We start from the raw sequence: 144,179 nt of genomic DNA, 5'->3' as shown, positions 1-144,179 counted from the left end.
TAATAATAATAAAAGCACACATATAATATTTTCTCCTTTCGAAGGAGATGTTGTCTGAAGTGATTAATTTTAAAATAGACACAAAGTGAATGTTAATAATCAGATGGGAGAATCTGATAGAGGATTTCTACATTTTCATAAGGGGAAAAATTGTTTTTGGTATCATTCAGTGCTTCCAAACATGAAAATAATTGTATATGCCAATTTAAAACTAAGAATTTCAAAATTCAACTATGAAACTTTCATTAAAATATTTTTAGATGCTTCTGAGTTTTCTGGACCACAAAAATATTCGTTATGGGTTACGATTATAATAAGAATTCGTAGTGTTTTCAGTTATTGTGTTCGCAGACAGGATGTCAAATAAGTTAAAATGGTTTTTTTCAATCTCAAGAAGGTCTAAAATGTCTGTCTTCGCACAAATATTGAGGTCGAATTTGCAATACTTTTTTCTTTGTATACTTCATATACGAGAAAGTAAAAGTTGATGTAGTGTAATAGTTGATAAGTTTCATACCATTAGTTAAAAATTTGAAAATTGCCATGTGCTCTAAATCCTTAGCTAACACACACGTTGGCATTAAAAATTCGGAATCTGAAAAAATTGACACATATCTGGAAGCATTCATAATCCTACGCAGATAAAAAAAAGGTAGATAATAAATATCTGAATAAACGACTTTTCATTTGAAGTTTCTTCCTTCTGTTCGCAGAATCTAAATTTAGAAGCAAAATAACATAGTACTTTCGCACTCTGATCAGGACATTAAAGGCATGGTTCATTCGATTTTGTATTTCTTTTTTATTTTCGATTTAACATCTGCTCAGCTAATGATTGTGGAAGACATAATAATAATAATCTGATCCTCACGACACTAACATGAAAACAATTTTTTCTGGTTCAACGCAACGGTTTTATCTCATACATTTATCTTTTTTATAAAGAATTATTGTCTTTTTTTAAAGCATTAGGAGTGGTTCATGTAAATTTTCCATAACTGATGCCAAAAGAAATTTGTTATTGGCAAAATTGTTAACTTCCGTATTATGAAAATTTTATAGCAGCTTTTCTTTTCTTATTTACTGTTAATTGATAGTTCGCCATCTTTCCGTGATGCAAAGGTGTTTCGTAGGAATAACAAGTAAATGAACAAGTTTTTGATTATGTTTCTTTTTCAAACATAATCGAAAGTTCTGTTTCAAATCAAAGTTCAAATCTTTTGTATTCAAATTTTACAACTGCGGAAGTATTACACATATATGAGATTTAGTTCATAGTGAATTTTGAATGAAACAAATTTGCTTGCTTTTCGTTGGTTAAGAGACAATATTCAAATGGAAAGATATATATTTTTTAAACTTCATCTTTAGCACATCACTAATTCACAAGAAATTGAATGCAAATTTAAAAACAGTAAGAGACAACTATATTTTTATTTTAATAAGAATGCATGAAAAATTCGGAATACATGAAATATTAAAGATAGAACACGAGACTGCTTGTGTTTTGTAAGCCATTTATGAAAAAGGTGTAAAAAATAACTCATGATTAATATGCATTTTTTTTTTCAATTTACAAACTAACGTTACCACAAAAAGTCAACGAAAATTTTAAGGAATACAATTATTTTACTGAACATTTTTATGAATTATATATATGCATATGAAAAAAGGTATATAAAATTAAAAATACATCAATTGAACATAAAATATCGATATTTTCTTCGTTTAGTGTTGATCATATTACTATATTTAAACGACATAACTGACTGACTTGTTTATAAAAATGAATTCTTTTAATTAATAAAGGCAATAAGTTAAAAAAATTGTAAAATGATAAGAAATTTGAATTTCTCTGAAATATTATGTCGGATAATATTTATGTCGGAATTGATGGCACTATCCTTTGCATGCAGCACTTGCTACACCACACAGTTTATAACTTTCATCATGTTAAAACGGAGGAAATTTAGAAAGTTATACTGTGATGAACTAATCAGAAAAAATTAAAACGATAAGTTGAAAAACTGTATATTTTTCAATTATTTACCGTTGATGCACGTGTTTTCTCAAAAAGAATACAACTTTATTTTAGGTTCTGAATTTCAAACAACTTTTTTATCGTTCTTTTTCAACTAGTTAACAAAACTTTGATTCACTGAAGTGTGTCGAACAAGAATATTAACTGCTAAATAATGAGGTATACCGCTTAATAATAAATTAAATTGGAAATCAAATATCAAGCAAAAACAATCTTTAAAATTATAGCATGAACTGCTCAATAAGGCGTATAGAATTTATTGTTATCTAATTTTCAATGTATACATTCAAAGCTCGGAATTCAGCATTTACTGAACAAATTTGTAGATATTTTAATTTAATGTAATACAAAACTTCTGGGCAATTATATATTATCAAAAGTATTTTAATTTCACTTATATTTTTATTTTCCTTACTCAAAAGTTTATGGTCTATTTTGCATCTGTGATTGAAAAACGGATTGAAAAATTAAAGAAATACGGATCATTTACTAGAAATAATTATAATTTTTGCATGCATGTTAGGTTCAAAATGAGATCATATATATATATATATATATATATATATATATATATATATGATTCATTACACCTTATTCATGAATTAAAAAATAAACAAAAATATATTGAAAATCGAATAGAAATCAAAAGTGAATAATAAATTAAAAACAAATGATAACCTACTTTTATCAATGTATTAAAAAGGAAAAATAACTTTCAAAATTGAAAATCTCTGTATCAAAGCAAAACCGATTAAAGCGTGAAATGCATATAGTAAAACATTAAATAATGAGATAATAAGGGCATGAGTATTTTTATAAAGAATGTTTGCAATTTTTAACTTGTAATGATATTCATTTTGGCTTTGCTTCTTTATTCTATTACATTTTATGAATCACACTTTTAAGATTTTTTTTTATTTTGAAGAAATTTTTGATAAATATTATAATTTCCCCGTTTTAATGGTCATATAAAACCCTTTTCTGCCATTCAATTCTTTATTTCTAATGATATTTATTGTGGCTTTCAGAAAGAGGTAAACCATATATGTCCTAGCAAGAAAATTGGAGCAGTCACACTGACTTTGCAAAGCCATGTACTAACCATTATACCAAATCGGCCAGCTTTCTTGAAGCTTACATCCATATCTTTAACAACTATATAAAATTTCATTGTGTAAAACGTTAAATCTGATTAATATTTTAAACTTATAATAATAAATATTCTAATATGTACATAATTTATATATTTAATATTCTTCTAGAATAATGTATTCTAATTTAATATTTCTGTTCTAAGAATAATATTTCCAATTCTTATTTTTTTTTTATAATATTCTTAATTTTTAGCTTTAATTAACTAATCTCCCACATAAATATGGATGCCAAAAACGAAATGAAACATCCTGAGATTCTGATAGATATACTTTCTTTTTATAATTGCAGCCAGTCACCCCGTTAAGATGATAGATATACTTTTGGCAAATCAGAAATTTTATCAATTTTATATTCTATTTTAATTTTTTATGAGCAAGCAAGAATGTTTTACTAATTGTTATATTTTGTCTTATTTTTTTTTAAATAGGGCTTAATTTTCGATTAAAAAATGTTCTTTATTTTTACTACGGTAAACAGTTAAAAAACGATATTTAAAATTCTTAAACGATTTTTTTTTATTTGTTAGTTTTTAAAATATTTCATACTTTTAGTAGCCATAAAGAATTTGAATTCTAAATATTAAAATTTCACAAATTAATTTCTAGACGGTATTACTTCTGTGAAATTAACTTTAAGCTAAATAAATACATAGAGCTCAAAAACTATCAAAATATTTTCTTGTTATCATGGGCAAATAACTTTACAAAATTTAGTGCATCAAGAAGCGAATAAAAGATTAATTACAAAATTACATCCATAAAAAAAATGGAATATGCGAAATTAAATCAGAGAATTTAGTAAACATAAGCTTAGAGGAAGAGAGAATATTTGATATTTGATATTTTCTTCCCTAATAGCTAAAAATGCATTAAATATAGATAAATTGTTATGCAAATTAGCTCACTATTATGTAGATTAATTCGCTTGATGTCACAATCAGATGCGATTAAATAATAACTGCAAATCTAATTTAAGAACACTTATCTTACATTTATTTTGCATTCTTTTTCTAAAACAAATCACTAAATGAATGTCAAGATTTCAAAATAATGCACCAAATACCTTCACTTTTGAGGACGTGAGTTCAGTTATGTTAATGTTCGTTTTTAAAACAACAGTTGGGTTGCTTTGAGACTGACCACCTAATTTTGAATCCCGGTCAGATGACGAGAACGACACCTGAGTTGGCGCCCTATCTCCAAACTTCCACACCAGACCAGAGGAAGGATATATAACCCCGACAGATTTAACGCGCTCCGGACTCTTCTACACGACGGTTCTTTAGTGGAACCGGGTCTCGAGCCTGAAATCCTCCGGTTCCAAAGCTCAGACCTTACCAACGGGCCACCGTTGCCCTTGCTACGTTTAAATAATAAGATAATACCAACAGAGAGAGTGAATAGATTTTCCAGTACTTTGATTTGTAGGCCATTATTGAACAAAATATTCCCAAGTATATTTCCATTTTTTTCAAACCAAATATCTTTTTTGGTTGAAGGTGGATGGTATAAAAATATTCCAGCCTGGATTCTATTTTCACTTTATTACCACTCAGAATTGATAAATTTTTTTTATTATTTATTAATCAACAAAGAAAGTGCTGACACATTTCAAGGTCTTTCAGTAGGAAAAGTCAATGTTAATGTCATTCTTTATCTGTTCATTGTAATTTATTATATTTATTTAAATACAGTAGCTATCATTAATCAATTTCTCTGGAAACTTATTTTAGAATATTACAAAAGAACCGGCTACCGTTTTCTAATAACAGGTAAGTTCCGCCCTTTGTTGGCTAACATTCGTCAATTTATTTGACCGAGTCTTGAAACTGAGCCTTTTCCTTCACCGTTTAACTTTGGATAGATGTTTTAATCTTGACCAGAATGTAATAAGGCAAAAAACAAAAGACAAAAACCTTCACTTTAATAGATAAAAGCAATTTTATAGTATATTATAAAGGGGAAGTTATTTTTTTCAAACTATTCAAAAGAATAACTTCACAATTTCGCAAAATCTCGTGGACAATTTGGTTTAATATTATTTATAATCTAATTCAGATAACCGCTGCAAAATTTACAAAAAAATTTATGGATCAGGAGAAACAGGATGCAGAAAGAGATTACGTTTACGTGATAAACATTTTCTTTTAAAGGAAAAACTTATAATTTTTTAAAATCTTTTTTGACTTTAGACAGAATTGATGGTTATATCTTACTAAGTAATGAAACTGATTCAAGCCAAATGATGGAATATTGTATAATAAAGGGTGTCCCAAAATGAACACAAGATTTAAATTTGCCACCATTCGTGCAGTAAAGTTTTGGGAACCCTATTAAGGTGTATGTACACACTTGAAACTTCGAAAATCGTTCAAAATATCGAATTCTTTTTTATTGCTTAATAATGTTCTCAGATCCTTTAGCTTTCAAACGATACCAAGATGTTGTCAATATTCGAAATATTTCTCGAGTTATAATTATTTTTCTTGAGGTGCTTTCATTAAAATCACTAGTTACGATGTTTTTAAAACTCATTTTATGAAGAATGATATTTTTCCACTATGTTGCTTCATTCCAACAATTACAACTCAACAAGAAATGAACCAAATACAGATATTTATATATCAAAATAATCTGTATGAAATAGCGGATGGTTTGTGCCTCAATCAAAATTATATTTATAGAAATAAATTTTAATAGCTATTTAAAAGTTAAAATTACAGAAAAAATCTCGCTTTTTCTATTCATCGTTGATGAAAAAATTGTTTAAAAAACTACATATTTTTATAACTTGATTGAGGCAGACAAATGAAGACTAATATTAGGCATAATTTCCAACTAGAATTGTGTGTCTGTACAAATTAGAATTTAAGATATAATGTTTCAAAAAATAGGCTAATTAGCTCATTAAATATTATTTAATTAATTAATAATTAGTGTAATATGGTTTTTTCTCACTGAAATGAGTTTAAACATATATTAATGACCTACTGTGAAAAAACTGGATTTTTAAAGTTAAAATTTTTTAAAAATCTTCTAGTGTGTACGTACACATTTGATTACTGGTAATTTAGGGTTAGTAAAAATGGGGCGCTACACGATAGAATAAATTCACCCAAAACTTGAATTAAATAAAAGGCACCATTTTTTTTCTTTAAATTGTTATTTTTTTTTTTATTGAATCTTAAAGTACACAAGATAAAGTTATATATGGAATAACACATAGGGCAATGGCCTCCACGGGTTTCCTGGCACATACGCACTCTTTTTTCGTAATTTTCCAGGACCATTTTGCATAAATGTGGCTAAATTTCGTTGATGCAGCTTTAAATTTCTTCCTTCAATGCTCGCATGCTTATGGGCTTGTTGGCAAGGATATTTGACCTCGAATAACCCCATAAAAAATCTAATGGTATAAAATCACACAATCCGGAGGGCAATTTGCACATTTCCGAAATGTAGCCGCCAGACTTTGATTATTTTTAAAATATTGTTCACCAATGGAAACACGTTGTTCTGTCATGTAACCCTCCATCTTTACTAAATCTAAACTATCAGCTGTCAAATGGTTTTTCCAATGGAGTTATTAATACTTTAATGCACGAAAAGTGGCAAATTCAAATCTTGATTTTGGGATGCCTTTTATTTGTGCGGAGACGCAAAAAAAAGCTACCTTTTCCTAAATTTTTCATTTCCTTCCATGATTAGATCTGTGGTAATGGAATAGGGTGATAGAGAATTCAATTGATGAAAGCTGTTTTAACGTAAAAATTTAAAGTAAAAGTGACTCTTCACAGGAGGAAGGGATGGGATATTTTCTTTTAAATTTAATTAATTTATTAATGTAAAAATATAAATATTACAATTAAATTTACATATTTTAAATATGTTAAAATGGCTCAAGATGCTATTCTGGAAATTTTCATTTTGTGCTAATGGAAAATATTTTATGAGAAATATATGTATTAAAATTTTTCATCTTTCCTAATATCCGATAAGTTATGACAATTACCATGTAATAAAACAAATTTAATTCAACTAAATTATACTATGTTTTTGAAAATTATCTCCATTGACACATATATAAATATATATATTGCTTTAATCTCTTTTTACAAAGTCTTTTCATATCAGTGTTATTTTATAATCCATACTAAAGTCGGTATTACAGGATTTAAAAGGTATGTTTGCAACAACTTGGCGGGGAACTTTCTAAAAACTCCACTCCCCATGTGGCATTTGACCTACATAAATTTTTTGGAGCAATACATAACATCCAATCCTTTTTTCCCTTTGCTACTGAAAAGCGAAGTTCTTACACGGAAGTGAAAACGGAACTACCTGGACAGAAAGTGCAACTAAGTTTGAAAGTTAATTGACTGGGTTCTACTGGAATGACATACAATGGCTACTTAACCCCAAGGCCCAATTTAAACTTCGGTTTCCCACGTAAAAGCGAAAGTACACGCCACACCTCGCTCAAATCTACACGCCCGAGTAAATACCCCTAGGGTGCGATATTAAGGTCCAGACAGCAAACAAAAATCTGCTCCAAATTGTCAAACCACACACACACACACAATTGTGTAATACGAATTAACATTACCTAGTAATTTGAAACCGAATTTATTGAAAGGGTGAAATTTTAACCTTTTTCGTAGAGAATTCGAATTGCGGTAGTAGTAGTTTTTTTCCTGTTAAAAATGCAGAGGCATTGTTTAGCGAGTAAGATATGATATCGCATTTTAATATGGTGAGTTGATTGTTCTGATATGATTGAACTTCCTGACTCCATTCTGCTTTAGTAGTTGTCATAGTTGGATTTTAATAAGGTATCAGTCGTATCATTTTAAATTGTCTGATCTGAAATGAATATTTACCCAATTTTATTAGCTGCGATAGTACGATTCTTAATTGGACGCAATTGTGCAATAAAATCCATCATCCAAAGCGGGTTTAAAACTATAGCTGTTTTCATAACACAATAAAATTTTAATTCAGCAATTTTTCGAAATTAATTGTAGTGTAAATTATCCTTTTGTATAAAGGATCGATTTTCGGCAGCAAATGATACGTTGTGAACTACACTGTAGGAAAGTGAATCCATAAAACATCTAATTGTCTCCTTTTACTTTCTCATGTACAAAGTACAGAGAAATTATAGTAATCATCACAAAATTCGAACTCGAGACTTTGCCGAATCTCCATGTTTCAGACTTCGCCTCAGTTCGAAAAACACATTTTTGTCAACTTGTCTGTGCACTTGTCAAAAAAGTATTGCTCTTAAAGTATGAAATTCAACATACGGATTTTAGAACAAATTTGTAGATTTCTTTCAAATTTTGAAAGAAAACCATTCAAAAAATATATAGGTTGGTTGTTCGAATTAAATAAGCTTCTTAACTGCAAAACGTAAAAGATTAGATAAATATAATTTGATACACAAATTTAGCATCTAAAATGTTCTTTTTAATGTGTAAAGATTCTAATCAATTTTTGTACCAAATCTGTGAACGGATGGACAATTTTTCAATCTGAATTTTTGCAGGCATGTAAATACACAAACTAAAATCAATGAAATCTGACATAGAACTACAATTGTAATTCCTTGTCCAGTTGATTCCAATCAGTCGGGAAAAAAGGCATCCTAAATACATATTCGCTTTATAGATTCGGTTAAAATGTTAGAGTCACACGTACAATCTATCTATATTTCGTAATTATTGTTCGCCAATGCCATACAATTCAGTCGCGACAATACTGAATCCACGGCTTTATGCAGAGCTAAAGGAGAGAAGACATTTTCTGGAGAGTATGGAAGAAAGTTTAGAAGAGATCATTAACAATGATTTGAGTAATTATATTCATTGGTTAGTTAGTTAGTTATATTAACGTTCCGTTTTAAGCAACACTATGGCTATTTTGGGACGGACCTGATAATTTTGAACAGCGGTCAGATGACGACACCTGAGCTGGCATCCCCCTCTCCACACCACGTCACACCAGAGGGAGAACGTTTGGCCTTAACGGATCTAACGTACTACAGACCCCCTTACACGACGGTTCTTCGGTGGAATCGGGTCTCGAGCCTGAAGCCCTATGGCTCAAGTTTGATACCTTACCATCAGGCCACCGCGGTCGACGTTTTATCTTCATTGGATATATGAGTAAAAACAGAAAAGCAAAAATCAACAAAACCATCCAAATGGAATTAGAAAAATGTTTAATGAGGACAAGCAATAGATTTGTTAATATAGATTTAATTAGAATAAATTAGACACGCGAAATGTGAAAATCTATGGAATTTTTCTCGTATGGTTTGCTTTAACGCCGGATCGAAGTGGTCTCATTATCAAATCTCGATTTGGGGATTACAGGATTTGAGATCCATGTCTGTATACGATCAATCAATCGTGTATACTAGCATAATCAAATCTTCTACTGTTAAGGCTTTTAAGTTCATAGTTTTAGTTTGGTTATTTTTATCTCTTTTTTTTTCAAGTAATGCGAAGACTATTTAAGAACAATGGATCTTGTAATTTTGAACTGTAGTGATATATTGACAACTTGACTACTCCAAACTTCCCACCTGGAACAGTAAGAATGGTTAAGGATAGAAGATGGAAAAAAGATTATTTGCTCCAGTGTTATCGTATACGATTATAGTTCATGATTCCTCCCAAAATATTTCTCACATACTCTCTAGAAGAGCCATTTATCTAATTTCTCTAAGGTAAATTATGAATTTAAAATTCCTTTGGAAAACAATAAGAAAAATAATTTCAAAGATTTATCAATGATACTAAAAAGAATTCGAGGATAAAAATTTTAGATTTATTAACTAGGAAGAAATCTACTTTTTTATAAATATAAATCTTAAAATAACACTTAAAGACCTTATTTTCTGAATCATAGAATTTATATTTCCTTTTTTTTTATTTTGCAGTATACTAAAACAAAGTTTTAATTTTTTGTTTCTTCTCATAATGAAGGTTACGAAAATGTTTTTAAGAAGTACTGAATGCAGAGGTGTGATCTGGAGGTAATCTTATTTCTTGATTAAACTGAGAAATTAATTATAATATCTGAAATTATAGTTGAACCGGAAATAAAGAATGATCTTTATTGTCTTTATAATCAGAATATTTTAAATCCTATGGGTAGACTCTGCCACTAAGAACAAATGAATAAATCGTTACAATCAAATCAATCTCAAAACTGCATTCAATCTGGCAAATGATTCTTTGCTTTTTATCAAAATGTGTGAGTTTTATGAACTAAAATAGCACTTTTTTAGTTCTATAGCTCCAGAGAGCTGAAAAAGTCTGCTGCTATTCTTTTCCCCTGAGGGAAAAAAGTGAAATTTCATCACTTAATATCTGTCTAGTTATATAACAGCATTTTTTTTTTCAAGAAACCTTTCATCTTTGAAAGGTTTCAATGAATCCAATATAGACCTATTAAAAATGTAATTTATGGACTATTTCCTAAATTATTTGAAAATATAATGAGCAAAAAGATTTTCTGTCAGGTTAAAATCTTTTTATTCAGGAAAATTCCACCTAAAAATTTTAGTATAGAAAATTTCACCAGATTGGCATGGAGTTATTCCGAAACTTTCTACCAAAAAAAAATTTGTTTTGTTCTGTGAATAAAATTATGATGACTTTTCAGTTAGATGTTCACTTGGTGACTTTTTTTAGATGCATAGATTTTTAAGGCTGTTCATTCTGTTGATTTTGGCTCTTAAAAGGTTATGAATAATTTTAATTTTCATTTCAATCTAACTAATTCGTTTTTTTAAATAAATAATACGCTATATTTATTTTGAGCCTCTGTTTCTTATAAATTTACCAATACTTCAGGTGTAGGAATCCAATCTTAAGCTTCTTTTATTTAATTTATTAATTATTCATATGGCATTTCAGAGTTTCCCGGAATATCTTTTGTTTGCTGATAATTTAAAATTGGTTAAATTCATAAAATCGTATAATAACTTTGCTCTCTTACAGTGGTATCTAGATACTTTGCTCCTGAAAACTAAGAAAAAGATTATTATTAAATATACACATAAATCACAGCCTGTCGCGAATGCAATTTAATAAATAAAAAAAAGAAAATTATGTACTAATTAATAATAACCAGAGATAAATTCTTATTAAAACACTTATTTAGTTAGATGAACTGAAAACTATTTTTTAAATTTAAAATAATTATATTTTTCTCACAAATATCAACAAATTAAATATTAAGATTTTAACTGAGAAAATTTTTTAAAGTTTATTGAAATGTAATATCAGATGCAAATTCAAAACAGCATTTCATTTTGTTACATTATTTCATATCTTTACCTATTAGTCTTTTGGCTATTCATCTATTTTCACCTTACAACAATAAAAAAAAATATTGAAAATCTTTCAGACTCTATTTGTAGCACACATCTAATCTTACTTTCATCATAAAGCTCCGTCCTTAACCATTGCCGAGGACAAGGTGTGACGGTGTGCTATTTTCTAGCCCTGACCACACCTCTCCTTTGACAGACACATTCTGATGTCTGTTCTTGAAAATGCGAAGGTCGACTCACTGAAATGGAATCCAAGGAGGTGACGTTATGAAACTATGAACGGTGAGTTGGGTCAACAATGCAGCTATCAGACAACATTATCGAATTCAATTTGTGAAATGCATGAAAATATTTCTCGGTAGATTTTAAAGATATTTTGAAAGTTTCAGTTTTATTTTATGTTTTTTTTTCATTTCGAAAATGGTTTTACCTTTTGTGTTTCTTTATATTTAAGCCACTGTACACTGAATTACAAGAAGACCCATGAAGTCCTGCGCTTAGAAGAATTATTATCTCAAAAATTATCTCAATAGCTCGCCTTTAAATCTTTTTTATCACCCTTTCTTTGTTTAAGATGAATTTTTGCTTTGTAAATAATTGTTCAATGTCCTATTGTTGATATATAACTTCAACGGCTTCCCATCAATGGCCGTATGAAAAGGAACAACTTGGTGGTTTCAGCTCTCAACCAGCGTTTGTATACCCTGGGGAATGCCAACTCCTCTTTCTCCCATATATATCCTCATAACTGAAATCTGAAAACAAGAAGGTAGGGTTGTCAGGATATGCTGTGGTGTCTTTATATATATATATATATATATATGTTTCGGTATAAGAATTTCCTCCGCATACATCACGTAAAAAATAAAGTTTTATCTTCGCAAATATTCATGATTATATTGCATTATATAAAAAGTTTCACTTTAACCGGATGCTTAAATCATGGATTCGAGACAGGTTCAATCGATTATATATCACGTATGGAAGCTTGATGCGCGTTAGATTCGTCTTTCATCAAAGGCTGCTTTGCTAATATGTGCTGACGAATTTCCTAGGCTAGTTGAAACAGCCTCTTGTAGCTTCAAAAGAAAAGTTGAAGTTACACTAAACCCTAAGCTTTAAGAAACGTCTCTCTATAGCAAAGATGGACTATGAACAAAGATTGCTTGTCATCAATCAAGGCTGAAAGGATTCTGGAACTATAGCATAAGTTTTAAAAATCTTTCATTTATTTATGAAACGATATAAAATTCCATTATATCTTTTCAGAAGCAGTTAATTCATTTATGTTTTAGTTAATTACGTAAATTTGTGTTGTTTTCAGAGGTCCAGGTTGGAATCCTATAGTCATTTCAATCCTTCAAGATAACCAAAAGTGGTTTGTGCTACCACCCGAAGGTTCATGGAAATTTTGCATAATTGGAATATCGCAACAGCATAGGCGTAAATTATGGTTGAATCCAAAAGGCCATTACTTGTTACAATACAATACTTCCCGTAGGAAGTACGTACCGTCAGCGGTAGAGAGAAGTCGTCCCCCACATCATTTCTGTACTCAAAAGGGTGGTGAGAACCAATCATCATACTGGAAACTTCTCATCTCCATATCTGAAGTCTCCCCGGGCGGATAACACTTCAAAATAAAAAATCCAGTTGTGCATTCATATAAAAGTACATTCATTCGACTTTTCAGAAAGATAGAAGAATTAAATTTCTAAGACTAATAATTACAATAAAATATTCAATACAGATTTAAAAAATCAGGCTTAATAGTTATAGAACATGTTTATGTAATGTGTTGTATGAAAGTAATTAGAACTATCTTCTAGAATTTTTTGGCTTAATGTTCTCAGAATATTGATTATTTTTTTAGTCAAAATTTTATTAAATTTAATCTGCACATATGATTTTAAAGTTTTCCTGTTAAAATATATGATGTTATCAATCGTTTCATTATATGTACTTTTATAATTTAACTTCAGAAATGCTTGGCGAATCTGATAGTTACAAGTTTTGAATTGACATCATCTAATTCCTTTTTCTTAGAGGCAGTCCGTGTTGATAGAAAAGACGCGCATAAAATGAAACATTTGACCCAAAACCTTATCGCCCAAGAACATTTCTTACCCAAAAATTGAATCACATATTCAGCGCAATTGCAAGCAATGAAATACAAAGATGTTTGAGATCATTTGAGCTTAATTGAAATGTTAAACAATCCACGATAATCATTTGCTATTCAAAAATACAGCTGTGGAGAAAATGTTCCGATTTGCATCTGGAAAAGTGAAGGTGACCAAGTCTGAAATTACGAGCTGTTAAAAATGTCTGTCGGCATGAGTAATAATATAAACTATACTTATTTTACTATCAATCTGGGGCAAAAATATTTATTGCAAAATCGTGACTGAATCTATGGCAGACATTTTAACTACCTGTGGATATGAGAGAAGCACGACTGCTCTTCAGATTTGCCGTCAGGAATTTAGCTTGAACATACGAAACAAGTAATAGTTAAATGTAACTTTCTGATGAGGAATGGCATCCGCCACTGTCTTGAGAAATGATATTGGTCCTTGATACAGTAAAAACTCGTTTGTTAATCAGTTTTCAGACAAATTGTTCTGACACTATCTCAGACAGCAAGTTTGAAAACAATTTGTTTAAGAGTTGCAATATAAGATAGGGTAATTACATTAAATGTGGAAGCTCATTATAAATGTCATTGAAAAAGTTTAGAATTTATTAAGCTATCACTGATAGCTCAGAATGAGGTATTAATATATGCATTAGTCGAAAAAAAAATAATCTCATTCTATGAATTTCTGACGTAGTTATAAAGAACTTCTGCAGCTTGGAAATATGTTCTCAGCTATGGAACTAATGCATTTCGTTCAAAACCCGATTTATAAAGATCTGGTGAGTATTTCTGGCTCATCCTGCTAATTGCTGGCATCAAAGGTCTAATGTTTTCCCGTTGCGTGACATGGAAGTTTAGAAAGGGGATGGCTCAGGAGTGGTATTCAACATCTACCCATTCTTCGAAATTAATAGGCTCTTGGAATAGTCCTTTACCTGTAGATTAAACTAAGCAAATATTTCACAAATATTTTTTCAAACAAATGAAAGACTTAATCTATTCTTAATGGGAAATGTAAATATTCCGAATCAACATAATTTTTTTTTGCTTACAAATTTGACCATATAAATACCACTAAATGATAGTGGTATCATTTTATCCTCCAATGGAACCACAATTTATGTCTCATAATCAAATCAGTAGTTAGTCTTTTTTGTTCCTTTCTCATTATTTTTGTTATTTATTAGTTTTAGTTCTTTTTTCATTATTTTGTTAATCATTTTATTTTTATCATTAATATATGATAGATATATAAATTGGTAAGGGAGGAAGTGGTGACTAGAGAGCCATCAGTAGTCCAGACGGGCCAAAGATTTTTATCTTCAATGACTTGGAAAAAGAAGAGAGTACTCTCATTTCTATTCGTCAAAATCTACAATTTAAGACAAAATTTCAGATTTTGTCAAATCTGTTAGCTAAAAGTTAAATACAAGGTGATCAAAAAATAACAAGAGGTGTTCGGAGCCCTGTAGAGTGCTATGTATTTGACGAAATATAACAAAATTTGGCCACCAGACACATTAAAATAAGCGATTCCAATTTATCAGGAAAAAAAAAATTAGTACCAAAAAACGCCTATAGGGAAATTCTGGCGCTGCAAGCATATAACGTGTGGAAAAAGAATACATAACTGCTAAATGGAAACAGTAAATAGCAACACACCAAATACTAATGAAAAACGTTTATTATAGCAACTTACAAATTTGGTTCAAGGCTACCACCTACTTAATGTTCCAATAATTGCATGCGGTACACGAAGTTTCCGACGGTGGCTCGCAGCATATCGGCATTTATTCGTCTGACATGTAAGGTTATTTGATCTTTTAAAGTAGGAATGTCAGGAACATGTCCTTGATACACAACGCCTTTCAAGTGAACCAGAACCGCTCCTGAACCAGAAATTGTCAAGAATCAGATCAGTATCATCAGTTAATGGGTGTTATATTCTACGGATAAAATTTCAGGATCTTACGCAATATTTTCTGCACCGTCAAGAACGAGATATATGTTTTTCGGGATATTCAACGTGCATTGTTGGTATCATGCTTATTAGCTCTCGCCTAATCCATCACGGAAGTTCTTGAATTTGTTCCTGTTTGATACCTTTACGTCCTCAGTCTGGTTGCACACCAAGAATTCCCGTTGTTTAAAATCTTTCAACCATTTTTCGTAAGTAAGTTGTGGACAGCGGTCCTCTACGTAACTGTTTTAACCGCCAATATTCACAAAGAGCAGCACTGGCATTTTCATCTCACTGATAAAACAGCTTGACTAATAAGGCGCGTTCAAGTACTAACAACGCAATCGACTGGCGAATTCTTGCAGAATAATTTGAATTCCAACAACCCTTCCATTTATCTTCCATGTCATGTCACAAAGTACCCGTATATGCAAATTACATAACAAAGTAGTCGATCGCAGCGCCAGGATTTCCTCTATCGGCGCTTTCTGGCATTAATTTTTTTTGTTGTTGTTGATAAATTGAAACCGCATACTTTAATGTACATGGTGGCCAACTTTTGTTATATTCCGCCCCTTACATAACACACTATAGTGCTCGAAACGCCTCCTGTTATTTCTTGATCACCCTGTATATTAAAACGAGAAAAATGCAAAAAGTTTCATTAAATAAAATTCGTAATATTACAAATAAATGAAAGACAAAAAGAGAATGTTAATTCACTGATTTCATAGTATAAAACTACAACATCTTTGGTTCGTTACGGAACATTTTATTTTGAATATTAGATCTTCTTTTTCAACATTAAAAATGTTACAGAAAAAAAATTTTGTTTCAGAATTTTCAACATTAAAAATGTTACAGAAAAAAAATTTTGTTTCAGAATTAACATATGATAAAAGAAAATTAATTGTTAATTTTTGCAAAATTTATAATTAAATGCTTTATTGATATTATTATCTAAAAAATAATAAGCAGATTTGATGTAGTGCAAGCAAGATTTTAGAAACTTCAAGTATAAGGTGATAAAAGAGAATGCGTTTCATTATAACTTTCAAAAAGATCTGCATTAATCATATAGTTTTGAAAATAATTTTACAAACAATTCGTTTCTTTTCATAATAATATGAAAATTTAAAAAAAAATCAAAGCATTGATAAATTTGTAAATGTAAAATTACAAAGCATAAAAATTCATTCACTGGAAATGTAATTTATGATTAACTGTTATTGATTAAGTTTTAAAAAAACTGTATAAAAATTATGCAGAAATTGTTATGATAATAAACTAATTGTTGTTTATCTTCGTGAGGAATCCATTTTATGTTAATAAAAAAAATAGCCTGCTAACATATAATTTTTATCTGTATATTTATTTACACGGTTATATAATGCCTGTAATTGTTAAATGAATCATAACTAAAGTCAAATAAATATTGAAATTAAATATTAAAAAAATTGAAACCCTTAATGGAGAGACAAGCTGAACCAAAAAAAAAATCATTCAGAATTAAGACAAACTATCCACTTAAATGCGTTTAAATAACAACCAATTTAAAAATAATTAGAGACTGGCATACTTGAAAAAGCATTTTATTTGCTCCATTGAATCGATTAATAAGCATGTAAAAAATGTATATTCAATTACGAAGTTTTCAATTAGCAATATTAAAAGCTCAGAAATGGGACAATATTGCATTTCAATAAATAAAATCATAAAAATTTTTACTATTTAGAAGTTTAATAAATTGGTAAACCATTAAGAGGCACTTATTTGTCTTCACCATGCTCAATTTTAGTATATAGAAAAGAAATTACAATAATACAACACGAATTGTCATTATTTTCATTAATTTAACATCAAATTCCGTTGAATATTCAAATATAAATTTTGATTTCAAAACAATGTAAGAATTTTAAAGATATAAGCAATTCATTATTTTCTATGGTAAATTTCTATTTTATCTGTTCAGAATACTCTGTATAAATGCAAACGAAAATTTTTAATTAGGTCTGCTGAATCGAAGAAAGGAATATTATTCAGTAATTACCACCATCTAGACTAATAAAGTTATTCAACGGTTCTAAAGAAAATATCTCTATAAGTATATTTGGAGTAACATAAACACAGTTTGGCAGCATACGTATAATTGGATTGTAATAGAATGACACATTTATCATAACTTTAAAAAAATTGACATCAAAGTGTGCTTCTTATAAAATCTGACAAACTAAGACAGTTTGATAATTTACATATCAATATTTCCAATCTTTTTGATTTGCAACTTTCCTGATTTTATTGTCTCCATTTCAAGAAACTTCTTCTAAATTGTAATACTAATTTTCAACGATACTTTTCTGAAACAATTTTCTCCCTGAAGTTCTCCAACAAAACATTAAAAAAAAACAGTTGCAAGTAGCCAAGAAATAACCAAATAAATCTAACCTCGAGTCAAAACATGTTTTAAATTGTTCTCTAAATCGTTTGGTCATTTTCCTTCCAACCGATTTCAGACAGAAGAAATAAAAAAAAAGATGAGTTAACAAAGAATGGCAACAAAAAATGAAGAAAAGGCTGCGAACATGTAGCATTTACATAGAAATAGGACGATAAGCGGCTCGTGGTATTTTTCCAATGTTTTTGTTCGCCATTTACATATTCTTTCCATTCTATTTCAGCCTTATTATTTTTTAGAAAGGAAATGGCAACCAGACGGGATGAGTAATATTTTTTAAAAAAAGAGTGATTATGGTGCGTCTAACCTCAACCTAGATATCCAAATCTTTTATTCTTAGAGCCACAGCAATTCAGGGGCAATCCTGAATCCCTTCACACTAACTGTAAGCAGTTAAATTTTTATCTAACAATGTGTTAGAAAAATGGCACATATTCGTAAAATTACTACAGTGTGCTTCTGTAATAATGATTATAGTTATTTCAAAACTTTTGCGAAGTATGCTCATCATAAACTGGTAATGTCGGCCTTAAAAATTTCGCACCGATGTACAGTGAAAAGTGTGAATTGTCAGGTCTTCCGCTGGCCTTGGTCTTGAGTAGCTTTCGGTTTTAGAACATGATTTCCACAAGAGGGTTTGTTCATTTTGGATTTATTGGATGAATAAAGATTAAATTTGTCTTTTGAAACCTTCAAACTGTAGACTGAGAAAAATAACGCAATGTTCGACGGATAGATTTCAAAAAGAAATTTTGAAGAGTTCTCGTTACAATTTTTGTTCAATGTGTATGGATTTCATTGATAGAAGAAATTTAGTAAATGCAAAGAAAAAATTTCATATTAAGTATACTAGAATTGACATTCATAGTAGAAAATTTCAACTAATTAGTTTTCTCGTCCAGTGTCAATTTTTTTTCTACTCTTTTCATGTTTTCAACGACAACATTTTGAAAAATGAAATATGTGTGGATAAACACCGGTTTTCACTCATTCTTTAAAAAACTTTTAAGAATATTTGACACTGTTGATATAACTATATAGACTGCTGACATGATTATGCAAATATGCATTAATTTTGTAATTATATAGTATTTAATGTATCTTGTCAGATAACTTTTCTCACAAATAAATTATTGCTTCATGAATTTTCTGACAGATATCGAACAATTTTAATTCACGCTTATACGATGTGTATTAAAAGTTTTAATAAACATTAATAAACTTTAATTTTGAAATCTGCCACATATATAACAAGAAGAAATAAGAATATCTCACATTTGTTCAATGTGCATTTATATATTAAGTAGTATGCGCAGTTATGTTATATGAATGTGAACCCACAAAATTGATATATATATATATATATATATATATATATAAGTGCCCAAATTTTCATTTCAGTTCTGCTTTAAAATCTCCCATACTTTGCGGAAAGACTTCAAAATTAATCTATTTTTATAGGCACGTCCATTGCGGAGCATCAGAAAGGTTGTGGTACATGAGACAATCACAACTTCTTAATCAGAAGACTATAATTCGGTGTCAAGATTTGATGACGATGTCATGTCTGCTTTGCAACGGAAAGAAGGGTGCAGTAGCTTCTGAGGATGAAGACTTCTGAGCCCCCCAGGGCAGAAGTCTGGCTTCTAGCTCATTTGAAAATGATACTCACATAATCGTTTGCACAACCCCTTTTTACAGGTAAGCTCCTTCACACTCCTCACAGATAGAGCACAGGGTAAAGTACAACCATGCCCGAACCTAGAAAATTCAGATTACGGGGAAGTCGCGTTTCCCCTACGCCAGGACGTCGGCGGTGTCAAGATTTAGAGAGGAAATGAGTATAGGTCTGCGAATACGTGAGGTTCAGAAATCTTCACATTCAAATTCTCTTCTCTGGCCTATATTGATGACCTATTATTGTTCGTGCTCTCAAATCATAGTCCAAAACTACGAAGATTAATAGACCATTTAAATTTAATTTATTTTTCCTAATTAAAATTTAGCTTTATTAAGTTTGTAACAGTATCAAATGAAGAATCATGCAATTACGGAAATATTTCAATAAGAACAAGAAGAATCGTAACGAAATGCTTGAAGAGCAAAGAATGATGTCGCTATCTACAGTAAACAGTCCAACTTCATCATCAGCTCCAGAAGTTGGTTTAAACCCGATAAATTTTGCTTCCAGAGCCTTGACCTCAACTGAGCTCCTAAGGCATTGTACCAGAAGAAAAATCGCTTCATTAACACGGTATCTTTCAAATCAGAAATCTTCGGTATATGTCTACAGTAGAGATAAATGATAGTACGAAAGGCAGGTTGTTTGTCAGATATTTAGATCCTTCCATAATATACGTCTGTGTTAACTGAACGTAGAAAGGATCGTTGGCTTTTAAAACAATACTCCTATTTAGAACATCTGCTTATAAATTTTATTTTATTCAGTATTATTATTAAAGAATATTTATTGTTAAGAACGTTGTCTTTGAACAAAGAAGTAGTCAGTTTCCATATCTGAAAACTGGATTTCAAATAAATATTCAGAAAATTTTAAAAATAGACCAACAATTTTGACAATTCATAGCAATCAATCTATATAAACGCTACAACCACATGATAAATGCATATCATCTCAACATGCATCTGTATCATTTAACAAGACTTTAGTATTTGTCAAGAACATCTTATATACCGTTTTCTTTAATGCATGCTTATGAGGGGGAAAAAATTGGTTATTATTATTCATTTTAGAGCTGTTATGATAAAAAAGACAAACTGTCCATGAAGTAGCTGTTTTTTTATGTTTTCTTTTAACAACCCTATACGAACTGTCAAAACTGGAAAGGATGTTTCTAAACCAACATAAAGTGTTTGTTCCTTTAGGGCTAACTCTATTAATATCATCTTAGCTTACTGGTTTACGCCAATACTGATTAATGTAAGATAAAAAATACAAATTAAAATAAAATTAAAGGAATAAATTGCAAATATAAAAATAATTTATATAACTTTGATTGCATCGCATTATAATGCTTACATAATATAATACAATGTTTAATAAAAAAATGCATTACATTTTTAATGATGAACTAGAATTATAACATCAAAGAAAATATAAAGTAAAAAATTAGAATTTATCTGAAATAGAAAAATAATGTTCTTACTATAGCAAATAGCAATTAAAAAATTAAATTAATGTGGATAAATTCCCATTTATAAAATACATACCGGGCCTATTTCTTGCTTTGCTTTGCATGGTGTCTAACGGTAAATGACATTATTCTAATGGATAATGCTTATTTAATCTGTCAATTCTGTAAGAATGTTTTTTTAAGACTATTATTTTCTAAAAGGTATTTATTCTCAAAATAATTCTTATGGCTCGGTTTAGTCATATTTAATATCACATTTTGAAGCTACATGAAGGTTTCTGTGTGGATGGTTTGAACTCGTAGCTTTGAATCGTGATCTGTTCACGACTAAAAAAACCCACATTTTCTGAGTTAAGGAATTCTTTTTTAAATAATTAATTTTCGTCAGATTTTTTTGAAGAAAAACTTATTTACAAGTTTATAGAAATTAAAAGATTGCATATGGTTGGTTATATATACAAATTAATTTTTGATTTTTTTTTTTTTGAGAAAAATAATATTATCGCCAGTTTTTAATAATATATTTTTTATCATTTAACGAAGTTTGCAAAGTAATTACAATTGTTTTAATTTATTGTTATTTCAATCAGAAATATAGATTAGATTATTTTCTGTGTTTGATGTGAAGCGAAATCTTGATCTAAAGAAAATTTTTGAAAATTGGTTAATTTGGATTATCGGTGTTGTTTTTTTTTCTACAAAATTGTTTAGACTAGCTTTCTTGTAAAATTTATTTCTTGCTTATTATTTATCCAATGAAATTAAGAAATGAATTATGATAATAATTAATTGACGATATTTTTCTATTTTCGATTACGATAGATTATATTTATAAATGCTGTAAATAAGTTTTATGATGAAAATTCTAAACAAAAAGAGTGCATTTCTTCAAAGATTTGCAATCATTATTTTCTTGCAATTATAAGAACATAAAATCAGATTAACAATCTCCAAATAATATTCAGTGACTTCCGATTCTATCTCGATGCAAGACTTGGCCAATTTGTGTTAGAGAAATAAATATATAAATTGTTTATAATAAACTAGTTGATTTCAATGATATATACGAATAAAAAAATTCTCTCACAGTTCTTGCATAATATAAAAATAAATAAAAATCAGTTGCAGTAGCATTTCAGTTGATAAGAAAGAAAATAATTAAATTGATAAGTATTGAAATTGTTTACAAGATTTCATTCGAAATTAAGTTCGTCTCGATTATTTTGGATAAAAAATTATTATCAATTCGATAAATAATGCAAAGTCTAATAAGGAAGATGGTTAAGCAAGACGTCATAACACAACAAAAATTTGTATGCAGTAAAAATAAATTTTAATTTATCTAACCAAAAATGTTTTTCTAACTTATTTGACATTATGATACAAGTCTCCTTTCTTTCCTTAAACTATTCCCATAATAGAAGTATCTGAAAGTGTTTTCTGTTATTTTTATTCCATATTTTTTTCCATTTCTTTCCGATAATAACTCAACAAGCTCATTATTATGCAGCAGAGACATGACTTCGCAATTCGTCGATACAAACAAACTGCTTTTTATTGCTGCTTTTTTATTTTGAAAAGAGAAAAAGTCTCTAATCGTCAGCAAGGTGCTCGGTTGATTTCTTGGTCCAATTTAATGCTACTTTCTTCAGTTTTTCTTTTATATTTCTTTATCTATTTAGCATCAGAGAAGCAGAACTGGTTCTTTTAACTTTTAGCATGAATAGAACCAAAGTTCTGATTTCTTTCAATTTCCCATCTACCTCTCTAAAGCTTTTGATAGAGAAGTTGGGAAAGAGTTCACGAAACTTTTAAATTGTTTATTAAGAGCAAAATTCATCCAGAACATTCAAAGGATTATTTAATTAGTGAACTTTCAATTTAATTAAACGATTAGGCAATTGGATCGTTTCTTGAATTTAAATGATTTTGAATGTTACAAATGCAACAAATTCTTCCTTATTTAATATTTGATTTGAAAATATGTTTATTAACACAAAAATGTCAAATGATTGCTAATTAAACATTGCGAAATAGGCATTAATTCCAGAGTTTTCGCTGCATTTAATTCTTTTACAGCAATATTAGCCCAATAAAAGGTAAGATAAGTTTCTATGATAATAATACTTATGAAAATCACTTACGTGCTTAACATTATTGAGTAAATTATTTATGTTTCTTTTTTTTATTTTAAAGGCAAGAGAATTAAAGTAGAAAGCTTTCAAAATATTCCCTATTATTTTTTTTTATTTTTAAATATTCCTGATATTTCAGCTAATTTACAATTAATATTCATGTTGCTTCTCAAATTAGCAACATAGTTAAAAAAGGAAAAATGTGTTTGTAATAGTTACAAATAAGGAACCTTGTAAAGATTAAAAGAAAAATTCACTATTTTCCAATGTATTATAACAAGTTCCAAGATTTTAAATGAAAAGAATGAACCGTCAAGCTAAACCCACGATACAATTGCCATAGTAACAACTTAAATGGCAACATTTTTGTAAAGAAAAGTTAATTTCGAAGTTAATTTTACAAAAAAGAAAGTGGAAACTTTACTTGCAGGTTTTGGCAGTCAGTGCTATATATAAAACAACTGATATATAAGAAAAGAAACGTCTGGTAATTTTTTTTTCTTTTTGATAGAACAAGTTCAGTAAAATAATGCACAATAGGAAATCTTATTATAATGTGGATAGAAAGTAATCAGAGAAAAGAAAACAAAACTCCAATAAATATGTTAAAATTAAAATTACTATACGAATACTTTCTTAAATCTCAAAGCAAAATTTCCTATTTTACTGTAATAGCCTGATAATGCTTTCAAATAAGTATTCTGTCTATAAATTGCTGAAAGTAAAAATCATATTGTTATACAAAGAATGCAATAATTGGTGCTATAAAGCCAAACAAAAACAAAACAAGAGAATCAAGCCTAAAACAGTACCATAATGCAATATTTCAGATAAATTTAAGTGTCTAAGAAAGTAGGTTTAATAAAAATCAATAGCTAAAACCACGACATTAGCAGTGCAGTTTCGTTGTAATTAGCTTTTCGAAAAAAAATAATAGTTTATCTTATAAAAATGTTAACATTTCATGGAATAAATATTAAAAATATTGGATAGTTGAATAAAAAATGCTGTTTCGTATGATATTTTACTATTAAATCGACTTAACTTTAACTACTTAACTTTAGATTCTACGCGAATACTGGTTTTAATATTTGGGATGAATCTCGTTATTTAGAAATCTGACCAGACGAAAAAGCAAAGAGAAAGACTGATTTTCTCTAAACTTCACATAAGATTAGATCATTTGAGATCATTTCATGACAATGACAAATTTCCCATAGGTCATACCCACGTAAAAAGTTACGAGTTTTTGATGAAAGATCATGAATTTTCAACGAAATCTGTTCTGAAGTTAAGAATTCCTCTGATTCAGAAGATTACGTTTCTACAACACTGACCGCGATAAGAAAGAAATAATCATACAAAACTTTCATAAATTTAATTCATTAGAAGAAAAACATTTTATTAAAACATATGAAGGCTATTTCTTAACAATTCAGAATGCGATATACGTATGATGCTCGCATCGAAATAAAATATTTTATTGCTTTTCAAAAGTCCATTTAGTTGATATCAACATTAATTTAATATTTTAGCTTCCAAAATAAATATGACATTCAGAAATTTTCATTGCTAGTAAATAAACTAGTAATTTAGAGACTTCGGCATTTCTTAGGGATTGCTAAATTAATTGGGGACAAATTATTGTGAGCCAGACAAAACTTACCTGATGCCAAAACAATCGAATAAGGACAATAATTCATCAAATTTATTCTTCGATATATAATTAATAGTGGAATGCATTGGGGTAGTGTGCTTTTCCACAACGTAGAATGATACAATCAATTTTTTTTTTTTCAGGAGTTCAAGTTTTCATATTTTATTTTCTAATTTTTAGCAAGCCAAATGGTATAGACATGAGAAGTCGCATATCATTAAGCATTCACTGTTCTACTATATTCCGAAACTATACTTTCTAATTTGACAAATTTTAATTTCATCTCATTAATTCGTTAATTTTAATTTCATTTAATTTTAGCTAATGAAAATAGTAAAATTTTTATATTTTGTTATCTTCCCCACATTTTACTCTCAAACAACTTTCAATGAATTTTGAGCAATCCAAACAGTTTAATAATGCTTTCTTTCCGATTCATAAGAATCGATTAAAGTTTCGCTATTTGTTACTAAGTTAAAAACATATTTTAAGGTAACATAATCGAATACTTTGAGATTTTCCTGTTACTTGCATTTGCAAGTTGTAGTAACCACATTCTAAAAATAAATATTATACTATTTTTTGTGAGTATATGTGTGGTTGAACGTTTTATTGGTAAATATGCATTTTTTAGCATCAAAGAGAGAGAACATGTATTTAATCTAAATCAGGTCTTCAGTCCTTTCAAATTATTTGGCTGATCAATAGTTTCCTTCTAAATTCTGACAGTTTTGAATCAGTCTACGCTGACAGCTGCATAATTATTCTGTTTATTTAAAATCGGCAGATGAGTCTATAAATAATTCCTGCTGGCCTTTAGGGCTATTGTACAGATAAAGGAGGTCAAAACTGGAAATTTGGATCTAAAAGCGATTTTCAAAACAATTTCTAGTTGTTTTCTGCTAAATATTTCTTGAGTATTCTTCTGATCTGTATGCAATATTGAGGAGAAAGAATAAATGATTCTTCATTGATTGCAATTTAAGAAAGGAGATGAAAATGGATAGGAATATTGAATGAGTGAATGATTTTTAGTATGCCAGAGTATTTTTAAAAATTCATAAAATCAATGAAACTTCGAAAAAAATTCTTCTTAGACTGTGAAACGTTAAATTAATTCATTTTATTTTATGTGAAGATTTACCTCAAAAGGTAAGATGAAAAAAAAATCCAAATTTGTGTAATTTGGTTTATTTAATATCATTAATTAATAAGGTCTTACTATTCCATGACCAACATCGCACTACAAAAATCGCAATAATCTAATCAAGCGCTTTCGCTATCTGGTTATATCATAACCTTTTAATTTTCAAGTGAGTCGTGAATACCGTAAATAAATTGACACAATGCTTTTCATGTATAATATGGGAGTAAATTGTTTTCGTTGAAACCATATATCTTTAATACTATTTAATATTCTTTTTATTTATTTCTTCAGTATTCTACGTTTTTATAGCAAAGACTATTTTCTTAGATTAGACTATAAGATTGCTTTGACTATTTTCTTAGATTTCTTAGATTCATTTTCAACTTCAAATTTTTAATACAATAGGGATATACACAATATTTTAGGTTTCATTTGAGTTATAAATTGGTTATTTCAAATGAATAAATTATTTTAATATATAAATCAGTTGTAAAAACTTTCCATAAGCTTTTTGAAAAAAATATTCTATATAAAACAGGTTATGCAGAAATAATTTTTGGTGCAAAAATTCGAAATATACTTAATAAAAAAACTTGCTTTCTAACTGTTTTTATCATTTGTCTTTTATTTTTTTATTCTTAGCAACATATGTTTTTAATCTTCCTTTAATTTCCTTCATTCCTTTATCTGTCCATTTTTTTCCTTCTGATAATATTTAATAAAAGTGTAGAGAAAATAAGACTTAATCTTAAAATGTCAAGTTAAAGCTCTTCCTTCGCATAAATTCTTTTATAAAAAATAGTTTTTCTTCCGATATATAACTGAAGAACATTTTAAACTTTGCTAAACATATTTTTATTTCTTAAGCCTCTTAATATTACGATTTTTAAAGTATCGTAACGAAACTTGTTCTAACTTAGCGCGGAATGAATGGCTTTTTGATAGAATGCTATAAACTGAAAGCGATAGTTCATATCTGACTGCAGACAAGTTGCCTAAAAATTTCTTTGTTATTGATTTACTTTCTGTTATTTCTAGTTTGTTCTGGAATATTCTTATAATATCTGTATCTTTCTAAATCTGGAAAAGTCGAGTCATTTCGTCTTGTGGATAAAAACATATGTAAGTTTTAGTTCCTTGAATAGTCTCGAGTTGAGATTGGCGAGTGGTATCCTTGACTTAGTAAACACACGGTTTATCTATGCTAACTTGATCTACACGACAATATCATTCACACAAATAGTTGTTTAGCTGTTATAACAACAATTAATTGATACTATTCATTGATATTTTAATTTTGTAAAGGTAATTTGATATATTCACTAAATTTTTATTATTCGAATACATATAACATCTGAATAACCTTATTTTGAATGGTTTTGATTTCATCAAAAACTAATGATAAAAAGAAAAAAATATATAGTGAAAATTTGAACCTCGAGACTTTAATAAAATTCTTCATTTCGGCTGTTTTATTCCACAAAAAAATTTTCTTTAGTTGCATTTTTCCCAGACATAAAACAAAACTCAAAGTATCTTCACGTTATTAAATTTGGTGGGTGATGGGTTACAACGAGATTGCAACCATAGATCAAATTTTGGACAAACCCTAAAAGAACATTCTATAAATTAGAAAAGCAAATAATCAGATAAATGAAATTGATAATGGTCATCTTGACACCGAAATTATATATCTAGTCAAATTTTGAATCTAGTTAATTAAATGTAATAGGTTAAAATATATGAAAGATGTATGTCATAATACCCAAACCATATTGCGGAAGTTAGAAGAAAATTTGGGAAAAACATTTCCTCTGTTTATATTATATATGCCATGTAATTATTAAAAAACAAGGCTGACTCTTCAGTCACATTAAACAGGGAAAATATTTTCATTCCTTCTATGCTGCTCACGTTTGATAATGAAGATTTAAAAACAAAACCTACGGGTATCACAAACAGTGCACGGCATCAACACTGCGGAAGTAGTGGCATTCTTTCACGCATCTTACTTACAAGTTGAGAAAGATGCTCATTTTCTAGAGAATTCCTTAACGACCTTCTTGAAAAGATTCCGCTTTCTATTCATTAAAAAGTGTTACAAAACACGGTAATTAGAGCCTTATTATCTTACTTATCAATATGATTCTTAATATTTAGAAAATGTTTAAATATATACTTGAAAATGGAATATGCCGACAACATCCTTGTTTTTCAGTGTGAATTCTTATTTCTTCAGAATTGTAATAAAATATTTTCATATTCTTTAGAATAGCATCATAATCTGCAGTAATATTGCTACTTTTGAACCAGAAAAAATAAATAACTCATAATTTTTTTAAAAAAATTAAAAAAGTAAGACTTTTAAAACTATCTTCGTAATATTTTCTTTTTCGCCTATACAAGCTTAAACAGCCATAGAAACAGAAATACAGATTTTAAAAAACAGCTGAGACTTCTTGAAACGTGTAAAACAAATCGACTGCTGAATTATGACAATGAGAGTTAGTTGTAAATTTTATGAGAAAATAAAATTCAGGTAGATATTTCTTTCTAACAATATTAAATGATTTGCACAAGGATTTTTGAAAAAATGCTGCAATATTGTTAGACAGATAATAAAAAGAAATAAATATATTTTAATGGTAGTATTTACATTAATGTTCAAAACTCAGAGAATTTTTATCTCCGAAATTACTAAAATTATTAAATGAAATTAGACATGAGCACAGATTGAAATAACAAAAGAAAATCCACATAATCATAAAACAGTTATGGCTTTTTAAACCATTGTTATCATACATAAGTATCACACCACTCTTTGAGAAGATCATTTTGGAAATACGAAGGAAGGAACACCAAAATTTCACCCTTATATATCGCAGTAGTCAAAGAAAAATTAATAAAGGTGAGTTTACACTCAGACAGTTAGAAGACGGCCAGTAAGAAAACGCATGCGCAGAACGGGACTGATTTACATTTGCCGCAATTTCATTACGTAGATTCAGGCATTCCATGCTTGGCTATAAATTGCCGTTTTGGCATTCCTGAATTTTTCCTTTTCCCTGCGTATCATATTAAAATGATAGATATTTATACAAAGAAACATGGTAAAATAAAAAAAAAATCAACATACTAAAATTTGGAAAACTATAGAAAAAAAAAGGGAAAATAAAAGGGGAAAAATACAACTTCACATCAGAAAGAACAAAGAGCAATTAATTTTATTTCCATACAATTTTTCCCCAGTTTTAATAAATCTTTAAGATTAATATTAAAAATAGTTTGTAATCATGCATTTTATTGTATAATGAAATTTGAACCAATTTTAGAATTTCGTTATATCTTTTTATCGTAAACTTTTGCGAATGTTAAAATTATTATAAAAATTACGCTCTTTAGTTATTAATTTCGAAATAGAATATATATATATATATATTCTTTTTCTCATCTTCATTTTTTGTCAGCTTTATAATCTGCTTTATTTATATTATCATTTCGCCAAATTATTATTGTTTTAACGACTAATTTTTTTTAGTTTAATTATTTTACATATGTGTTACTTTAAGGAAATAAGAAAATCCATAAAAATTAAATTAAGTATTTTTCTGTTATGTGTTATCCATTATATTCATATCAACATACATCCTCTTTCTTTTAATGAAATTTATGCGAAAACAAAAGAATACCATATAATATTTGTTGAAATGCCAAGAAAAAAAATTAATCTGCATAATTAAGATAAAAATAGCAAAGACAATAATTGATAGTATTCAGCTATTCATTTTTATTTAACGCTTCAAATCAAATCTGAAGTCCATATTAATACCTGCGATTAAACTGAGTTTGATGGTTTAAAATCAAAAAACAAGCTTGTTATTGGAGGTAATATCATTAATCTAGATGTCCAGTTGTAAACAATTTTCACGGAAAGCAGTTTGCATGGTTTTTTATATCTTCTCTGTAGGCGAATTTCTGAACCAGGAAGAAAAATGAGAACTGTTTTTTAATGCTCTTGAATTTCTTAAAAAGTAGGACATCCGAAGCCAGAGGTGATCGATGAAGAAATACGAGCTAACGAGCGACTTAAGTATGAACAATAATAAGTGTGATCCCAGTGTTTGATATCATACAAGCACGCACAGCAGCTTGCAAAAGTGATACATACATTGTAGATCACTTAACCTTGTTTTAATAACAACAACAACAAAAATGCAATTGAAATTATATGGACGAATCCCTAAAAGATGAATTTACATAATATGTTAAATTTTAAATATCAGTTCTTTATTTCTTTAAAATAAGACATATGTAAAATAGCAATTAATTTAAAATAAGACAATATTAAAATAACTAAATTTTCGAGAAGTCAAGATGGAAACGAAATTTCGTTTCTGTTCCACTATTTCAAAAGCTAAGATTTAACTCAAATAAGACTTTCCTGACAAATATTCACTATCAATACCATTTTTAAATATGCATACACAACTTTTTTGAAAGTTTTTTAGTGTTATTCATAATATTGCTGAGTATCAAACATGTTTATATTTACAAAAATAAAAGTTAACAATGTCGAAATCCGTCTATCAGAATGTTTGTCTTTTAGCGCGGAAAATATGTTCCCTTTGGCAAAGCAATATGCAGGTGTTGCCATTCCGGTCTGTGAAAATTCGGTAAATCATATTTTTCCACAAATATAGTAAAACAGATAATATCGAAATTTATCGATATTGTTTACTTATTTTTCTTTCCTCTACAATTCCTAGAGGAAGCTAAAACTGAAGCAATAAGAAAATAAAATTCATTTAATATTATATTTTCATTCAAATATATAAAATTTAATTCTTCTTCAAGCACATAAAATAGAGAAGTAGGCATTTCTACCTTAGATTTTTTTATGAAGAAAAAATTAATTCATCAATTTATTAATGAGACATTCGTGATTTAACTCATTTTTGTAATGATCAGAAAATAATATGTAAATTGTCCAAGGTTCTGTAACTAAATGAAATTCAAGTAATAATAAAAAGATGATATAATTTTCATTTTTAAATTATTGAATAATGGAATAGTTAGTGCACATATTTCATAAAAGTAACAGTAAAATGCTTTAAGAACATTTATATAGTAAACTGACCTACTTCTCCGACTTAAGAATATTTAATAAAGTTTTCTCCAAGCAACAGGAAACTTTCTAGATACTTTCTTCCGCAATGCATTTGTTATACCTTATAAAGAATTTTCCTGGATGCCAACAAAAACTCTCGTAACTGAGAGGAGAAAATTCTATATATAAATAGAATATATATCTATCAATAGGTTTAAATTAATAGTGGTGTCTAATTCTATTCATTTAATCTTATAACATTTTACAAACTGTGGCCTCTTGGGAAGGAAAAAAACCCTGAAATTCTCTCCATGTCTCCAGAGTACTAAAGGAATATAAGTTGAACAAAAAAGTGACTAAGTACATTTGTATTATATTTACTTTTTCACGAGAAATGATCGAATGTCTACTCAGCGTCAGACCAAGAGGGGCTGACGCACTTCAAACGCGGACAAAGGAGACATAAATAAAATGATCAATAGAAAAGCTAAATAGCTATTAAAAATGAGAATGATGAAAATGAAATTAAATGAGAAAATGATAATAAACAAAAAAGAATTCAAGAATAAACCTTCTGTGATTGATTTAAAATTCCGGAAGAATCAAAAATCTTTCTGAAAATATGAAAAATTTTGATTCATTTAAGAGATTGATAATTTAATATATAATATTGTTCATGAAAACCTTATTTTTCAAGAAAACTCGATTTTTATTTTTACTAATAAAATAAAAAAATAAAAAAAAACCAGTTGCAGGAAATTATTTCTTGTGATAAACACGGAAGTGATTAAAAATAAATAATAACGTAACATGCTGAGAAGGGTGCAGTTTTAGCATTTTTCTGCTAGATGCAATCCTATTTCCAGTGTATTTGGAACTGTATATGGTCTTTTATCGCCTCTATCTGGACTATTAACTTTTTCCATTTAGATTCATTTCTATCATATTTTCTGATAAAATCCTATAACAGCTTTATGCACTGTTGTTAGTAGATAATATTTAAATCGTAAATAATAATTATTATGGACTAATTTATCGTTTGCGTTTCTGTTGATCTTTTCAAAGATTTTTTTTTAACTATAAATAAATTTTATTTCTCAATAACCCCTATGAAGTAAGTTTTTAAGCTTGCAGATTGTCCATTGCGGAAGTTCCGCGTGCTTGTCATTTAAAGTAGAATAAGAGGTTTTTATAAAATAATTCTAGTTTGAGTGGTGTATGCTACATGTTCTTCTTCGTTTATATTCAAACAACACACTTACTGTAGTTAAAAAGCTTATTCTATTGTATATATGTTTCTTTAACACATTTATTCATCTCAAATTCTTTTCACTCATATTTTACAAAATTTAAACCGTGAAGAATTTGTTTCACATTTAATGGCGTTTTGAATAACCGAAAGCATCATAAATGAACAAAACGTTTAAAAGCTATCATATACGCAAGTGACAATGAAGGTGTGTATTGTCTTGCGAAAGCATAAATAATTTGTGTGTGTGGGTTGCAATCATTCACTGTGAACATTTGAATAAGGGTGAAAAGAAAATGGTTCGTTATTGTAATATGATTTTATTCAGATTATAAATTGATAATGGAAACAATGGAGAAAAACCTATCCAAGAAAACTTTTCTCACCTGATAAAAATGTGTTTAATTTTTATTCTTAATGTTTTAACAGAGGCTTTGAAGGGAAAATCTTTCTCCTTTTGCAAATCCATGTCATTACTTATTTTGTGAATTTCTTTAAAGAATACTATAAAATCTTTTGATTTCCTCGAATTTATGTATAAAAATGAGTGAACTTTGTGTAAAAAAGATAGATAGAAAAAGTAAAGGAAGTTGTTTCCCCAAAACTTTCTCGCATGCTCTCTAATAAACTTATCATGCTATAGAACGCCTTACATGGTACTGTCCTGCAATACGACTAAATATTTTTTTAGCGTGTATTTAGCATTTTTACTGAATCTGTCGCGTCTTCCTTGGCGATCATTTAGCGATAATTCCCTGGTTTGCTTAGTAGCATCATAAATCTAATTTGTGTTTTAGACACGTTTTTCTCCACCAATTGAAAAAAACAAATTACACAATACCGCAATTATAGTCACAAAATCCCATCCCATATTTGATATATTTAAGTAATACGTTTTTGAATTATCGCGTCTATATATTTCTGAAAGTACAGACAGACAGACAATCAACCCATAGTTGTATTTTTCTCAAAATTTAATAGAAGTTTACACTATAGATATTAAATCTGTTTATCGAATTTTATCGATCTATCTCATACTTCTTTTTTTGTAATCATTGCGTTGAATTAGATTCGAACAGCTAGACAAACGGACTTCCTCAACAAATTTTACTCAAAATTTGATAGAAATCTAAAAATTTGGTGTAAAGACCATATATCAAATTTCAACAGTCTAGCTCAAAGCGTTTTTCAGTTGTCTTTGTCACAGACAGACAGGCATTTTCCAAAAATGTGTTTTTCGAACTCAGGGAGTTCTAAAATCAGGAGATTCGACAAAATCTCGAGTTTGAACATTTTAACGATTACTATACTTTCTCTATACTACGTATACGAGAAGGTAATAAAAGAATACATTGGTAAAAATAATCATAAGTTAATCATCGAATTCGGTATTGCAGTGCAATAGTAGAATGCAAAAATAGTATGCTCAAAGTTTCAAGTGCTCTTATCCGTTTAATAAAAGAATTTCAACAGATATTTCTCTCAAACACTTTGGCATGAAATTTATCAAATCCTAGTTTGAGCATACTTCGTTTGAATTCGATGACTGTAAAGGGAAATATTTATAAAACAACGACAAAAAAAATACGCTATTGAAAAGGAAATGCTCTGATAAATTGAAATTGCTTATAATAAATACAATTATTTTTAGAATTAAGGGCTCTTTTCCTTTTGGAATAATTTTAAGTTTTAAAGAGCATACGAATTACTTTTAAAGAAGAATGAGCTATAATATTATACCTCAAATTATTTTCAAGGAGTATAGTTCATTAATTATAGAATTCTTAACATAATTTTTGCTTTTTAAATCCATATTTTATTTTTTATCCACTCAAGAATTCAAATGCTTATCCAGCTTGACATTTAATCAAAGCATGCTGCTTTTTAAAAATTAATTAAAAATGTATAAAATAAATATTTTAATATAATTATAATAGCATCATATAGGAAAAAATACACGAATAAATAAAAGAAAATGAATTTTTAATTTCAAAACAATCATAGAAATAAAACTGAACTGCACTTAAAAATTCTTAACTCATTTGTCATCATTTTTTTAATTCAAAAAATAATTTCGAAACAATTTTTATATTAATTTCTTTTTGATATTTCTGACTTACTGGGAAAGATTGTAATATCAATAAAGAGCAGGTGCTTGTCACACCAGAAAGATGATACTTCGCCATAGAAATTTAAATAAGAAATTTTAATTAATCTTCTGACATAGAAAAGAACTGTGTCTTTTGATTTAAAAAACGAATAATAGTTTTTGTATGAAAAAAGCTCATCCATCTACATCATCCAAATATCGTTTGCTTGAACAAAATTAAAATCATAGTAGAAATTTAATTAACTTCAACTTATCTCTTGAAGTGCAAGTGTTATTATTTGTTTTTAAACTGTCTAAAGAAATAAAATAGTTCACTAATAATTTAAAAATAAAGTTCTTTGAGAAATTTTTATATCGATTGTGATTTTTTTATTTCACATTTTTAATTTTAGTTTTATATCGATATTAAACAACTTAAATGCAAGGCATTTCTGTCGCTATCGATATTTTCTTGACTGCTTTCATTTAAAAAATATTTTTCAAATAATTTAATATCTATTTAGGATTTATTTGACTAATATTTATTATACTTAACTCCTTTTGTGGCAACTTAACGTAATTTTTAGAATTCTGAAGAAAAATTCTTTTTTACTTCTGTAAAAAGAGAAAAACGATTGCATTGATTAAAATAAAGCAAAGATTTTTTAAATACTTATTTTGTTTTCGTGCTCGTGATGATCATGAAAAAAAAATTCTTAAACGAAATTATTAGTTGTATAATGTTGAATATGTTTTAAATGATTTGACATGAAGACGGCAAAACAATATGGATTTAAATTCTTACCTCTGAGAATTATGTAAAGGAGATTATTTATAGTAAGTAAATGTATTCGATTTGTTATATATTTTATGTTATAGATGTCATTTGAATTTATTTTATTTTGTTTCTTTTTCTGTATATTTCTTTTCTATGAATTAGAATCATTTCATTAAATCATACTTAGGTAATGTTGTTCTTTTAGTCTTGTGTAGATATCTGTCGAAGCCTCTTACATATAAATTAAAACAAATTTATAGCATAATCTTTCATTTCCACTGCAGTTATAAGTTGCTTTTCAAAAATTACTATAAATTTAATATTTAAAATTTAAAAATTTCTTAATTGAATAGAAATTGTTTTTAAATTAGAAATATGTTTGCAAGTGACTTTCAGTGAGTTCTCTTTATTATATCTAGATGGCGCTGTTAAAAGTGCTTTTATGTATTACTTATTGATATTTCCATAGTTCAAATTGCGTGTTTGTAGTCATTTTTCCACCTTTTCTTTCTTTATTTATTTTTTCTTTTTTATATACATTCGATTCATTTGAATCATTTTCCACACTTTTTAATCAATTATTTAAAACAATTGCATTTTGTGTTTAAAGATTAATTACTGCACTATAATTGCAACCAACTTATGTTCGTCATACCAGTTACAACTTAACTCAACATAGAATAATTCAATTTATAATTGTTTTGTATTCTAGTTCCATGAAATGCGTTTTCAAAATGTTTTGTAAACATCCGCAATTAAAGTATTCTTTCATATGAAATCCATAATAATTATTAAACTATTTAACAACTTGTTAGCGTAATAAACATTAATTATTTTTTGTTTTGTTCTCAAAATCAAACTCAAAAGTTTAACATATAAAAAATTGAGTTCCGATAGAAATTTTAGAAAAAAAAAAATGTCTTTTTTTGATTTAATAATTATGAATGAAGAGAAATGCGTAATCAAAGTTTTTGCACCTATGATTTGAAAGGCATAAGTTGTTGCTCTATCAAGTGCATAACAACTTCAAAACATTAAGCTGGAAGAAACACTTTATGCTACACTTAAAGCAATTGCAAAATATTTCAGCTAAACCTAATGGCCTAAGGGATTGGCATAAATCATAATTCAATAATATGGAAAAAAAGGGCACAAACTATGAGGTCTAGTCCTTTTTTGCTATTTTCTACGTTTTAGAAAAAATTCAAATGGTTTAATTTAATGTTAACATATAATGTTTCACAAACTGGATAATTTGAGAATATCATCTGATTAATGCCTATGGAAGAAAATTTTCATTTCAATCACGTTATTTTCAATTCACGTGCACCTTTTATGTGAAGAGAAAAATGTAAGTGGGGTATTTAAAATTATTTTTTAAAATATATTCACTTCTTAGAAAAAAAAAACAAATTAGTGATCATTGCCCTTGAATTATTAGGGATAATTGGGCCTTTATTCCGAAATCCGGACTTTTTATTTTCCGGAATCCATAATTTTTTTACTGAGACTGACTAACGTTTTCGAATTTTATCTAGTTAGACTTAGTAATGAAGTATTTTTTGAAATAACACTACTATGACATCCAAGCCACTTAAATTGCAATCCTAAAAAAACAAAGAATACATAAAATAAATAAAAAGAATAAATTGCAATCCTAAAAAACAAAGAATAAAGAAACCTTTTTTTTTGTTTTACTATCCAAGATAGCGACCGTTTGACTTGTGTTTTAGGAATTAGACGACAAAAGCTTTCGCCATTCTAATAATAAGTCTATATGATTTATTACTGAAATTTTATATTCGTTAATGTCAAGGATCATCTTCATGATAGTTTGATATTTTTATTGAATTTATTCGTTAAAATATATGTAAGATGAAAATATTTAATGAACTTATTAGGACTTTTGAAAAAATTAATTTATTAGGAAAAAATACTTATACATTTCCAAACAAGTCTGAATTAAATGAACTGATTAATTCTGAAAAAAATTACCTCTAAAGAATCTTCAAATTTAATAATTTGAAAAGTTCTTGACTTAATTAGTTAAATCTGTTACTATTTTTTTTTTCATATCATCCATTTTGGTGAGTCCATTTAATTATTTGGGTAATATATGTCGTTTTCTTTGTTGCAGGAAAGAAGCCCAGGGTTATCGACGGATTGTATAAAATTTAGATTACAAAATTGTTTTCAGAAGTACAGTTATTGATTAAAATAAAATATTCCTTTATTTAAACCGTTTTGAAAGTAAAATTGAGCGCTGAATTTTTATGATGAATTAGAAAACGTTTTATTAAATATTTCTTTTAGTTACTGAATAAATTATAAAAAATATTCTGTGGTATACATAAGCTTTTAATGCTGAAGAATTCAATTTTCATTACTCTTACTTTTTAAAAAACATGTCTTGTTGCAGAAAAAAACAGTTTATTTTTTTTACATTGAACTGTTATCGATTTCGCTTATATTTCAGATTCAAATTTTACGGGAACTGAGAGAAAAATAGAGAGGTACACAATGCAATGAACAGAATAATATAAGTATTCTATAATAAAACATTCATATAAATTTATAATTTATATAGCAAAAATTTAAGCTTAAAATATTTTGATAATGAAGCTATTAAGAGACCAAATTACATAAAATATTTAATTGAAAATTTTAGAGAGCTTAATCTTGATGAACAAGGTAATCGACAGAGGTGGCTAGTTTGAAATAAAATCATCAAACACTTCTCGTCTTTTTTTTTTTTTTTTTTTTTTTTTTTTTTGACGGTGGTTTAAAAATCACGAATCAAGACTTTTATCTTGTAATTTTTATTTTTTAAAGATTTTATATTATTTTTTTAACAGCATTTAATTGCTTTGTATTCATACCATTACTTAAATGTGATTTCTCTTTATAGATTGAATATGCTTTTAATTTTATATCCAAGAATTACGGTTGAAATTATAAAGTTCTTTGCATATAACTAAGTGTTTTCAAATTCAATTTTAAACGGTATTGCATATAAAGACTTGTGTATGTTTTATAGGGATAAAATTTGTCATTAGTTTATATTTTGAAATTAGATTTCAAAGAGTATAAAAGAGTAAAAACTTTTATATTTGTTACAGTATATAACTATGCTATCAATATTTTTTTGCATTTTATTTACTGAAGAAATATTCTTTCTACCTATTATTAAAATTCTTCAGGGTTTGCTTCATTTAGAGTTGTAAAATCAAATTCTTTAAGAAATACACAATAAAAATTTCATTTATGAAGACAATTATATTGCATAATTGTTTTTAACTGGCAAATTCTTTTTCCCCTTCTAAAAATATCATAGCTGTTCTTTATATTGAGTTACATCTGAATTATTGATGTTCTAAATAAGCCTCAAAACAGACCTTTGTTGATGGATGATGCCTATATTGAGTTTCAGGAAGTCTAGGCTTTTAAAAACAAGTAAAATGTTACGAATAAACTTCCTGGAAATTGCAGTTTCCATCGAAATCAATGACAATGACTATGATGTGCAGTGAAGAGCGGAAATAAATTAAATTTAATGAAAGGATTCATTCCGAATTTCTGTGTCTTAATCTCGATATATTTTTATTTCTGAAAAATAGCCACAATTATCTGTAATGTTATGTTTTCGTAGTTACATCGTTTTTTCAAAATTTTAATTTGGAATTAGTTCTTGGGATTTTTTTCAACCAACCATACTTCCAGTCTAGTGGACATGAATTTAATTTATATTGTCATCCGTAATATCAAGGTTTTTATAAATGTTCCTAATTTACTAAAAAGATTTGAATTTAACAAAATTAATAATTATTGATCACAGTCTTTGAACTGCCACGCCATAGCCCTTCATATACTAAAGAAAAAAAAATCGGCAGTAATTATTAAAAAAAGAAGCAATGGTAAGAATTCGATTACATAACATTAATTTTCTTTTTATACGCTATTGTGCTATGAAGTTCAGATAGCAAAATTACTTAACATACAATGATTATTTTTACAACAATTTTTGTTTACTGTTATGTTTTGATTTTTTTGTCATAAAAATCATCTATATTAGTCTAAAATTACATAATCGAATGTAAGTCTAAAATCTCCAGTGCAATAACATACTATCATGCGAGAACATAAAGATATAAGTTTGGTGCTAAGCATAAATAAATTCAAATACATATTAAACAAAATAATGAATGTAATTTTGTGTGAGCTTTTTCTGACGAAATATAAGATATGCAAAAAAAAAAAAAAAAAAAATGATTGCAACTAGCTTTATTTTTTGAAATCTTGAATGTATGTTCTTTTCGCTTCATAAGTCAAAACAGGCAATTTTCAATTTTAGAAGTAAGGATTATATTTCATTTTCAGCTTTTGTTTTCATATTGTGCTGACATATTATTTACCAAAGTTTAAGCAAGCTGACTTTGTTCTTTTATATCCCGCAACATTTAAGAACTGGCTGTGTGAATATGTGCGATGCATGCGAATTAAACAATGAAAAAACAAACACATTCAGAATTGACATTAGTTTATTTTTTTTTTTTATGTTTAAGATCTTTTTGTAACAGTTTTATCGCTGAATTATACTTTAATTTTTTCAAAATTAAACTTTAAATTATGAAGATTTCATAAAAATCAATAACAAAGAGATAATAGTTTTTAGAACAATTATTTGCCCATGCCAACACTGATAATGATTTATAAGTTAAATATGCGAAAATAGACTTCATTCATAATACTACTACTTAACAAATGAAAAGTTTCAAAATAGGAGATATAAATTAATTAGAATTAGATTAATACTTTTTATAGATCAAGATTACATAAATTGTATTACCTAAAATTATTCTTTCTGAATTGAGAGCAACTTTTATTAAAAAAAGAAATTGCAGATGTATCCAAATGAATTCATAAATATTAATCTGAAATTAATTTTAAGTCAAAAACATTACTCTTTTCAAAAAATTGTTATTTTGCTTCAAAAAATAGTGATTAAAAATAATAATTAAATATTCGTCTTGATTCTTTTGCTACTATTGCACCATTTTAACTGGGAAGGCAACAAAATGTCCAAGTTAAATAAATTCCGAATAAAAGCAAATTTTGAAAAAAAAATATTCAGGCAAAATACTTTTTAAAAAAATCTGAATCAAAATGCTTTACATCAGCTATTGTCAAAATAGTAAAGAAATATTAATTTTAAAAAAAATAACTTAAAAAATTTTAGTCTTTGCGACTGAGTTATTTGCAGTAATTGGATTAAACGGAGCTTGGGTTGGGTCAGAATTCTTGCCAAAGATATGCATGCATTTGTTGATATGAAAATTTATAAAAGAAATTTTTTTTTCAGCAGGAATTGTCATCTAATGCATTCATATATAAATTTATCTCTAATATTATTATTTAATAAAACTTTGAAGATTCACATCAGCAATAATAAATTACAATTATACAGAGGAAAAATATTATCTTCTATTTCTGAAAAAGTTTTAATTTTTGAGATGAAAAAAAAAATGTGTTATTTCGGGCATAATATTAAGAAATTAATTTCTGAATGGGGGATTTCTAGAGTACAAGTTTGGACAATAGGCCTTTTTTAAAGACTTCATGCCTTCCATGTAATTTTTATGAAAAGAAAATAGTCTTGGAGTCTTTTGTTTATTATCATGATATCTTTTGTTTATATTTTTATCTATAAGTTTTATTTACTTGTGATAAGAAAATAAATATGAAAATGAAGACAAGCCTATTTCCTTCAACTTGTTTTTTGTTAACTTTTTACTCATGCAAAAGCTGAAAAAATATATGATGACGTCATCATATTATTAAATTATTGTGAACAAAAAATTATCAGACTTAATTAGAGCTCAAAACTCAAATTCGAGCAGATCTTTAATGAATCGCAATCATAATAATGAAGAATTCAAGCATTCCTTAAAGCAATTGTTACAGTTTTTATTTTTATGAGTTATATCAATTACTTTATACTTTTTGTGCATTTTTTGCATTTTATTTGACACCTTTTATTTTTGATTTAATTATTGGAAACAAAATATAAAAAGAATGTGAGTGCTATTAAAAAAATCAGCAGTTATATTGATTAAGAAAACAGAAAGCTTTTTTTCTAATGAGTTTCAAAAAGTAAGTGAAACTTAAAAGTTTCTATTAACTTTTGAAGAAATAACTAATACAAGTACATGAAATCTTAACAAACAAAAAATGTATTAAAATCGATAGTAAAAGCAATATATATATTTCATTTTTAATGATATACGAATTAATATTTAATTATTATTTTTGAAGCAATGTTAATATTTAGAATATCTTGCTGCTTTATTCACTTATTTTTTCTCCTATAAAAAGGCAATTTGAAATATGGATTATTTTAGGAAATAGAGGAAACAGTTAAATCTCTTTTTTTTTTACCGGAACATACATAACCTTGATTCTACGCTTAGTTAGTTGATGATTCAACAGCTGTTTTATGATTTTGACACATAAAACAGTTTATTGAATTTTTTTAGCATTCAAATGCTATATGATTACTGGAGCGTTTCCCATTAAAAATTTTTAAAGTAAAGAATTTCTTCCGAGAGTTTTCTAACAGTGTCAAAACACCAACCAGGAAGAACAGTAACAACTATTTAACTTTTTGTCTTAGTTTTAAAGTGATTTTTCTTCCGTATTTCATCATGTCAGTCAAATATTCGCAAACCTGTTAATCACATTGGTAACAATTTTTTTTCGTATGTATTCAACTGAGTGATGGATTTTTGATGAAAATGAGCTCTTAACTGAAGTTGAAAAGTGTAATAGCATAATAACTGATAAAAAGGCTTAATAACTTACTGGTTGTTTCAACAACAGGAAAGAACAAATCAGATCTTAAACTGTTTACTGAGATTTAAACATTTTTTAAATACGATTGCATCTTTTATTTACTTTTCTTTTTACTTACGTAGTGAAATTTTCAACTTTAAAAAAGAATATTAAATACTTACAATAAATAAGATCTGTGAGGAAGCTCGATATGATTTTTCCTTCAGATTGTATTTCAGGTGCAACACTGGGTTATTTGTTTCAGTCAGTTTGTTAGTCATTATTAGGCTGACTGATTATAACAGTAACCAGAAAAGAGAGCAATCTAACATATACGGAAAAGCCATTAACATTTGGAACAGTTTTGCAGTGAAATTAAATTTAGTTGTTTATCATAAGATTAGAATTCAAGAATCCACTATATAGTCTATGTTAGTAATTAATATTATTACTTCAAAATAAATCAAAAATTGCATTGATATGTGAAATTAGGCCATAAAAACCGATATTTTTGAAAAAAAATTAAAGAAAATTTTAAAAATTTATTCCAAAACATCATAACATGATAATGTATAAGGCTTGATTCCTCTATCTTTACTTTATTTTTATTTTTTTTTTGTTACTTTTAATTACATAAAAACTATGATATAGATATAAAAAAAATTGGGATATTATGAATTTGTGATATTGTTTCCCTACATTGCTAATTTTATGACAAGGAAAAGATATTCACATGTATTTTGATAGCTGCTCAACAGAAATCAAGTTAATGACTCCCTGTTTTGGCGACCATTTGGCGACTTGCGGATGAATTTGGGAACAAAATGTAAATCTCTCGAATATTCGCGAATCTTGTGTTTCATTACCTGTATTTCGTGTTTTCACATAGAATAAAACGTCATAATTTTTTAATGAGCCTTTTAAAAGGTTTCATCGCACATTCCAAAGAGGGATTTTTCATTGGTGCCAGAAGTGGGATTATGTTCACGATTTCAAGTAAAGATGGATGAGAACATCGATCTGATTGCTTTTAGTAAAACTATGGAATTGAATTTAAGGAAAAAATTGAAGCGAGGCACGAATAAATAAATAAAAAATATTTAAATTAGGAACGCAGAAATGTAGGATAAAATGGAATCTGGCCAAAACAAAATGTTTGTAAAAGATTTAATCTTTGAATTACGAAATGAAGAAACTATTCTGAGCTGAAAAAGAAGAGAGTGAAGTACACGTCGAGGTTCAAGGTGAAGGAATGAGTTTTGAAAATTCTTAAGAAAAACAGAAGTCGATAGAGGTTTGAAAGGAGAGATTAAAGGAAAGAAGAGAGTCATTCAAAGAGAAATCAAAGGCACCGAAAAGCGTCTTAGTGATCTTAAAGACAAACTAAAGTGCAATAAATTGAGGAACGTATAGAGAGAAAACAGAAAAACCAACTAATGGCCGTCTTACGGTCTTCGCTAAATAAAGCCACTGATGAAGGATTAAAGGTTTCCGTACTTAGGAAAGAGGAAAATAGACTCTATTTGGAAAGATCTGTATATGGCATCATATGTTCGATGTTTTTAAACGCCGGTGCTAATGTGACTCTTTTAAGAGATTACTTGGTACAAAAATTAAATAGCTTATTTATACGACCTCCTAAAATTTCTTTAAAGACTGCTACTGGTGGAAATAGCATATAGTAGAATCCAAGATAGGATCTATGAGATTGAAATCACCTATCCCTGTGTTCTAGGACTGGATTTTTTTTCTTCCGAAATTCACCTTTGCTGTAAACTTGAAGAAAAGCATGATACAGAGAGGGGGACGTGGAAATTCTTGTGTTTTCAAGCAATGCACAGTTCCCTCAAAAGATCTTCTCGCAGAAATGCTGATGCTATGCAAAATACGCTGTATTGAGAGCTACAAACTTTATTCGGATGCCAAGAAGAGGCATGAAATGTGAGGTATATACAGGAAAGTTTTTAGACTACGTGGATTTCTGGTATTCAATAAAAGTCCAAAACGCGCAGCTAGAAAGTTCTAGCATTAAACCGATTCTAGAGAAAAAATTAAATTCTGTGAATCGCCATCTTCGCAAGAAATCGTTCTAGAGAGTCCCGCTATAAAACGTTACTGAATCCCTTGTGATTCTTTATAATATAAGAGGCGTGATCAATTCTGGATATATAATCTGAAGTGACGGAAAGGGCTAAACCCGAAATTACAGCAAAATTGGGATGACCTTATATTATCGTCAAAACACAGATGGATATCGTCCAGCGAGAAACCGAAAGTCATTCATATTAACCGGCTTTTCCATATTGGGTTAATGATCAAAGTTCTGCTTAATGAGACTGAAGGAAGTTAGTATTTGAAATCTTTCAGATTTGTATTTTTACATATATGCACATTTAGTTTCATGTTAAAGAGAAGAGTTTTAGATATTTAAATGAATTATGAGTAATGATAGTTAATGATTCCTCGACCTTGGCGGGCAATTTGTTGACTTCGTGGGCAAAAGTGAAGGCTCCTAAATATTCGCAAATTTTGGCAATGTCTCTATCAAGACTTGAGATATGCTATTTATTCATAAACATTCTATGTGTTGTCACGGGAGCACATACTTGTAAATCACTCTAATCGAGTAAAATGGTAATCAAGTGAATTTTTTTTCTTTTAAGTGTAGATCTTCCGAGTGTTACTTAAGAACGCTTTGTACTGTTGCAGTTGTTTGATAACAATTTGTTGCCTGGTGTTTTTAATTTCTGAAAATGCTATTCAATGAAAGCCTTATCTGTATCTTAGTACTTATGTTTCACGCTTTCGTGTAGAATAAAGCGTCGTTACATATTACTATGCTTGTAATGGGGGGATTTTTTCCTTGGCTATAACTAAAATTGAGGCTCAGGAGTATAAATACAGTAATTAAAGCATTCTTGTAAAAGTAATGATTTAAAATATACCTAAGTTTTTAAATCATTGAAAACAGATGCGGAAATAAAATTGATACAGTTAAAAAGTATTTTCTTAATTTTAAAACTGCATTAAAATATTTTTGTGTTGTAATATTCTCTGAAGTTATTGAGGAGGGGAAAACCATATTCTTTTCCATTTTTAATTTAAAATCTAGAAAAATCTTTGAAAACTCGTTTTTTATATAGCTTTTCCTATACATACTACTGGTCAAAAGATGCACAAAAATTTATTTCGGAATGGCGACGAATTATATTCAGCGATGAAAGACGCTTTTTTTAAAAATCTAACAAACCTGGCCATGTTTGGCGTAAAGCAAAGGAGAGCATGAGGCTAGAATGCCTAGTTCTTAAGGTAAAACACCCAGAAAACGTAATGGTGCGGGGGGGGGGGTTCATGTCATATCAGTCTACTGGACCACTTCTGGTGTGCTGAAGGATAAATTACTTCTTAGCGCTCGTAACATGTTCCCAAGTCAGAAATAGATATTTCAGTAAGATCTAGCACTATACCTTATATTTAAAAAGGTAAGACAAGCTTTACAATTAATTTTAAATTTCAGTTCAGTTCAGTTCTGACCTCTATATCAAAACATTCGTCATTTTAGATTAAGGCTTCATTTGCAAAATTTGGTATCAATGTTCTGGCATAGCAAAGAAACTCGGCCGATTTAAACCTCATTGTGAATTCATGGAATATAATGGGAAAGAAAATAACTGAGAATCCTTCCAGAACAAAACGAGAACTTCAGGAAACAATAATTAAAGTTTGGCACCGTGAAATACCGAAAGAAGTGTTGCAAAACCTAGTGGATTCCATGCCTAACAGAATGGCTGCTGTAATCGAAACCAGAAGTGGCGCAACCAAATATTAACTGCTTTTCAGTTAATTTGAACTCTTTTATTATCTTTTCTGATCAAAAGAACTTGGAACTTTTTTCTTTACCCCATTTTATTCCGGGAAATTAAAAGGGATTCCTATACTAATAACCTGTACATTTTGTTTTTATTTTATTCTTTTTGAAATTAAGTAATTTTTTTTGGTTACATAACTTAATTATATCTTGCCTTTAGACTAATTTAACATATTGACATAAAAAAATAGTACTTTAAAGGAAAGAATATTACTTTTTAGGGGCTTATTCTTGAAAAAACGTGAAATTTCTCAAACTTGCAATACTTTTCACCATTAGTGTATATACTACACAGGAAGGAAACACATACCAAATTTAGTAGCATTAGGGCCAACCATCTATCTGCCTTCAGAGATTTTGGGCGATTTTTTTTCATCGTTCTTGTCTCAATTTACAGATAGCATTTCAAACTATAAACATTATCGTCTTAAAAATGTTTCACTTAATGTTATTAGTTTAATATAAATACTATTATTATAAGTATTTATTATACAATAATCACCTTTGGCAACCAGTTGATTTGCCAGGAATACTCGCTGCTTTTGCTTTTAATTAAATCTTGAATATACAGCACAGCGTCATGATTTCCTCAAGAAAAGATATTTAAGCATTGCATTGTGTCAAACATTAAGCTGTATTATTTTAATAATCGTTGATGTGTATATTTATTTATTGTTTATATGAACCATCTTAATAGATACAAATCTCAACACATCATAGAGGTATCAGAAACTTAATTGTCTGGATAATCTGTCTTCTAACGTTTGTGATATTGCAACTTTATTTTCTTATTCCTTAAGTAAATTATACAAGCATTTAGCAGAATTCAATTTTCAAAAATGAGAGAGGATTATTTGATTAAATATGATGAAACAATGAAAAAGATTTGAATTTGAATTCAATAATGAAATCTATTGCTGGAAATTAACCTGAAAATTTTTTTAAACAATTTGTTTAACAATTTAATTACTAGCATTCAGATTTTATTTAATAGCATTCGTTTCATCAGATCTTATCTTTCATTATGATATTAATGATTTTCTATTTAAAAAATATATCATATTAAAAATCTTACTCTCACAAGTGAATTATGAAGTCTAAGAGATAAACAAGCTACTGCAATCTGAAATTAAATATAGGAATGGGATAAATGAAATAAAATTCAATCACCTCAATGTTTTTCAGACATTTTAAATTTTTATTATTACTTCGATATTAAAATAATATTAAAGGATATCTTTTATAACAAGTAACTTCACATCTTTTGGTCTTAATTCAGTTTTATTGTATTTCCTGTATCCACGGCAAAGAAAGTAAGTGGTAGTACCAAAGGCAATTAGTTTCATGGTGGACACTGGGTCCTCTAATCTAAATTGTCCTTAGACATTGTTATTTATAGCAGCACAAGATGATAAAATTTAATTCAAATAGGTCCTCTCATTTGACACAGTATATTTCAATCTTATATTTCCTATAATGCGAACATTTCTGGAAATTGTAGCATTTTCTTTATTTATAAACTTTTACAAAAGAAAATATGCCAATTTACCGAAGAAAATATCGTTTAGAAGGCTTATGCTTTATGCATGGACCAATATATAAAGAACAAAGTCTTATTAATTTTCAAAAACATCAAGTCCCTGGCACATTGTTTTTTTTAATATATATATGTATTACCAACGCATTTAATCTATCACAAATACATCCATCCTCGTCAAAAGATGTAAAGAATATCACGTGAATAATTATTCTTCTAAAAAAATATAGCAGAGACTAAATGACTTTAAAATGATAAATATTTGAACTAATCTAGATATGTTCATGCATTTATTGAGGAAATCATTATTACATGACTTTTTTTGTATTTCGAAGAAAATGAAAGCACCGGGAATGTTTGAACATTTCACAAGTAAATGAATCATCTGGGACATTTCCGTAAATTACTGAATATCCCTTCTTCTTGAATTTCACCCAAACCAGCTAGTACTTTTTCAAATAAAGAAGAAAAAAAACGAGAAGAAAAAAGTAGTATAAACGTTTCCATTCACGTGGAACATTTCAAGATAACGCCCTGTAATTGGTTAAGTAAAAAACATCAAGCATCCTCCTCTACGATATCGACACATTTTTTGAAAGATTACAAATTTTGTTAACATTTTTTAAAAATATAATTCGAATTTATTTCTCATTCGATTTGTTTTCTCTTTGTTTTAAACCGGCTTTATATTTCCTATTATTAATCTTTTCAAATTATCTATTCGTCAGATTGATCATTCTGTTGTTCTTGAGCATGTAATTGGAACTTTTTTTATTGTCTGTTTCCTTCTTTGTTGTTGAACGAGATTGCGCGTTTATAAAGAATAAAAAATCTGATTGAATTTTAATAAGTTTTTGATAATGATATTTAATATATATATATATAAATATATATTACTTTTTCAGTGAAAAAACAACATTTTCACAGAAATTTTATTTCTTTAAAATAGTGCTTGTATACGAAACAGTTTCATTCTCAGATAATGTAACTTGTATTTAATGCTTGTTAAAGCATGGTTTTACTGAACAGGCTATAGTAATGGTAGAAAAAAAGATTAGTAGACAACTAAATGATGGAGTGATTTAGAACTGAGGGGGTTCTTAGAGGGAAAATGCCCTAGATTCTGATAATACGATGGAGGAAAGTTACCCACCCTTAAACGGAATGTTGATAAAATAAAAATTTAAGACTAATTACGTCTGTAATTAGTTATTGAGGTTAATCATTTGATTTAGAGAGTTAAAAGGAACTTTAGGACAGTCAATTCATGGCCAAATGCCGTTTATATAATTCTATATTTAATGCTTGCCTTTTTAAAAGTATTTAAAAGAATGATTTCGTACCTTTATGAGAAAGATGATTTATTGTATTTCTTGCCATTTACTCGCTTTTATGGTTCGATTTCGATTTTTTTTATTCACTTATCCATATCTGACGAACAAAAGAGTTGATAAAGCACTGGACCATTAAAAGCTAAATGTTGCCGGTGAATGTTTTTTAAACTTTTCACAGTCCGAAATGTGTATGTGTGTGTGTATAATAACGATAATTACCATACTGTAAAAAATGATTATTTCAGTGTTTTGTTTACTCTTTATTAAGTAGAATATCCAATGAGGCAACTGATTAAAAACAATTTTATGTGTAATCTGATTACGAAAAATAAAATATGAAATCACTTTAACACCATCCGATTAGAACTTAGAAGAGATAATTCATAGTGTTATTTAAACATCAGAAATTGGAACTTGATCTATTGAAAAAGGTATTTCATTCTTATAACAAAACCTGAAAGGTTATTTTCACTTCATTATAAATTAATTCATCTCCTTCACTATCCGACTAGATTTTTTAACAAATAAAAAATTAAAACACCTAATTAGGCATTCATAAAGTTCGTTTAGATATCTTTCAGTGATGCATAAATGTTTGGTATTTCTTAAATTCCATAAGTTCATTTGCATATCTATTTCTTAAAAAACATTATGATCTGCAAATTGCATTAAACGTAATACTAGATTTACTACTTTTTTACTTGTTTCTTTGTTCTTCTCTAGAATGACAATGATATATTTGTAGGACTTTTATTCTAAACATTCTGTATATTTTTGGAATTTTAATCTTTGCACAGATATTTCCAAGATACCAAAAATTAAAAGGGTTTTCTCTTTAGTTCATACTTTGTTACTTCGCTAATCCTTTCACACGAGAGGAAAATAATCAGTAGTTTTAATGAATAATGAATCCATAGATATTGCTATACTTTTTTACTTTGTTATGCAAGTATTAAAGATTATATCTTTTTTTCTGATTGAATTTTTATCTGTGATTCGATAAGTGTATTACTTATTCGGTGATTATCAAAGTGATTAATTTCATCAAATACCATTAACAGAATTCAATTATGTTTGCTTAAAATACTAAAAAAGTGAAAAGGAATTAAAGTAAAATTTAACACTGAAAGCGTAGTTCCTAATGAAGAAAAAACTTGATCAGTACTTCATTATATAGCTTATATTTGCAACTCATGATACTATTAATTAAATTATTGCACTTCATTACTCTTTGTCAAATAATTTTCAATTATCCAGCTGCACCAGGAATGAAAAAAAGTTATGAGAGTTTAAAAAAATTATGAGAATTATGAGCATTTCTTTTCATGAAAGTAATTTTTTCTTTGGTGAACACCATATGAATCAACTGAAATAATTCATCCGTTTCTAGCTATTACTACTTTTATGATAGTTTTAATTTTAAATTTAAGTAACTTGTATTTAGTTTGTAACTTTTTTATGCTATTCTGTTTTTTCTATTTATTAATGAAAGCAAACTACTACCCCATACCATAATCAGTTCGAAATCATATGTATTACGTTCCAAAAAAACTAGTTCCATTTTTAAACAAGTCACGCTTATCATGATATTCTACGTTTTGTGTTAAAGAAACTATTGAGTCTTTAAAATTATTCGGCTTTGTAAGAAGACATTTGAGTCTGTCTCACATATACAAATGTAAGCACAACCAAACACTGTCGCATTCCATACTAGAAAGTGCATTCGAAATAGATCCAATTATTTAATTATCGGATGTTCTATTTAAATGAGTAAACACTCACACAGACTGACTTTCTCTGTCTGAAACTAAATGTCAGTTTTCTTTTTCTTACAAAAAAAAACCTGATTGAGTGTCGCATCGAAGAAAGTTTAAGTTCTTTCGATAACCGAATGGGAGAGAATGGTTTCTTTTGAAGAAGTGGGTTACCGACTGCACGAGAAACAAGGTGGAGAGATAGGGGGTTGATGGAAGGTGGAACACCACGTGACCCGAGTTAGGCCTCGATCCGCATCCACTTAGACGGAAAAGTCTACTCAGGTATATAAAGGTTTTGCCATCGTTGGACCACTGGACATTATGCTCAGATGAAGTGTGTGCTCAGAGACGTACGGACATTTTCTCCTCTCGTGGTCTCGTGACGGACTATACATAATCCTATACCCCATCTGGACTAGATACTGCCAAGTGACTTTTATTTTTATTGCAATTGTGGTGATTTTAATCACGTTCCGGATAATAGCGTGTACTGTCAACAGTGTGGTAGGATCATCATGATGAGGTAAGGATGTGTGTAATTTTTAGGCTGCTTGATATTTCTATGTGCCCATTCATAACTCATGGATTATTTAACCAACAGAATTGTGATGGCAAGTGGTCGGATGTAGTTCAATAAAAGGGAAAAAATTTTGCTTGCTTGCAACTTTTAATTAATGTAATATTATATTCTAAAAGAGACGCTTTCTATCACGGATGAGAAAGTTATGAATTTATATGAGGACTGAAATATTTTATTGAAGTATGCATTGTATGTAAAGACATTCTTCCAAAGTTATGCATGTAAATCATGCAATCATAGTTTATCTGATAGATAGTTCATTCAATTTTAGGAGCAATTAAATGAAAAATGATATTTCCCCAAATATATGGAATTCATTTGAATAAATTAAACTGTATGTCTTTCAATCATTAATGATTTTCTATAATTATGCCTTCGCAAAATTTTATTATTAGTTAACTGTTAAGAAGAATTACTATCATATTCTATAAAAGGGATTTTTATAGTATTATTAATATTCAATTTTGAATATTTTTACAAAAATTATATTAAAATAGGTTTTTTTTAAAATATGTAAATCATAAGTAGTGTCATTAAATTTCTCGTCAGTTTTAATGTATAGAAGTCACATCTTAGAAAAGTGATGTATATTTAAAGGAAATACAAATATTGTAAATATTGAACAATGAGGACCATAAAAAGTATTTCTTAAAATTAATTTTTTGTATATGCTGGTTGTATCAATTACTATTTATCTCTTTTTTTCAACACTTTTTATTTATTTCCACCACTTTTTGAAACATTTGTATAGGTCTTATATAAAATTTATAATTAAATTTGCTTTTATTCATTCTATTTTTACATAATTGTATTTAATTTCTTTCACTTTCATAACGACAGAACTTTGCAATGGATTTTCAACACTCTTCCTGAGATGTTCTGAAATTTTGTGAGCTTATATATTTTTGATTAAAATATACTATTTTAATATTTTTAAACTTTAATTATAAAATAATCTATTAATGTAATTAAAATTTTATACCCATGAGGGGCGCCACCTGCCAGTAGCTTGAGAAAACTTTTGAAGAGCACATTTTACAGTAATGAATGTTACAACTTTACTTTAAAGTTACAACTTTAAAAAAAGAAAACAAAAACAAAAAAATTCCAATTTTTTGAACTTGAATAAAAATGGGGTTTTAACATTTGTTTGAATGAAATTTATATTCCTAATATATTTTTATATATATTTATACTATATTCCTCTCTTTATTCCCTTTTTTTCCCTTCATATAATATGAAAATGATGGTGAAAAGGTTCCCAAAATTTTTAGTTTGTCGTTGCTATTGCAGTGAAATCAATTATGAGTGTTTTCGAAAGAAATGGGAATATAGGAAAAACTGCAACCTGTATAATGCTGCAAAAGCATCAGCAATGTCAATCACAGAGATAGGGCAACATGATCATAATTAAAAGAATTACAAACATTAATAAAAAGTAATATTGGCAAGAATATGAAGTAATCTATAGAAAGTTTGGGAAATACCCTATTTTGAGTAAAATTGACAAATGAATAAATAAAAATTAGTTTCAACTTCTATACACAGATATTTTTTCTATTATAAATTTTCAAATAGATACAATATCGCAAATCAAAGAATTGAGAAAAGATAAGTTTCAATCTGTCAGTAAGAGATTCAAGAGTCCAATATATCAAGAGATTTTTCTCAAATATGAGTAGAAAATTTTAAAACTATATAATCAGAACAACTATTAAATTAATTTAAAATAATTTTTTTTTATCTAAAATGAAATTAGTTGAAAATCATCCAAAGTTATTATAGTTTATTTATAACAATTAATCAACAGTGAATAAATAGTTTATTCAAAATAGCAAATGAAAATTAAAACCAATGTTCGAAAATGATGCTAAAGGCCATATAATAAGAATTGTTTTTTAAATAAGATATCCACTTTCAATTATGAATATGAAAATATAGATTTCTTTTTTTATCATTTAATTCTAAACCACGGATAGCAAATTAAAAAAAATGTTTTTCGTTTTTCGATTTATAAATGATTATTAAGTTTTTTTTACTTCTTAAATTACTGAGCTTGTCGCGAATTTACGAGTCATTAGTCACCTGATTTGTTCAAAAAACAAATACGATTCATTTTAATTTTAACTTTTTAAAACTATTTAATCGACTAATTATTTTGTGCCATTGGCTTTTTTTTAATAAAATTTTCAAATGGATTAACCAAAATAAACTTGTATTTAATAAAGTTGCTAAGTCTGATATTTTATTTACTGAATTTTAAGTAAATATATCTAAATACTTAAATTATCTACGTTTTATATGTAAATGAAAAGTAGAAATAGCTGTCCTTCCCTTCGAGTGCTAAATTTACGTTACGTCGTTTACAACATTTTCAAAAATAAATAAATAAATAATGTTCCTAAAATTTCTTAATCATATAAATCAATAAAAAAGTTTCAGGTAGGATTTAAATCTGTTCTTAAGTTATCATTAAAAGCATTTTGCAATACTTACATCGTATTTTAAGTATGAGCATTACAATTATTATTTGTACACTTGAACTTAATGCTTTCAACGCTACTGACGAGACATCTCGTCTTTCAGATGCTTCCAATTACAGGTTTCTGTGGGAAAATTTGTTCCTTATGCCAGTTTAGATAGGTTAAATTTTGTAATACATATCTGAAGAATACCTTTACGTTTTTCAAACTGGTATAAGAGACAAATTTTAGCCCACAGAAACCTGTAATTGGAAGTATCTGAAAGACGAAATATCTCGTCAGTAGCGTTGAAAGTGTTAATATGAGTTTTGGGTCTTTCTATCAGCGCTTTTATTTTAAGAAGATGTTCGTAATTTTATGAATCGGCACATTTTGTTATTTTAATAAAATGCCTTTAGCATTTATGTATTTAACCATACAGTTATTCTACTTTTATATAAAATTAGACGAAAGAATTACCGACTGCGATAGTATTTGAGAATTCTCATAAGTTGATGACATAATATGGAAATATCAATTAAATATAGACAATTTAAGCGATAGCAGTGGCATCTGTATGCCTCAAAAATTTCTTCTCTTTGCAATAATAATAATGTACTTAAATTAATTAGTTGAACTTTGAAACAAAAAATTAAAAGAGTTTTTATGCTTTCAATAATTAAAAATAGCATAAAACAAATGTAATCAAAATATAATGTTATGTTTAGCAGTAATTATAACACTTTACAACACTAATCTAAACAAAAGTAAATTGCACAAATCATTTGTAAATCATAAAAGGTTTCAACAAACAACGCGACAATGCACATAAAAGTGAGCATATTATTTTCTTTCCCTCATAAATATTTTCGAACGAAATACTTTTCCTTTTGCGAGTCGTGGAAAAATAATCCACTTGCTAAATAAAGCTCAAGCGATTCACAATGGATAGTAATTTCTCGTCTCGCCTTCTTGTCACTTTGCCTCTAAGTTTAACTGAACTGCTTGTTCCATAGCCAAGCATCCCTGTGTGCTGGCCATCGCACATGAATCGCCAATTGGGACCGGAAGTCCCAAAGACCGCCGTCCCAATCGATGGATCCAATCAGCTCGTGGGCAAAGAAGAAGATCAACAACAACAAAGCGGAGATTGACCTAGTAAAAGGTCTTCCTCCTTCGTTGTGGGAAATAGAGAGGAAGTCAACTTCTCCGTTGAAAAAGATCGTCAACCTTGGCGGACGTGTGTGGAATGGTCAATGAAGCAATCAAAAAAAGTTCTGTGAGATTCCGTATTCTTACATCATATTTTACGGAGGGAAACAAATATGCTGACATTTTCTTTGAAGCTAAAGGTCGACCAATTTCTTGAAAGAAATTAATTGTTCGTGGGTTAGAAAAAAATGAAATGTATATATTGTGCTTTTACAACAGCATACAAATAATTACTGGTTGCACGAATCGGATAAATGTTTTTCTTTAGAGTGATATCATTATTTGTAGCCTTATTTTGTTGACAGAAGAAGAAACTTTTTTGTGCTGAAAACATAAGCCTGTTGTTGTTGCTTTTAATGAAAAGAAAACTCCTCAGAATGCAGAAATTATGGAAAGAATTTTCCAGAATAATGTCATGGTAATTACGTTAAATAATTTGTACTTAAATCCTACTTATACAGGTAAATTTTGAAAATAACTGATTATAATATAAAATTAATCTAAACTCTTATAAGTATCAAGTAATTTTAGTCAATGAAGATTTAGCATTAGTCTTAAAAGTGCAAAAAAGAATTGAAAAGATTATAATGTCAAAGTATTGTATTGGATATTTATTCATAAAGTATAGGCATAGGAAAGACGCACTCTTGTACCTATTCCTTTTAAGTTAATATAATTTAACTTTGAATAATGAAATGAAAAAAATTGTTTAATCTCCTATAAAAGTGTAAACTTTATATCGAAAGTGATTATGAATGTAGACTTACTTTTTCTAATTGTAGCATACAATTCCTCGTTTGATTCATTTGCAACTCATTTGTATCCTCCTCCTCCCGAAAATGGCCATCCAGTTCACAAAATTGGAATCAAACCTTAATTCTGGTTTTATAAAACTTTGCATTTTCTGGGAATTTTTCATTGATAAATAAAGACAGATTATTTCTCTTAAAACGAACAGTTTTTAATTAAATTAAATGTCTCATATTTTCATTTTCTACAATTCTTTTATTTCTTAATAAATAAATTCAAATCCTCTATTTCCATGACTAATCCGCAATATTCAGATTAGTTTATTTAAGAATAAATAATACCTTTTGGTGAATTCTATGGAAATATGCTTTATGTGCAGCAAAGATAATAACCGAGCAAAAAATATTTTCTTGTTTTCCTTTAAATCCTTTGTATCATTTCGATTTAAAAAAGGAAATAAAGCACTATTATTTTATATTCCTCCGCATCTATCACTGGAAGAAAGCATACATGGCACTTATTTGCTTATTGCTCCACCACTTGATCTACTTCAGTCTAAAAAAAACCTCAGACATTTAGAAATAAAGGTATTTTATAATAATTCTAAATCGTGTCTTCCATAAAACTTGTAAAAAATGTACAGATATTTGTAAAGATAAATACATCACATTTGACAGAAATTGATCCAATTAAGTATGAAGCACAGAGATAATAACTATGATGCAAGTTAAAACTATAATTACATCATATTTTAGAAATGATCGGAAATTGCTTTATAACTCGCACAAACTGTCAAAGGCGGCTGTTTCCTGATGAGGATGATCATTTTATTTTTAAAATGTGCTTTTAGATAAATATTATTATTATTATTATTTTGAAGAATTACTTAAGATGACTGAAAAGAAAATACATTCCTAATATTCCTTCACGTTTTTGAAGAAACAATTCTTTAAATATTTTCTCATAGAACTTGTTTATTAATACTACCGGTATTTCCTACAAAAATTTATTATATATCTGTTAATATATTATGAGCAAAGTTAACAAATTCTTATGGATTTTTTTTAATTATTTAAAAAAATAAATATATTTCCGAAAAATATTATCTTTGAATGTATGCTGAGTTGTTAAGAATAAACTGAAGATTAGATATTCCTTTGCTATAATTCATATATACATAAATTTATATTTTATATATAATTAAATTTTAGACAGCATTTCTATTAATTATATTGAACATGCCTATGCTTGAATAAGAAAATATAAATATATTTCTATATATAAATATAAATATATTTCTTTACAAAACTTTCTGTCATTTAAAATGTATTTTAAAAAGTTTTCGTACTTTTATTTTAAAAGTTGAAACTCATCTGAATTACATGGCTTACATATAAAACATATTTTTTTTTAAATTTAAATATTTATTATTAATTTCGAAAAAGAAATAATTTAAGATTTCAAATAATAAAATTATGTTTCTATTAAAAGAAATTCTATGCTCTTGCAAGCAAAAATATTTATCTAATTTATTTATTTCCTCCTGCATTTCATTACCTATTTGTTTACCCAAGATGGTATTATACATTCTCTGTTTATAGGACATTTTAATTTCGTTCCAACAATTTCTAATGAGAATAATATTCATGTAAAGGATGATTCCATAAAAAGATTATACTTATTTGACCTGAATCATTCTTTAATTAAACTATAAGATTTAATCATTTGTGATTAGGATTTAACATGAAACCTACATCCGAAACGGTATCTATGATCTTAAAGTAAGGATTCGTGCATTTCATTTTCATAAATAAGTTTGGCGCGGCGTTCTTTTGCCAGAGAGTTTACATACCAGCTTCTGGGAGAAGATGCTAACAGTACAAATCAGGCGAATGACCTTCGCTTCCCTTTCGCTGTTATTATATTTAGTAATACAGTGGTCTTCTTTTCCAATAAAACCAGTTTTTCCACGATGCGTTCGATGTCCTACATCTCTCGATCGGGACCACCCTTCAATTGCAACACTGCACGCGCCAGCTTTCACTGAGGACGTAAATTTGGAATGTCCCACACGCGGTGGTGATAATCCCCTATTGAGATTATCCTGCACTTAAAGGAAATCTGTCTCCAGTGTATAATAGTGCAATAAATATATGTTCCTCATACGGAGCGAGATTTATTGTCTCACTTGGAAAGATGAATGAGAAGATATTAGCTAGATTTCGATAAGTAAAAAAATGTCTTTATGTTTAATAATAAATGGGAAATTGTCGGCAAGTGTATTAATACGAGATTTTTACTAAGGAAAAATTGTTTTTGTGTTATTTATATATGTATAAATAGATATATAGATATGGATAGATGGGCCTTTTTACAATAAAATTGGAAAACTCTAATGGGAATATTTTGCCAATTGTTGCTATAAACAATAAGGGATTTTCCAGAATAACCACATAAACAGGTTTTTTTTTAACTGATTCTTGTAAACCTGTATTGATACGTGAATGGGTCTTTAAAAAAGGCAGTATATTTTTATAAAATGCCTTTCTTCACTTTTATAAAACAAAAATACATATCAAACTTATAGAGAACGTCATGCCTTCGAAGTCACTGGAAATGCTTCTCATAAATGATCCACCTGTTTGAGATGTTTTTAAAATTATCAACTTTACAGTATTCTTAATTTTTTTATTTAGATTTTTTAATACATCGTACTCTAACCAAAATTAACACCTTGTATCTCACTACGTCTTCTTCTTTTGAGGTAAGAATAAATAAACAAAATAAAAAAAAATTAATGCAATGATACGCTTTAGTAAAACATAAAATACACTTTTGTCTCGAACAGGATCCACAAAACTTCTTTTTCTTTTTTTAGTCTGCTCCAGTTTGTTTAAAAAATATATGTTTTTTTTTTCCTTGTAAATAAATGACTGGGCTGCATTTACACGCTTCGGAGAACAGTTAATTTTGCAGCAGAATCACTTTCTCCCAAAGCAATTTGTAAGCCGACAAGAAGTAAAAAAGAGTTATTTGTTTGCATCACACGTATTTTATTTGCAAGCCTTATTTAGAGGTTAATAAAGGTGTGTGCCTCGACTTAATGTTGATTGATGGTAGAACGCTTTGCAAATATGGATGATATTTATATTGATGTTGAAAGCTCTTATAAAAGTGAACATAAATGGCGTGTGCAGCAATAACTTTATAATATTTTAAACCTATTCCCTCTCGAATGCTATTTTCAATTATTTAAAATATTTTGAACGAAATAAAAAGGATCAGAGGAGAAAGGAAATTATAACTTGCAATTGAAAAATTATATCCGCAAATTATCATACATTAATAATTATAGAAAAAACACAACACAAAATAGATAGCTCATTATATGATAATTAGATATTAATATCAACGATTATTTTGAAAGCACTTTTCAACCTAATATTTTTGTGCGTGAAAGTAATTTATTAATAAATATTGTAACTAAAAGAATAAAACTGTAAATATTGTAACTTTATTGTAACTTAAAGACCAGAGAAGGTATCTCTCAAAACCGTTTAGCAATAAAATCCCTTACTCCTTTGCTTTATTATTTGGTTGAAGATTTTGAACTTAAGAAATATTAAATTTTTACTGTTAAACCCTGAGAAATCTTCTTGAACAAAATAGATCCGGAAGAGTTTAAATAATTTCTCTTCCTTTATCCATTAATGCCTTTCTGTAAGAGCTCTGTTGAAGGATTTTAAACAATTTTCTTTGTTTTTTCTTATTCCTTCCACTTTCTTCGACCTCGAAATTGAGATTTTAAATTTTTTAACGCATACATTGTCAATTACAATCAGAAAAAATTAAAATTATTTTTTTTAATATGTATGTTTAATTAAATTTCCACAAGCTTTGAAAACGAGAAAATAGTTAGTAAAAGGAATAGTTTTTTCTTCTTAATATTTGTTAATAAATTATACGATTATATATGGCTTCATTCACTGCATTTATCTCTTGAAACAAAATCATTTCAATAATTTAAATTTTAAGAGAATATCAAATTTATAAATCAAATTTTTACGTATCCGAATATATTCTGGTCTCTATCTCATGAAATAAATTTTCTGTAAGAAGCAATCCAAGTTTTAAATACATCTTTTTAATAGAATCTCTGATAAGATTTGTATAGGCTTTCGTTTTTATTGAAAATTTGAGCGCTTTCTGTTTGAATTTTTGTACTCACAGAAAAAAAAAACTGTTTTCCCTTTTCCTATCCCTTTTATTCAAGATAAATGAAAATAATTAAAAATCCTCCTTTTTAACTGCTGAAATCAATAATTGTTGTCAAAATTCTGATATGTAATATATAACAAATCGATATTTCGTTTGTTTATAATTTAAACGAAAAGACCTAACAGATATACAGAGATCGTGATGTGTCTTCCTTTAGCACAAAAAAGTTTTCCATAGGAAATACAAATCACAGACCTCGGAAGAATCTCGCGTGCACGAGGACATGCGTGACTGCTTAGAACCGTTGTAAAGATGACAGGAAGAGGATAAGTATTTAAGTAAATGCCGTGAAATAATAAAATTTTTCCGTTTGCATTGAGGTTTTTACAGCAATGTAATTTTTGAAGATTACCAGTTTATCTAGTATTGTTCAGAATGCTATCTTTTTTTTCCTTCTGTGAGACAAACATCTACTTCAAAGTGCATATTCATAAATTTGTCAGGACGGATGTTGAAATCGAAGTATGCTAGCTCGCCTCTTTCATTTTAGTAAAAAAAGAAAATAATTACGCATTTTGCTTAAAATATTATTATAACGTGTGGTATAATTTAGTTTTAAAGTGACATGTATTAAATTTCGATGGAAATCTAGTCTTCAGTGCGTAGGAAAAAATGCTAATAGAAATTTATAATCCGTTTGTCTTGCTACAAATACTGAAGACTTATTTTGAATTTACTTTCTGAAATGATATTTAAAGTATAATTCTTTTTTTTTCTGAAATTCTGTTCGGAATCTTAAAGCAGTCCATTATTGTTTGAAGGCGAAAGGAAAATTTATTTTTCAGCATTTTTAAGCATATATCTAAAAAAAAATCATTACTTTCAATGAATACTAACAAAAAAAATTTTTAGTTAAAATAAACGAACATTTTAATAAATTATAAATACAGTAATATTTTTTATGATTATTTGAAAATTTCTTATTTTAAAATTAATTAATGTTAATAATTAATGAAAAATATTAAAATAAAATCAATGAGAAACTCAATAAAAAATATACAAATTGCTAATGATACAATTTGTTTTTTAAATAGCTGATTATTATAGGAGGACAGAAAAAAAAATGTTATATTTATATACTTAAAATAACATTTACATGATATATAAGCAGTTGTATCATATTTTACAACTGAACCAGCAGTTATTCTTCTAACTTAGGTATTGATATGGAAATGAAGAAAAATCATCGCAAATATACCTTTAACCAGTTAAATCCAGAACTCTACCGACAACTTCTTATATATATATATATATATATATATATATATATATATATATATATATATATATATATATATATATATATATATATATATATATATATATATATATATATATATATATATATATATATATATATATATATATATATATATATATATATATATATAACGTAGCTTCATAAAAAAAAAAAAAAAAAAAAAAACGTAGCTTCTGACTTTGTAGTATTGTAGATTCTCATATATCACTGTTCACTAAACTGAAGAGTGATTTCCTCTAAAATATAATATGAACCTGACAACAAATCAATCATATTTCTCAAATAAAAATAACCCAATACTTGGAAGAATTCGAACTTTCTTTCATTCTTTTCTTTTGTTTTTTAAAAAGAACTATAAATAATAAGCGGTTGTCGTGAGAATCGAGGAATTTCCAATTCCTGGAGCCATCTTTCTGGCTCCTTCTTTCTCTCCCAAGATCACCCCGCTGCCCTCTTCTCTATCCCTCGAGCATTCCTGCACCATTAGTGCACGATTTTCTTTATGAAATTGGGTTAGCGATTTCGGTAGCCCCAAAACTAAATCTTTCAATCAGTCTTCTTTCCCCTCCCCCATGTGGATTTGAACCTGTTTGAGGTGTTGCTACTGCCGGAACTATGTAACTAAAGTATTTCTTTCTTTAATTACTTTCTTTTTTTTCTGCGACTTGATAAGAAAATGGGGACATCGAAATTTCTTCTAGAGGAGAAACTAAATAGTTCTGCACAAACATAGATAAGTCAATCACTACCCATTCTATGGAAGAATTTTGGACACTGGTTAACTATGTTTTCTGAATAATAATAGCCACTAACCATATGATATGGAATTTTAAATTAATTTTTTTATCGTAAAATACTTTCTTACATTTTACTCATGTATCATAAAATTTTTAATGAACCATCTTATTTTTTATAGATATTGGATCCTTTTCTTTTCAATTTATGTGTTTCACTCTAAATATTAAACGCATGTTTCATTTCTTGAGTTTAATCATTGTATTTTTTTTTATTTTCCATAATAATTTATATGTATATTATTTCATCGAAATAACCATTCATTGAATAGAAATAAATTGTATGTGTGTTAAGAGTGATACAGTATGTACATTAACTATATTACTATCTTGAAACTATCACTGTAAAAAATTCTTCACTGAAATCTTTAACCCTTCTTTGCATGATGCTGGAAATTTCCATCATAACATTTAGTGAACAAAAAATTGTATTCAAAACAGGTGTTCTGTAAATTGGTTGTTGATGGCAACTTTTTTACATGACTATTGCATAATAAGAAACGTAGCTGTCAAAAAAAAAATCAAATGACACAATCATTATAGCAGGTTTGAACTTGTCATTCCGCTGTTTGTTGTGGTTGGAAGAAACGTGCGATTTCTTGAATATTTTTTATAACTAATCTGATTTTTTTTTCTAATAAAAGTGATACTGAGTTGAGAAATTTAGAAGAGAGAGACAATGGAGATTTTGTACTAAGCTTAACATGTAAATTTGCATGATGATGGATATTTCCATCATGCTGTTTTTAATTATTTTATATTACATATTTATATTAGGATTTTTTTAACATTTTCCCTTTAATCTAGAGCATGAATTATATCACTCTGATTTACTTCACAAAAAAAGAAAAAAATCATGCAACGTAGGGTTAAATTAAACCATTTAACATCACAAGCTTACCAAAGCCAGTGTCAAAATGATTTTTTAAATACATGCTAATTTACACTATAAATGATTCCAATAACAATGAAATAAATGTTATATTTTTATGGAAGCTATTTTAACATTTTTTTCATCTTCACTGCATATAATATTTTGTAGATAACTAATTTGACCCACAAAACGCGACATCCATTTTACTATTGAAATTCTTACCATATGTCTATATATAATTAATGGCTTGTGCTCATTGCATTTCAGATGGACACACGTTCTACTAACCCGTTAACAAAATGTGAAAGTCACCTACTTTAAGCTAGGACAACCCTTTCCCTTTATATAGGAAAGTGATTATATAGAAGATACCCAACAATTACCCCAAACAGTCGTTAACAATTAATGCCAATTTCAAGTTGTGACACAAACCGGTTACCAAGGTTTCAATCATTTCTTGTTTTTAAGACCGACAGTATCTATCTATTATCTTAGTTAAACGTCTTTGATGTCCCAGCTACCGCCTTGACAACTCAATAAAGTGATAAATAGGTTCCTAAGAAAAATTGCCTTACTTCCATACACTAAAATCTGAGAGTCAAAAAATAATGGGTCCTTAATGAGATTGTCTATTATATCCTTATTATATAATAATCAAATATTAATTCAATGCTTCGCTTGTATATTTACGAATTTTGTTAATTTTGATATTTTCAAATAATTATATGCATTACTTGTCTACAAATCTATTTTCTGTTTTGGTAATAAGCTTTAAGCTCCACGTGGAAAGACTTGTATTTTAGGACATCAGCATTTTATATTCTTTATGACTCAGTAAGGTATCTAGCACCTTTATTCTAAAAGAAATGTTCTTGCCCTACAATCGATAATTCTTATAGCAATGAAGACTACAATTTAAATAATATACAATTAATAATACAATTTAAATAATATACAATTAATAATACAATTTAAATAATATACAAACGTCATAAAATGCTTTTTTTTTTTATTTAATAATTGCTTTAGTTTGTCTTAACCGTAATACGCTTTACTTGTTTAAAAGCCAATCTCTATTTAACGAAAACAATTCTTATATGTTTCCTTAAAATAGACATTTCTTTAATTTGAAGTCAGCTTATGCTATTTTCAATAGACTTCCTTAGAGAGTTAAAATTTTGGATAATTACGTCATAGATTAATTATTGCGCTTTATTATCAGCTTTAAACTATTTCTACTTCTAACGAAATTAAAGCATTTAAGTAACAGCGTCAATCATTTTTACTGAAATCCCGAGTTTTCAACAATAACTTAGAGTTCTGATATTTATTAATATAATAATATAACTTAGCATAAAACTAATATATTTTTATGAGAGTGCAGATATATTAAACGTACATTCTCAAAATCATACCAGGAATTTCATTTCAGCGACTATAGTTGAATTCATCATTATTTATAAGTTGCACAATTTATTTAGTCTCTTGAAGGCATATCATCCTTTACAGATTACAACATGCATCAAAAATGTTAATTTGAAGCACGTTTTTGAAAAAGTTGGTAAAAAGCAATATATAATATTAGAATCATTTGAAAGAAAGTACTTTTATTGATAAAAATAAAGAATATAAAAAGGACAAAATGATTACTAGCAAGAAGGTTATTGTTCCCAGAATAAAACTGTAATTGAAAAACGAATAAATATGAAAGCAAAAACAAAATGATAAAAAAAAAATTCTAAAGAAATAGAATATAACTGAAATCAAAACTCAGCAAATGGTATAAGAAGAAAAAGGTCTTAAAAATTACATAAATAATCATGAATTAGAAAAAAAAAAGGCTAAACATTGGAAATTAATTTTTAAAACAGACTTTAGTTTTAAATAATTTTAATTTTAATAATAGGGTTAATTCATGAGACGCTCCACTCGTATAATGAATTACACTGTCTTATAATATTATATCAAGTCCTTGTTCCACCATAAAGCACAGTTAAGCAGAATTAGTGTGTGCTGCATTACGGCACGAATTCACCTTATATAATTTTTAGTGGATTTAAAAAGAAATCTAGATGCCTTGATCAGAATTTAAATAGCTTGTAAATGGCATCTTAAAAATGCTGATCTTCACTTTAAAATAAGTTGCAGAAAGTTTAAACGTAGCAAATAAAATGATTATAGCATCTAAAAAATAAATTAAAACATTAAAAAAAAACATTTTTCGCTGTTGAAATATAGAAGACTTACAGAACTTCTTATGAACAGTCATGATATATGTCAAAATTAATTGCATTTTTTAAGAAGAAATTAATTCTTATTTAAATTTTTTTAATGAAAAGCTGAAAATAAAATATAAAAATTGAAATTAAAGATAAATATTCTGAGTATGTATTATAATAAATATAAAACATTTAATATTGTGAATTTTAATTCATAAATGAGCATCCATATTTTATCCTATGTTTGTTTTCTAGAAATCCTATGTGACCTTGAAAAAAAAACGGTTGTCTTTTTTATAAACTATTGAATCAAAGAATCACAGTAATATAATGGAATTTCAAATGACAAATTAAAGGCGAAACTAAAATATTTTTCATGGTGGGCTGTTGATTGAATTCTGAATAAAGTTTTGTATAATTTAATTATTGGAATTTAGGGAATGTAAATCAATATGCTTTTATCATTACTTAATATAATGTGCAATTAATTGCTCGTTTATCCATAATTCCATCCAATTAATCGTAAATCATTTTATGTTATATAAAAGAAAAAAATAGTAACTTTTTATCTACATAGGAGCTGATTATCATGATCAAATGGCCATTAACTAAATTATACGTTTAGTTGGAAAAGGGTCAAGGATGTTGGAATTTAAAGACTTGGCTATTCATTAAATATTTATAAAATGATATTTATGAACTATTAAAATTAATTTTATATGTAGTAGCGTTTCTAAGTTTTGACTGGATACTAAACAACATACCCCAGTGGCCTCCTTTTTTCCTGAAACTCAGCTTTTATGGACATTGATAATGCCATATTCAAAAGAAAATAATGAATAATGTAATGAAAGAAGTTGAAATGGAACATTTTATTGACACCATATGAGATAGTATTTATTGACAATCAAGCTTCAAGAGCAAAATAAGGCTTTGAAGGATCCAAAGCCAAATAAGATCAACAAAGTTTAAAAAGGGATATATTTCAGATTTTTTTTATCATTATTTATTTTTGAATTTGAACCTTAAATAAGGTTGAAATATTTGTAACAATAATGGAAACGACACGAATTTCATAACAATAATGAAAATTTTGTTGTAAAATGCACTTAAAAATAACTTCAGAAATCAATTAAACTAAACTTGTGCAACAACTAAATTGATATTAGTGAGAACATAATTTCTTGAGTTTTAAGTTAATGTAAACATCACTTTTATACTATAATATTTTTGGAAGTTATGGCGGAGAAGTATTAAAATTTCTCTTAATTTTTTATTAAACAAAATTTTTTTAAATAGCTCTAGGATTTATTTTACAAATTTATAAAACTTATCTGTTATAAATTTGGTTGCTTTAAATCTAATTATCTGTTCCGTAGGAAGTCAACACATTATGTCCTTACATACATAGCTCCTCTATTATTTGCAGAATAAAGAAATGTGAATTTTAGATGATTCTTAACCTTGCACTATAACAAAAATCTGCTTTAATGAATCTCCTGAACTATGCTGTAACGAATTACTTTGCCCTTTTATAAAGTTTAAAAAATAATTCTCCTTCAATAAGCCATTAAAATCAATATAGCTTTCTTTTAAAGATGTTCGTTTTGAATTACTTTTCAACATGAAATTTAGTCTATGGCTTTCCACCAAATATTTTTTTTTTTTTTTTTTTTTCAAAATTTGGTTACCTTTGGGGTTTTTTTTTTTTTGTAGGATTATTTTCCGATTTTCAATTGCATGAATTACAATATCTTGTATTATTTCACAGTTTATTATAATTATTTTAAGCATCTTCTATATTATATTTTAAAAATTAAAAATATATTTCATTTTTCCTTCAAACAATATTTTTATTAAGTCGCAATCCATTCTAAATCTGATAAGAAATTCATAGAATGCTTTTTTTGAAAAGAAACAAGGGAAGGAAATAAAGAAATATCATTAAGAAGCCTCTTAATAATAACACGATTCATTACATTATCTCTGTTTGTTTTTATTTTTGGGAAGTTTTGCAGTTCTTTAGTCTCTTTTCCTTTTCTTTCTTTCTTTCTTTTTTTCTTTTTGCAGCTCTGCAGTCATGTCGGAATAATTCGCTGAAGTATGTAACTAATACAAGGAAAGTGTTTAATATTACCAACTATTTAAAAACATATATATTGATACTAATGTTCCTGTTAGTTTTAGCACCGTTTTAAGAACTATGTTATTTCTTACAAAATTGCATTTTTAAGATACCCTCCTCATAAAATCTGCAATATTAGTGTAACAATTCTTTTTAACTCATGAAAAATTAATTCTCTTAACTATTACATAACTCATGAAGTGTTTTATTTGAGCAATTTATCTTATACATAAAAGTAAAAAGTTAATTTTTATTTCTGGCAAACACATGAACTACCTTATAATTTCGAACAATTTCTTCAACTTGACAGAAGGCGTGTTTGCTGCACAAACCTTTCTTTCTCGAAGGCAAGCCTACAGCAAACATTGCAAATGGATTTGTAACTACGTTATCAACAAAACTCTCTTCGGTTCGTTCGACCTTCCTCCCAGCAAAGAGTTTGTATAGCCGAATCTCGATTATTGAGGACGAAAAGGAATATGGTTGCTAACACCCACGGGCGATGCAAATGAAGGGTCAAGAGTTTTCGAACTGTAGACTGACCCTATTCTTTGAAATGTCTTTGAAGTCTGTTCAATTCCAAACATTAGAATCATATACGCATTTTAAATGTCGGGATCAGTCTGGGTCGGATTCCAGGTTTTGTCGTTTTTAGTTTTGTTATTATATAAATAAGATGGCCCATAATGTAATCGTGAAATTATCTGTAATAATTTGGAAAAGTTGAATATCTGCCTTGAGGTAATGGAAAAGTATACAATAAGATATTGTCGATGACTTAAATGGTTGTTTATTTTCATATTTTAATTACTATAATGGAGGTACTTTAATTCTTGATTTAAATGTATTCTAACGTTTGTTCAGATAATAAATTATACAGAATTTTAAATAAAAATTATATAGTGGGGTATATTATTCCATTTTAATCAGACAAATATAGACTTGTTAAATTATATATATTATTCACTGTCAGTCAAAATAAGTCTGTGATAAATAAGTTAATCACTAAAAATGTCTGTGCCTCCGTATCTTATTTGTTTTTGTTTATGCTATATTCTTAAAAATACTCGATCATGATTGTGCCTATGAAAAATATTCGTATTTGTATTCGTATATCTTTCACATATAAAATCTTTCATAACCAGAATCATTCCCATGAATTACCTTCCTTATGTTAGTTCCGACTTATGTAATATTACTTATTTGATATTACAAATAAATAATATTAAATTAAGGTGGAATTAACTTATGCTTTAAAAAGTCATTAGAAAGCATATTTGGTGGATTTATTTTAAATAATGATTTAAATCATAAAATATATTTAATTAATTCTTCATTATTATTGATACTTCTTATAACTAGAATTCATTTATTTATTCTAGAACTATTAATTCTAGTTCCTTCTTATAACTAGAATTTATTTATTTATTCTAGAACTATTAATTCTAGTTCCTTCTTATAACTAGAATTTATTGCAAGCTATCAATCAAACTATTTAGCATTTCTTGTAGATACGTCACTTTTATGGCACTAATGAGCTACATAAGAAATTCCAAGCTCAGAGGAATAAAAGAGCAATGATTTTTTTTTTAAATATCGGGCAATTTATAAAAATAAAGACACAGGAACATATATCATTTATATGCTGTAAGTAATGAGTGTATTTATTCTTGATGATATGCGATGGCTATAATATTTTATCAGACTATATTATTATCTTCATCATTTTTGAGAATGCGCAACATTAAGCTGCAAAAATTTTAATGTAGGTCAAAACGCCTATGTCTGTTCACCGATTTTCATTCGATTGGCAAGGTCATGCTTTCCCATAAAGTCGTCTCTTCATTTCGACCTCAAGAAAGGCCGTGGAACTGCTTTGCATTTAATACCTCTTAAATGCTTTCTCAAGGAAATTCGATTTATCAGTTTGTGTTACCTGTCATTTTAAGCATTGTCAGAACAAAAAAGAACAAAAAGAAATTATGTTCCGATGAAGGTCATTTAAGGTCAGGGATTGATAGCCAAAAGGAATCGATGATATGGCACCTGTGTATCGGGAATGGCGCATTCACGAAAAGCAAATATTGTAGCATGAGTTTTATGTATGCTGTTTAAAACCGAAATAAATTTGGGATAATAAGATCAACGTGTTGCGGGGTTAATATTATGCTGATTAAAGGGTGGAAACATAATAAAGAGAACACAACTGAAATTTGCATCTGAAATCTAATGTAGTACAAATTATTATAATTATATAATTTGAAAGAAAAGGTGCGCTTGATGTCTAGAATTTATAAAGTAAAGAAATGCAGAAACATATCAGAAAATCAAGATTAGATATTTTTGGAAATTGAATATTTAAAGATATTTCAAATTAAATAAAGAATTATTTATTTGAAATAATTACATTAAAAATATCACCGAAATTAATATTTCATGTATTTACATATAAACACTCTCTATATAATGATACAATAATAAGATAATCTTTGTTCGATAAAATAGCTTAAAAAGCAGCTTTTAAATCAATAATATATCGAAATAATCAGCATTTATAATTATTATCATATGTAAACACATAGCATTTATTCTTTTGAATAAACAGATTCTAATTCCTAAAAATATCTGTTAAATCTATACAACCACAACGATGACTAAATGTATATATTACACATGTTTCAATATGTTCTCATTTTTCATCTATAGTTTAATGTATTTTATTTTCATAATATTTGATAAAATGGAATGGCTATGAAACATATCTGATAAAAAGTATTAAAATTGTAAATTAGTGATTAATAAAATTCTTAATAACTTACGAAAAATAAAAAATAAATTAAAAATTACCTTTCTTGGGCTTAGTATTGTGCATGAAAGCATAAAGAAATCACAAGAGAGTTGGGCTCAACAATATTAATAACAATGTTTATCTCATTTAAGTAAATAATAACATTAATACGGAAAAATAATATAAAATGTATTATATTTTTTACTTTTAAATGTAGATATACAAATGAAATATTTCATATTGGGAAACTGACCTTAGATTTAAATGTAAAAATCGTTCCAATCAAATAAGCCATGGAACCTAATAAACAAAATCATAATTTTATTCGATATTTAAAGTAATAGCGGTCTTTATACTAACTACAAATGAAGTCACAATTTCGAAAAGAACTTAAAAATAAATGCAAGTTAAAATTAATTAAATGCAAGTTTGGAAATAAATTATTTCGTTTTGAAAAAAAGAAGGAAAAAAACCCGGTTTCGCTCTCAATGAATAGATCATTCGATCAAAATTAGTCATGAAATTTAAATCGACAAAATTACAGTTTTATACGATATGAAAAAAAATTATCTTTTTCTTTTTATCAACTATAAACAAAGCCACAATCTTTAAACGAGCTCTTTTGAATAAAAAAAGAACGAAAAATGAAACTCGCATTTGCCTTTGTTCCAAAACGAAGTCTTTCCTAAAATGTGTTATTGATAAAGTCTTGAAGCCAGTTGTTTTGTTCTGCATTAAATCGACTGGCTAACTCTTCGTAATTTTCTTCCAACAAAGCTTGACCAGATGGTCCAAGGATTAAATAACATTCTTCGGTTTGTTTCTCGCGTCTTTACACAATAGTTTTCCAAAGACTATTATTATCCGAGTCGCGGCGATTGTTATCGGCAGCTAAAGTGTACGTTCCGATTCGGCAAACAATCGCTAACTTTCTAATCCTACTTTCTTCACACACTATATGCTCTCGTTTGTTCTTCCAGCTATCCTCTATCGCTTTTTCCTCATCCAGACATTTCATTGTGAAAAAAAGAAGCAAACAATCGCATCTCTCCGACGATTTTCGATTTCGACTTGGAATAATCGTCATTGTTGATGCTGTTGCTTTTTTTTTTATTAAAATCAAATTGAAATATGGCAATTTCAATTCATGCCTTATGAAAGAGTTCACATATATTCTTATCTTTATGTGTTTTCTATTTTTTTCCGGTTAAAAATAATTAAAGTATTTTCTGCTGATATTCATAACTAATGTAAGTGTAAGATTATAACTAATTTTTAAAACATAAAATTCTATTAAAAATAAAAAAGATCATGTTTCCTCTATTTTTTATGAACAATATTGAATATGCAACATAAAATATCAAATATTTAAACATTAACGGAATTATTAAATAAAATATTTTCAATATACTGATTAATGTATTTTATAGGTAATCCCTAATATTATAATCCCGTTTGTAATATTTCATTATGAATAATAATTATATAAAACTTTATCTTATATAAATTTCATATAATGGTTTAAATCCAATTAACTGAGAGGCATTATATTTGTATTGTTTAAAAAAATGAAACTTATTGAAATAACCGGCATAATATTTAAATCACGACAAACAGAGATTTTCTGATATGTTTGATTATCTTCTAGTGAAATTTTATTGTTAAATTATATCGTTCTAATTTTGTTGTTCATTTTATAAAATGTTTTTACATTTCACTAATTACCAGGGGTGTTTGTGCTCCGGGGAAACCCCGGAATTCCGGGGATTTTGAACTTCGATACCCGGAAATTCCGGGGATCGTCGTTCAAAAGGAAATAGGTATAATAATGAATTATTTATTTTGATCTGGGTAATTTTGTTTGCTTTGAAAGCAGAAAACGCAAGGTCAGTGTGTGTGGTGAAAACTTTTCCTTTCTTTCTCCAAAGGCAGTGATAATGCGTGAAAAGGGGGGAAAACTTCTTTTTTGTTCTTTCCTTATTACGAGTTATGACTCATTCCCCCGGTTCTCGGACATTCTCTTCTGGATTCTTTTCGGCAAGTAGGCGCGGCAGAAAAAAAAGGGAGAGACTTCGTTCGACCAGATGTGCGATCACGTGACCTCTGTTCAGAGGTCTTAATTTTGCAAAATTAATGGTTATTAATTTTGCAAAAAAAGTAATTCATTGAACTTTTATAATTAGGTCATTCAATACTTCATAATTGTAATTTTTCATTTCTCCCCCCCCCCTCGAAACTCCAAAATGTCGGTAGTAAGTCCGTAAAAGTTTCAGGGGATTTTTTGGGGTCCCACAAACACCCCTGAATTACGGTCAGTTAGGGTAATTGAGAATAAATTTTCGAAATATTATCATTTTCTTCGATTTAAAATAATTTTACTAGAAGGAAGATAATAAAATTTGTAATTCCTATGAAAACATAATCAAGTTTCACAGAGAGTTCAAGTTTCAAGGAGAGCTTATTAAACAATGCTTTTGTTACCAAATGAATTTATTTATTAAACAGTCTCGGTTATAACAGCATTCTTTATTACCCAAAAAGACATGGAGTAATTGAGAATAAGTATTTTGACTTCTGATCATATAATAAACTAATTTGAAGGGAATGCATTTGTAATTATAAGAAACTACTGTACTTTACAATAGAATTTATTTTACCATTCACCATTAAAAATTCCAAAAGGTCTCGTTTTTTTAGTTGATTTTTCTCAATAAAAAATTCTTTTCCATAGAATATTGTATATAAACTATCTACAATTTGGAATAATATATAATCATTCTATCTTCAACTTTGTCGAGAAAAGTCATGAAATGAACTTTTACAAAAATAAAATAGAAATAGCTGAAGATTACGAGAAAAAAAAAAAGATAAATATAAGAATTAGAAATTTACTTCAAAGTGAATAAGTGCTAGTAGTCAAATATAGTAAAAGCAAATAGAGCTTCTATTTCAAACAGTATGTGGAATCTCCATTTCAACTTGTTTTTCTTTCACATATTCAAATTGCCAGAAAAAAAATCTACTTAGAGATATAGTCCGGTAGCATGAATTTGTCTAAATCCCAGCAACTGTAAACTATCATTAATCATCAAAATAAGTTTTGATTCTGTCAAATTGGTACTCTTCAAACCTATCACATTGAGCTGACCATCATCCATTCCATCAATTCCTTGAACGGACAAATAATGGTCATTCATTCTAATACTTTCAACATAATCGATCAAAGGATACATATTTGTTGAAAACTCCTTCATGGATTATTCGCGATAAATTACTGTCTCCATGACAAAACTTACCAAGGCTACCGACAAGACTTATCGAAAATTCTCGACATCATCATCTCCAGATTCTTCTTTCAACACTACGTGTTTCTTCCTCGAAATCAGTTTCTTGTTTCCTTCTATACACGGCGTCAGCCGGTATCCAATCATTATTAATAACCAGGTTTCGTATGTTAAAATCGTGACTATTCTGGATTTTTTAAAAATATCATTTGTTTATTAAAGATAAAATAGTAAGCATTATTGATGGGAAAGGGCATATCATATAATAAATTATTCAAAATGAATGAAAAGTGTCTACTTTTATCTCATAGAAATCCTATTCTATATCTCATTACGAAAATTGTTATTAGGTAACTTATCCTGCTCTTTAGAAGAAAATCTAAAGATGAAAATGAAATCTCGTTCGAAACTAGTATATCCTATAGATGTAAGAAATGCACTATAGGATACAACTTAGCAATTTACCTTTTGTAATAGAATGCAGTATGTAATAGAATGCAATGTATCTTTTGCGCATTGCTTTGTATCCTATTGTGCATTTCTTGTAAATAACGATGCAGAGCAGTAATAGCGACTTTAAGAAATGCTTTGGTTTCATATATTTGAATACGGCTGCAACTAAGGTAAACAAACGTTAGAAAATTTCTACGGAAAAAGAAGAAAAGTATTTACCATCTTCCTCTAGATTATTAAAGAAGACACATATTTTCCTGGTTTCAGTGATACGTAGAGTAGCTAATGTATCCAATTACCGACAATAACCTTGCTTTACATACAATTTATCTTTAAAAAATCAAGAGTGTTTTTTTTTCTTCGGTTTTCGCAAAGCCCAACAAAAGATTTAACTTGGAATTAATAAAGATATTATAAAGATGAATATTGTTATAATAATATTTATTTATAGTATTATCTAAAAATAATAAATAAAAACTTCTATAAGACATTATTATAATTATATATAATTGTATAAAACTGCAATGTAGATTAAATTATAGCCAGAAAAATTGGAACACACATAAAATTAAAGACACAAAGATAGATTCACAGGTGCAATCAAATAGCCACGAATCCATTTTGGGAAATATTTTTAATTTGAATTTAACGATTCAATAATACTAATTATCTTTATAGAGATATTAAACTAATATTTTCAATGAGAGGATTTATAATACACATACAAATAAATCCAATATTTTAAAAATATTTAACATTCTTCTTGTATGTAAACTGCTGTAAACGGGAAAATCTTTATAATAATTAAAATTGTAAGTCATATTTTCTTGCATGATACGTTTAAGGTAAAATACTATATGAAAATAGAGATTTTTTTTATATCAATTGTATAAAAAAATCGAGTCTGTGTTCTGTTTAAGTTCTTACCTTTGGCGGATTAGGACTAACATCTAAAACAAATTTTTACTTTCAGTGAATTATTTGCTATATCTCAGTAACACACCTTGTTGAGCTTTTGAATGATCTGTTCCAGCCTATTTACGCGAATAGATACGAAGAGATATAATACAATATTTATCACATTATTTTTGCATCAGAATCTTATTCTTAACATTAGTCTATGTTTTGACTGGACGATTTTCATATACATCCTTCACATTGTGTCCTTTATAAGCATCTATTTTCAACACAAAATAAGTAATAAAAAAAAGACCCGGAAACGATTTGTGCGGATCACCTTGCGAGCGAAAGTGAAACGAATCATTTACTCAGAACTATGTCACAGACGCAAAAAAGAAACGGTACTATGAGACAGCAGGACCCGAAACAATCGTCAAATTCAACTTAATTGACCAGTCGATTTTCTTCCTCTATTAGGTCAGACACATTAGAGTACCCAGAAGCTTCTTTTGACGTTATCCTTACTGTAATTTCGTAACGCTTCTCTGAGCCGAGTGAGACTAGACTCATTAGCAAATAGTAAATTATGGTTGAAGTATAGATCTGCAAAATATTTTTAAAAATATATTTATGAACGTGTATCTTATATTCTTTATCTATAAACATACACATAAAACTCAGTTTGGTGTTTATTAACAATTTAGAAGTTCAATATTTTAAAAGATATTGCTTTTGTTATGCGCCTATCATTTTATCTTCCTGAGAATAGAATGTACATACCTTAATGAATAAGCAAAATTCTCAAACCTAGATGAATCGGAAAAATTTCATCTCATCTCTCTTCTTTTATTTCTCTATACAACGGCGCCTCAAGAGATATTGCTTGGAAATAAATATCTCCGTTCCTGAACTCCGTGGAAAGGGGGCGGTTCTTACTTTCTTTCCTAATGACAGAGCGAATTATCTAGTTAAAGGCGGGCTTGGTAGAGGGAAGGGAGAGGCACCAAAGAAGGGCCTACTTGTAAGATGATATTGAAATGATTTCAAGCATAGAATGCAAATTCCTTTATAAGATTTTTTTGGGGGGAAAGCATTAAAATTTACTTATTATTACTTGCATTTAATTTTAATGCTGATGATTACTAAAAATAAATCAGGAAAATGTAATGTTTTTTCTTAAACAGATTACTTTATGAAAGAAAATCTGATAATTACAGGATTTAGTAAAAGTATAGAAGAAACTCATTCTATTGTGAGAAATTTTTATAATTCCTTTTGTGTTTTCAATTGAAATCCAACTTTTCTTTCTTTTTGCTGAATAAGTAATATACTATTCTATGCGAAGATAATCTAAAAAATTTACAAACTTTTAATTTCATTTAACTTTAAAAAGAACTTGTAAATGGTTATAGGGCAATAATTTTACATCAGAAAGCAAATGCTGCTAATTCATACGATAGAATGCCTAATTAGTAATAACATCCAAATGAGAAAAGTGAACTATTAATAAATATTTAACGACGAAGAACAAAATTCTAATGCATTTGAACGATCTGAATACCGCATTTGAGCAAAGAAGTTAAAATTAAACTTGAAATATTGTTAATATACATAATATCATAATATTATAACACTAGTCGCTTCAGTCGACTTGTTGGTTTGCCATGAATATATAGAAATCATTTAAATATGTCTTCATGTTTATAATGCTGCTAAATTATCTGACATTATAATTATGTATTTTGATTCTCAGTTAACTCCTGTTTATTGTGAACGTGGACCTTTCTAATGGAGACAGTCTCATAACATCATATAGTTATTAAAAACGTAAATATCCAGTTTATTTTCTTTTAAATTTCGCGATATTGTAAATTTATTTTCATACTTACTTTGTAAAGTATACAAAAGTTTAAAAAAATTCCTTCTTCTTTAGCTTTCAGTAACGAAAGAAAACCAAGCGATTAAATATTTGCTGAAAAACAATGAAAATAGTTTGAATTATTGGGTATCAATTTATTGTTGCTTAATCAGGCGAAAAAATCTATTTAAAAAAAATGCTAAACTTCAGCAAAAATTCGCACCATAAATAAATTGGTATTATTAACAAGATAATTTTTCAAATTCTAATATGGTCTAAAATTGATTATACTATAGTGAATAAGGATTCACACCAAAATTCTGCTTAATTTTCAACTGATTAAAACGTTCGGAGATGACCACTCCTATTTTCCTAAGTATAGAGATGCTAAATTTCTCAGTTGTAGGTCACATGGGCTGGCGGTAGACGGCCAACACGCATACACACTCATACATTCATCTTTATTGTTAGTAGACATAGAGATAAAGATTAGAGGAATAACTTTAACTTTTTTTAGCATCCTTTTCTTTAATACAAAATAATTCTGTATCGCATATTACTTTCGTATCGTTCTTGCAATAATTTCATATAATAGAAAATTTGAAAATAAATTACGAGAAAGATTTTTTTTTAAAAAGGCTAGATAATAAATTCCATCAAGAATCCCCAATGAACCAGAATCATTTTTTATCTATTTAAGGAAACACATTGCATGATTAGGATCTTAAAGAAGAATATATATTGACCCTCAAAATTTAAAAAGCAATAATAAGATTTTTTTATTTATTTCACTTTGAAAACTATGCAGAGCAGAACACTGAAGTAGAGCGCATAAATGCAAATAAGGAACGCACTAAAATACCATTCAATTGTCAGATTTACATTTCCGCTGTAAATCTTCGGAATTTAAGCAGTGAAACGTCTGATATAAAAGGATTTCTTGTTCTTGTGCTCTTAATGAGAAATACATGTTAGAAATGTTTGCCGTTCTGTGTCTCTTAACTGTTAACTTTACTTGCAATCTCTACTAGGATGGAGTTGTCAATAATTTCAAAAATGCTTTCAAATCGATAAATATTAATAAAAAATATGCATTTGAGAAATGTAAAATATCTAATTAAGCTCCTTTTTTTAATTAATATTTTCACCAGAATCATTTAATTAAAAATGAAAAAAAAATCTAACAAATACTCAGCTGAAAAGCAGAATATGTTGTTGCTTATATTGTTACGAGCATTTTGTTAATCATATATCACACATTCATTAAATCCAATTTTTTTTGCATTTATAATTTAAACAATTTTTAATTAAAGTGTTACAATTATTGAATACTGTGTTGAATATCCAAATGTCTTTTACTTCTGTTTATCATAGTCAGGCTCGCCACTGACTTAGAAAGGAGTCGCCTAGGTCATGAGATCACTTTTTCCGACTTTCTACATGTCACTCTATTTGACTTTGGAAAGTAATTTATATGTGCCTAAATTTTGTCCCTATGGTGTTTTCTAAGACTGAACTCCCTAAGCATCTCTTGCCATTATGCTACTAAGTGCTCACATAAAAAAGAATGGTTGTCCCATTATTTCTTCGAAGTGTTTTAAGTATTTCTTTAAAATATTTTTTTTACCCGATATATATTGATTATTGATCAATTATATATAGTACATTCGATATTTTTGTGTATTTCCATAATGTAAAAATCAACAAATTCCTAAAATAGACTTTAATCGCTGTTCCAGTTTAAGATTTTATATAACATACCTGCCTTTCAAGACTTCCTTTCGTTCTAGATGGGGCAAAAATTCAGAATACTGCATGACTAATATGAAACATTCTACAGATGGGCAATCTATTTCTCATATATTAGTACAGATATTAGTTTCTTATATATTAGTACAGATATTAGTTTCTCATATATTAGTTCATATCTTTCCACAATATTTTCAATTTACCGTAACATACACTACCTATATTTTCATATCAAATAAATATTATCGTCACAATATAAAGTAATTGATCATAATTAATTACTAATCTAAAAAAGATTTTGAAATCTTTAAAATTTAATCTTCTTTAAACCACTTTTTCCACCATCCAGTAATCAGTTTAATAATTTAAACAAATTTGTAAAATCGAATTCTTTAGAATAATTTTATTTCACGAGATAACAAAGTTTGAAAAAAAATTATATCTGAAATTGTGACTCAGAAGAGATACATTTCTAAACTGAATCAATCTGAGTATCAGTTAAATAAATCGGTTGATAAAAAGCTGGCTACAGAGTAAAATTACTTTTAGATAAAGTATTTCATGAACATATTTTTATGTATTTGACAATTAAAACACTTTAAATACAAAAACCCCCTTCACCTGATTTTTGTATTTTTTTTTTTTTTTTTGGAGAGAGAGAGAGAGAGACCAGAGCCATCTGGAAAAGATAAAATCATTTCATCTGCAGGCTAAGGATTTAATTTAGCGCATGCAACATGAAGTCATTGTAAGGGCAATTATTCAGCAGACACCGAAGTATCTCAGATTACATATTGTAACATTTCCTCAAATAGCGAACGAATCCATCGACTAAAGTGGGGCATGGCATACCCTGTGGCATATCCAAAGAGTATTATTTTTTTCTGTTTCCATCTTTATAGAGACGTGAAATAATGTCATGTAATCTCTTCTTGGGGGGTTCACCTGCATACAAAAAAAAATTCTTCCACCATCTGATTCTTATTATTTATAATAGAAGTTCTTTTAACCTTCACTTTACCTTCATTGAGGTAAAAAAATAAAGTTATTCTTTCAAAAACCGAAGGAATTTTCTTTTTTACAAAAAAATATGTTTATATAATGTTACTCGTCGTAATTTATTTAGGTCATGAGATTCCAATAATTTGAGTTCTGCAGCCTAAGGCTGCGAATTCTCTTATTGAAGTCCATTCGTGCTGAAATTTTATTTTTCGGTATGGTTTTTAAAGCTTAATGTAATTGTAAAGTGTACTTAAGAGCATATTTTTCTGTTAGAAGTAACAAGGCAAATGTTTCTAAAGTCATATTTCAACAAATGGCAGGAATTCGAACGCATATGTTTTTTATTAAATAAAAATTCCATTTTACGAAAATATTAGTAAATTTTATTTAATTATCTAATTCAAAATTGATATAGGCGACAACAAATATGCATCAATTATTAAACTTGCAAGTTGCAATTAAATTTATTAAATAAATTTATCTCTACTTTTTTTAATTAACTGAAATACACGAATTGTATACTAAAGTGAATAAAAGGTCATACTGGAAAGTAAAAAAAAAAATGATCATTTTCAAAATGTTCTGCTATGAAGCTTTAATCTCTGAAATTTCCCATTGTGTCTTCGATTTCCCATTTAGATTAGATTATCAATTAATTAAAATAACTTAATAAATAACCATAAATAATCTACAAGTATACATTAAAATTTCATAATCCGTAATAGCATTTTAACGCTCTTCAATGTAACTTAGTGCTTTATAGAATACAAAATTACCATAATGCTATTAAAATTATGATTATCTATAATCATCATTTTAATCATATAACAATATGCTTCCTATTATTGTTCCTTTCAAACTTCATGTTGCTCTAATTATTAATTGAAGTAATGAAATTGTAAATCAGTTTCTCAAATCATAAATATGTACCATGGAACATACTGCACTTTTACTTCCGCAAAATAAAGCTCAAAAGCGGCGTGTTACAAAGGCGTAACATTCTCCTTTGAGTCTGACTTGAGTTAGGAAATGAATGTAAAACAATCACCTACTTTCTTTGTTGTAAACGTTATTATGTTGCTTTTATTGTGTAAAGATTGTCGAGCAATGCGATCTTCGGTATCGAATAATTACTTCCTCTTTTCATTAAATTAAAAGCTTTGCAATGGATTTGTTTTGTTAAAGAATGAGAAAACCTTAGGCACGTCGTGAGGTTTTGTAGAAGCCGTCATTTTAAAGAGCTTTTTTGTCTTGTTAATGAACTCGAAAACGTTTTTTCTCGGCTGTGTGTATATAAGGGAACAATAGCCATCAGCAGGCGAAAAAAACAACCTTCTTGAGAAGCGGCGGAAAAGTAGTTCAGCGTAGAAAAGCAAAAATTGGATAAATAAAAATAAAAAATAAAATTAGCATTGAACAAACATTCAATTTGGATCTTGGAGAAAATTTCGTTTGACGTGAAACATGAAAATTGTTTCTTGGCAAAACAGTCTTTTGAATTGACTATTGGCAAAATAGTCTTTTGAAATACTAAAATAAAATCTTTAATACTATTTGCAAAATAATATTTACGAACTAAACATTTATTTCTTTTAATATCATTTGTTGTAAAATATTTATTTTTTTAGGAAATCATTTTTATGAATTTTTATTTTATTATCATTATAACATCATTACTTATGTTAGACTTTTTTTTTTGTAAAAATCAAAAATTACTATTTCCTTTGCGTGATTCATCAACTTAAAAACAAAGCAGAGTTATGAATTCAGAATCTTTCAGTTAGTGTTCATACATGTTATTTTTTTTTTCCTGCACTTCCCCTTGATCTGGGCGTCCTGGTTTCGAGTCCCGGTTCGGGCATGGTTGTTCTTCCTCTGTTCTATCCGTGAATTGTATGAATGTGCCCTCCTGTAAAAAGGGGTTGTGCAAGCGAATGAGTGATGCGTGAGTGGCAAAGTCGTACTCTTGGTCCTAGTTGGCGCTAAAGAAACGCACCCCTTATCGGCTCAAATCGCTGTCTTCGTAACAGCGGGCTTGCTTAAGTGCCATAAGAAACAACGAAAAACATTTTTTTTTTCTTAGTTTCTTACCTCATTTTAACATACCTCGTTTTTTTTTGGAAATTTTAGATTCATACATCAAATGATTTTTCCTAAAACATTTTAATTGTATTCACAACAATTGCAAAGGAATATCGGAATTGGAAGTAAATAAATACTTCAAATAGTTTTATCAAGAGATTCTTTATTTTTCCAGCGTTTTAAGCTTATGCATATTTAGGCATTTTAAATCAACACCTCTATTAAATACTTTAACGCAATCTGATAAGTGCTGACCTTGATTGAACCTGATAAGTGCTGCAACCTGATTTTTAAAATTGTAATCAATATTCAGATTTTAACCATTCAGTGTTCAGATTCGGGAATTTTAACCTATTTACTACATTGAGGATCATATAATTATTCAATAAAACTAGTCCCAAAGTACTGAATGCGTAAACCTATGTTACGCATTCAAGAATGTTAGATAAATTATATATTATCTCAGAATCAGTCAGATCCGAATTTTAAACCTAACTTTTGTTAACTGCCCTATGATTAATTCTATCTGAGAATAATACAAAATAAAATTCTCCTCAATCAGGGCTAAATAAGCAAAGAACAATACAAGACTGAAAGAAGGTTAATTACTTACTCATTGGGCTCTTTGTTAATTTAAATCAATTGCTTCAAATAAACATAAATTTTTGAATTATTTTAACTTGTTTTCACTGAAAAGTTGAGGGGTCTCAAATTTTATCTGTGAGAACTTATGATTTCAAAAAAATTTTTAGGATTTGATTTAGGATTAGAGAATTCAAGATCATAATGAAACGATTACCATTGTGCATTCTAACAAGCCCATTAAAGGCATGTAGCACAAGCCTTTAATTTTCCCACGTACAGATTTTCATTATTCGGACTCGTTTGGAAACTAATGGAACTATTACATAATACAAAAAGGTGAACTAAAGTTTTTTGTGAGATTCGATAGCTTTTTTTAAAGACATTCTGGAATTAATTTAACAAAATTCTAATTCCTGTATTGTTACCTCTTGATTCTTTGACAGATTTGTTTTAGTTTTGTTCTAAATTGGCCCGATAAACAACACTTTTTTGTGTTATTTCTAATTATATGTGCTATTAAGACATGCTAATCCTTGACTTGTTTACTTTGAAAGTAAATAAAAAATATTCTGGACGATATTTTCTTCATTAATCAGGAAATCTCATAGAAACCACCATTCTTCGACCTTTACCATTTGCCATATGGCTTCCTGATTGTTACATTTTCGTCATCTTTAATTGAATTTTTAAACAGATTTCACGAGGAACAAGCAAAAAAACTGTTCTACATTGAAGTCATTCCGTTGCCTTTCAAAAACCGGACCAAGCCTCCAAAAAATGACCGGTGATTGTTACGTGCATTCAATCTGTTTATTGAGATGCATAGTGACAGATGGATGGAGTCATTCCACCCATCACACCGTACAGTCCTTAAATAAAACTTGTGAAGATCTTTTTTCCTTGCCCCAGGGCCATCTTTGCAGATCGTGATTTAGATTTCGATGGTGATGTCCCGCTTTTTTTTCCTCTCGTCGCTTAATGAATGCAGACGCCTCTTTTCCTGGTCTATAATAAACATCCAACTCTCCAGATCAGGGGTCAGTCGTTAACTCTATGGACGATTTTTCGCCTATTTCTGTTTATAGAGATGTTATGGGCGAACACAAATGCCTCTTCGCAAGGCAAATTAGCATTATGAATTGCGGTTTGGATCCTTAATGATGGGGATTGCTGGCTAGATGGGTTTGCTTCTGTATTTAGCACACAGATTGTAAGCATCTATTTATGACTGTTGTATAGGCATGCTGCTTGGAGTGAATAGGCGAGGTTTTTCTTCCGTTTCTTTTTCTCCTTGGTATGAATGCTACATCTTCTCGCAAGGTATAACTATTGTATGCTCTGTCCAAAACGTAAATAAGGTGACTCTGTTTCCCGGTGCTGGTTGGATGCTTTAGGTGATTTAATAAAGACAGCGATGAATGAAGGCAAATTAAGTAAAAAACAAATAAGAAATGGGCCCACATCTCCAATTATCCATGGTTAAAAAAACGAACATTTCTTAAAATCTTGAAGCCAATAATTTAAAAAAAATTATTTAACAATAAAAAAAAATGAAGTAAAAAATGGCAGATCACACAATCATAGTTTTTCTTCTTAAGTTTTCCGACTTTTGATACTTTTAAGTTTGTTGGATAATGAGTCATTTGTCAATCAATACCTTTGGCAGTACTAGTTCTCAAAATGAGATTTATATTGAAGTGTTATTAGAATTATTTTTTAAATTTTAGATTTTTCGAAATTCCATTTATAAGCATCATTAAACTAATGTATTCTCAGAATTTCATTAAACACTTTCAACAATGGTTATATTATCAAGTTCAGTAATCTATTATTATTAAGAATTTTTGATCTGTTACTCGGAAGTGTGAGTTACATTTGAATTCTTAAGAGATAAGTAAAATATATAAGTTTAAATATTCATGGTTTAAATAACGAATAATAATAATAGTTAATAATTACACCCATAACAGAAATCTTTGTCTTTTTTTTGTTGTTGTTGCATATTTTGACGATAAAATTCGCTAAACAATGAATGCAAATTAAAATAAGCCAATCGATGCTTTTTCTAACAAAATTTAAACAGCAACTCTTCACTGAGGTTTTCATACCGATATATCTTATCAAGTTTTTCAATAAATTTTGATTGAGGTTTTTCTTCCAATCTTTTAGCAATTTTATTTCTGTTCACAAATGAATAAATGCATTTAAATTATAATAAAATTCTAATTAATAATAAATTATTTTCTCTTAACATATGATAAATTTAAACTGACATTTGAAAATTTTAGAAGAAAATTATCTTCTGCCATTGATTTCGAACTTTGAAAATTTGGGATTCTTTAGATTAATATAATTTTTAACTAAATTTGTCTAGTTCGCGAATCCTACAATTAGTAGTATGCATTTTGTTAATTATTGATTTTATAGTTTATTTCGTTTAACGGCAAATGTAGTTGTTCTTCTTTGCACTTTAGATATTTTGAGTTATAAGCTGAAAAGGGAAAAATATTGATGTATTGAGTTGATTTGAGTCTGTAATGTAAGATATATTTTTAATTGTTAAAATGTAGTTTCTAAAAAGATGCTGAAGTAATATTTTTCAGTAGAATATACTGTTAATTGATCAAAAAAATATGCTTTTTTTTTAAATTTTTAAAAGCAAAGAAAAATTGTTGGCTTCATTTTCACAAGGACAATAAAGTCTTTTTGAAAACAATTTCAACAAATTTAAAGATATATTTCACTGAGAGAAAAGATAATATAATGTAAATAGTAAAATAAAGAAAATATGTTTTTAATAAAGAAGTATTGCATATTTTATTTTTAAAATTCTATGACAATATTTACATTATATAGATAGTAACAATATACATAAAAGTTGATAAAATTTAATATATGAATTAATGCTGAGTACAGAATTCTTTTGCAATAAAATAAAATGTGTTTCAAGATTAATCAAAATTTCTCTTTTGCATTCTATTTTTAAAAAAAATGACAAAAAGAAAAACATTTTGAAGTCACAAATTGTAAGGATTTTTAATAACGCCTGGAACATTAATCATTAAATCGAATTTCTTTTGATTCCATTTCTTTCATAATTTTCTCTTCTCAGAAAAAAAAAAAAGTTTGACTTTTGCAGCCCCCATTTCGCTTAATGGAATTTTTTATACCATCTCTTATCATAACTCTCTAATACCTCACGCCGATAATTGTCCTTTACCCCCTAAGAGGGAACGCAGGATGAACGCTCGCGGAAAAACCTATTGCATAGATCTGGGTAAGTAGGTCGCTGATGTTCCCTTCTAATCGCTTCCCAAGATACCGTCTACAGACGCTTGGTAAAATGCATTTCTCTTTGAACTAGACCCGAGATAATATGGAAGGTCAAACAAGGTCATGGAGTTGCGTGATTGTAATAACTTGGATCGTAAGAGGCATAATTCCTTTTTGTCACAACAGGCTGAAGGAAATATAACTTATACTGTGTGGTGATGATTGTGCCTATCTCTCATGTTAGCATAATACAAACAGAAAAAAAATAATAATAATTTTTATATGAAATCATTTAAAAGTGTTTATGATTACGGTTTTCCTGATTAAAAAGTGTAAAATATATAAAAGTGATGGCATAGGTCTTTTTGCTTCTTTTCAGTTTAATTGTTTTTATTAAATCATAGATTTATATTGCAACGCGTATCCCTAAAAGGTGAATCAATAGACTGAAAAGTAATCTAAACCAATTAAACTATCTATTACCTGAAAAAAATATCTGAATCAAAAATCAAACTAAGTTGTCCGTTTGATGAAATCAGTCTTTTTAAAACCAAATTTATTTAGAAATAATTCAACTCATTATGACTGAATAAAATATTATGATTTTTACTATGCTGCATCAATAAATAAGAAAAAATTATATCTATGATCATAGTAAGTTTAAAAATAAGAGTAGGCATTTTCTAAAACAAAAAAATTAAATGAATAATTTTTAAAAAAAAATAAAGGTAAAAATCAAACGTTCATAAAATATAAGGGAATGTTTGTTTATGGTGTTGTATATGATAAGCGCGTCCGTGTGCGTGCTCTTTCTCTATGATTTATTTAACTGCAAACTCTAAAATAATCAATAGAATTTTAACTATCCATTAAAAATATGTGGATAACATAATAGTTACACGTTTTTATTATTTTTTTTTCTTTATCAATAATAATCTTTTCATTTTCCCATTGCTGTTAATCCTGATATATAGAAATTAATCAATACTAGTTGCCGTATCTTTGTGAAACTATGCAGCGTTGAGAATATTGAACAATTTCTTAAAAATATGGTACGATATCTTTGTGACAAGGAAGCATTAAACGTTTATTCTATAAAATAATTCTTCTTCTTTTTTAAACTAATATTTCTAATATTTGATATGTTTTTCTACATGTATATTAAGGAGGATAAATAAAAAGAAAAAACATTCTACTTTTTGTTCTACTATCTGTTCCTACATCTTTTACGATGAAAGATTTATATAAATAGAAAAAAATAAACGTCTTATGGCATTTCGGTGTAAGAACTTAATAAGGAAGTAAACTCATTTTCATTCAGAATCTTCAATAAGCATTAATGAAAACTATATCAAATAGCAATAGAACGCTGAGATATATTTCTTTTATATAACTACTCCACATTTTTATCTTTTGAAAGCAAATAATTGATAACCTACCACAGTTACAGAAACCCAGATTTATTTATTTCCTTCAAAAGGATTTCACTTTCAATCAAAATTTCTGAACTATTAAAGTAACAAAACGCATCGTGAGATAACCTTTTTCTTTCAAACGATTAATTTTTTTGAAAAAAAAAGAGTAGTAACTACTTTATGGATGTTACAGAATAATGTATTTCTTTTTCTGTTCTTCTTAATTATCTTTCTTTCTTGCACACAACTATTAATGATTTCATAAAGTGTTTTCAATCAATACCGGGTGTTTGTGTTTTGATTTTGCAACCATGGTCATTCTTTTACAGGGAATTTTTCTTATCTATGTTTTCTTGAATGGGATTTTTCTATCCTTTATCTGTTTCATATCTCATTTTTTGATCCAGTGTCTACATCAGAAAAAATAATATGATATTCCTAAATCTTTTCTTCCATTGCTTTATTTCTTAATTGTATCAAAAGAAGAATATCGTATAAAAAGATATTTGATTTTATTGTAGGACTAAAATGAGTTGCTTCCGATGTTTTAAAAGCAAAATATTTACATATTTTCGAAGATTAGGGTACGGATTCCCTTCCCACACTCATACACAATTTGCATGTATTTTTATAGCTTTCATTGTTTTTTTAACTTTTGAGATCATTATCTCATGTTACCATTACTGGTTATTTTGGTTATTTGCAGCTCTTTTATTCGAAAATTCTCTAATTGTAACTGGATCCTTAATAAGAATCCAATGAATCATTCGGTTTCAGTAACACTTCTACTGTTGATCAAATGAAAGAACGAGAAATATTTTTCAAGCCATTTATTATATTTTAATTTGTATCTGTTGTCTATGGGTTTGCAACGTGCTTAAATAAGTATTTTTTACAGAAACTATGATATAAACTTGGGTCTGGTATAAACTTTTATTCTAAAGTAACCTCTTATTATAGTTATTTTATGATTAAAACTTTTATTCACAAAGATTTTAAGCAAAGATTTAAATAATAAATTGTAATGTCTACCTCTCAAGAAAATTTCATTCGTTGTTTAAAACCAAATTATGTATCGAAATGTTTAGCATTGTTTTAATTCCAATTCAACACTAAAAATGTTTCTATGTCGGAACTTTAATTTATTTAATCATGAGACACATCTTCAAATTTTTAATGCTTATTGTCGAAACTTCCAAGTAGTCAACAATAATTTGAGAATGTTGCCCACAAATATTACTTTAGTTGCTCTTTTTTACTACTTAGAATTCAAAATTTATTTTTAGGAAATATTTAATGCTAACAAGATTTTGCATTTATCGATCTCATTAATGAGTAATTTTGATCTCAAAGTGCGATTTTTTAAAAATTTAACTCACTGTCGAAAATGAAGATTACAGCATCGTGAAAAGTATATATTTGCAAAATATAGTTCAGCAAACGTTTTTTATGCCTAACTTATTTTTTTACTAGATTTGCTTGGGTTCACTCAAATTACAAATCTTTTGAACTGAAGTTCTATAGTGCTTTGCAGATATAAAAAAGAAAATAAAACGTTAAACGCTTCAAGATTTAAAAAAAATATAAATATAAACTAGAACAAACCAAACAGAACCATTGACAATTTTTAAAAATTTACAAAATTCTAATGTTTAAAATGTTTAATTCTAAAGTTTAAAGTTAATTGTTAATTGATAGTGCAGCATAAAAAATTTCAAAGCAATCCTTGTATATCGTTGTAATTATTATTTACTCTGAAAGTATTATTTCAACTCAGGTGACACAACAGGTGAATTTATTAGGGAAAAAAGCAATTAATTGTTTGAAATGAATTTAAAAAGTTTCTCAAACGTTATGGAATTGTATTAAGTAAAGACTTGACTTTTAATCTGAAAAAACCTACTTTTTGTACCGAAGCAGTGAGTTGGAATTTTCAACTGAACTTAATGAATTCAACAATAAGAATGAGAGCAAAAAATATCAAAACAATTGAAACAAAATGTGCTCATTTCTAGTTCAGGCAAAGCGTATCACTGCAGCTGAAACGTATCTTATCATATGTATTCTGATTGAAAAAAAAAATGGTCATTTGCTATTCTTTGCACCTGGACGACTCATCTTTATTAAATGTCTTGAAGTCGACTTTGACCTTTGAATTCCCAGATTAAATTTCCCATTCATAACGCGTAACCGCTTCTCTTATGCAGTATATATAGGTTGCAAACTAAGTGCTCATTGAGCATTGTAAGATGGGATGGTTGAGGGTCACGATTTCCATATTTTTCCATCCCCGAATCCGCCATACCTTCACGCTCAAACCTGAATTCTATTTTTACTCTCAGTGAGAATTTCGATAGTCATGAAGCTTCGAGCTGAAACTGGACGCACCCCTTGAATAATAGCTTGTACTCATTCTATTCAACGACCTTGGCAGCTAAACATTAATTGCGCTTTATACTATCCTTGTTTTCTGCAAGCATTCTGTGATGTTCACATTTTAGTTACAAATAAACAAAAATCTTTTGAGATGTTTATGTGCTTATGGCAGTAGGAGTGAAAATGGATTGTTTTTAAGTAGGACTGCAGGACGCCAATGAACTCATTTTCTACAAGCTTTTAAGGAATGTTCCATCATTTGTGCGGATTTTCTGGGTAAAGTGTTTGGCATAGTGCACACAAACGGCAAGAAATAAAAGATTTCCAAAAGAAAAAAAAACATTTGAGAGTATATTCTCTATAATTTATTATGACTTGAAATAAAATTATGATGGCTTTTTTTTAAACTTTTTGAATTACAAATTGGCTTAAATTCTGCATTTAAATATGCTTTAAACAGACTCTTTTTATAGAATCTCTGATTAAAACAATTTCTTTTATTTCTAAAATTATATGATTTAAATGTAATACACAATATATAAAGTGTGACATTAAAAAAACTTTGCTTATGCCATTAATTAATAATAATTATTTCCAATAAGTAATAAAATTTAGTCTGAATTTCTTAAGTTGAATTAATATTTCCAATCAATTAATAGTTAAATTAATTAACAACAAAATTTTATATTAAAATGCTTTAAAAGTCAAGCATTATCTTTTAAACATTTCATCACGGTTTCTTTTTGATAAAATTAAGAAATTTATCTTAAAGAAACCGTCATTTATTTGAACAAATAAATGTCAACATTAAAATAGTCAATAATTCTTTAAAAAAGGTTGTAAGCAGATTTCATTGAACAATAGCTGCTGTTTTTTTCATTAGTTTATTTAATTATCTTGATTATATGTATATATATGTTTGATTATCATTGAGCTTTTGTAAATGGGCACAAGTTTGTTATAGTGTTCTCAAATTGAACTTCTTTCTTTCTTTTTATCCTATTGTGATATTCAAAAGCTAAATTTCCTCAAATACAACTCGCGATCCTAATAATTGAATCCTGAAGAAAAGTTTTAATTGACTTATCACAATCGTTTCTATACGTATAAAAGAAAAAGAACCATCAAATACAGATAAAGTCATACCATTTCGATCTGATAAGAGAAGAAAAGTGATTAGTTCGTTTTTTGGGTAGAGTAAAACTTAACAAACAGAGACCTTGAAAAACAAAAGAAGAATATATATCTATTTTTTGCCCATCTATTTAAAGAAGTAGAATATCGAAGCGAAGTTTTAATTAATTGACTTATCAGATCAGACACGGAGCTACTAGAAATCATTCCGCGTGAAATGGGACGGTTCACCTTTCCACCTTGGGTGCCAATTCGATAAGGAAGTACCGCAGGTAAAGATCTACTTGCTCTCTATAGCAAACTTCTGGGTCGTTCTTCATAAAGATATTTTTAGATAAGTCATCCAGCAGATTAATAGTTATAAGGGGAAAATGTAGGTCATTTCATAGTTTCACTTATATCTGTTGAACCCTTTGATAGACTGTTCTAGTTTCATACTAGAAGACGTATCCGATAAAAGTGAATTCGTATTCATATAGCATAGAGCACAGCAGAGAAATACGGTATGGTATATTGGCGAATTTAAAAATGTCTTCAGAAATGAAAATTCATTCATACCAACATAAAATCTAAAACTTGAATATAGCATGACAGAATGATTATTTGAAATAGAATCAGTAGTAAACGCTTACTATGACCCATTTTTAAAAGAATACTATCCAACACTTTAATGGTATGGGGGAAAAATTAATCCTAATGAAGAATTTAAAATTGAACTTTAAATAAACGCTGAAACTCCACCACGTGACCGTAATCAATTTTGCAATAGCGCTTTGAAGCGAATGCGTATCGTTTATTAATTCCATCTCTACATTGACTTGAAATTGTTTCCATAATAAATTGTAATGGTTTGTTTTTTAAATGAGACTAGGACCATTTTCTTCTTTCTTCCATAACTTGATACTTACGCTTAAGGATAGAATGATGTGCTAATCACTTTATACTTCAGCGCGTTTTGCACGTAAATCGTTAAATCAATTCCAAGAATGAACTGTAGCGTCTATGATTATTGAGATAGCTTTAATTGCTGAACGAAACTGAGTGTGATGAGGTATTGTGTAGGTTTGATGGTTAGTAAGATATCGCCAAGAGAGAGAGAAGCACATTCCATTTAGCGATTGTGTCTGGCATGAAGTGATTACTATAATAATATAAATGATCAAAGATACAATGTTGCAGCTGATGGAAAAGGTAGATAGTTGTCTACTGATCATTACTTACAGAAATGTGTTAATAATCTAGATTTTCAAAAAATGAAAAGTAGTTTCACCACTCAATTTTAATAGCTAGGAAATGGAGGAAATGGTCTTTTTATTACAAGAAATTCACTTGGTACTTTGCGATCGCTATAAATGTTTCCTTTCATTTGTCTAGTAATGATAAAATTTCGTCGCACACAAATATCTATTTGTTCGCTTGCGCTTACGAATTGTGATGTTTTTGAAATAGTTGCTAAACATCGTAAAACATTTTGAGAGCGGGTTTTAGCGTAATTACATTTTATTTATATAGCTTTATTTACAATTAAAAAAATAACATTTATAAAAGTAAATTCAAAGATCTTGACAAATTTCGTTTCATTTCGCCCATGAATAATTATTCATTGATGGTTTTTAATTGATTTTGCTATAAAGATTATAAAATCTCTTTTGACGACAAATTTGAATTCTTCTGTAGCTTCGTTTTGTTCGATTTCTCTTTTTATTTCATGTTCAGATCCTGTGAAGATATACATAAAAATTATTCCATATCCGTTAGAATCAAAATGATTGCATTAAAAATTCAAAATGAATCGAGATTAAATGAATTAATCTCGATTTCAATTAAGTAAAACACTGCAATAAAATATCGAGAATAATTACTAATATTAAACTTGCAATCATCGTATATACAGAATCTGAATACTAAAGCTCTTATATTATCATTTAATAATTTATTTTTATTAAAAATGTACGAAATAAAAATAGATAAATCTAAATAAATATATTTCAAAAATACTTCTGAAATTTTGTTATGCATTTAGTAAGAATTTACATTTATCAGAATTATATATCAAATTTTACAGCATTAAACACTTTTTTTAGTAATAATACTTTAATTTTTAGTCTTTTCAAAGAGTCAGTATGAAATCATCTTGTATAGCACACCATTTTCTCTGATAAACAATGAAATAGAAATTAACATAACATTTTACATTGATCACCATTAAAAAATAAAATAATTACATCTTTGGCTGAAAAGAATATTACAGTATCTTCCTTTATCATTACTCTTTTCCTCATCATCGTAAACAAAGAGAAAGATCCAAAAGATGATGCCTGATCTATGGATGATGCTTAAAGGTTAAGGGAACATCCTCGAATGATGAGGAAAAAGGTCGGCACTTTTCCAATCTGGCTGCCGAGAATGAACTAATTTTTGTAGCAAGTGGGTGTTAGATCGACCTCCTGAAAGGTCGTAATACTGATCGTGAGCATGGAAAGTTGCAAAGCTTCCATTTCGATGAGATTGGATTGGATAAACTGGTTGATGATTTGAAATTAGATGATGTAATTTACTTCTGGTTAGTTTGTTTCTAATGATTGGACAAATCCATCATCGTAAGAGGTTAAGTTCAATAATTCCCTTCTAAAGTAAATTTTTACTACATATTTTCGAAATTTCATAAAAAGGCTGTCTTTAAAAATAATAAAATTAAATAATAATAATAAAATTAAAATTAAAAAATAATAATAATAAAATTAAAATTAAAAAATAATAAAATTAAACTTCAGTATTAAATTTAATTAAATAAACAGATTAAGCTTTCAAAGTGCAAGGTTAATTTGGCCTCTAATGAATGCTAAACTTGGATAAAATGTGATATCCTGTCACAGCAAAACTTATCCAATACTAATAAAAATAAAGATGTACTGATAGTAGGGCAGTAATTGCTATTAAAAAAACCTCACGCAGCGATTTGCTAAACTGATATATTTATCCATCAAAAAAGTAACCCTTAGCATGAAATCCCGCTTGGAATATTAATGGTTACAAAATTCACATCTCCATTTCTTGTTCATTACAATGTCCTCACATCCAATGAAAAACAATGACAATGAAATAAAAAGGTTTCAATATTAGATGTAATATGAAAAAAAAGGATAAAAGGTGATAAATGAATAACAAATAATGCATTTTTAATGAAAAATCCTTTAAATTTCAAAAATCGAATACTTAATAACTTCTATGTCATAGAGTCTTTATATTCGTGACACTGACACTTCAAATACGATCTGTTTTAAAGTAAAAGGGAAAAAAAATCAGAAAAATTTAATTTTCGCTTGGATTCGGATTAATCATCTGATATCTATTCAGGCAAAAGAAGAAGTATAATAATGATATCATGAATAGCTCTTGAAAATTAAATTTATTGATGATGTAATTAATATAAAGAAATAGTGTCTAATTAATAGGAGAAACATTTCTTTGCAAATTTAAATTAATAATTAAGTTTATAAGTATGAATTCAGTGATTATCGTTGCAATTTAGTTCGAAAGGATTTATAAAATTTGTTTTCCGAATATTTTTATTTTCATAGCTAAGAAATTAATATTTTTTGATTATTTTTCTCCAAAAAGATTTCTTTCTTTTCTGTCAAAGCGAAAGAAAATAGTCACACTTGTATCAGAAATATTGAGAATAGAATACTAGTTGCGAATCCCATACTAACTTTAGTTGGTTAATACTTATATCACACTTTATCATACTGAAAAAAAAATGTGGAATATAAAGATTATAATACAAACTGTGAATCCTATGCGAACTAAAGCTGCCACGGGAAACAACTAACGACAGCTTAAAATTTCTAAAGGCAACTGCGATAGACCTCATAGGAATGGGACATAAATTTCACATGGAGTGAGAAAATATCCATGTGAAAATTTATGTGAATATTTGCCTTACCAGTTTAATTTTGAAACTTGTTAAGAATATTGAAACATGAAAATAGGATATCATGTCACATCAAATCAGGAAACAAATGCAATTATTCATTCAAGATAAATACACGATTTTTGTCGTATAACTGTGAAAGCTCGCGAGAAGACCGCATAATAAAGAAATCCTCAATAAGTGCGGTATTTAACTTCCAGTTTAATGTAAATTACTTTCCGGTTAATCTTAACATTCATTGAATAATAATGAAGTTTTCAAACTAAATTTCTCTTAAGAGTTTTCTCAGCATTGTCTTCTAGAAAAGAAGATGGAATTTTATGGACTCGTGAAGGAAGTGAGATGCAGTGACATATTTTATCGTTTTGGTCCTGATTTTTCTTTATGTAATTATTTCGGAAGTAAAAAGAAAACATTTAACAATAGAGAATTATGTTATATTACTGATAACGGGAATAAATAAATTTTATTTCAGATAAGTATTTAATTACCTACGATAAATTCGTTTCTGAATTCTTAGGAAAGTATTTGAAATTTTGATAAAATTTCTTTAAACTCAGTATGCATAGAAAACAATTTTGTTATGAATATATCATATAGATTGTAATTTTTTAAATATTTATTACAGATCTTGATTGCTTGCTTAAATTATAAAATCACAATTGTATAAGTTGGGTTTAAGCTCAGCCAGCAATAAACCATCCAGTAAAATCATGCATGCGTAGAAACTGTACAGCAGCAAGTACTTGCCCCTTCGAGACAAGAACTTGCTATTGTCCGCTTTCACAGAGCATGCACAATCTTCTTTCTGCGGATGCATGACTTACTAGAATCTTATAACTAGCTGAGTGTAAACCCACCTTTAGTTACATAAGAAAAAATATTTTTATTTCGCATTGCCAAAGTAAAATAACAAAACAATACTTGCCAAATCGGGACATTATTTTTGTAATGAATTGCTAAAAGTAAAGAAAAAAAAGATAAAATTATAAGTAATTTTATATTAAATTATTATAAAATTTAATAATTGATAATTTTATTTTTTATTAAAAATAAAATAATTTTCATTTTTGCAGGATATAAGATTATATTATTACGATTTGCTTATATTTTCATATTATTGTAACGAGTCTGTTACAAAAAAATATGAAGAGAAATTACATTCCGGATTGGAAGTAAGAGATTATAACATTAAATAAGAAGAATTATATCACATATTGTAAAAATCTCATCATATCTTTAGTGTCCATTTTATTGGACTGTGTTTTGATTTTTCTCTTTATTTTATTGTGTTTTCTTCTGTAATTACTTCGGTTTAAAGAAAATTGGGATGGGGTTTTTTCTGAGATTGCGTCCACCAATAATGTATAATGACAGTTTTAGGTTAAGTGTCCGATTTTATTTAGTCAGTTTTACAACATTTTTGAAAAAGAAACAGATGACTAGGTTACATTCCCTTCTTTTTCACATATCATAAACACCTGATCTAAAAACGCTACATTCTAAAGAAAGATTTATGCAAGGACTTTATCATTTGAATATAGTTGAAGTTAAATAATGTTGGATTTCCATGTAGGAGGTCCTGAATAATTAATTTTCTACCAGCGGACATAGAAAGCAAAACTGTGTCATTCTCTGCCTTTTTCTTTTTTTCTTCCAACGTCAATGCAAATTAAACAAGAAAATGATAAATGACAACTTGTTCGGTAGTTGCTATCATGAAAAATGAATGTTGTTTAATATTCATTCGTCCATTTTTCTTTAAAAGAGAATAAATAGATTAGGATTATTTAAATTTGTGTTTTGCTGTAGGAATGTATTTATGTCTGAATGCCAGTGTTTAAAATTAGCGGTCTGTAAATGAAGGTCAGTCCTTCCTTCTGAAAACATGCAGTATTTATGTCAACAATGAATAAAATATTGTAAAAATATTTTGGTGGTGACATTTTCATAGCAATATTAAAGCGATGTTTATTTATTTAAAGCCCGATTCTCACTTATCAATCTTTGTTTAACCATTACTAAAAACAACGTTTTCATACAATAGCTCAATTTCAAAGAGAATTTCAGCCTAATCTCAATGCTTTCATTTCTTTTTCTTTTTGCAATTTTTTTGTATATTTTCTAATTTCTTTCTGCTTACATTAGTAGTATTATTATTTTACTTATACATTCATAATTATATGGACTGAATGTTGCAATAGAGTAATCAAAGACTGATTGTTACAAGAATTTATACCTTAAATGTTAATTATAAAAATACACTAACTTGTTAATTATAAAAATGTTAATTATAAAAATACACTTTGTCCTCTTTTTTTTTTTTTTTTACTTTTGAAAATTATAAGTAATACTTAAGAGTGATTATATTCTTTATCTATTTATAGCATGTTCTACACCTAAACTAATAACACTTTTTTTGCACTTATTTCACCAGTTTTGTCGCTACCTAATTACCCTAACAACCTATTTTTATATATTTTCTAAACATAAATAAATTTAAATCTGATTTTTTTTTCAAAGCAATAATGCAAAGCAATTTCAATCAAATAATCTAAACTTAATTTTATTAATCCTTTTATTGAAATATTAATCCAGTTTTTAAGTTTTTCATACGGATTTATGCTTTTAGGATATGTTAATTAACTCTGGTTTCTGAAGAATAGAGCCATAACTTCCTCTATCATTTTTTCCCCACTGGAATTAAAAAAAGAAAAGACATCTTATATTAAAAATTTGGTTACCAAATATTTATTTCACTTCGTTAATAAACATAATTGTTTAATTTGCTTAAATTAACTTATTACTTTTTATCTATAATATAGCCGACAGAAGAAAAAAATTATATTTTTACAACTTTCCGAATTTCCAGCGTTCCATTTAAATATATTTTACATATTCAATGAACGTAATCCTTAGTAACTATTATAAAGATTCAAAATAATGATGAAAAAATATTTCCTCTAGTATTACAAGCAAACTAATTATTTGTTATTTCTTTGTTTCAGATACCTACCATGGACGTGGCTGTTTTTAATAGCTGGCGTCGCTTCTTCCTATGATCAGCCAACTCCTTTCAACATTGACTATTCGCCTGAATGTGCCCTCGTCCTTAAACAAAGCAAAGGGGGACCTCCTTTTAAAAGGTCGCTTGACGCTGGTTTAAGTTACCTTGCAGACTATATACCAAGGTAAACATGCTGTTTATTGTTTGAATGATTTTTTTTTTTTTTTTTTTTTTTACATTTTATTTTTTTCGAAAGACATGTATGAGCTCACCGTTGAAAATAACCATTTTAAAAAAACGTTGAAAAATAATAAATTATGTCAATTGATTAATATGCCTTATCTTTCTATATTCTTAATAGTAATCGCAATAGTGCATGATTTTAAGAATTTTTATTTATTATTATTTATTTATTATCTTATTGGCTTGAATATAAATATATATAGATCTTTAAATACCTCCTCCATTTCTTAATTATGTTACAATAAGTAAATAAAAATTGTTAATAAGAGATTCTTAATGCGAATTCAAAAGAAAGTATGAGAAGAAAAATACTATTTTCAAACCCAAATTTATTATTTCAAAATCCCTGTTGTTCAACTTATATATCCATATTTAAGTTTTAACAAAATATGCATAAAATTGTTTGTTTCTTTCTTCCTATAGTTATATTGTCTGCTCAGAAACTATGATTATACCTGTTAACAGTTCGTTTAAAAAAAATTGTTTGTTCCTTCTTTGCTTCGTTTCGAAAAAATTCATTTAAAATAGTTCATTGTAAATTGCATTAAGTGTGAATCTAAATGAAATGTGAATACATGAATATCATTGCAAAACTCTCTTTTCATATTCTAGTTGGCAAAATGAAAACATCGATCAAACATGTATTCGATACGAAGACATCAACAGAGCGTTACACGAGGCCCGTAGAAAATTCGGTAAGTGTAAATAAAGAGTCCCTTTGTGCGTATTCTGCTAATTCCTTGTAGGCAAATATTCATATTCAAGTGTGTCGATGAAACTTCATATAAAATACTAACAAAGACAGCAAAAGCATTTCTAGTGCAGCAAGTTTGCAAATAAGAAATCACTGCCTTGAAAAAGATAATATTGTCCTTCAGCTATAATCTTGGGCATTTTAAAAAAAGGATGTTGTCTATGAAACGCGTTCCATTATTTTACCATCAATTTTTCAAATTTATTTTTGAACCATTGTTTTGGTACAGAATAAACCCAGGGAGAAGAAAAAAAAACTGTTTTAATTAATTTAAATATTTCTGTTAATTAAATTAACAATAAAAGATTTTCAGTGCTATTTTTTAGTTGACACCTACTGCTTTCTATTGGAAATACGTTCTTTCAAATACTATTAGAAAAAATAGTCATATTGTGAAGATATTGATCGTATTTAAACCGTACTTTAAAGTACAGTCAGTAAATAAAACGTTAAACAACCAAATGCGTTCGATTGGAGTTAATGAAAAACTTGTTTTGGCACTTTATTCATTTATTTATTATTTATTTTCCTTTATTTTAATATTTTTCAGCAATAACATTTGAATATATTTAGTCAGAAAAAAAAAAGATTTGTTCACCATTTTACAATATAAAATCTTACTTCCTTGATAATGTCAATTTGAACTATTTTTTATTTTATAACACAAATTTATGAAAAACGAAGCAAATATTTCTGAGGAAACAACTGGATTCAAGAATTATATTTGAAATTTTATCAAGGCAAAAAGCGACTGCCTTAACATAAATAAATAAATAAATTCAGTAATATTTTATATCTTCGTTCAATGTAACTAAAAAAACAATGTCTTCTTAAAAAATAGAGCTTACTATTACTAAGAGCTCATACTCTATTTAATAGCTTTGATAGAAAAATATTCGATAGGGATTTATAAATTGTTTTCAAAAAATCATACGACAAAATTTATTAATCTGACTGGTGTGACTTACCAATAAATCGACATAATTCCAAATTTTTTTTCATTAAAACTTAGGGAGTGTTGAAATGTCAGAATACAGCAGAATCTCGAATTCGAATATCTTCAAGATTTCGATTCTACATCTGTATTGCCCACGCAAACAAAAAAATCAGTTCAATTTTTTTTAATTTTATTTTTATTTCAGAATAGTTCATTCATAATATGAATGATTATCTAAATTACTATACTTATCAGTGAACTTTTCAACACACGCGTGTCTTCCGTTATCTTCTAAAGAAATCTCAAATTCTTCAGGCATGCTTCATTGGCCGCATTAATATTTTAATCAACGTCAAGACTACACGGAAATAGAGCCTGAAGGTAGGCAGCAAATACCAGTGAGTGATTTTTCCATCTTGTATTCTGAAATTGCCTGGGGATCAATGAAGTAGAAGATGGAAATCTTAAGACAACATGTTTAACATGTTCTGAAGGATCTGATTGCCTAGATGATATTCAAAAGGAACAGAAAATTATTGCTTCTACAGATATACAAAACATCTAAGTAAAAAAAGAGGAAATATGATTCGACTAAAGTTTTTAATGAGTTTTATGAAGATTACTATGAACTCCAAGTTTCGACAATAGATGTTACACCTCTCTGTAACACATAAACAAAAATATATGAAGTTAAGCTAAGTAATTCAAAACAAAAAAAATTGTTATTTTGCTCTTATTTTTCTTGAAATCTACATAAATTGCCTAAAAAATATTTCTTCTAATGAAATGCTTTGCTTAGAACGTAATATAACATGCAATTAAAATAATAATAAAATTAAATTTCATTTTGAGAATTGATAGCATATTATTACTTTCAAAAAGAACTTTAATATTTTCTTTGTTTATTTTTCTAATTAATTTTTCAGTTGACTGAAATATTTGCCAAGGAAAGTTTTACCAGAAGAAAGATACAAATTTCTTTCGGAATTTTTAATGTAAATAAATTTAAAGTAAATTTTAATTCTTGTTTATTCAAATTTCAGTTATTTAGCTTTTGACAATGTAGGGTGAAATAAGGTTAAAAATGATTTTAATTAAATTTATTTGAGCAAAAAAGGAAACATTGTTTGAGAAAGCCTTCACTTTCAATCGGATTCATGTCAATTCAGTAACAAATAAAATTTTTGTAGCTTGAGGAGCAACTGATGCATGTGGACAGAATAGAATGTACTCCGAGAATACATTCTGAAAAGAAAAAGTATATTGCAACGTATGTAATTTGTTATATCTATTACCATAGCTGAGTTTAGCATATTATACTAAATTCAAAATTAATTTAAGGAAAAATTAAAATGTTGAAACACTTTGATATCTCGAAAGCGGTCTCTTGATTTAAAAAAATTCATTTAGTTATTCAAATATCTCACGTCCAATTTCAGTTTATTGTATAAGGTACGATTTTTATTCATTTTTAGAAATGTAACAATACTTAATTATTTTATGGATACCTTTTTGTGAATACTCATTATTTCTTTGTCATTCACCAAAAATACTTTCACCTCTCAAATTGTATGCTATAAAACTTAACTGTTTTATAAAACTACATTTTTGCAAACTAATTGAATTTAAAATATATTTCTTTTGCTCTTTTAGGAGAAGAAGTTCCGTATGAAGTCAAAGAACTTTCTTCAGTTTATCCAAAGGCGAATCATGTATCTATACCTGCTGAAATACTGTTGGAAACAGTTCGAATTTTGGCCCACAGGTATGTCAATTTTCTCTAAATGAAATTTCTTTTCATTTGCAAAAAATGCATTCCAATCGAATTTCCATTGACGTCCCGCTAAAAAATCAGTAATCCTTTTTTATAAACTCATAATGCCTGCTATTCGTATGTGACCGATTTTCCATCAGCATGGGAATTTTTATTATAATACTTTTTATTGAGTTATAATCGTTAAAAAAATGTTGGATTATTATAAAATATTATTCGCCTTGTTTAACGTCACATTTACGAGTATTCAATCAAATAAGTTACGAAATTATATCTTTCATCGGAATAAATTGCTTGTATTTCTAAAGAAAAAAGATGTTTGGTGATCTTTGAGCTACACCCATGCGTTGAATTCGTTTACGATAAAAGGAAAAGTGAAATTAAAGGCCCTTACTCAGCGACAAGTGAAAGTGAAATAAAAAACACGCTGGAAATTTTGTTTTGTTATTTAAATGTTTTTAACTTCTTTCGCTTGGAGATTGAAACTAAAAAACAAAAATGACATTCAAAATGTGTTTTATTTAATATGCTAAACAATTTTCAACAGAAATAAGAGCATTAAGGCGTCAGTTGAGAAATCCTTTCTTTGGAATATTTATCTCCAGCCAGTTTCTTTGAGCGCTTTGAGCTTTTGTATTTGCTTATTAACGAGTTTTTGTGGTAGTACTGTTGATTGCTACAAGCCAAGTCTTTATATATGCTTCGGCTAGATTTTGTTTTCTATGTTTTCGTACTCTTTGTAAAATAAAGCAACGTTACACGTTATCGAACTTGCCTTTCCTCACTGGAAGGATTATATGTAAAAAGTCATTAAAAATATTATTTCCCTTTACAAGTTCGTGAGTTCTTATTACATTATTATATATTTTGCCACATCAGCTCCAAAATTTATGCTTTTATATATCAACAAGCATTGACGTTTAGTTTTAAATTTTCTTAACTACAATTTTTGCCTCTTTTTAACTTCAGAGTATCTCGCAGCAAGAATTTCTTATTAAATTTTAATGTCATACGTTCGAAGTTTAAATTTCGATAAATCATTAAAGCAGCTTTGGATATCAAATTTCTTGAAATAGCATGGACGCAAATACTGATCACAAAATTTGCACCAAATTAAAAAAAAATCTTTACAAAAATATGGAAAGAAACGAAAGTATTACCAGAAAATATATTTATTTAATGCGTATTGGCATTTCTGCGAGTACACATTGCATTGTGAATATTTTTAATTTTTACATTATCTGAATTTTGCACAATGCATTCAATGTTATGATTACTTCTGAATCCAAATTGGGCTTTCTGTAGTGATTTTTGAAATGGCAACAGAGTTATGGAAAGAGATATTATCAAAACATAAAAAATGGAATAATCTTGAAGCAAAGCCATGACTTCAAAATCAAAGAATCACTCGTTTGAGACTCGATTTCACTGAATATTCATAAGGAGCTAGTGCATGTTAAATCTTCTTCCTGCTACTGTGGCAAATAAGTTTAGAAACTATGCTAGCTCTCCTGTCATCTTCAACATGGATAAAAGTTAAAAATCTCAATTCTGAGGTAGATTACACTTTATTTATCTCCAAAACATTGTGTTAATTAGAGTAATTTTTAATTGGAATATTCTAATCAAAATTAAGATAATTTTCCGTTTATACTTAGTTAAGATTGAAAAACATGTAGCATTTTCTTTACTTCTTAGTAAAACTTTCTTTCTTGGAAAAAAATTTTCATTTACATTCTCCGAATTTTTTCTAATCTGCCCTTTTGTTTCAAATTCCATTAGAAAGCTAAGCATAAAAAAAGAATATTCTTTGTCCTGTTCGGATAAATTATCTGCAATTCGGAACGTTTCTGGATGTTTTTCTACCTCATACATGTTATAAAATAAATGTTATTGATGCTTTGCATGAGTCGTTTCCTAAGTGAAGTGAAGAAGCGATCGGAATGCGGTCGATCGCGAGGAAACCCGTTGACCGATTTGCCATTGAGTCTCCTTTTTCACCCACGGCAAGAAAAACCCTCGGAAAGAGCAGTGAAAGTAAACCATAATCGTCACTGCACCCACGCGCTCATGCGAAACTTCCTCTTTCTGTTACGTCAGGCACACCATCGTTACGGTACAGATGATGAAATCACCTGCCGAATCCGAGTTCTAAGCTTTCACCTGCGGTTTGTTAGGGAACATCCATGTAACATGTCTAGTAAATATTAATGATGTGATGCAGAATAGCTTGTAGCAAACGAAAGCTGCAAAATACTCCGCAATGGCAGAAGTTGGCTTATCTTCATTTGCTGTAATAGTATTTCCGATATAGAATTTTTTAGTGTATTTGTATTAATATAAGGATATAAATTAATTATAAATGAAACTTTTTTTAATTGCGACAGTGTTTGTTACTAAAATTACCATGATAATTTGTTTAAAAATTGTTTAAAAATAAAACTATTTCGAAAGGTTTCATTCTTAATGTTTCATTCCTTTATTTGCCAATACTATACATGAATACAGAGTATTATTGCAATTGCACAACGAATGATCTTTAAATTAAAAATCTTTAAACCTTTTGAAATTTGGCATAGATTGAATGTTCAGCTTAGTTGTGGTACCTTATAAAAATGTCAAGTATCCAAATGGTATAAGATGTTTAAAAACCGCAGTGAAGAAGCAGAAATGTTGATTACACAAAAGCAAAAAGTCAGTAATCTGCTGGAAAAGTTTTAAAGCTAATATTTTCTGACGATTCACAAAACTTGTACATCCATTTTCTTCATAGATTCACAAGTTATCTGTATATCCATTTTTTCATAGATTCACACGTTATCCTGTACATCCATTTTCTTCATAGATGAAGATAAAATAACATAGATCGGCATTTTTAAAGAAGGTTAGAGTACAATCAATCCAAAAAAAGTTTAATTTCAATTCATATTGTTCTTTTCTATGTGGACAATAAAGAACCACCGCAGAGCTGTTACATTTCCCCTATAGAACAAACAGGCTTAATACTTTCAGACTTGTTTGTTTATATCACTTGAAGTTACTTAAGATAAATTTGATTTTAACTGGATGAAGAAGGGGGGAGGAAGTTTTTACCCTCTTAGCTTTGTATATATCTAATAGTTTCTTTATATAAATAAATAAAAAAAATCTCCCTATAGCATATTGGAGGAAATTTGAAGTGATGAAGGAGAATAAATAAAATACACGGCATCGTTTTGATAAGTAGTTAATTTTAATTCAAATAATTTTTAAGAAAGTCCCATTTATATACGACTCTCATATTATCATAATTAAAATATTTTAACATTTTCAGTTAAGCAATGGCATATCTTCACGTCAGCAATTCTTAGACAATCAAGTTTAGAGATATATAAATCAGTTTAAACTAATGAATAGTATTAAAGATAATTTACAATTGTGTATGTAATTCCTTTATAGAGGCAAAATAAAGAGATGTTGATTATAAATCGCAGATTAACCTATTTTACTTTTCTTATTAATGAATGTATATACATCCTGCTTGAATAAAATTACTTTCTTGTTAAATAACAATAAAATAAAATCTTATGTTAAACAACAATACTTTTCAGGAAATAAAATTCTTTTAGTAAATAAAGTAGTTTATTATAAAAATAAATAAATAAAATTAAAAGTATTAGCAAAACAAATATATTTACAAAATTTCGTTTCAAAATACTGATAGTCAAAATATGAACTCAACTGTTCCAAAAGAGAGGAATTTTTACAAATGCCAAGACGTACTGGACTTATATCCGACTCAAAATATATTATAAAGAAAGAAAACCATCGCTTGAATTAGGATAAAGATTTAACTTACTAAAAATTATTCTGAGATTCCAAGAAAGGACAATATTGTACAAGATGATTCGAAATCCCTTATTGTAAATTTTATTTATGAAGAAGAAGCAGAATCTTGATCTTTTAATGCATAAGCGATATGAAATTTCCACAATTTAAAGCAAAATATTCCATATAAACTCATAATTTATCATTCGCAAATAAATATATGCAAATATTCTCGAAAAATTAGTATTTTTTACAATTTTATATAATATCTACACGGGAGAAATCTAGTTGAAGCCCATTATAAAACAATGAATTGAGGATTTTCGTAAAAATCAAATCAAATAATATATATAACATTGTCATAATAATAGTAATATATATATATATATATATATATATATATATATATATATATATATATATAACATTACGTCAACTATCGACAATGCAGCAACAATAAACTGCGAATAAGTACAGCAAATATAAGCTGCGAATAAATACAGCAACAAAAATTACGGCATCTATAGAAATAAAGTTATAATTTTTTGTAAAAGTAATAAATCTTAAACGTTGTTGACTTAGGTTCATTCCCTTAATTTATTCAGTATAGTTTAGGAAATCCAATGGATTGAAAGAAAGCATTTTTGCTTCTAGAATTCTTTACTTATATAGAGTAAAATAATCTCATTAAAGAATGCACGCTTTTTGATTCTCTGAAACTTTTTAATGGGCTTAATGAATTTCTGAAAATAAATTGCTCATTTCCAGCAAGGCAATGTATACGATTCTGAAAAATTATTAGACTTTCGAACAATAATTAAATTCACATCTTATTATCGAGGTTGATTAATCCAAATAATTCGGCGAGGCTTTGAAAAAATGCAAGAGACCTGTCTTGCTTCACACTTAAGGGGTCAAGCAATAGAGGAAAATCCTTTTTCTTATCGTAACTTTTATTGAGACTTAGTATTTCACAACGAAAAAAAATGACATAGATAAAAATCTGGGTAGAAAGCGTTACCAGTTTCTTTCGAACTTGAGAAAGCAAGCCTAGACCGTTAGGTAACAAGGCGCGAAGATTACTGAACTCGCCCCAAGCTAACGTCCTTTGTAGGTCACATCCTGGAATCTGATCATAGCAGCTACTTTTCTTTTCACTTTATTGTCGTTTTCCAGCATCTTACCAAAAAGTGCTTTGTGAAATCTTAACACGTGATGGTGTGTCCATTTGCTCGATAGGAATCGGTTATTAGAAAGATGGAACAATGTCTCTCAATATACAATTTAAAAAAAAATTCCAGGTATTAAATGTCTAATGCACCAACTGAGTTGTGATTCATGTGAATTTCAAAAAGTGAAATTTTTTGCTAGTTTATAAAGAAAATCTTTGAACAATCAATCTTCCCAACTACAGAATTTCAACCGAGAAAACCTTGGAAAGTATTAAATTCACCTCATAAGCTTATAAGAAAAATTCTGAAAGCGCTGTTTAATGGAAATTTTCTATAAAAATGCATTTCTCTTACTTTTTATGTTCTCGCCTTATATTTTATTTCTTTAATAAATAAACTGAATTACAGATATCGAATAATAAAACTCCATGAATAAGGGGAATTTCTATTGTTTCTTCAAGACACGTTATATTAAACATATAAACAGTTCTGTTTCTTCAAGAAGCGATTTTAAACAAATAAAGAGTTGTAAAAAAATAAATAGCAATATCAGTAGCAAAATCAAAGAAAAAAAAATGATCATAATAAACATCTCTGAGCCAATGTGTGGTTATACTTCTAAACTATGAAACAGGAAAGTGTAAGTACTAAAATGTTGTCATTTGAGCGTCAAAGATATTGTACTTAGGCTAAAATAGAATATTATTATTTTCGCCGTTTTCATTTGCAAAAAAAGAGTAGTTTTCAAATAATTAGAAATGAATTTTTGCATCGATCTGTATAACGTCATATCATCAGATGAATCTCAACATTTCTCAAAACATCATTAATGTTTTAGTAATAAATAAGAATTTTGTTTATTGAATATAACTATTGGCACTGTAATAAATTCTTATTTCGCTATTTGAATATTAATGTATTTAATTTATTAATTTCCTTTTTATGAAGAATCTAATAAAATTAATTTTTTTCGACGAAAAGAAATTTTCGAATATTTGTCAAGAATACTTGACTTGAATTAACTATTGAGAGTGTTCAGACACCAATGGGCAAACTGTACAGAATTCGAATCTTTGCTTTCTAAACATAAAAATTGTTCCAAAGAACCATATTTGTACGATGTATAATTTTTGAGACCAAATATGATGTCATAATGTGGTAAAAATAAGCTTTAATATAAACAGAAACAGTAGTACTTTCATGCAACATATTATTTATATGAGAACTACTTAAAATACTCACGGCGGATTTTGAAGAAAGCATTTGCGTGTGCCTTACAACGGCTAACTGTTTGCAATTTAACATAGTACGGTTGTAAAACCAGGAGAAGTGGACTTCTCGAAATTTCCTAGTATACTCTCCGATAAAAGTCTTACCTCCCTACCCTAGCATAAAATTTTGAATCTTAAGTAAAGCAGCGAATGTCTTATAAGACATTAGCAAACAATAGTAACGAAATATAGATTTTGGCGCAAATCTAGGATTTTCATTAAATCTATAGTGATAATATGTATTTTGAGAGCTTGACATTGTAAACACAATGACTTGAAATCGAACTTTTATTCAAACGACAGTTGTAATCACAAGATCACAGATAGAATTTTACAGATTTCAAATCATTGTGTTTACAGGCACGTGCATTAAAATACAGATCAACAGACGGTCGATCCTTCGCCATATTTAGTCTATCTCGACAGATCTCAAGATCTATTAATACGTTGACATCCAAACTGAAACATAGCTCATGGAATGGATAAAAAATGAGATTATAAAAATGATTTTTTTATGCTGCTTTAGACATTAACATAATGTAAGCTTTGAAATGAAAATTTTGGGATGAAAGAGTTAACTAATATTGAAATTCATCACAATTAAGCTTAATAATCTGGAAAAAAAATGCTTCTTCAGAAATTTTAATATATGTTTTCCTTCTGCTTTGTATTTACGATATTAAACTAGTTTATTCATAAATATTAATTATTAATGATAAACTATACATATGACATATACAAACTTTAACATATTTTATCCGAGTTTTGATAGTAATTTACATTAAATGTTCATCGAGTTTAGACATTAAACTTGCATACCAAATTTTATTTAGTCAGTTCATTACATTTTGTACTTATTGAGTTCACTTACACTTGAATACCCGACAGACATTCTTTCTCTAAATATAACTCGTTCAAAATTGAAAAAGTTTACAAATTTAGATTTAAATCTATATACCAAATTCCATTCGTCTTGACTCCAGCGTTTTTAAGTTCACAGAAAGACGAATAGGCAGACAGACAGATATAATGCCAAAAATGTGTTTTTCGAAATCAGGGAACTTTGACCCGGGGAGATTCATCAAAATCTCTAATTCTAATTTTTGACGAGTTCAGTACTTTCTTTGCACTTTTTATGAGAGAGTAAAAATTAAGACCGCATGCAGACGAACAACTAAGTCATTTCTCTGAAGTAACTAGGCTTCGATATACCTACTCCTTTAGATCCAATCATATCCAATGATTGTGACTACACGATTGGTATCCTATATTTAAGTCATCATATTCCATAGTTTTAAAAAGTGTTAAATGATGGTTGTTACCTTAATGTTGCCCTTTTTAAATTGTTGTTCTTTTATATCTATGAAATCCTAATCTTTTTAACCCTATAAATTACAACTTCTGTTTTTTAAAATCTTTTGTATTTTAAATCTGTTTTGGAATTTCGTGAGATTCAATTAGGCTTACTTCTCTAACATCTTATACTATCTTATCTTTTGCATTTTTCTTGAAATCCATCATCCCTAGAAGTTTATTAACAATTTTTCATTATACTCAGAGGTGATGATTCTCCTTCTGTATAATTTTCTCTTATAACACTCAAACAATGATACACTCGCAGATGAATATCTTGGAAATAGTTTGAATTAAAATTTGGATTCCAAAATAATAAATGTAGAAATGAATTCTTTTTTATTCAATTACATATATCTTAATAATATTGCGATTTCATTAGATTGGCCAAGATAAACAGATATAGAAATGTTACTTTATTGAATACCCCATTCGGTAATCTAAATGTGACATAAAGCTTATTTATCATTGTATCATGAAAATACTTTTTTAATTTAAAAGTAATTAGCACGAAAAGAAAAAATTTCTTTTAGCTGATTTATGTATGATAATGACGGAAACAATAATGAAAGCTATTAATATTCTTTTGATCTTTTTCCCTTCTGAAACCGTTTCAGCCTTACTTAGGAATGCGAAGCAAGTTCTGGCGAGGTAACTCATCATCACTGCACAAGATGAGAAAAGAAAAACAACATTCGCATTTATGCTCATTAAACCGGATAAACCTTACTCGAGGACACATCAATAAAAAAAGCATTTTAAACATCGAATTAGATTGATCTCTGATCGTAATGAGATGAACGATCTTCTTGGCAATTTTCCTTAAAAAGATATTTCTTCCTGCTTTCACTACTTTCACCTGTGGTGCAATCCATTAGCGTCGTGATGTAAATTGGCGCAACATCGGGACAGTTTATTAATTAGTTAAAAAAGATATGAAGAGTTTATTGATACACTTTCATGATTGGTAAGTAGATCAAAATTGCTGTAGACAACCTCCCCTTTTCATCTATCACCCTGCGTATTGATGAAAGATAATGGAACTGGATTGTGCTCTCAAATCAGTTCAGCGGGCCATACCCTAATTTCTCTGCTAGCCATTTTTATTCTTTCTCTTATGGCAACACGATGCAGAAAAACAGAAAAATAAAATTAAAGTGAAATCGATTTTACGAATTAGCATTTTTCATATCTGTAATGGAATGACAGAAAAACAAATACAGGGGAGGAATTTCAGCCAACATGAAATCGTTTAATGTCAATCGCTAAGAAGAATTGTTTTCTGAATAGTAGGGTGATAAGGGACCTATTCCAAATATTTGTAAAAAATAATAATGAGACCGAATAGCCAATGTAATTGGCATCATTCGTGAGGCTTATGGCAGATTTAGATCCTTGTTTTAGTATTCTAAATGCGTACAAAACCGGAAAAGAAGACACACATATCATTCAGACAGAGCAGACGTTCGTATATTTCGATAATAAGTTCGTTATTTCCTATTCATTCTTCTTTTTTATGACTGTTATAGAAGCGTTAAACGCTCTCTCTCTCTCTCTCTCTCTGTCTCTCTCTCTCTTTTTTTGGAAAAAGAATATTTTTGTTGTAACGAATGTTAAAGGATTTATCTTTAGTTTATTCATTTGAATTTTATTTTTAAAAAGTCAATATCTTTTGCATATCTTTTGTTCATTTATTTTAGAAAAATTCCATTAAAAAGATTATTTCGGTTTCATAAAGAAGGTCTGAAATTAAAAAGACCAACAGTAATTCATATTTATTCTTTCTAATTATAAAAAAAAATGTTTCATTTTATCACTGTTAGTAAAATATTTAAATAGTCAGAGAAAAGCAAAGATATCTGAAGGAGAAAAATAAGATTTTTTTTAACACTATAGGCCAACTGCAACTTTATTTGCTGGATTTACCGGAATTTACTACTTATTTTAATACACAAGATTCATTACATTTTTTCAGAAAATATTTGTGTGTTGTTGTCGCTTTATTAATTCTAAAAGTTAATTAATTCCTTTTAGATTTGCACATATACTAGGATTCTAAATTCAATAGAAAAATAATAAACAACTTCAAAGAAGAAGAAAATATATTTATTGAAATTGCACATTTCATTCCAGTAAATATATAATTTATGTGCGATTTATAATTATTTAACAAATAGTATTCAGAAGATATAAGTATTTTAAAGCTCTAAAGATGAAAAGAGCTTTAAAATCCTTGTTAATTCTGCATTGATGCATACGAAATATAGATATCTGGCATGAATCTTGAATTATTATTGAATCTATCGTGCGATTGTGTATCTTGAATGCCTTTTTTTTCAGACTGACTGAAACTCAAATTTAAAGTGAAAAATTACAATTGTAGTCGCAAGCTCTCATATTAAACACCATTAATTTACGTCGTTTCGTTTATTGGTTATATCGCTTACGTCCATAAGAAAGTGCAGACTACAGATGGCCCACCCTTTGATAAATTTGGTTCAAAATTTGAGAATTATCTGCATTTTAAATGCTGACTTTCTGTGTCAGATTTTACCACCTCTTTACGTAGTTATCAAGTTAATTTGAAGAGCAAGCTAGAAAGATTTCCTCTAACAGATTCCTTTCAAAATTTGACAAAAATATATAAATATTGTCTAAAGTTGTATACGAAATTTTATTCATCTAAGTCAAAGCATTTTTCAGTTAAAACGGACAGACATACAAGCAAAAGGCCAAAAATGTGTTTTTAAGACTCAAAGTGGGCTAGGACGTGGATATGCGTTAAATCAAGATCCAATTTTTTTGACGACTGCAATACTTTCTCCATATTAATAAGAAGCACATTTAAACTGAGAAAGTAAAAATTCGCCATTGAATTGATTTAACAAACAAACAACATGATATTTAATCAATGAATGATAAAATATTTTAAAAACATCATTCATGAACTTAAATTTCTCCTACATATACGCGTAACCGCATTAAATTAAAAAAAAATGTTGGAAAAATCACAAAGAATTTACGAATGTCCTAAAGTTATTGCTTCAGCCTTTATGTATTATCAATATTTATAAAAAAATATCATAAATCCTTCGTTTAAAGTTGGCGAATTCATTTTGAGAAAGAAACCTTTACTGAATAGTTACACAGACCATTGAGTTTTTCTCTTCCGCTCTGAATGGCGAAATCTCACGTAATGTTTTACTTTTTCCACAATAAAAACAAATAAAAATGAACTACATAGAAATTCGTTTCATGCCATTTCAGTGTCGTTTCATCAAAACTAATTATTTCATAATGAAGTCCGATTTCGTTATGTAACAAACAATTAATAAATTATTACATTTTCTTGAAGTTATTGGAGAATGAAATGTGAAAAAAATGTTACACTTTCTATGACGTAGTATTTCTTTTTACTACAAGAATTTAATTTTTTTAAGATAAATTTCAAAATTACAGTCAAATAAGTTGATAATGAATAAGTTGAATAATTTGTTTATATAGTGTTAAAATTGATTATTCATTGTAGTAAAAAAATTTTTTTTTGAGCTTAAATTAATAGTGTTTAAATACTTGTCATTAAAATCACATATTGTTTACTTTAATTGAACAATTGTTTTGATTAATTCATTTGTCCGCATAAAGTGATATCACTTTCTTTAATAATTTCTTAAATAAAAAAAGTCACAGAATTATTGTTTAAAGTTAAAAAAGTAGATTTAAATGTTTTACAGTATATTTAAAATTTTCTTTGATTCATTTAATCGTTAAATGTTAAGCAAAAAAAAAAAAAAAAAAAGGCAGACAAAAAAACAAAAAAAAAAAACTTGCGCCAAAAATGCTGCCTAGAAATATCAATTAATCAGGAAATCAGGAAATAGTTTTAAAATAATACATGTTATTTATATCAAATGGATTTATGCACCGGTTTCAAGTTACTAGAAAGTAATATTAAAAAAAATTCAATAATTATTTTCTATTTTTTTGTCTTGTGTGAAATTTTGAAATTGATTTTAAACTAACTTTCTGATGAGCTACACCCGATGATAAAGTTTTTATCGGACAGACAAGAAAGTGAATTAATATTGCATTGATATTCAGTTCTGAAAAGTTTATAGTCTCTAGTTCGTCGCGAAGTTGCATATAATTAAATTAGCTTAAAATCGATTCCTAAATTAGTACCAAACGGACTAATAGACAGACAGACAAGAAAGCGAGTTAATAAACGCGCGTTAGAACACATTTCCACGAAAATAGAAAGGAATTGGATCTAAAAAAATTGAACCAAATGATCAAACGAATTTTGATCTGAATAATTCACAGTAAAAGAAGTGGATTCTAAATAGAATGAAATTTAAATGAAATGTCAAGCTTCACAAGGTTTATATAAAATTAATATGACTTAAATAATACTTCATGCTTATTGAACATTTGTTTTAGATTCGGCCTCAGCGTGGACGCAATTGCACATGGTCTCCCACAAATCGACACCTCGAAAACTGCCATCAAGGAGATCTGTCCCACCTTCTTGCAACCCGTGAAATGTGAAATTTCTCGATACAGAACTCTGAGTGGAATGTGTAATAATCTGGACAATCCATCCTGGGGAAGTGCTAGATCTGCTATGATTAGGTTCATTCCTCCAGCATATGCTGACGGTGAGATATGTTATTTGCATTAGTCTCTATAATGTATGCACGACGGTGCTTAGTATTAAAGGGAAGAAGCTGCTCAGAATACATATTTCTGCTGGATATAAATCTGTCTTTGTTGAATATTTTTAGATTAAATTGATTAGACATCTTTTGTCTTTTCAACGACTTCTCTAAAATGCTTCAATTGTGTCTATAAACACAAGTATATAAAAAAATACATGAAATAAATAATGAATAAATTCATTAGTTTCAGCATTTTAGGAATAACTTAGCTTACAACTGATTTTCCGTCATTTTAATGTGGGAAGAAAGGTCGTGAAAATTTATGAATGTGTAAAATTGTATTAAAAAGGAAAATTTTATTTCCTATTTGTAATTTGTATCCTGAAAGCGATATAATTCTATTTAAAGTGTAATGTATTATTTTAGTACAATTTTAATTCGCATATGAAAAAATTCCCCCAAGTTTTGAGAAACATTTATTTCTTATCTTTTACATATCTGCACTGTAAATCGCTTAAGTTTCTAGTTAATATTCAGATCATGCTAAATAAAGATTCATTCTAAATTTTAAAATAATCTTTAAGAATGTAAAGAAATATAATCTTTTAAATACTTAACGTTGATATCACTGCATGACTAAATCTCCTTTTAAACATGGAGAATTTGACTGCGAAAAAAATCACTTTTCAGCTTTTAAAAAAAGTGCTTCTTTCTCTTCGTATTATTGGTAAATGGTTATCATTCTTAAGAAAAAAAATCTTTAAGGTTATATATTCTTTTGAACTCTCATAATTATAAATCAGCTATCATAAACATGAGGATACAAAACCATAAAGACGTTGAAGCATCTGCAGTTTGATGAGCATTTCATATGGATTGATTTTTCGAAGTAGCTAGATTTTTATACATTTATAGTCAAACTTTTATATAAAACTGTAGGAAAAAATTTAGAACATTATATATCAATGCATACGGCTCAAAAACATACCAAACTTGCCATTTCACTACATTTTCTTTTTAATAAAATTTCGAAAATTGTAATTCTTTTTATTTATCCAATAGGTATATCCATCCCCAGGAGATCTTTTGACGGATCACCCCTTCCCAGTCCAAGAGTGGTGAGTTTGGTAATGCACCACGACGTCAGCGAACATGATTTTGGTATTTGTAACATGATTGCAGCCTGGGGTCAAATGTTGGATCACGATCTTACGAGAGCAGCTCCATCTCTTGGTAAGTAGATAGGATATGGTGGGAATTTGGCAAGAAAAATTCGTATGGATGAATGATACAAATATTAAACCAATAATTTTGATATTTATTTTAATATTTTAGATGACAATTTAATGATTTTGCATTACATTAAAATTAAAGCAATGTTATAGAAGAATGAAATGTCAATCAATGATCTTTAATTGTTATCTATTTGAACATTTGCATTTAACATTATGTGTGATGAATGAGTTATGCTGAAAAATTTTAATAATCCTATTTTAACGTGGCATCAGATATTATGGCAAAAGAATATATAGAAATTTTTCCTTTTTTGATTAGATGAACTTAAAAATTGTTGGATTTTATCTCTCACTAACTTCTATGTTAAATCACAAGAAACGCCTAACATTAACTAAATCCTTACAAGCAAATTACAATTATAAAAAAATCACAATAGTCCTAGTTTTAACAGCTCACCCAATATATGTGATCTTAATTGTAATTTAATGTCTATAATGTGTAATGATTGCTTTTAGGATTTTATAAATATGAATTTTATGATATAAATAATAAGGAAATATCAATAAGTAACGCACATGATTTTGTACAAAATAATAAAAAATGAAATGAATGATAATATGAAATGGAAATCACACTATTGCCATTTTTATTAACTTCTCGGTATAACATTCACGCCATTCACGTTTAGGCATTTATCTCATTCCTGGATCAGTTTGAATATTTTTGTCTCACAAAATGCCGTTGACCCATTCGTGGAAACTCTCAGGATTAGTTTCTTAACTGAAGTTTAGGAGTGCCCATCATAACCCCCCCCCCTAAATTTTCATCTGTTCAGACCTATGAAGGAGTTCCTTGTCAGTCAAAATTTTTAATCTAATGACTACTTTATATGGCCTGACGCCGTTCTACATAACGTGTATTTTCAAACCTGTCAAGAGTTGGAACAAACGTTTCAACCTGAAAACAATTATGCCAAAAAGTAATAAGTTGGGAATATTTTCATTTCCGTTTCATAATATCAACCACTGCATTTTCTTATTATTGTGTGCAAAGTTGTGAAAGTTAATTATTGATATCCTCCTCGTATATTAGCAATAATTATCACTTATCTATGAATAATTATCATTAACTGTTACACAATGAGAAAAAATTTTATTCATGAAAATTCAGAAAAAAATTTTAAAGGAAACTAATTAAAAAAACAATATTGTTTGGAAACATTTTTTGAAAAATTAAATTATGAAGAAATTTATTAGAGCTCTCATTTTCAGGAAACAGCAGATCACAATAACAAAAATAAATAAATAATAGCATTTTCATAAGTAAGAAATGACAACAAAATAACAAAACAAACAAACAAACAAAATTCCATACTTATTGCATGAATGAGCTCATGAAACTATTGAATTAAACAGTTTTTGTGTACATTCTCTATCACCCTGGATAAATATCAATAACCTCTAAGCAATGCAGCAAAACAGAAAAAAGGGGAAATTTCATTCACGTTGTTGAAATCATTCTTTAATTGCCATTGTATCATAGCTTATATATCTCAAAAGTATAAATAAAACTAAAAAAAATTGAGATGCCTCATGTATTAAATAACAATGATTATATGAATTTTTCCCTGCATAAGCTTTAAAAAAAATCTAATTGTAAACATCCCCCATTCTTCCTTAAGAATTCATGCCGAACGTGCAGAAATTTCGAATGGTAATCTATCCATTGAACTCAGTACCCCGCCCATTAAAGTAAAAATAAGTTAGAATAATAAAATAGTGTCAATAGCTTCAGATATTATATACTCCTCTTTATGAGGAATAAAAGATGGAAAAAATAAAAAAGAAAAGAAAAAGAACGAAAGAGAGAAATTCGGAAGGAAGAAAAAATCGTAGAGCAATTCGAAACGGAGACCTTATTCAGGCTAACTGTTCTAATTCTGAAAGCGATAAAAACAAGGAAATTCTTTTATGAGATGCTAAAAAAATTATAAGACCATGTTTGTATTATAACCACGTACGAGGCTAAATGCACGCACTTCATTTAAAGTGTCGTTGTTAGTTCTTTTTCCTTTTTTTCATTTATGAAGTGGAGTGCCCTAACATTACAAACAATAAAATGAGGAAACACGTTTTTTAAGTCTAAAAAAGATTTTCGCGTGAATTTGACATTTAGGATTATTTATATTTGTTATTAGTGATCATCTGTCTCTAAAAAATAATGATCTCCTTCAAGTTTATACAAGATTTTTCAAAACAAAGGAAATATTTAAATAAATAATTATGATATCTTTTATGGATTTTCTCTAATTAATACTGGAATAGAAACAGGCTGTGAATCTCTTAGCAGCAATTCTAATGATTCTAATTCCAAAGACTCAAAAAATATTGAATAATTCATCACAATATACTAAGTAAATGTTACATGTAACAATATAAACCCTAAATTGACATTTAATGTAATTTTCAGTCAAATTTTTTGCTACTGAGCGATTTTTTTAGATAAAGTCAAAGAAGGAAAATGGAAATACAATGAAAAATGGAAAAGTAATGAAACAAAAATGGCAACTTTTAGTTTCAATCCTTTTTGTCTTTTTCTTATTTTTTTAAAACAATTTTCACGAAAAAATTATGAACTTATATTTTACATCTCTAACCTCAATGCTCTAATTTTAATACATTCAAATTATTTTTTCGTATGGCTCTCTATATTTCATTTGTTATGAATCTTTCAATCATGAAAAAAACATTTCATATGATCTTTTGTAAGTCCTCCACTTAGTCTGTTCATTAAAAGATGAATTTTTAATCAAAATTTGCATTTTATAAATTTAAATATAAACATTTGATATCAATACATATTATATAATAAAAAATTTTGCATAATAAAATTAGCTTTAAAATTATCTTTTCGAGTAAACAATTATATGCTTGTATATATGTGTATGAGATATATCTATTGTCCCGCCAACTTGTTCACAACTTAAATTCAATCTACTTGGATTTTCTAACTAGTTTTGACTAAAAGAGAAATCACTTTGAACCTAACAGGAAATGCCTCAATCCACCAAATAAAATTCTTCGGCGTATTCCATCAAATGAAAGTCAATTAAAATCAATGAAATTCAATTAGTCATTCAATTGAAAGTCTGCAATTAATATCTTTTTTTTTTACTTCAGCTGTTATGTATATGCATATCTTTCGCTTTTTCGCTATAAAGCTCGTATATGGTTCTTGAAAATAAAACAGATATTACAGTAAAAGGAATAAACGCGTTTAAGTCGTAACCTTAACCTATCTCATAATTAATGGCCTCTTCAAATGTAAGCGCAAGTACTCTGATGCATAGCAAAACACCATGCGGTAACCGATGAACTAAAATGTGCTGAATATTCCGAAAATACTTTAGGATATTAAAAAAAAAATGCATCATGATGGAGGCTGCGGCATTTTATCAAAATGCAAATATTATATTATTTTCAAGACAATGAAACCGTTTAACGGCAATCGCTATCGAATTATATCAGAGATGCTTATTACAACAAACCGCTCCATTCGAATCTTTTACTTTAGGCATTCAATTCACCCACATCACTAATAACAAGCTATTCCTATTCGTGACTACAAAGAAAAAATATAAACGATTCAATCAAGTATCTATATTATATTAACTGTAATAATAAAGATAAAATCAGAATTCATTTCATGCCTTCAATTTTACTATTATAGCAAAACTGATTTTATTTCGTTGAATTGTTGACACCATATGCTCTAGTTCAGTTAACAAATTCTATGCCCTTATTTCATAGATACCCGTAGTAGAAGTATTGAGTGCTGTAAGACACCAACAGACAGAAGACATTACAACTGCTATCCAGTGGACATCCCTCAAGATGATCCATTCTACAAATTTTTTGACAGAAGATGCATGAACTTTGCTAGATCTCTAGCTGGTTTACAGCCAGGATGCAGACTTGGTAAGAAAAAAATGTGTTTTTAAATTCAAAATTAAATTTTCAGAGGGAAATCAAATGCTCTTTCAAGTATAATTCAAACGCCTTCTGTTTGAAAAAAAATATATATCCCAAAGTGTTTTATTTTTGCTTCGTTAAAGATTAGATAATCAGATTTTTTTTTTTGTTGGACAAACTTCTGGTAACTTAACTCGTAAAAATACTGCATAATTTCTGTCAAAAAAGTAAGATATTCTCAGCTTACTTTTCAGTAAGATCTCGAAGAAAGTGAAGCATTTTTCTTTAACTTTCTCTTCAATCTGACAACATAATAAGGATAACTCCCACGACTTGGCGTGTTAAGCATAGCGTGCAAGTAAGGTCCTTGTTAACTCAAATTTAGTAAGTGTTATTTATGGCCTATTGATCACGGAAACGAGTTAAGCGTTGACTAATGAAGAGAAAAGCTGAAGAATAATTGAAACAGATGTTAATTTGTAATTTTTCTTGTCGTGCAAATTATGGTAAAATGTCAAGCAAGACTGAACTTATATAATGATATAATTTTTTCAGTCTAGATTATCGGCGAAACAACAATTTGTGAATTAAAATCAAAATTGCATATGAAATTAAGATAATTTTTAAAACATTCTTTTCTGTTTTTTAAAAAAATGGTTTTTTTTTTATTATTCTTTTAATATTATATCAATGCATTTATTTTTTATTAGTAATGATGTGATTTCATAAGTATATGATATTAATAGAAAATAACTGATAGTTTGTCCTCTCCTTATGAGCATACAAATTCGATAAAAGTTATGCTATTTCATGAAATGTATGTTAAAACTACGGCTACGAAAGCTCATAGTCTAGCTACTAATATTCATCCTCAAGTGCAAAAAACAATTGATTAATAAATGTGAATTGAATCTTATGAATATAATTTTCAAAGCATAAATAAGACTTTTTATTTAAGCAACTAACGATCATGTACATATATCAAAATCATATACGTATATTGTCACCAAAACCCTAACTATTAAATGAATAAACACATTTTTAAATGTAATCCTAACGTTGTTCGCATAATAACATAAATTTTTGGTTCCTCCGAGAAAACGTCTTTTTTACATCCTTCAAAACATAGCAAAAAAGCACATTTTCTACACTCTTGTCTATAAATTAAGGATAATTCAGAGTCATGCGGGAATCGAAATATATAACCCGTAAAATGACTACACACATCTTCAAAAATCATATGCAAATTGCAGGAAGCCACCAGATGACACCGATAGTACGTCACAATGACGAGAGTGTAAGAGAGTAATGTATTAGGAATACAGGCAAAGAAGTAAAGTGGTTCGCAAGCGCTTTATAATCCTTTCAGTGCAATAACCGCATAGTTATGACACAAAAGACGCATTTGGATGATTTTTATGTGGTAGAATCATCGGCCATCTGAAATGTGGGAGTATCCAGCTGGAAGAATGGAAGCTGGAGGAACTTGGAATCGCCCAGAGTGTCATCTCCAGGCTTTGGCGACGATTCCAAGATGATTGTAGTGTGAGAAGACGTTACAGCACAGGTCACCACCGAGTTACAACGCCGGATGGGGACCGATATTTGAAAGTTACTGCCAAAAGAAACAGATGGAGTATAGCATCAGATCTGTCTCGTCAGCTCTCTTCATTCACTGGTACGATAGTTTCAAGGCAGACTGTGTACAGACGCTTAGGGCAGATTGGTCTATATGCTCGTAGGCCTGTCAGATGTGTTCCACTAACTGCAACTCACTGTCGCCTGCGGTTAGCCTAGAGTAGAGAGCATGCATTGTGGACACAGCAACAGTGTGCTTGTGTGATGTTTTCCAACGAGTCCAGGTTTAGCTTGCTATCTGATTCTCGCCGGACTTTCATATGGAGAGTGTCAGGTACCCGTTACCACCAAGAGAACATCATTGAACGACACCATTACGGTGGTTCATTATTGCTCGTTTGGGGGGGGGGATTAATCTAGCTCCAGAACTAACCTGCATATTCAAATTGGAACCATGACAGGCCAAATCTATCGTGACGCCATTCTGGAACAACATGTAAGTTTGCTTCAGGGTGCCATAGGCGCAGAATTCGTGTTTATGGATAACAACGCCCGTCCTCACCATGAAAACATCGTAAACGAATGCCTTCTATCGGAGGATATCCCCCGTACGGACTGGCCAGCATTCTCATCGGACTTGAATTCAGCAGAGCATGTGTGGGACATGCTTGGCCGACGAGTTGCAGCCCGTCAACCACCTCCTACATGCCTACTGGAACTCTGGAAAGCATTGCTTGATGAGTGGTGTAATATTCCCCAACATCAGATCGATCATTTGATACTCTACATGACTAGGCATTGTACGGACTGTATTGCAACGTCTGGAAGACGTACTATGTATTAACCATCATACCAACCATGTAATATTGATTTTTGTAAATAGGTTTTGTTTTTTGTAATTTGCATCTGGGAGCAAAAAATCGCAATTTTTATTAATGATATCACACATATAGCATCTTTTTTGCTCTTTACCGTTTGTTTAATAAATAGGCTTTACAAATAAGTCACGTTTGTTTTGCTTCTGACTCTTTCTTATCCTGAACTTGCATAATCCTTAATTTATGGACATGAGTGTCCATACAGTATGTATTAAACTTAAACACTTTTTACTTACGCCAGTTGATGGGAAAGGAATTTTGAATTACAGATACAGCTAATTATTGGAAAAATAAATTTTGTAAATATAAAAGTTTTATATTTTTAGCATTATATTATCAGCAATCTGAAAACAAGTTAAAAATTTTTTTATCAGCAATGAACTGTTGATAAAAAAAATGACCGGTGCAAATATGTATCAGCACGCATTATAGAAATCAGCTTATGGTATATTGATATTAATTTTTAAATTCAAAAGAATTCGTTAAAACTTTCTAAAAATTTAATTATAATAATTCATATATTGAGCTCTAGTACAAAAGATATTTATTGCTAAAATGTATGTGTTTCTGAAATACAAAATACAATTTGTTCATCTTTTAAAATATTTATATGTATTTTCATTCTTTATAGGACCTAGGTGGCAAATAAATGCTATTTCTGCTTATATCGATGGTAACTTCATCTATGGCAGCAACGAAGAAGTAGCATCTCGACTCAGAGAATTCAAAGGAGGTCAGTTTTCTTAGATATAAATAATATTGAGCTTCCAACAGCTTTTAGGGTCAGTTAAAGTAATTGGGAACGGATTTTTCACCTTGTCATTTTTTATTATTGTTGATCGTATGAGAAGGAAAATAAGTTCATAATTTATGTGAATGCATAAACGAGTTCTGGAGGGCTCATTAAACAATGCCTTCTAATTGCCAATTAATGAACTAATCTCAAATTTTACAGTTATAGAGACGTTCATCTTATTATGTTTCTAATTATTTCAGAAATTATTAGGCATTTTAGAGAACCTACCTAGATTCCTGATCACAAGAATGAATTTATTTTAGAGAATGTATTTGAGATGATGAGAACCTACTGTCTATTGCTTCAGAGTTTATTTCACTTCATCTAACCATCCTCAATTACTGTCATTTCATCGTTTTTCAATAAAAGTATATTCTATTTCATGGAACATCACATTTTAACTATCATAACTACTTAATATCTTGAATTTGTTTGTAATTAGTGACTGAATTTTATGAAACATGAAAAGAAATACCTAAGACGTAGAAACGCTGTTTCTATGTCTGAGTAATGAGTAAAGGCTGCTAATTCGATTTTGTAATAGCTCTCTTTTCAAGTAAAATGTTGAATCTCCTGTTCTACTCATTTTTTGCAGTCAATTCACTACCTGAAAAAGTTTACTGAAGCAATAGAATCTGGTGAAGTAATCTTCTTTTCTGAAACTCGGAAATTAAAAACGGTCATTAACCACCGAAACAAATTTGGATTTTGTGAAAGTTCTTTTTCAAACCAGTTAAATTAAGATTATCACCATCAACTTCATCCATTTCTGTTGTGGTGTGACTTATGGCACTTTATAAGTCCGCTGATAGTTATCTGTTAGCGAATTAAGCCGAGTGAGCTTCCCTTGTTTTTTCAGTAGCGCCAACTAGGGTCAAGAGTACGACTTAGCTACTTCATGCGTCACATTCACTTGCACAACCCCATTTTACAGAGGGGCACATTAACATACTCACAGACAAAGCACAGAAGAAGAACAACCATGCCCGAACCGGGTAGCCCAGAGTATGGGGAAGACGCGCTATCCCTGTGCCAGGATGCCGGCCTTAATATCTCAGATCTACAAATAATGTGCCTTCAGTCTGCTATGTTCAACATAATCAAATTATATGTATATGTTGAAAAATTAACTATTGGTATTATTCGTGACTAATTACTTTCTTCATCTCCATAACCTCCATTTCTTGTAGAAAAGAATCAAAATCATCATCTTCAGATTCTTCCCTTTGCATCAATTTTTCTCTTCTTCCTCGAAATCAATTTTCTATAATTTTTTTCCAACTTGATGCCAAACAGTATCAAATCCTTATTAGTACCCAACTTCCACTCATGAAAAGTAACATTTATGTTGATCACAAAAGAGGTTCTTTAAAAATGTCAGTTAATTTGATACAAAATATTGACAGAACAGGAAACTATGGCATTCTTAGATTTAATACCACTTCTTATCATATAATAGATTATTCCTAATGGTTGAAAAATGATTTCATAGCTTTTATCATATCAGGCCGGTTTCTAATCATCTCACACTCGAGATGTAAATTGTCAGAGGTATTGAAGAATACTATCCTCTTCCTCAAAGTCCAAAAAGGAAAATTGAATCCGTTCATAATTGTTATATTTTGCATATTCAAAAAATATATAACTTTGTAATTTCCCTTCAAGTAACTGAAGTAGGGAATAGAAAATGGAAATTAGGAATGTTTTGTTTTCACTACTCTTGAACACAGCTGTAATTAAATTAAGCAAACATTATAAAATGATATGGATGAGGGAAAATATTGTTTGTCCTCATGTAGAGTGCTTTAAAAAATACTCATTTTTCCTCAGGCCGCTAAAGGTCACAATAGTCTAAAAAATTCAAATTTGTGACGAAAACGTATCAGGGCAATTAGGAAATGCAATTGCCGTTCCAATTAATCCGTCCTGATTTTACATAATTACTTACTTTTGAGGACCTACTTTTTTACATGTAATTAATGAGATATCTTGAAAAAAATATTATTTTAAACTCTGTGTTACTGATATAATGTTGTAAAATAAAGAAGAAAATATATAGCAAATTATTAAAGGCTTTGTATCTTTCTGTCGTAAATATATAAATCGAAGAAAAAAAATTCGAAAATTAAATTATTGGAAGTTAACAAAATAACGAGAAAAAATAATCTGGGGGGGGGGATTGTATGAAGAATTAATTTATAGTCATTCATTTGCAATTTTCAAACTGTAGCTTTGTTTATTATTTCCCTAATACATTTTTGTCACAAACTTGAATTTTTTAGAAATATTTATTTAAAAGCTATTTTTTGTATATTTATATATTCTACAACTAGCATCATCTCTAACATAAATTTAATTTTTTTGAATTTTATAAAGAAAAAAATTCTCCGAGGCTGAGATGTTCGACTCGAGTCCTGGATTAACAACAAGGAACGCGCGTCATCCCGGCTTAAATAATTAGTTTTAAATTATACGCAATTTTTGTTAGTATTTTTAAAATCAAATTTACAGTTTGGTATTAAATTACAAATAGCGAAAAGGAGAATAAAAATTACTAAAAATTCAATTAAATTTGATGCTTTAGGTCGCCTAAAGACTTCTCCTCTGTACCGTAATTTGGGTTTGAAAGATTTACTTCCAATGAAGACTGTTGATCCCGATCTCGGATGCATTGCTAGACCAAGAAATATGTACTGCTTCGATGCTGGTAAGTAGCAGCTCTATCATTGTAATAAAAACAACACTTTTTGTCTACTAAAATGACAAAAACCATCTATTTCCTTATTGTTCTATATCATAATGTCTCAATAAATGATCTGTTAATTACTGGACAGTAATATTGAAACTTTATAGATCTTTACATACATATTTAATTAATTTCAGAAAAGTTTTACAAAATAATTGGTATTAATCTATACTTTTATAGGTGAATATTTATTCTTTATTTTTATTAACATTTTCATTGTATTTATTTTATGAACTGATGCATCTTTAGGAAACACAAATTTTATTACTCATAAAGAGTGTTTTGAAACTTAAAATTTCTGCTAGTATCCACCTTGTACATATGTTACAGAAGCAATTCCTATTATAACTTACAAAATTAAGAACTAAAATATCCTGGCATTTTTCTTCAGAAATCCTACAACTGCTAGATCGTCTCAACAATAACTAAGAGCATTTAAAAGAATCTTTAGCATACTTTTAAGCATTCCTTAGTTAAAGACAATTTCTTAAGTATTTATATCCGGCTGGTTTAGAAATGAAAGGAATTTTTATCTCACAGAAATGTTTAAAGAATCTTTTATAACTATCATGACAGCATATTTAAATATATTTATGGCGCTCACATTCAATTACTTTTTCAGGTGACGATCGAGTCAACGAACAGCTCCAGTTGGCTGTCATGCACGTGATAATGATGAGAGAACACAACCGCCTGGCTGAAGGTCTGGCTCACGTAAACCCTCACTGGGATGACGAAACTCTTTACCAAGAAGCAAGGCATATTCTTTCTGCAGAACTACAACACGTCACCTATAATGAATTCTTGCCCATAGTTCTGGGACATCAAACGATGAAAAAATACGATCTCAATCCCCTAAACAAGGTCAGAGAATATGCAACACTCTTTCAAAACTATAAATTTCCCCAATTTTATAGATTTAAAAAAACTGAATTGGATATTTCACAAGCGTTATGAATGTTCCAATTTTTTTATCAACTGAAAGGAGAAGTAAGCATATGCTCTTATTTAATTGTGAATAACGCTATGCATTTAATCATTTTTAAATAATTAAATGCAATTAATTAAATTTTAATTGAAGAATAAGTTTCCCATTCATTTTAAGAATGATTTTGAGGGAAAGAGAAATGATGATTTTATACCTAACATAGCAGTGGTGCCTAATGATCTATTTTAAATAAACTAACAAAATATTTTATTCAAACTATTATTTGAAAACTATTAAAAATTATTAATTGATGTACTTGCATTCATTCGTAAACAGCTTGACGTAGTAATGCAAAAGAAAATCAATTACCAATCTATAAATGTTAGATTCATTGTAATAAATTGCACCGAAATCTCCATCATTTGCTACATAAAATTGAACCAAGTTCAAACAGTTGTACAACAGATTATCTATAGTGTAATAACTTATTATTGTAAGAAAGTAGTGTAGGAAATTTAATTTTATAGTAATTGTAGACTACCATACTTATTTGTAAATTGTGAAATTCGTGATTTGATACGCATGGTGAAATAGTTATTCTAAAACGTTCGACATATCAGACTTTTCGATCTAAAGCGAGAAAATGTGATATATGATTATTTTTTGAAAAGTAGGTTCTTGCTACAAAGGATCAAAACTTTCAAAACATTTAATTGAATTTTTGTTTAATAATTGCTTAAAATTATTTTTAATTTTTTTTGTCTGCAATAATATTCTCAATTACTTAGAAGAATACGATTGCGCAAAAACCATTTTTATATAACTTTAAAATTAAAAAAAAAATTCTCCTTCTTAGTCATCAATTTTATTGCCTTAAATGTTTTACTTATTTTACTAATTTAAAAAAAATAAATGTACTTTACAACAATAATTTTTATTAAATGAGTTTATACTTACGGATAATGCGGTGACAGACGAATCACGCCTATAACGCTACGATATTAAGAACAGAGGTTCAAATCAAGGACATTTGCTCAATGTCAACAAATCTATAGAAATACAACATTTAAAAACTTTCATTATAGCTCGATTGTTTAAAATCATTTAAAAGCAAGCAACTGGAAATTTCTACACACATTAGAAAATAAGAAGATAATAATATTTAATTAAACTTCTATCTTTTCTGGTTAAGTATTTAAATAAAGTAAAATAAAAAAGATAAATAAATATAAAGATTTTAGCATATGTTTCTCATTAACGTTTTATTACATGATTTACATGAAAACCACAAGTATTAAAATAAAAATCACAATGCTTAGATGGTTATTAAAATAATGAAAATACCATAAACGAATACAAGAAACGAATATTAACAAGGCGTAGGGCCACCATCTTTGGCATGTAATACAGCATGGATTTTCCTGGGAATAAAATCATACATATCTGAGTACTGTTTATCGAAATATTGTACCATTCTCCATAGAAATATTGTGAAAGTTCTCGGAGATATGTCGGTGTAGGATATCGATTCCCGATTGAGTGTTCTAAAATAAACCATAACGGTTCGATTGAGATCAGGGGACTGTGGGGTCAAAGCTAAATTATTCACTTCATTCTCCTGTGAAATCAAAGCACGATTTCCTGTCCATTATCGATTGCAATGCAGAATGTCGATACCATGACCATTATCCTGCAATAAAATAGTTTGCCCCATAGTATGGACTTGGTCAACTATAATTTTTTTATACTTCACTCCAGTGATTCATCCTTTCAGAGTTACAATTGAAGCAAAAAACCACGATTACACTTTTGACAAAATTACAAGACATTTATAACTTTTCTGAAATTACCTCTGATTATAAACATATACGCTTTTTATACTTAAAAAAGCTGGTAGTTGAGATTTTATTTTAACACTTACGAAACGCATTCTTAAATGCCATTATTATTTATAGGTGTTTCCATTATTTTGATAACCACCTGTTATTCATCAGTAAACGCAAATGTATAATTCCCTTTTAGCTTTGATAAAAATTATACCTATGTGTTCAAAAAATGGTTAAAAAGAGTTTTGTGTTGCATCATGTGAGCTGAGATTAACTTTTATACCAAGAGACTCTTTCTGTAAACATAAAATTAAACGACTTTAAATTTCATTAGAAAAACCATGATAGTGGAGAATAGAGGTTTAATTCCCTAAATGAGAGCTAAAATTTTAAATTTAGTACTTTTCCTCCATCATTTTCAAAAACTGCATTTAAAATCTTTGTTTTTCAGGGATACTACAGTGGCTACAGTCCAAAGATTAATGCAGGCATTCGATCTGCTTTCCAAGCTTCCGCTTATCGATTCGGCCACAGTTTGCTACCAGACGTCACTGAACGATACAACAAATTCCACGAAAGAATAGGTAATGTTGTTCAAATATTGTATACGTAGACCGTATGAAATGGATACTGATTCGCGGATATTTTTTAAAGCCTTGATTAATCAATTTTATTTCTAGAATCAATCCGTCTGTCTCGACAACTGTTGCAGCCATACGATTTATACAAGCCTGGTATCGTCGACACTTTCATACTTGGTCTCATCAATCAAGAAGCTTACAGAATGGATCCATCTATCACCACAGAAGTACGTTGATTTCGAATCATCTTAGGATTTCAAAATTATTAAGCTTTCAATGTAAAATCTATAACCCTTTCGGGACGGGCGGCCTCTATCCTAGACGCACGCATAGGACATGAATTTGGCGTCACTAAGCCTAACTCTGGAGGAAAAAAAATCACAAAAAATAAAGTTCAACTCCTAACGTTGTCACTTTTTCTACCTTTTTAGATTATTAATTCATTCATAATATGACCACATTCTTCCTCTGACAAATTGCCTTTTTTTACATAATAAACTGAAAGCATGGCTTTCCGTAATAAAAAGAGAAGTGCGCGAAATGTATCCAAAAGGTACGCAAATTATAATAGAACTGACGGTAAAACCCAAAAGATTACAGTTACACAGCAATAGCAAAAAAAAAAAAAAAAAGAAGAAGAAGCGGAAATGATTCTATCAAGTGGAAAGTTACGCAACCCAGATCTGTTTATTTATATTACTCTTGGTCCCTCCTCCCCCGCAACAGCTGATGAGTAAAATACCAAAGTAAAGTTGAATATGAGCGAACTGAAGGTCAGTATACCAAAACTATGTTTATTTCAAAAGTAATGGACACAGGGAGCCATCTAGTGTCAAGTAAAAATTATTTCATGTTTAAAATGCACATATGCATCACCGTCCCATGAATTCGATTTCCAGAAATACGGGTGTTACGCCCAGCTGCGGGAGACGTCCGCTGGTGATACATATATGACATACCCGTCGCGAAAGGGATAATGACGTTTGGGTCTTTTTTTTAATTTTTTTTCCAAATTTCTGAAATGTCATGAATCTTGAATAATTTTAAGTCATTAACTTATCATATTTTTAAAAAATTTAATAATATTTTTAAGTTTTAAATTGAAATATTTTAATTTAATTTAGCTTAGCTTCATTTCAAATGCTCAAAACCAATTCAGATATAACAAAAACTATTTCGAGTTGTAAATATGACAAAAGTATTTCAAACAAATATGACAAAAACTATTTTGAGCTAGGAATTTACTATTCATAATTAGACATTATAATTATTGTTTTTCCTTAATTATATAAATCGGATTATGAATAAAATTACTGACTAAATTAAGTTAAATTATCGCTTAGGTTAATTAATCTTCATTAAGAGGAAAAAACATGTCAATTTTTGTGCTTGTACTGGATCTGGATTCTGAGTTCTGTTTCAAATAAATAATAAGTAATACTTTTCCTACATTTGAAAAAAAATAACTTAACTGAAATATAAGTATGTTTAAAGAAATCTCACGAAATTTGATGCATCAAACTTCAAAAAGCAATGAAATCCTTGTCATTTATAGGTTACAAATCACTTGTTCGAGAAACCAGGAGATAATTTTGGAATGGATTTGGCTGCCATTAACGTCCAGAGAGCTCGAGAACATGGTCTCCCAGGTTACAATGCCTTCAGAGAATACTGCGGATTGCCTAAAATCAGAGACTTCTACGATTTATCAGGAATTATTCCAAACAACACAATCCACAAATATGCTAATCTATATAAGTAAGTACACAAGATCAATGTGATAATTTGAAATAAAAGTATTCAATTTTATGAAATCCTTTTCTAAATGATTTTATATTTTGTTTCGAGAAAATGAAAACAATATCAGTTAAGAATATTGAAAATGCAACATTTAAATGTGCTCTAGAAAGGTCTGAAGAAGTATAAAATTCATGAGTGTTAGATTTCATATAAATGTTTCGGAAGAATAAATTATAGGAAATTCAGAATTTACAGAAATGTCTCTATTATTAGATAAATGTCTAATTTATCGCTACCATTTTTATCCTAAAATTTAATCTGCAATTATTTTGTATATATGACTTATTCTTGACATTTTTTTTAAATATTGTTTTCCTCATTCACTTTCAGAACTGTTGATGATATTGATTTATGGACCATTGGTATTGCCGAATATCCCGTGCCAGGAGCAGTTGTAGGACCAACATTCGCATGTCTGATAGGCGAACAGTTTGCCAACATTCGAAGAGGTGACAGATTCTGGTACGAAAATCATGGATGGCCGTCAGCATTCTCACTAGGTTAGATTTCTTAATATTTGGTTATTTTTCTGACTTTTAAAAAGCCATTTTCCATCAAGCTCTAGTTTATTATATCTCTAAATTGCAGGTTATCAATCATTTAAGAATTTGCTTTCTTATAAAAATTTATCGAGAATTTAGGGCTGCCATCTATTGGATATATATTTGAGTAAACACTTTCATCATGCCTTTTTTTTTTTCTTCTTTTTTTTTCTCCTAGTTTCAGTAACATAGAAGTATAAAATGGAAAGAAAGATTTTAAGGCCAAATGAAAATTTTGCAATTGTTTATGAATTTTCAAATCAGAAGATGGAAATATTTTTAATACTATTAAAATAAAATTATAATAAAAAAGAACACAAGGCGTTTCTCAGCATTTTATTAAGAAAACAATTATTAAAGACAGTCTCTACAAATTTAAAGTGTTTATATGTAAAGTGAAAATATAATTCAGCTAATTTATTAAAGTACTGATTTTTTTATACCTTTTACTCAGATATTTATCTTTTCTATAATAGCTTATTTCTGTTCAATTATTATAACATATTAAGACAAAAATTTAATGACACCAATTTGAATTTTTAAGAAAGGAAAAGCTAATGATTTTTAATTCTCAACAAATCAATGCTAATTCTCACTAATCTAAGTTTGATTAAATAAGTTATAACAAAGCGATATATTTATTCTTAATGATATTTTAAATTAATTTCTTTTCTTCGAATTTAATCATTTAAAAAATGTATTGTACAATTTCAAATTTGTTAAATCATTCCTCAATATAATAGAGTACTTCGTATTATTTTTTTCAGAATATTTTATTGGTTCTTTTATCCCCCCCCCTCTTCTTCTTCTTTTTTTTTAACTTTATGATCATAACTGAACCTCGCATTATAACAGTAACTCACATGAACACTTCTGAGAAAGATCTTTCACTCATTCAATTTAATCAAACACCCTGTTTGATAATTTCAGTACGTCATAATATAATGATCTCTATTTTATATAATGAATTTCTAAAATATTTTTGACATCTATGTGCATAGTATTTTTTCTAAAAGTTTTCTAATATTTAATTATTAAAACAATTCTTTCATTTATAATTACAGAACAATTGCAAGAAATCCGTAAAGTGAGATTGGCACGTATCTTATGTGATAATGCTGATGAAATGTTGACAGTACAGTTCAACGCTATGGTCATGGCAGATCCGCACACGTAAGTTTCCTCTAAGATTTTTGTGTTTCATATCCTTTATAAATAGTTTATATTAAATGTTTTTATACATAAAGTTTTTAAAATAACAAGACAACAATAGATCTTTTATTATCACCGAGGTAACAAGCCTGCAAACTCAATTTATATTGCCTTATTCTATTTCTTCGCAGCTATGTAAAATATACAAAATGATTGCTAAAAAAATATTAAATCACATAAATTTAATAGTAAGGAAATATCCATCAAAATACAAAGAATTTACAGATTTTTATTTTTATTTTTATTAAATGATCTTATTTAAAAACTGACTCAAAGCAGTATATTTTCTGTTGAGTTTCTGCATACTAATGATATTTTTTGCCACAGTTCCGAAACGAAGAAAGAGATAGAAAAAAATAAATAATTCTATGTTTAAAAAATTCGGATCATATCTAATTTAACTTCTGCTATATTATTTAAATGGATTATGAAGGATGTAAAAAAGTAATCAAACTTAACAAATATTTTTATTTAAATCTTCTGTCTGGTCAATATAGCAATGCTAATTAATGTCTGACAAAAAAAATCTGGTTGTTATAATTTCAAATCGGCGGTTCATTAAATTACGTACTGCTAAAGAAAGGAAACATCTAATCACGATGTAGCCAGCTGATTTGTTTGATCAGGACAAATCTTGCCACGTGATGACAAGATATCGATCACGTTCCTAGAGACTGTTGGATATTAAATGCTCTTCTTCCAATAATCATATTTCGTAAAACCATAGATTAGTTTTATGTGAGTAAACCATTTGACTTTTAAAGAAAGGTTGAATTTTAATATAATTTTATTGAATATTTTAATCTTCCAAAAACTTTAGATAATATTAAAATAAAATGTACAATTAATTTTTTTATCAAAAGAAATGCATTTTTTATTGCAAAAACTTGATATATAAATCTGCATGATAAAAAAATTCTGAATAAAATGAAAAAAAAACTATTTAATATTTTTTAATCGTGAATTAGTGCGAAATATTTAAAATATTCAAGAAAATTTCAAATGCTATTTAAAAAATTCACCTGAAACAGCAAAAATGATTTTCCTAACTTTTCGGAAATTCATGTGAAACCTTTTTTAGGTGAAACGATTATAAAACTTTCAAAGGATTTCAATTGCTTTTTGTCTTAGTTTTATTTAATTATTTGTAGAACTCATTACACTAATGAGAAAAAAGGTTTCAATGACGCAAGAAGGAAAGGCGATTATTTTATATTACTGTTTGTATGCTGTATATCACATGGCAGGAATAGTTTTTAATATCTTAGCCATAAAAGACAGTCTGACGAAGAATGGTGAATCAATAATTCTTCGATTTTCTAATTAAGCCCTTTAGAAGAGGGATTATGCGTACATTGTTATTTGAGCACAATCTTACTATTATCTATAAGAATTACTATTCAATTAAAATGTAAGTTAGAAGTAGCTGTCATCAATGCTTTCTGTCTTATGTCGTTGAAAAATATAAAATTGATATATGCCTTCATTAAAACTGAAACTTTTTTGCTGTTTTTTAAATTAGGTCTTCTGATGTGCAAATAAGAAGACACATTATATATTGACAACATATATCTTCGCTGATAAGAATTATCAAAATTCATGAAAAAGAACTGATTTCTTACTATTGAAATTTTGCCAAAAACTTTTAATTGATGCATTTTTATAGTACAATTACTAGTACAAAGAGAGTTACAGGTGACCTTGACCTATTCTTAAAAATTAATCCTCAATGTTTTGACTTGAATTTAAAATAAATTTTTTTCATTAAAGTGAATAATTTGCACATTTTAATCTTTGTCAAAGCTGAATATTAATAATACTTTACGAAGAAAGTTAATATTCCTAACGTGAAATGATTCAATCATTTTTACTCGTACAAATTTTGAAGAATATTCTGAAACCAGTGCAAATTTAAGAAATCCATTAATAAATTTATTATCAATACAAGTATCATTTCCATATTTATCATAAAACTGCTAAGGGCATTTCATTAAATTCTCAAACATAATTCCCTTTCTCTCAAGGATCTAGGAAAAAAACACTTCGCTTACATAATCCATAAAAAGTAAAGATTATCAGTTTAATGTTAGGCCATTTAATGAATTTATTTTAATGTTTATGGGACTTAAGTAATTCTAGAATAGCTATTTGTCGATCATAAAATTTTTGAAATGGAGTTCCAAAGGAAAATATAATCTGAACGAAATTGTATTTTTTACGATAGTAATATTTTATTTTTAAAGAATGGAATTTCAATCTAAATTTGATTCATGCATTATTGCAGGAATCCCCGACTGGACTGCTCAACGGATGACATTCCCCGATTGGACCTAAGTAAATGGAGGGACACCAACTACAAGAAATAAAACGGAAACCAGTGCCCTATGTACATTATTTGCACATAATAATTTAAGACTACTTCCCGAGCGTCGGACGTGGAAAGACAAGCATGTGCCAGTCGTTCCGGGTGCCATTCGGAGTATCCGCCATATTGTCACACAAAAACTCCCCGTCCATTCACAAGCAAAGAGCGAAACGACACCTGCCTCCATCTCTCATATTTTAAATTTAATGTACTCACGGAAAAGGCCATGATGGTATTTTCACCATGTATTTTTTATGTATTTACGAAAAGAAAATATTTTTGACTCGAAACAGATAATTTTCATATTTTATCGCACAATTAAGTATATTGTTCATGCATTCTTGAGGTATTATTTTCGCAAATCTAAATGGGAAGATGAGTGCTAATTAGTAAATTATAGTCATCAGGAAATTTAAGACTGCTTCCAGAAGCAAAATTAGGTAATTATTTTTATATTAGTTATTCAACAATTTATAAAACTACATGAGATAGAATCATATTCAACATGTTATCCTATAAATGCATATTTTTAACGTGTTTTTTTTATATAATGCAATTTACATTTTAAAAATTGTTACATACATTGTACTTTTAATTACATACAGCTCTTTGAGATTTATTAAGTTTTAAATGATTTTTTAGAATGTTCTTTGTCTGAAAAATGAAGGATTTTAGTTTTTTTAGTATTGGAGGCCGAGTCATTTTTGTAACAATGCTCGTCTTTCAATTCACCGCTTCTTGCCAACCTGCACAAAATAGTCAATAATTGGCTTTTTTGTTTTATTTATTGATTTCTCATTAGCTGAAAATGTTTACATTGGTTAAAAAAATGGCTCTCTGTAAAGAAGCGGTCATTTGGAACACGAGTTTGATAAATGAGAATTAGCATTTCATTTAAGGTACAAATAATTAGAATGAGGTTTTATACAAGAAAGTAAAAATTGATTATTAATTTTTTTTAAATGTTCTTTGCTGAATGGACTCTTCTACTTCGAATCACGTTAGATCGACTTGTACATAATTGCGTCCAATCGGCGCTCTCATGTTTGTATTAAGATATTTGTAAATAGAAATTGTGTTTCAGTTATATTTAAGCAAATTGTCCGCTTCTCTTCGACAAAAGCGTCATCGTTATGTGAGTTGGTGCGTCACACAACAATATTCACTGTTATTATTATTTTTTTTTTCACAGCAACGAAAGAGACTCAAATTTTACATACTGTAACCATTATTAGAATGAGCATATTTCATTTATTGTTTTCAAACATTGTTTGAATTCTCTTTGTGCCAGAGCATAATATTTGCTATAAAATAATGGTAATTTTATCCATGGTAATCATACATTAGCATTTTGAAGTGATATTTTGAATGCCGGATGAATCAAATCTGAACTGCGATTGTGTAACTTTATTTTTTGGTTTAATTACATAAATTATAACCTTTTAGCAAATGAAATTCTATTTAACAGTCTTATGAGGTCGATTGTATAGGGAACGCAAATGTTTTATGTTTTATATGTTTGAATAAAGTTGTGTTATTTTCTCCTTGTCTCCTCCTTTGTTTTAGTATCTATAAAATTTGTATATTTAGAGTGAATTTATTTGCATATTTATTATTAATTTAATTATTGTTAATTTAATATGCATCTTTAAAGATAAATTTTTTATTTTTTATTCCGACAAAATAAAATATAAAAATATTTTCCATTCAAAGAACTATTAATTAATTCCGTAACTTGAAATATTAAGGCCAGATTCCCTGCTTAAAAAATTCTGTAAAAATACGATTTTTAAAAAAATGTAGAAAGTATTTATATCAACAGACATTTTACTTAGAAAAATTAGATTGCCGTGCAAAAGTATTTATGGAAACTTAAATTTTTAGCTATGCCTTATAGAGAATCAGTTTTACAATATCGTTCGAACAACGAATGATATTCACGTTGGCAAAGAATGAACACTTTTCGAATTCTAAGCCAATTTTTCAATAAATCATTATTTTTTTTCGATAAAATTCCCAACAAAGTTCTTGCAAAAACTCTTCAACTAACGATTTCCGTAAATTACCTAAATGGTTGTTCGGGAAATATCGCAACAGTTTTTTGTTATGTATTTTGTGAACAAAGGAATTTTTTAACTTTTTATATGTTGTCATTTCCTATGATGTTTAAAATATATAAATGTGGGTACTAGATGCAATGAAATTAATTTTGTAAAATTAAAAATTTAGAGATTGCGGAATTTCAATTTTTATAATTACAAAGATATATTCATTGGAAAAATTTACCTCATTGAACTAGATTTTTTTTTTTTTAAATCAAGAACTAAGAAGAGAAAAGACTACTGTTATTTTTACAGAAGTTTTTGAAATATATGAATTAACAAGTGTTTGAAAAGTCTAGTAATCGTAATAAAATGTAAATTGGGGAAAACTATTTTATAACAAAATTACTGATAAAAATGAAACAAAAAAACCTGAAGTAAAGTGAAAAAGGAACTGTTCAATGAATTTAAAACAATTGGAACAATATGAAAATACGTGTTTTAACATGTGTTGCTTTTCTTTGAATATTACTCATTCACAAATTTCAAACTATTTTTATCAAAATACCAGTGCTTATTCTCTTAATATCATTCCTTATATTTCTTTTGAGTTAATATTTAAGTAGATTGTTTGAATAAACTTGTTAGATCAAGTGGCTCTAATGGAAAAAAGCAGGTACAACCACTTCAGATCCAGTTTCTTGAAACACTCAATATGATAAGAAAGCAGATTTTTCAAACATACCTTTTGTGCATTTCCGTAAGATATTTTTCTTTTCTACATTAACTCTCTCACATTTTTTGTTGATAAATACAGCATTTGATTTTTTTTGTTTAGATTATAACACAGGGGATAAATTTCTTTTCTTATCATCAGCGGTTCAATTTCTAGATACTGGATTACATGGAGGAAAGTAATTGTCTTTTTAGGGTTTAGGATCTAAAATGGTTTTTAGGATTCATAAAACATCTGAATTCATTTTTATGAACGTATCCTTTGCAAAGTAATGCTCAATCCTTAAAATTCATTCTTTTCATTAAATTCTCATCCCAATTTGGAACTAACATGGCTATCAGTGTTAAATTTTTGGCACTAGTGCTAATCTCACGAATCAAAAATATTCCATTAAAATCCATATTGAAATTTTTGCAATTTTTGAGTATTGGTGGAGCGCTTTTTCGACAATCTTGTTATGCTCATTATTCTTTATATTAAGTTTTATACAGAAATAATTGCGTTTTATATCTGTTAACTAAGATCTATTAATCTGTTACGGTTAATTCGCTTTCAACCAATTTTGATGTTTATTTTGTTTTTATGTTTCATCATTTTTCTTAACACATCATGAGTGTACTAAAAGAATGAATGCTATTGCTAATGCTAAATAAATATCGGTTTTTATTTTGAATTATTTTTGACACCAAAAAGAATCCAAAATTCCACTTTCACGTGCGCATTCATAAGCAATAAGAAGAAAGGAATGAGAAAAAGGGAACTAAGTTTTTTTTTAAACAAATCATCTGGATTTTGATACTGAATCTTTTAAGGACTGTGCAGAAACTTTTCCATCACAGTATACAAAAAGAAGCATTGCAAAAAATTTAACAAGTTGTATTATAGTCTATAGATGTGTGTATTATATGTGTGTTTCTAAAAATCAATATAAGACGGAAGAAAATGGAAGAAGACTCAAAAAGAAATTTTTAATCGAACATCTAAAATTCATTCCTTAGAGCATAGAAATTAAAATAATTTTCTTTTCAAACTTGGAGACCATTTTCGCCCCGATTTGGGATAAAGTTTAAGAATTTATTCTGTACTTGCAAACAAAATGTTAATATAATGATACATAAATTTCAGCCAAATGAAGTATGGACATGGTACTGCAAATCTAGTGGCGTTATTCTAAATAGCAAAAATTTGAGTTTTTTCTGGTAGATGCTTGTGTATGTCAGAAGAAATCCGGTATGAATTTGTTAGTAGTATTTCGTGTGAAGTAGATAACATCAAATTAGTAACAAATTCACCTAAACAGAATAGGCGTACAGTAATCTAATTTTGTAGGCAAAAAAGTTTTATTGAAATTAACTTCAACAAACGAATGTATAAGGAACTGAATGTATGTTATTATAAATGATTCAATGATTTTAAGCATAGACATGAAAATAGAGGTCTTATGTCAGGTCAAGCACACTTAATCATTAGTGTAAAAATTATTGCAAGATTGGAAAATTTCATTACATTGTATACACTCAATTTCTTAAAAACTTTTCATTCGACTGTAATTATAGGTTTTACTAACTCTATTGCATAAAAAAACAAAAAATAAATAAATATACCGTCAAAAGTTAAATTTCTACTTGCTTGTTGGGAAAAATTCTTGGCACGATGTTACATGTTTTATCACTTCTGTTTTATTCCGTGACACGTCTTCACTGATTGCTTTATACCAGATTTTTCCTATTTTAGAAAACCATCTCAGAAAAGCTAGAGCTTTCAATTAGGCACTATTTGATATAGTTTTTTATGGCAACAATTCAGAATTAAATATTAAATTTTAAAGAACACCATATAATAAAAAATTTATGGTGTTCTATTTATGGTTTTAGCAAAAAAATGTGCTCAGATTTACTTTTTAATAACTGTGAAATTCTGCAAGGAATTGCGTATTCTGTCGACGAATTTAGCGGGACGTATAAAGTCATTTCTTTTGCTTCTGTTTGATAGCTTTTTTCCGGATTTCGATTTCGCTATCATTCATCATGTTACGGGCAATACTGTGTAGGTATTGCTAGTTTAATAATTGAAATGAAAATTTAATTTTGTATCTGCATTCTAATTCAAAATTTGTTTTAATTCTAATTAAATTTCTTTTATTATTTTTCAAAAAGTGAAAAATTCTAGGCATTTTCCTTCTCGTATACGAACTTTGCATAGAGAAAATATTTTGATTGTCAAAAAAAATATTCGAATTTGAGATTTTGATAAACAATCGCGTTTCACACCTCTCTGTGCTCGAAAAATACATTTTTGGAATAACGTATGTATATTTGAGCAAGATAGGTGAAATTTGGCATGTGGTATTTGAAAGCAATTTTAAGATTCTTATTAAATTTTGCACAAAATCCATTCACAGGAAATTTATCTATATGTCAGAGCGAAAGTGAACACGATAATTACAAAATGCAAACAGTTAGAAGGGTAGAATTCTGTGGAGTTTAAATTACCAATAAGTAGATCCGCATCTATTAATTTTACATTCGCATGCATATAAACACGTTTTACTAAAATTTCGTCAAATTTTGGTTTCAATCAATTGACAAACATTCCTAAAAATGCATACTTGTTTTTTTCTTACTATTCTTTGAAACACAAAATGCTCATGGGTAGGAAAATAAAAATCGGAGCACATGTACTATTCAAAACTTTGCTAAAAGTCTGAGTTTTTGAGACAAGAAGGGAATAACAGCTTTAATTCCTTCCTAATTATAAATTAAAAAATAAAGTTTATTACTTAGGAGAATAATACATAATATTTTCAATACTAAAATGCCTTTGTTGCCACAATTTTAGATTAATATTACAAAATCATTTTTTAAATCCTTTTATTAGCATAATAAAAATTTGGAAATCGTTTTTGATTTTAATTTTTTTTTTGCATTTCTATTTTTAATTTATAATTCATTATTTGAAGTGTTATAACAAATTAAAATATTTTTTTTTCTTATATGCACTACAAACCTGAGTCACTTATCTGAAGTGTATATTATATTTAATTAATAAATAACTGACTAACAATGTAATTATGAAAAATAATGAATTGTCAACATGAAAGTATAAGCGTGCAGATTTTCAAAAATCTAGCCTATCAAGAATAAGTGAAATACCAATAAAGAAATCCATGTTTACAAACTAACTTATTAAAAACCAAACAAACATCTTTACAACCATAAAATTAGTAGTTAAATTCAAGTTAAATAAACATTGAAAAAAAATGAATTTATTTTCTTCTTAAATTTTGCATAAACTTCTATTTAAAAATGTGGTTTATATTATTTTCTTCTTAAATTTTGCATATACTTCTATTTAAAAATGTGATTTATATGGTGAAATCAAAAATAATTTTGCTTTGATGCTAAGGGGACAAATATTCGCTTTTAGAATCCATAAAATCATCTAAATTATTACTTTTTTATAATATTTTCCACAATTTTTCTTTAATTACCTAAGTTTTATATGTTCTGCTGATAAATGGAAACTGCCGTCTGTCTCAAAAGTGTCCACATGCATAAAAAAATTATTATGAAATATTGCTTCACTCATTATTAAAAAATTGATATTTCCGAATGAGAGTCTTAAATAATATCTATAATTCCATATTAATAAAATTTCAGTATTATTATTAGTAAAATATCAGTATAAATATTTTAAGAATAAAAACATTTTTTGCATTGAAAAAAAACCTGTATTCAAAAAGAAACAAAACAATTCTCTCAATAAAGCCTTCGTACACTTTAAAGAAATCTATACTGACTAGAAAATATTGTAATAATTCGATCAGTGTCCACAGCAGTTTTGAACGCCTAGATATACTATAGTGAATTCAGGTTTTTTTTTTCTTCTGTTGATATTTGTTCTGTTGTTATTTCTGAAATAAGTTTCCTTTATTTTCTTTTTATTATTGTTTTTAATCCATTGTTTGTTCTTATTAATGTTATATCTTCGCATTCTAACTTCCGGTTTTTACCAAGTATTTTCTGTTAGATTTATATCGTTCGACTGAAGTGTTCTTTTCAGAATTTGTGGACAATTACGAAGCGAAAGTTGAGAACAATATACCTTGAATCTTTATACTGATAAATAAAAATAAATATTTTTCCAATATCCTAATTTTGGGCTCATAGTTTTAAATTCTTTTAAAATATTTAAATAAAGAGATTGCTTCATTATCACATCAATAAATATCAAATTACTCTGTTTTGATGTTGATATGTATTCCCGCACTGGAGAACCTCTAACGCCGTGAATTACAGTTCTAATTAAATTTCTTTGATAAAGTTTCTTTTTTTTTCCTAATCTATGCAATTATACACCAAAATATAAATTACCAAAAATGTAAATCTGCTTTCATTTGCAAACAAAGTATGATTCCAATACGTTTTTTTGCTTATATACAGTGGCTCCCAAAAGTGTTCGTACACCAACAAGAATCAATTAAAAACCTCATTATTTACCATTATATATTCTTATTTTTACATGAAAATTTTTTCATAGCATATTTTTACAGTTCTTAATAAAGCAGTGAAGGATAAATTTTAATTACGTTGCAAATTATTTTTTTTTTAAATGACAATGAATAAAATTGCACAAAAATAGGACACAAAAGTGATCATACACTGTAAAAAAACATCACTAAATATGAAATTTTCTAAATTTTTATAAATGTTTAGTATTTAGTAGGATATCCTTTATTCTTTATAACAGCTTTTAAACGTTTGGGCATAGATTTAACTAAACGGTCGGTTACTTCTGCACCGATCTTGTTCCATTCTTCGATCATTACTGCTTTCATTTGAATTTTCGATTTAATGTCGTGACTTCTTATTCGCACCTCTAATTCTTTGCAAATATGTTCTATAGGTTTTAAATCCGGTGATTGAGCTGATGTTTTAAGGGTTTGAGGGCAATGATAGAGGCAAAAAAGACGAACATTCATGGCCATGTGCTTAGGATCGTTGTCTTGGTATTACACACTTGACACTTTTAAATTATTATTGAGAATATTTATATAAACTGTATGATTCATTATACCATCAATGAATACTAAATTTCCTACTCCAGCGGCTGACATACACCCCCAAACCATGACACCTCCACCGCCATGTTTTACTGTTCCAACTAAATTCATGGAATTAAGTTCTTCGGTTTTTTTTTTTTTTTTTTTCTCCATACAATGATTCTCCCATCCGACCCAAAGATGTTAAACTTACTTTCATCTGCAAATAATACACAATTCCAATAGCTCTCAGGCTGGTTTATCATAGATTTGGCAAATTTAAGCCTAGCAATTCTGTTCTTCTGACTTACAAAGAATTTTCTTCGTACTGAGCGGCCATGTATACCAGCATTCCGAAGAATTCTACGAATAGTTTCACAGGAAATAGAAGTTCCATTTGATTCATTATATTGTGAAATAAACTTTATTGCACTCAGACGTGGATTTTTTAGAAATTTACTCACAATATTTCTTTGACTTCTAGCTGACAGAATTTTAGGGCGACTATTACGAGGCTTGTTTGCAATCCTTTTTCCCTCTCTGTAACGTTTTATTATACTTTGCATCGTTGAATGAGGTGGATTAGTTATAGCTGCAATGCCTCTAATTGATTTTCCAGCTTTAAAATGAAATATAATTAATTTTCGTACGTCTAAACCCGTTTCTTTACGAATGCGCGTCATATCTAAGAATAAAGTAAATAGAATAAATAATTGTGATATTAAATACTGAAATCAAATGATTTTAGTGTATTTTTCAATTAGAAGAAAAATAAGCCGCAAGAGATATTTTTATGATGAATTTAAATAAATAATGTTTGGATGTACGAAAACTTTTGTGTTCTAATTTTGTGACATTTTTTATTTATTTATTTTTTAGAACAATACTACTTGATTTTTTATAAAAATATTTGTTCAGTTTTATTAAGAACTATTTAAAGATGCTAATTAAAAAAACCAACTAATAAAATGCTTTATTAAGAAATATAGAACACAATTTCTGCAAATTTCTTTAGTGTACGAACACTTTTGGGAGCCACTGTATAACTGATTTCCGGAAAAAAACTGCTATTTTTCTGCTTATTGCACAAAAAAAAATTTTTTTTTGGATTGAATATCCATGTAATCCAACTGATTTAAGCACTCGGCTAATAGTTTCAGTTACAAATGGAATAGAAAACATTTTGGTAAACTTTGTAGAAATAATGACAGCACTTAAACTTGTATCTTTCACAGAATCTCTTGTTATATCTAGTTAACTTTGTTGGACAACTTTTCCTTACCTGTTACAGCTTCCCTTCTTTACTGCAGTGTAGAATAGGATAAATTTTCCAATTAACCGGAAATGATTCATCTACGAAAAAACAAAATTAAATTTTCGAATGCTGTTTGTTGTTCTCTTATAAGACTGCGGTCACTGAGAAAGAGAATTTCTTTGCCTCTGTGACTGCGACAAAACACAGGAAAGTAAGCAAACATAGATTAAAACCAAACGATTTTAAATGTGTCACCAAAATGTAAAAATAAAAAAAAGTAACAGACGATAATATTGGTTACTAATTTATTCCAAAATTTTTTCAATACAAGATTACTTTTGTAATACATCTTATCTCAACCCTCCAGAATTTTCAATTATTTAAATAAAATGAAATTGGATTTCTTTTCTTTTTTTTTTCAGAATTGCATGGAGATTATATGAAAAAATACTCGACTTCATATTCGAATTCAATTACAAAATTTTCACATTTCAAAACTGTATTATTCCACAAAATTACTTCTAAGCTAACTTAAAAATCAACATATCATTAGTCTATTGATGTCTATCTAATTACCATTCTATTTTTCTTTTATTTCTGCAATAACAGCCTTTGTACTGTAGGCATATAAATATCTATAATTAAAGTAGCATATGTACGTAAGTAACTGCAATATTTAAAAGCATATGTAAATAACTGCGATATTTAAAAACATATTTAATATTTTCCTTGAATATTCGTGGAGGTTATACTCAATGAAACAAATAAAAAGAATCAGAATATACTTTACTCGTTTTCTTCCGTTCTGGGACATTTTCAATCCAATTGTCTAGTAAGTGCGCTTTTAAAAATCTTTAATATTAATCGTTTTTACTGAATTTTACGAAATAATAAAAAAAAACTCAGTTTGAGTTTAAATTATGCATAAATCACCATTGTTGAGAGATATGTTCTGGTCTTTTATACAGTTTATGTCGTTTTAATGCAAGAATCATTTATTAAATTTGATACATTCATTTCATTAAATTTTTCAGGTTTCCAGTTCGTTCCGATTCACAAAATTTGTAGAATCAGATTGTATGAAATAAGTATATTCTTCAAAATCTCCAGGTGCAATTTTTTAATTGTTATATCTCCTTTTTTATGGATATTTTACCTACAATAACATGTACTAGAAGACGTAAAAAATCGATTGGTTATTCATTGAATCCATTTTTTTTTCGTTCATATTGCTTGACAAAATTGTTAACCTTTAAAAGATTTAAAATATTCATCAGAATAAACAAATCAATACTTTTCTTAATTTTAAATCAAATTTGTCTTTGATTTTTTTTTTGATAAATTTAAAAGTTGATTCAAAAAAGTGTGATGAGAAAAATAATTTTCTGTGCTGCATTAGCTTTTCCTCCTGTGTTCTGTCATCACACTGTTTATTATTTGATTCGTTTATTACTCAAATTACTTGCGAATGATTGGAATAGAAAATTCATGAACTTTCCCTTGTATATGCTCAATGTATGAGCTTTTCAATTGAAGAAACGAAC

General features: G+C 28.3%; 1 protein-coding gene across 1 annotated transcript; it reads left to right on the top strand.

The window, feature by feature from the left end:
• Positions 1–51,039: 51,039 nt before the first annotated feature.
• On the top strand, positions 51,040–135,103 carry LOC129973085 (peroxidase-like). Its single transcript, XM_056087461.1, has 16 exons — positions 51,040–51,261; positions 97,135–97,317; positions 97,989–98,071; positions 100,721–100,832; positions 112,885–113,102; positions 114,165–114,335; positions 118,148–118,315; positions 121,397–121,498; positions 124,146–124,268; positions 124,930–125,171; positions 127,513–127,645; positions 127,742–127,869; positions 129,198–129,400; positions 129,773–129,942; positions 131,049–131,157; positions 133,481–135,103. Exons 1-16 carry the CDS (start codon positions 51,254–51,256, stop codon positions 133,560–133,562), a joined length of 2,235 nt encoding a protein of 744 aa, XP_055943436.1. The 5' UTR covers positions 51,040–51,253; the 3' UTR covers positions 133,563–135,103.
• The last annotated feature ends 9,076 nt before the right edge of the window (positions 135,104–144,179 follow it).

Source organism: Argiope bruennichi, chromosome 6 (genome assembly GCF_947563725.1).
Source record: "Argiope bruennichi chromosome 6, qqArgBrue1.1, whole genome shotgun sequence".
NCBI lineage: Eukaryota > Metazoa > Arthropoda > Arachnida > Araneae > Araneidae > Argiope > Argiope bruennichi.
This window is presented reverse-complemented; position numbering and strand designations above follow the sequence as displayed.

Excerpts from the sequence above, each read along its gene's own strand:
- LOC129973085 (XM_056087461.1), top strand. Across the intron at positions 98,072-100,720 it reads CGAGGCCCGTAGAAAATTCG|GAGAAGAAGTTCCGTATGAA; the intron begins GTAAGTGTAAAT and ends TTGCTCTTTTAG. Across the intron at positions 125,172-127,512 it reads ATCTCAATCCCCTAAACAAG|GGATACTACAGTGGCTACAG; the intron begins GTCAGAGAATAT and ends TTTGTTTTTCAG.